General features: G+C 40.6%; 1 protein-coding gene across 1 annotated transcript; it reads right to left on the bottom strand.

The window, feature by feature from the left end:
* Positions 1-31,413: 31,413 nt before the first annotated feature.
* Positions 31,414-120,585, bottom strand: MELK (maternal embryonic leucine zipper kinase). Its single transcript, XM_082694869.1, has 18 exons — positions 120,332-120,585; positions 111,085-111,180; positions 108,902-108,987; positions 107,572-107,688; positions 104,811-104,954; positions 102,894-102,962; positions 101,021-101,113; positions 94,062-94,160; positions 75,196-75,264; positions 73,390-73,488; positions 64,673-64,759; positions 56,693-56,824; positions 51,454-51,576; positions 46,874-47,105; positions 43,076-43,172; positions 41,907-42,075; positions 34,296-34,399; positions 31,414-31,940 (listed from the first exon to the last, which is right to left on the bottom strand). The coding sequence occupies exons 2-18, from the start codon at positions 111,140-111,142 to the stop codon at positions 31,763-31,765; spliced, it is 1,956 nt and encodes a 651-aa protein (XP_082550995.1). The 5' UTR covers positions 111,143-111,180; positions 120,332-120,585; the 3' UTR covers positions 31,414-31,762.
* Between the last annotated feature and the right edge of the window lie 23,594 nt (positions 120,586-144,179).

Here is a 144,179-nt window from a genome sequence, read left to right as displayed (position 1 = left end):
CTCAGGTGGGTCCAGACGCCGAGTGCCCCAGCCGGTGGGACCGTGGACCCCAGCTCTTTCCTCCTGAGTCTATCACCGCTTTCCCCAGGGGTGGACAAGAGCATTAAATACCTGTGTTCCCACTCAGGGGACAATAGCCGCAGCCCCTGAGAATCCCTGCGGCCACAGTTCAAGTACTTAGGGGAACAGCTACGGGAGCCGAGTGCTACTCCAGGGCAGGTCTCTTTGGTGCTCCATCCCGCCGGCTTTGCTGGGACCCGGGCTCCCCGCCCTCTCCGCCCTGCAGCCACACCTGCCTCTGCCTGCGGTGCTCTCCCCTCTCCTCCTGGGTACACTCCCAGGATGCCCCGAAGCGCATCGTGGACTCAGTAGTCCTGGTAAATTTTGTATGAGTCATGCATATAATGATCTATGTCACCCCACCCTGAGCCCAACTCAGTAAATACAAGGATGGGGACTTGGATTTGTTCCTTACTATCTCCCCAGTGCTCAGTACAGGGTCAAGCACATTGCAGGAACCTAATAAATAATTGAATAAATGGATATGACTAGGTCCCACATTAACCTATGAAGCAAGAACTATTATCCCCACTTCTACAGCTGAGGCACTGAGGCAGGGGTCAAGGAATGGGCTCACACTGCCTAGCTGCTAACTGGCAGAATGCCCTTTGCCGGCCCCAAGCCCCCAAGGTCTACCTCTGCCTCGGGGAGGCTTCAGGAGCAGCCAGACCTGGGGCTGCTTTGGGATCTGGTTTGTCGTCTGTACCGAACCCAGCCAGTGTCTTCACTTGCAAATTCTCTCTGGTTCTTGCTCTTAGAGTTCCCTTTCTGCTTCTCTTTTTTTTACTCTCCCTTCCCTTCCCTCTCAGACCTCCCTTGCCCGTAGTGTCTGCAGCCTGAAAGAGTTACAAAGACCTGATGAGCCCCTAATGGGGAACTTCTCAAAATAAAGGCAGAGCAGTGCTGGGGAGAGAAAAAGCCCACCATCACACCCAGGTGATTAGCGAGCCCTGGTGAGTCAGGGAAATAGAGGCACAGAAATATGGAAAAGAATTAGTGCTTTCTTTGGTTTAAAGTCTGCTTTCAGGATAAAAGAAAAATAAAATTAAAAAAATTAAAAACAGCTCCTGAAGATGAAGAAAAAGTATATTTGGAGAACTTGGAGAAACAGATATAATAATGATAATTGGAAACTGGCTTCTACCCTTTATAGCAAATCCTGATGAGATGCATCCTGAAGTGTAAACAGATTTGAACAATAAACTTATTGAACCATATACAATTATTTCTGGAGAGAAATGGATGAGCGGTTGGTTAGACAAATGGAAGAGGTGTAAATGATTCTTAACACTCTGATCTGGCAAAATGGTCCTTGGAAATTAATGGAACAAAAAATTATACCGGGGAAGAGAAGCATCATCAGGAGAAAGCACTAAACATAGGAACCATGAAATGAAAACGCATTCTTATGAATAAGAGAATTAATGAAATGAATTTAAGAAAAGGTCAAGTTGGGGAGAATATCAGATGGGCTGTAGCTCCATAAAGCCCCTAAATTTACTGTGGCATTTAAAGCACTGGATTTTGGAAGTACAAAGTCCCTGAGAGATCATCCATTCCTTGCTCTTTTTCTATAGTTGAGGAACCTCAGGTCCAGAGAGGGTGAGTGACTTGCCCAAGGCCACACAGCAAGGTGGCTGCCAGTCTTTACTTTGCATCAATGGCACGTGTAGTTCTAGTTGTGGTTCCATCTACTCTGAGCTGTGTTTAGTGATAGATGCTAGACTTTAGAGGATGCTGGGAGGTAGGGAACAAGCCTAGAGGAGCTTGTACAAGACTCTCCATGCAGAAGACACACTTTCTAGAGTTAGTCACTTTTTTAGAGTCAAATTCTCACCCTACCACTTACCAGCTATGATCTTGTAAGTCACTTTCTGAACTTTAGTCTCCTTATTAGTAAAATGGGGCCAACATTGCCTACTTTGTAGAATGAAATGAGATATCCCAGGAAAAGTACCTACTATTCAGCAGGAACTCAATAAATGGCATTAATGTCAGGGGCATAACCAAAATTCATTGCCTTACAACTCTACAGTTACCTAAAAAGAAAAAAATAAATAAATAATGGCAATAAAAGTAAATAACAATCATGACAGAACTGTTAGTTTGACAGTAAAAAATTAAGAATGAAGTGTTGTCCAACACTTTCTCTTTCCTCAGAGAAGTCAAATAACCCAGGATTGCAGAAAAAATATACTGAGACGGTGGGCCTTGCCCGAGGGAGTGCTAGGATCTCTTTCCCAGCTAGGTTCTTGAGATACTCCTGAACTCTTGAGGACTAGGACCCCCCTTCCTCAGGACCTGGCCGCCAGGGTCCCTCTATGGAACATGGGCCCTGTAACTGGCCACTCCCACTCTGTAGAGGAGTGGGCCTCACTTGTCTGGGTGTGGTTCAGGGAAAAAGGGCAAGAAGGACCCTAGTGAAGAGGTTCCAATTCCCACCACAGGGGGCACCAGGGAGGCACTATCCTCCCAAGGCCGGCTTTGGAGCATCCTGGAGGGGCTGTGTGGCTAAAGCATAAGATTTTGTGGAGGACAAGTGAAGTAATTCTCAGGGGGCCTCCTGAGGTCTGCAGAGTCCTGAAGTGACCACTCAGCAGGGGCCCCTAAGTAACCCTACTTGCAAGGGAAATGAGGACAGAAACCTAGTTAAGAACAAATTCTTGTCCTATTCCTGTGAGAAGCTGAAGTGTTACCTGGAATTATTTTCACAAAATAATACCATGAAGAGCTTCATAGTATACTGTCCAATGAGCTATTATGCTTAGCGCTCTGCACAGATACGAGCTAGGAACCCCCAGTCAACACGCCATACAAGCTCAGGCACTCCAGGCTAAGACTATATGGCTACAACTCTCTAGATTCTTCAGATTGAGTCGCCTGTTTTTGTTTTTGTTTTTAAGATTCTCTATTTATTTGAGAGAGAGAGTGAGAGAGCGCATGAGAGGGGAGAAGGTCAGAGAGAGAAGCAGACTCCTCATGGAGCTGGGACCCCAAAGCAGGACTCGATCCCAGGACTCTGGGATCATGACCTGAGCCAAATGCAGTTGCTTAACCAACTGAGCCACCCAGGGGCACTGAGTCCCCTGTTTTGACTGAAGTAACTAGACAGCAGTGATACCCCAGCTCAACTTCCTCCATGTTCATACAGTCTTCCTGATACTCCCATCACAATCACCTGCCTCCTCCCTGTCCTGCGACCCCATGTAGACCACTGTCTTCATGGAATTTTAAGACAAGACTGTGTGTCAAGTGGGAACAACTGAGGTCAGAGACCACATTTCCCTTCGTGCCCAGTGCCTTTAGCAGCATCTAGTGGAGTGCCCAGCACATGGCTGGGGTTCAGAAGCATTCTCAGCATTAAATCAAATAGTCATGGAAAATGTTGGGCTGGGCCAGATGGACTCAGAGGCCAAATTTTCTAACAGTGGTTTTATTACCTTTATATCCCTTATTCTTTGTAGGGAAACCCAAGGTAGTTCATACCAAGGAGCTAATAGTAAAGATAATGGACTGTGTTCAGTCATGGGTTTGGCAGTGGCTGGAGATCCACTATCCCAGTCTAAGAAGCTGTTTCCAGGAGGGAAAAGAGGCTATTCCTTTGGTGATGGAGAGACCCAGAGTCAAACTCCAGCTCTCCTGCTTATTAACTTGGGCTTCATTTTCTTCATCTGCAACAAAACGATAACAGTATTTACCTTGCGGGATGGTAGTGAGATTTAAAGGTAATAATGTGCAAAGCACCTGACTCTTAGTAGGCTCCTCAGTACAATAGTTCCATTCTCTTTTCATATTTTAAAGAGACATGGTGGGATAGAAAAAGGCTCAGGCTTCAGAACTTCGCTGACCTGGACTAGGTCTGAAAGCTCCCTTCTCCATGTGTAGGTGTGTGACTTGGAGCCAGTTATTTCATATAGGTAAGCCTCTGCTCTCTTGTCTGTAAAATGAGAATAATAGAACTTACTTTATTAGGTTTGAGGGAAGATTCAATGAGATTAGTAAAATGCAGAGACTACTTCCTGGAATGTATTCAATTCTAAACAAGTGGGTACTATTATTATGCTCTTCCTTAGGATGATATGAGGCATCTACCAGGCCCACAGACAGGGTTGGGCTTTGTGGTAGGCTCAGTGGATTTGGGGATCCTGGCTGAGAGGGCCTGCCAAGACCAAGAGGCACAGGACCTGGTTAAAGGCAGAAAGCCTCCAGTCTGGCCAGCACCACAAAGAGCTTTGCAGGCACCATTGGCTGGACTATGGAGACACCCCAGAGATTCACAGCATCCTGAGAGTATAAAGACTTTCCAGGGAATATCCAGCACAGATAACTTTCAGGGAATCAATTTCCTGGTTCCCAGTTTCCATGTGAATTCTTTCCTGAAACTAACCTGCCTTTGGTGGAATCATCTATTGTACAAATGGACTCATGTTATCTTCTCACCTGACTCTTACTATGGTTACCTTGTCCAGTTGAGTCAAAAATTCTGGGGCACCAAATAAAGGGACAACTCAACAAATGGTGTTCTCAGTGTCACCTTTAATTAAGGCACTATAATCTGCACTGTCCAAATCCAGGCCCACTACATAGAGTTGTGCAGGTTGTTCACTGCATAATTCCAGGGGCTGCCATCCACATCACAGTCTATATGAACATCCCTCCCTGGAGTTTTGTAGTGCACAGACAATATGGCTATATGCCCCCATTCATCTCATTAAGAAAAGCTTTTCCAATAATTTTTAACTCTTTAGTAATTATTTATAAAAATTTGCAGTACATCCATGTTATTTTTTATCAGGTTTGTATTACTGATAGTTGAAATGATAACTCAATCCAAAAGAATCTTTTTTTTAATTCTTAGAGGCTTATGGCTTATGGCCACAGGAAATAAAAAAAATCAATTTATATACATCTTTTTGTTACAGAGAAGTATGATAGGAAAATCAATAAAAGACTTTCAAGCATAAAAATACATTACATTAGAATAAAATTCTGTGGGGGAAGTGGATTGGAAATACAATTTCCTACTGTTAAATAAGAACTCATTCGTGTATTTTTTAAAAGGATGGTGGTGGGTATCAAATTGCTGTGATATGTGTATTTTATTGGACACATTTAAACAGCAATGTGAGAGTTTTATCTCACAATTTCTATATTTATTATATACCAGACTTTATATCCTTTCTAATTATTTAAAACTGTTTATTTAAAATTATTCAAAGTGGTTTATGATATTTTAGATGTCAACATTAAAATGTTCAAGAAGGGACATAGATTTTCAAAATTATCTTAGGGAACACTGAGCAAAAATGGTTAACCCTACTGATGCCAACCCCATTTTTTTAAAAGATTTTATTTGAGAGAGAGAGAGCATACATAAGCAACAGGAGGGGCAGAGGGAGAAAGAGAAGCAGACTCATCACTGAGCGTGGAGCCTGATGCAGGGCTTGATCCCAGGATCCCGGGATCACAACCTGAGTCAAAGTCAGACACTCAATGGCCTAAACCACCCAGGTGCCCCTCAACCCCACTTTAGACACGAGCCTGCTCCAGCAAGTGGATGTATCTTCTCCACATGTCACATGTGGAGAACACATGTCACCTTTTTGGGAGGGCGAAGATGAAGAGGTTCCACCAGGCCTCTTTCCACACAGACCTTTAGGACTCAGGGGATGTTTTAGAACTCTGGTTTCTCCTCCACCAAGGCTCCTTCACTGACACCATGATTGGCACATAGTAGGCCTAAACCCCACGTTCAGAGAGATCTGCCTTTTGTCAACAGGAAGTTCCAAAACAAAGTTTTGACCAACTTGCACGTATCAACTTTTAGGAATATAGACGGGATGTCAAAGGTCTGCCTATTTAATAAATTTAAAACTTCAGTTTCACATAGAGTAATTTATATAAAATATATTAGTATGCCAATATAGTAATTATAAGTCAATATGTTAACTGAAACTTAACGTACTAATATAAAGTCTTATATTAATTGGAAGGATATTTAGAAACATTGCCTTTTTTCCTGTTCACATTGAATCCATGAAACCATGCTATTCATTCTCTTCACATGCCTCTTTGACATTGAGATATCTGTCACCACTAGAGTCACTTTGTGAGTCACCTAACACCACTTGCCAGAGCACATCACCTTCGCTTCCATCCAAAGCATTTAAGATACAGGATGTTTTGCATCTGTGGATGATGCTGTCACTGGAAATTACACTTCTAGCCCCAAGTACCCATTCTCTATTCATGAGCTCTGCAAAGGAAACACTTAGTGTATTATTTTTTAAAGTGATCTTTAAAAGGCTTGTTTATAACACTCAATACTTACAATTATAAGGAAAAATGACTAAATCTCTGCTTTGTGTTTCTGTGTCCATTTTTGCTCCAGGAAGTGACCTTTATAAGCATTGGGAACCTAGCATTGATTGATGTTATTAGGGATGAATGTGTCATCCTTAAATTGTGCTTTTGGGTCAAAATTAAATGACAGCAAACCCCATAATATGAGAAGCTTAGGAAGGACTTGAACAGAAGGTAAATCTCCCTTTTCTGAGAGATGATAGTAGGCGAGTGGCTGGGTGGACGAACAGGGCGAAACTGGCGTCTTTAGAATTCAAGATCTCCCCCCTCCGAGGTTAGGGCTTAATAGGGGCTGCCCTCCAGGTCCCTAGTTTCCTTCATTGGAATCTCCTCCAACTAACCCACCAGCATGATGGGTTGCAGTTTGGGCAAAGGGAGACAGGTATCAGGGCTGTAATTCCAACACTGCCCAAAGCCAGAGAAAGGAAGTCATGTTAACCACGTCCTTCCTTTATACACGGAGGACTGGAGCCTTCTCCAATAGCCTAAACTGTCTCCCAGCCAGGCTGTGAGGGGGATGTTTACCAACATTTAGCCAATAGAAAATGGGAGCTCTAGGCATTTTTCAACTGCATTTATAGAGACATGGAAACTTGGCCAATAACTAATCTCCCAAGTGGTCACAAATGTCTACCCAGTGGCTCTGAACTAGAAATCCCAGACTGAAATCTTTGTTTTTCCAATTAGAAGATATATGACGAGTGGTGATTTGTTTAATCTTCTGGGCTTACTTTTCTTACCTCTGAAATGGAGGTGATAATATCAACCTCATAGAATTATTGTGAAGATTCAAGTAATAGTATCTGGGACATCATAAGCTCTGACTATAAGAACCTGGAGCTGTCTGACTCGAGCTCTTGAGGGTAGAGAGGGTAATACAAAAAGAGAACCAGTTGCTCCTTTCCCCCGATAGCGAGCAGCCACAATGCTTACCTCTGCTCATTGAAACGCGGGAAAGACAGTACCCTGGCCCCCCCAACCAGACACAGCACCAGTGATTCTAGTATGGGTCTTGGTGTGTGACAAGCATCTTAAAATCCACATTTGTGGCTTGTTCCTCTTATTATAAAAATGATACAGTTCATTATACAGTGGAGCAAAAAGAAAATTACAATCAACTCTAATTCCCAGACATAACATCAGTTAGTATTTCGGTATACATCCTTCCAATTCTTTTTTGTTGGTTGGTTGTTTTGTTTGCTTGTCCTTCCTCTTCTAATTGCAAACAAAGGATCATACTCTCCATACCATTTTGTCACTTGCTTTTCTCACCCTGTGGACACCTTTCTACACATTGACTATTATTTCACAACATTTTAATGATTACATAATGCTCTCTTAAGTGATTTTGTCATGGTTTTTTTTCCAGTCCCCTTTCTTTATTTTTTTTTTTTAAAGAGTATTTATTTATTTATTTGACAGAGAGAGAGATCACAAGTAGGCAGAGAGGCAGGCAGAGAGAGAGAGAAGGAGGAAGCAGGCTCCCTGCTGAGCAGAGAGCCCGATGCGGGACTCGATCCCAGGACCCTGAGATCATGACCTGAGCCAAAGGCAGCGGCTTAACCCACTGAGCCACCCAGGCGCCCCAGTCCCCTTTCTTTAGAGGTTTCTGAGTTGTTTCTAATGTTCCCCATTGCAAACTAAGCCCTATTTGAATTTTATGTTGAATAAAGCACTTTCTCCCATCACTTTGTATCTTCTCATTAACTTGGAAAGAGGGCAATGAAATCATCACTCTTTCTGTTTGACAGGTGAGAAAACTGAGGCTCAAGAAGAAAAAAGTGGCTTGCCCAAGGTTGCTCAGTAACTGGTGGAGCAGCTCCCAACCTGGGTCTTCTGGGCCTCCAGACGGGCCAGTTTCCTGTCTTTGACTGTCTTTTCCCCACCACTGTCCTCATGGAGTAATGAGTCCTCCAAAGGATGATTGTGTCTCTTCTGTCTCTTCCTCCCCAGGAATATCTGTCCTTAGAGAGACCCTTTAGCCCAAACCAGAAACCCTGACCTCCCAATCTTATTTTCTCAAAGGCTCCCTAACCCATCACCCAGTTTTATTTTGATCATTGTCCTTATCACGATTTATTATTTTCTTACTTACTTACTTGTCCTTTATATAGTCCAGTGATTCTCAGTGGGGCAGAACCAACCCCCAGTGAGAGGGAGGCAAGAGATGGGTTGTTTCGCAAACTTAAAACATCTGAATTTTAACCAGACATCTGTGTGGGTCAAAAAACATTTATAGTTCTCTGAATCTAGACTCAAACTCCATCTTACCCACAAGCACAAAGGACAGCATGCTTGTTTTAATTTATACTGACTTTCCCAGGAATGCAACCACTATTGAAACACAAAGATTATTTTACTTTCTTCAATTTGGAGTTTCCTCATTTAAGAAAATGATGTCACCCATGGTGGCACCCTTCATGGTATCTAAGTCTTGTATTAGTCTGCACTTGGAGCTTTCACATTCCAAGCAATTCTAAGTATATTGGCCAAAATCTTTTTTTAGCCCTATTTCAAATTGTCAACAAGAAAGAGAAAAAGTCATCGACATTCTGTTGGACATTATCTCTTTTACCTTAAACTCAAACATTCCTTATAATTAAGTATAAGCATCTGAATGTTTCATGATGCTTCCCTGTGTCCTTATGACCAAACATTTGAATAATGAAGTACCTATTATTTTATTACAATTACTTTCATTTCTCCATTAAATTACAGTGAAAATGCTATACTGATTTTTTAAGTTATGCAAATAAGTGTAATGTATTATCTGTGAATTTAATTTCAGGATGATAAAGGAGCCATTCAAAAGATTTGAGTTACAAAGGGACCTTTGGGTCTGACTGTATTGAGAATGAATCTTCCCCATTGACTCCCTCTTGGACAGATCAGCTCCATGAAGGCAGGATCTGGTCTGACTGAATCTCTGCTCTACCTCCAGCACCCAGACCCCCTGAGTAAAGCAATGCTAGAGGCATTCTGGGCATTGTGGGGAAAAACAAAACAAAACATTTGGGTCGGGGAGAAATTTATGGGCAGAGTTCAGCCTTCAACAAGTTGATTAGGTAACATTTCTGAAATTCCTTTTCTCCAAGTACCAACTAGGGTAGGAACCCTGACCTGCCTGGATACTAAGAAGAGTCGAAGGGATCAAAGATCCCAAGACTTGGAGCACAGTGCCTGGCACAGGGGAGGGCTGAGCAGCTGATTGCGGTTGTTCTTGTCGTCCTCAGATTTCTCAGGCAGTAAACTATACCTCTCTGTTGTCAGCTGCCTGGCCCCCTTCTCCATTCCGAACCTGGCAGTTGTTAGTAATACATTTTCCTAAGAACCTCCTATTCCCATTTATTCCCTGACACCTCCCCCACCCCAGGCCGGGCTTCCTTCCATAATCTCACTCTAATTGGAATTGGGACTGTCAGGATGACTTTCCTGTCCCCTCCCCAGTTCTCACCTTGGTCCTGTCTCTGACAGATGCAACCATCCCCATGGCTCCAAGCAGAAGCCATGGAGCAGGATGGTGCCATGCTGGCCAGACTCCCCACGGGCGCCGTGGCGGGGCAGGTCCAGTGCCCCAGACTTCAGCTGCCACGCGGGCAGTGGACCTGGCACCCCTGCCAATTCTCCATGATGAAATGCCGCTGCCCCGGGGGAGCCATCTCCAGCCTTCCACAGTGGCTCGGCGGCAGGTTTATCACACTCGCTGAGAGAAGACATAATCAATTCCCCAGCTGGCACTTTGCGCTGAATACCCACTTTTTCAGCTTGATAGCAGGACTAAATTAGTTATTTAGCAACTAGGCCCTAATTTAGAGCGAGCGAGAGCCTTGACAAGGATCATTGTTCAAGGCCATCCCCCCTTTGCCTTCAGATAGGAGGCCCACAAATCCCCAGAAGGTGATAAATAGACAATTAGAAAATAGATATATTTGGTTAGATCTACAAGGCTCCCCGGCGCTGTCAGGCTCACAATGAAGGGGGCCGGGGTAAATTGGTGGCCAATGAACGCCAGCTGCACGGCCATCCGTCCTGCAGACACTCAGCCATATGTGGCCATTTACAGGCCGTCCTGAAGAATAGATCGGACCAATAAGACCAGAGGGAACTAAAAATACTTGACAAAGTTGGCTGCTCTTCATTTAACAAGAATAAAATATCTAATGGGGTGTAATGGAGGCCATCAATCACCTACTGCCAGACCCGGCCTAATACCACACTTTTAACTATTAATGCAACTTTTTTTTTTTTTTCTCTAATAAGTGGGACAGGCACATCCGCTTTGTACACAGGGTGGAGGTTTGGGGAGTGGAGATGAATGGGAGATGCTGGAGGCAGAGGATGAATTTCCGCTTAAAAATAGAAAAGGATGATGGGAATGTAAAATGGAACAGCCACTAGGGAAACAGTATGGCGGGTCCTCCAAAATTTACATAGAATTAGCACACGATCCAGTAAGTCCACTCCTAGGTATATTCCCAAAAGAACTGCAAGCTGGGACTCTCAACAGCACGTATACATATTCACAGCAGTCTTACTCACAGCAGCCAAAAGATGGAAGCAACCCAACGGTGCATCAATGACTGAATGGATAAACAAAATGTGGCGTTTATGGACAATGGAATATTATTCAGCCTTAAAAAGGAAGGATATCCTGATATGTGCTGTAACATGGATGGACCTTGAGAACATGATGCTAAGTGAAATAAGCCAGATACAAACAGATAAATATTGTATGATTCTTCTTTTATGAGGTACCTAAAATGGGAAAATTCATAGAAAAAGAAAGTAGAATGATGGCTGCCAGGGGCTGAGGGGAGAGGAGGTTGGGGAGTTAATGTTTAATGTATAGGGTTTCTGTGTGAAATGATGAAAAAGTTCTGGAATGAGATAGAAGTGATGGTTGTACAGCATTGTGAATGTACTTAAGGCTACTGAATCATAAAAATAAAAATGGTCAGGATGATAAATCTATTATGGTTTTATTTTATTTTTAAAAGCTTATTTATTTATTTGACAGAGAGAGAAAGAGAGCAAGAGAGAGCACAAGCAGGCGGAATGGCAGAGGAAGAAGGAGAAGCAGGCTCCCCACTGAGCACGGAGCCCAGTGCAGGGCTCAATCCCAGGACCCCGGGATCATGATTGGAGCTGAAGGCAGAGGCTTAACCAACTGAGCCACCCAGGTGCTCCATGTTTTTATTTTAAATAGGAATAGGAGAGCAGGCAAAACGTTTCAATTTGCCTTAAGGACAGAAAAACATTGGAATTCAGTTAATCTAGGAACATTAAAAAAAAAAAAAAGTCACTCCAAAAGACTGATCCTCTCTTGGGCAAATCATGCTTTCTTGGGGTCTCAGTTTCCCTGTCAATAGATGATAGATAACAACCCTTAACCCCTCTACCACCCAGAGCATCTGTGAGGCCCCAGTGAAATGAATGGGAAGGACATGGGCATCCTCTGTAAACCATTAAGCACTGTTGTCTAATTTGTCAGTCCATACCTGTTTCCAGCACAGCTAGTAGGAAACCTACTAAAGGAACCTCATCCATATGGACTGAGCCATCAATCTGAAAGACCCCATGGATAGGAAAGTCGGGTCCCCACAGATGGAGACCAGACCCTGTCCTCAACCCACCACCCACTTGGGGAGGCTCCCCCTTGGCCACTGCTGGTTTCATGCATTATTCAGTCACCAGAGTCACCCTACAGTGGCCCTGATGGTGTCCTTCACACAGTCTGAGAGTGTCTCCAGGTAGGGCAGACAAGGAACAAGAAGCAAAATGACTTTGAACACACCTGCAGAGCGCAGATGAGCCAGGTGCTGTGGCAGCGTGGGGCTGAGTGCTCTTTGCAGAGAAGGCAGGAGAGGTCTGGGCATTGGAGGGGAAGATGACGGCTGCAGAATGATGGCCGTCAGGTTTCATGGTAATGCCTGTGGTTTGGGTTCTTTGTAGGCTTTTACCTCCCCCCATCCCCAACTGCATATTTGGGGTTGATTGAAAAAATTCCTATTTCAGTTTTAAAGCACATTTACGCCTCCTGACTCATTTGATCCTCGAAACCACCTTGTACATAAATAGATTGAATGTTTCCTTCTCCTGAATTTGGCCTGCTCTGCTTGTGTCCTAGTTCACCAAGTTTGAATTCAACTTAGTCCCTCTGCTTACTGTTTTATATACACCCATGAACCCAAATGTCCTATACCTCCTTTCTTTTTCCATGCTCAATTATTCATTCAGTTGGCAAATTATACTAGTTAGGATTTGCAAGAAGCAAAAAACCAACTTAAATAAGCTTATATGAAAAAGAGGAAGGATTAAAAAGGATCTCATGAAACCCAAGAATGGGAATGTGGCAGGGCCCCAGGTGCAAATCTTAGAAGCTCAGTCCTGCTCAGCACAGTCTTCATCTCCCCTATCTGGCTGGGTATCTACGACTTCTCTCTGTTTCTCTCTCTCTCTCTCTGCCTCTATCTCTGTATTATCTATCTATCTATCTATCTATCTATCTATTTATCTATCTATCTCCCTGATCAGTATTCTCCAATTCTCTGGTTCAAACAGAAGGAAATATGGTGGTCAAAATTTCCTGAGTTTTACCATTACATTTTTAACCACTGGGAAGACCCAAATCTGGCCCCTGTATCCCAAATTTTATAAACCCCAGCAGGAGGCTTACTGGCCCAGGTATGCACCCCCTGAGCCAATCACCAGTAGGAAAAACCATATGGATGGAATGGAGTGGGAAGTGTCAATCCTGAAAGAAACTGATTGGGGCATCAGTGTTGGAAAACAAAACACGAAGTGTCCATTACACAAATACCTCCATAGCCCACCATGTGCAATACCTCCATAGCCCACCATTAATTCGAAAATATGTATTGAGCACCTAGTACATGCTAGCCACTGTGGTAGGCACTGGGACAAGGCCGTAAACAAGACACTACCCCAGCTCTCAGGGACCTTACGTTCCATTGGCAAGACAGATCATAAGTACTAATGATAACAAACTGTAAGTTTTTGCAACTGAGGGGTCTATAAATGAGGAGGATAGGATATATTTACACAGGATACATGCCAAAATAGGTTAGAAATATACATGTGTATATTCTGACCTAGTTTGGATGGATGAGATGTCTTCCCTGAGGAAGTGAGGTTAAAGCCTTGACTGAAGGATAAGCAGTGGGTATCTGGAAACCTGCTGAGTACTCAGAAATTTAAAGATGAAGATCCTCTATTTAAGAAACTTCAATCTAACAGGGCAGTGTTTCCTGGAAAGTTCCACAGAACACTGGATGCACAAGTTCCTGGTTTATATAAAAGGTTCTGTGGTCAAATACATCTTGGGAACACTGGGTTGGATAGTTAAACTATCTGTGCTCTATGTTCTCTTTGCTGCAGAACTTATTAGCAATTTATAAATACCAAGGTGCCCTGGCAATCTTCAAAGACATTCTCTTTTCCAATCAAGACAAACCTTTATAAGTAACATCTTAACATGCAAGCAGAAGTGCTCTGTCAGAAAACCCTATCAATTTATGGAGGGTAAGAGACCTGTCCAAGGACACACAGCTCATTAATGATAGAATCTGGACTCTATTGACCTTCCCATCAGCCTTTCTTCCTGCATGATGGAGGTTGTAGATGCAAGATAACCATTCTCCCAGCCTCCTTTATAGCTATGTATGGCCATATAGCCCATTTCTGTTAATGAGATATTAGAATTCTGCTTGAAACCTTGTGAGAAGGACTTTGCTCCTGATATAGAGTCTGAGTAAGATGAGTTCTCTCTCTGCCATCCTTTCCTACTTCTGGACTCTGTTGACAGAAGGCATGGTATTTGGGCTGTGGCAGTCATCTTGTGACCATGAGGGAGACATCACCAACATCATGAGTTAAGTAAAGTATCAAGCAGGAGGGAATAGCTACAGATATTCATTGCAACATTACGCTGCTGGGCCAGCTCTGTGACCATCCATCTCTGGACTTCTTGCCACGAATACCCACTTTAATGAGGGAGGGTATTGTGTTACTTGCAGCCAAATAAAATCTTTACTAATTCAATTCTCAAGACTGGTTATCCACCTTGGACTTTTATAATGCATTTTAATTTTTATTCTTTTTTAAATATTTTATTTGAGAGAGTGAGCAAAAGAGGGGCAGAGAGAGATGGCAAAAGAATCTCAGTGCAGACTCCACACTGAGTGCAGAGCCTGACATGGGGCTTGATCCCGCAAATGCCAGATCATGATCTGAACCAAAATGAAGAGTTGGATACTTAACCAACTGAGCTACCCAGGTGCCCCTAAATGCATTAATTAATTTTTAATTCTTTTTAATGATTTTACTTACTTCAGAGAGAGAGAGAAGGAGAGAGAGCATGAGTGGGGGAGAGTCAGAGAGAGAAGCAGACTCCTCGCTGAGCAGGGAGCCCAATGCAGGACTTGATCCTGAGATTCCAGGATCATGACTGGAGCCAAAGACAGTTGCATAACCAACTGAGCCACCAGGCACCCCCTAAATGCATTTTAAATGGAGTATCTCCCTGTTTAGCATTTTCCAGATAGAATATCCCTCAGAATAGGAATGACCAAATATCATAGAATATACATATCTTTCAATATAATACTTAAGCCAATATTCATAAAGGAAAAAATGTTTCATTCATTAAGAAATATATCACAAAAACTGTGACATTGTGTTTAAGAAAAGCCTCAAGTTTCTTCCAGCTACAATTGGTAGACCATCTGAATCGCACAAAATTTTGAACAGTGCATCAGGAAACCATAAAAAGGAAGTGTGTCTCAGAAGGGACTGATCTTAAAAGCAGCTTTGTCACTGCACACAAACTACCATTAAAACCCTATGTATCATTTAATGACAGGAAGGAATGTTCTATGCCTTTTTACATCCTAATGTGGTAATTTGTAACTCAAATTTATAAAGTAATTTGACTATCTCAGTAAAATTTAGTTGAGAGATTTGGGTTGCATTTAACACATTGAAATTTTTTCCTGTTTTAAAATAACAAAAATTGGCTCCCAGCTAGCATGTGTATACAAAATGCCTGATTTTTCAGGAATGGATTACTCAAAGTACAGATGCCTGTAATTTTATGTGGCAAGAAAACTGGATTTGAACTGTTTAGAAATACCTTCACTGAACTACAAATCAATACTCCTCTTGTATTAAGAATCAATATGATAAGTGGTTGTATAAAGAGTTTCTGCATCTTCTGCCCAATCGTGGTGAGTCATTTGTTGTCTGTAAGGTTCTACATCACTAACCCACAAGCCTGGTTGTGCATCAAATCCACCTGAGGAACTTTAAAAAAAAAAAAAATTGGTGCACATGTCCCATCCTAGACAAATTAAACAGAATCTCCTGAGGCCAGATGATTCTTAAGTGTACTTACATTTGAAAAATACTGCTCCAAACAACAAATACCTCCAAGAAAGTAGGAATAGGAGGACATTGATACGACAAGATGTATGAAACCCACCAATTTCCTTTTTATCCCGGCTACCTGGAAGCTCAACCAAAATTAGTTATATTAACTCTCTTGCACCTGGTTCTTACTTCAGTTAACTCTCTCCATTATCCAGATGTTCAGATACCACTTGTCTTATCAATAATTCACATATATTACAATAAAATCCCAAATCTTCTGTTTTATCATCAGACCTTCCACCCACTCAGACTAACCACTCTGGCATATATGACCACACATGAGAAAACACACACACACACACACACACACACCAGGATTTAGCCTACTCCAGGAAGCTACATTTCCTGCTTTTGACTTTAATCTTTTTTTCCCCTCCAGAAGTTTTTGATTGCCTTAAACATGTTCTACAGTGGTTAAAACCTTGACTAATCCAATTTTCTATGAATCAGGGCTATCAAATATTAATATCAACCTACTTTCTGTGGCTAAAATTTTTTATTTTTTACTTTGGGAACAAAATATATGGCCTCATTTATGCCTGAGTTCATCAACCAGTTAAAATTTTTTGTGTTGTTCTTTTCATCAGCTCTGACAAAGTGATATGGAATTAGACACCCTGTGAACTGTTTCTTTGCTCTAATGTGTGAGCTGCGCTTCACTAGAGGGAATAAAATAATCCACTGTCATTTCTGTTTTTATCATATTCATTTTTGGCAGAGAATTTATTCACTCTTCACTATATAGTTATTTATGTGCTACAATCTCACATTTTTGCATTCCCCAGAGAACGCACCATTAAAACTCTTAATGTGACACCTCATATTTTTAGTAGACTAGAAAATAGTTACAATTTTAATTTAAATTGAAATGACTATGTAATAGCTGGACAAATCAGTTTGAGATCCCCAGAGCTCTTAATTGTAATTCTCCATTGTTTTCTATGCATAAATTTCTTTTCCAAAGTGCTCATTCTGAAATACTCACTCATTTTTTTCAGCTGTTCCATGCTCATTCCAAACTCACTTATTTAATAATTTTCTATGGTTAACAACTTCATGATTAAACTTTAATGTTAAATATAAATGGTTGAAATAATAAGCATATTAGAGTGTTTTAAAAAGAAAGAGGACTGGACATTTAAGGAATGATGAATTTAAGTATCATGTATAAGAGAGAGTGTCAGTCTGGCCAAGAACAAAGTGGAGACCTGGATTTTGATAGTTTAAATATATGTATATTAGAAATACCTGTGATAGACATGAATGTCCAAGTCTGCTCCAAGCAATGGGCAGAGGAGCCTTGACATGACTCAGGGCTAGACACAGTGATGAGAATCTCGAGTCCAGCCCACTCATTTTACAAATAAGGAACATGAAGTTCAGAAAAGGGGATCATTTTCTCAAAATCAAAGGATTGATTCACCAAGACCAGGCTAAAAACAGAATTGGAGGTGAACTAAAAGAAGGGGGGAAAGCCTCCACTAAAGGCAGGCAGGCCGCCTCTTTTTTTAGAACCCCATGTCCACCAACAAGTTGTCAGATCAAGCAGTAAATGACATGATAGCTTCCCATTACCCACCTTACTGAGGCTGTTTCACAGCATCTGATTCTCAGCTTAAAAACAATAACAAAAGACACCACCTGAGCTACTGTCAGATCAGATTTAATTTTAACCCGGTCTGGCAATGCTAAGAAGGTGAAAATGTCTCCAAGAGAAAAGTGATATAATGCCTCTCAAATAAGCCTTGACGGGTCTCCTCAGTTCCTTTGAACACTGTTGGAAGCAAGAATATCTATTCTTTCCCTCCATACCACATTTCCAAACCCTCCGTACACACACACACACACTCTCTCTCTCTCTCTCTCTCTCTCTCTAAGGGTCTGATGAAGGCAGACTGCTAAGCTGTCCCTCTAATGAAGAAGATTTAAAACTCCTAGAAAAGAGGGGCGCCTGGGTGGCTCAGTGGGTTAAGCCTCTGCCTTTGGCTCAAGTCATGGTCTCAGGGTCCTGGGATCGAGCCCCACATTGGGCTCTCTGCACATCTGCTCAGCAGGGAGCCTGCTTCCCTTCCTCTCTCTCTCTGCCTGCCTCTCTGCCTACTTGTGATCTCTGTCTGTCAAATAAATAAATAAAATCTTTAAAAAAAAACAACAAAACTCCTAGAAAAGAGCCTTTGATAGGTTCTCATAGATCTGGGGTCCAGTACTGACCCTGTCACTAACTGGTCATATGACTTTGGTCAAGACCATTCACTGGGCCTCGATTTCCTTATCTATAAAATGAGAGGATAGGCCTAAGGGCCCACCCTCTCCAGCTCTAATATTCAATGGCTTCTAATTCCATCCCTTAACTCTATCTTCATGTCCTTTACTTGACATTTATTGAGCTCTCCACAGGCCATGTTCTGTGTTTGGCACTGGAGTATCACAGAGGATAAGACACTGTCCCCGCTGTCCAGGGGCTCCGTCTGCAGGAATTAAGCAAATTGATCCCAAGTTTAGGATAAATACGAAGTTTCTGGCATGGGCATTTAAGTGACTGGTCATGCCATTGTTCAAAATGGATAAAGTGATCTTCTAATGTATCATTCAAACCAGAACATTTCTGAGAGGAAAAGATGGATTATTAATAATTATCCTGGATAATTTAGGTTTAAGTCTGAGACTTAAACTATTTCAGCAACAAAGGATGTATGGTCACCCTGAAGATGGAGACAGTGGGGGAAAAAAAAAGAATCTGCAGTGTATAAGTTTGGGTCTAGAAATGTTGCCTTTTGGGTGCCTATGGGACATCTCAACAGAGCTGCACAGTGAAGGCAGACTGAGTAGAAGGACTCAGAGTTGAGGAGAAAGGCCTGAGCCAGAGATGCAGATTTGGGAGCCATCATAAGCCACAGGACAGATGAAAACATCTAGAGAAATGTGAAAAGTAAGAAGAGAAGTGGGCCAGAGTCAGAAGCCTGGAATTAACACCTAGAGGGCAGACAGAGGAATAAGCTGAGGCATGGTTGGAAAATCATAAGGGAATAAAATCAAAAGCAGAAAGACTTCCAAGTGGAGGAAATGGGTAACAGTGTCAGGGGCCAAGAAGAGCTAACACAGTCGCTGAGTTCAGCCACAAGCATGACAATCGTGCCCTCAGAGACTTGACCTCTGGTCGGTTCCCTCTACAGCCACAATTCAATATCCCCTATAAACCAAAGGATTTCTCACCTTCTCTTTAAACCTAGTCTCATATGCATGGAATCTATTTGTGGATCTGAGAAACAGAGATGCATACTCTTTCTCTCTCTCTCCCTTACCCAATATCCTTTCTTCCTCCAAAGTCAGCTATTTCTCCTCAGCTTCATCCCCCCCCCCTCAACCTTCATCTTCATAGGTCTTACCTGTCTAGCCTCCATCCCATCACTCTTGCAGCCAAATCCATGAGCATGGAATCTGAACTTTTTGCGTCTACTTCTCAGCAACTCTCTCGTGTTCCTGAGGTCAGTCTTCTGTCCCAGCACACTCTTGTGTTCCTGCTTGACAGATCCAATGCCCCCTCTCATTCCCTAGCCTCCTAGTCCTCGCAGCAGCTTTCAGGGCTGGTGTCTATGCCTCCTTCAAAGGCCTCTCTCTTAACTTTGATGACTTGTTTCCTCTCCTGTCTCTCTTCAACTACTTCACCTATTCCTCAGATGTGTAGTTGACAATGGTGCAGTTTGCCTCAGGCTTAGATCCACTCGTGTAACCCTAGGGCCAGAGGGGATGCTGGGCCACTGGACAAAGCCATTTTCCCTTTCCTAAAGCCTGACCCTAGACTTGAGCTTTCTATCAAGAAACCCCTTGGACTCCCACTTTACCATGTAGAAATGGGATCAAGATTCTCATATCAAGAACCTCATAGAATTATTGCCCCTTGGGGTTAGAAAGGAGCCTCAAGTGATTCATTTCAGTCGTCACTTAGTCTTTACAACTCCTCCTCAACAGTCCCAGTTGGGGGAACTCCACTGTTGCTCCAGCAGGAGCACTCCGGGATAGGGGATTAGCCACTTTCTGGGCAAGTGTGTTTCCTTCTTAGACAACTAAGAAGAAAAGCCTACCTTGTATCAAACCAAATCCAACTTAATATACCCATGCATTTGGTCTTCTTTGTACCCGACAGGTGTACCCAGAAAAGTTCAAATCCCTCTTCCATGTATCTTCAGATTTGTGAAGATGCCTGTCACATGCCCTCCTCAGTCTCACCTCTGTAAAGTCTCATCTCCTCCTACTGTTCCTCACATCATACAACAACTTAAAATCTCCTCATGACCCTGACTCACTTATCCAGGTGTAACCATTTCCAATAGTGAAGTGTGTGTGTGTGTGTGTAAGTGAACAAAGGGAATTTCTTCTGGTTTTCCTTTAAGTAGTTCATTTTTGCAAACATCAGGGAACAATTTCTGAGAGGCAGCATGACATATGATGACATAGGAACAAGGTTATCCAGAGCCCAGCACATCAGACAGTCTGGAAAACCCTTAAGTGAAGAATGCTTGTCTCCATGAAACCTTGATAATTTAAAAGGGACAATGACTATCTGAAGCAGTCAAGGTCTCCGTTAAATCCAGCAAAGCTAGGAGACTGGAAGGGGGGGCTTCTCATGCAAGGGGACCCTTTGGTCTTTAGCGACATCATTATCTGCGGGTTATTATCATTACTACAAATACTAATACACTTTTATTAAGCACTGGCAATGACCCAGGGCAAGTGAGTTTAAGTTCATATTATATCCATTTTCATTATCGAGAGAAAAGAGGAGAATGAACAAAGGACTATAATGTGAAATTCTAAAGTAGGAAAAATGAAAAAAGGTTAATTAAAAAAAAAACCACAGAGTAAAGAGAAAGGCTCCAACTGTTCGTGGTCAGGAGCCATGATGGATGGTGGATCTTGTCACCCTGGAGTTGTCCCCTATGATTTCTTTCTACCTCTTTCTCTAAAAAAAGATCCTCCTCTCAGCTAAGGACATGGCAGGGACAGGGTGCGGTAGAGAAAAGGGCAGTAGTCTTTTATCTCAAGGGCTATTTTCAGCTCTGAAATTGTATAAATCAATATTTCCTCATTCTAATATCTAGTCCAAAACAGAATCAAATTTAACATTAAAAATACATTAAAATATAAAAATAAAAATATTAAATCGTGAGAGATATCCCCCCACAAAAGTCAGTTTTTTGGCACCTCTGACACTAAAATATCAAAGTGGATCACTCTCACCTCCAAGAACACCCTGGCCTTCCGGATGGTTTAGGTCTTTCAGGACAAACGCAAGAAACTTCCCATGAACCACCAAATTTCATTGAAAGCCTCCCTTGGAATTAAATCTTTCTGCTATATAACTCTGTGTTTGGTAATTCTAAATATTTTTCTGAGCAAGTTATTTTTCTCCATCAAGTGAATGCCTGAGTCTTCTCAGAGTATATAAACCAGACTGGGAATTCAAAACACCAAGGAGATCAGCAAAATGAACACCTAAACATAGAGGAAGTGTGCTGTCCAGGTCAGAGTGTTCTTTGTAAGGAGTGTTGTATTTTAAGCATATACTATGGCACATGGTGAGGTGTTCATAGCTACTCTGTTGGAGCTACTTATCTTAGCCGAAACTTGAAACTATCTCTCCCAATTACACTCAAACCTTGACATCATGTGTGGTATCAGCTAGGACAGACCCTGAAAGAGGTTTGTATATGTTTGCATTTGTGTGTCATGTTGATAGAAACAAACCCAGAGATGGCCAGTAACTTATCCAAGGTTATAAACAGAATCAGCTCAGGAGTCCATAGACCTGAGTACCAGAATCCAGCACTCTTCCTGCTCAAGTGCACAGATTTGTTGATAGTGATACAAAAAGCTACAGGTGGTCTCAGAGAAGTCTTCACAATGCATTAAAGTAGGAATAAGAGGTTATACTCCAGACCCTTCTTTTCATATGCTATTAGAAACAGTTACCTCTTGGAAAGTTGGCTTGGAAGATCATATGGAAAGGTGACCCCTGCAAACCCCATGTGTGAACTTCAATGCATCTTGTTGCTGCCCAACGGATTTCTCATTGAGACCCTGAGCACCCTGATGGCAGGAAAATACATGTATTCTTTCCCATAACTCACCTACCACCAACATGAAGTTCAAATTCAACAGATATTGACTGAGTAACTGAACTGAACTGAGTAACTTTTAAGTAACTTACTTAAAAGTAAGTCAAGAATGACCATATATTCAACAAATGGCCTTGCGTCAATTGGCTAATCATTTGGGGGCCTTAGGTTTATCAGTGGAAGGACTGGGCATACATATAAGATTTGCATCTTGACAAGACCACTCGACACAGAGTCCACTTGGAAGGATTCTGTGAATCTCATCTTCTGGGCTGACTTTAGACAGACCCTGTATTCTGAGTGCACACATACTCTGACCATCTTACAACTGCCTCCTGAAGAGGGCACTGTTGTTTAACAGCTGAGAACCTGAAGCTCTCAAAGGCCAAGCCAAGTGCCCAAAATCTCTCTGCTCAGACATAACAGACATAACAATAACTGCCATTTCAAACATCTTAAAAATCTGCTAACAACTCCAAGTTCTCTCCACCTGATGACATATGCCCATCAATGTGAGTGTTGCTGTTGTTAGCACTTCCTTACTTCCTGGCACTATGTTTCAGACTCATCTTTCATTATTTCCTGCCCCAGTCTAGATAAAATCAGCTGTTTCTCCAAGCAGTCCTGATTCCTTTAATTGGAGAATGATATTAGAAACAAGATCTAGGCACTAGGTCTGCTGGTTACTACCAAGGTGTCTTTCAGACCTCAGCTGACAAAACAAAGAAATACATGTGCTGATACTAAGTTGTATATATACACAGGTCTATAAACATTTTTTTTCTGTTTAAATATACACTTTATATTCATTTGGCCCCTATATAGTACAATTAGTTTTTGAGTTAGTGTTCAGTGATTCATTAGTTAAGTATAACACCCAGTGGTCATCATAGCACGTGTAGCACATGACCTCCTTAATACCCATCACCCTTTTACCCCCCCCAACTCTCCTCCCCTCTGAGACCCCCAGATTGTTTCTTGGATCCATAGTCTCTCATGGTTCATCTCCCTCTCTGATTTCTCCCCTTTTAGATTTCCCTCCCTTCCCCTATGGTCCTCCGTGCCATTGCTTATGTTCCACATATGAGTGAAACCGTGATAATTGTCTTTCTCTGCTTGACTTACTTCACTTAACATAATCCCCTCCAGTCCCATGTTGGTGCCATCCATGTTGATGCAAATGGTGGGTATTGTTTCTGATGGCTGAATAATATTCCACTGTGTATATGTATCACATCTTTTTCCATTCGTCTGTTGAAGGGCATCTCAACTCCTTCCACAGTTGGGCTATTGTGGACATTGCTGCTATGAACATTGTAGTGCATGTGCTCCTTCTTTTCACTACATCTGTATCTTTGGGGCAAATACCTAGTAGTGCAATTGCTGGGTCATAGGGTAGCTCTACTCTTAACATTTTAACATCTCTACTCTTAACATCTTGAGGAAACTCCATACTGTATATAACCATCTGTGTCTATATTAAGGTAAATGAGATCTGGGAAACCCGGGTGGCTCTGTCAAAGGGTCTAATTCTTGATTTCAGCTCAGGTCATAATCTCAGGGTTGTGCGATTAAGCCCTATGTTGGGCTCCACGATGGACATGGACTCTACTTAAGATTCTCTCTCTCCTTCTCCCTCTGTCCCTCCCCCACTCTCCCTCTCTTTAAAAAAAAAAAAAAAAAAAAAAAAAAAAGGTAAATGAGTTCTTACTCATATCTTCTTCCCTAATCCATCACCACACAGACATGGATCATTCTAGCCTCTTTCCCTTACCTGTAAATTCCCACTTCAACAGTTAGAAATCTAGCTTCCACCATCTACCATCTATTTACTTTAGTTCCAGTATACAAGTACCAGAATTGTTAACTTGTCCTCTCATGGGAAACAATTTTAGTATTTAGAGTACCGTGTGGTTCCTTCTGTCTTGAGTTTTACATACTCTCTTCATTTCCAAAGGTACTCAGATAGGCAACTTTTCCCCCACCCCCACCAGTGAGGTTATTTCATACATTTTTTTAAAGAAATTTATTTATTTATTTGACAGAGATCACAAGTAGGCAGAGAGGCAGGCAGAGAGAGAGAGGGGGAAGCAGGCTCCCCGTGGATCAGAGAGTCCAATGCGGGGCTCAATCCCAGGACACTGAGATCATGACCTGAGCCACCTAGGCACGCCTCATACATTTTTTAATAGCTAGTTTCTCTTATTACAGAATATATCCCTCCCTGAGATATCCCAGCTTCTTAAGTGATTTAATTCACGTACAATAATACTGCACACTGAATGTGTGGACTCCCCCACCCCCAAATCATATATTGAAACCTAATCTCCAAGGTGATGGTATTTGAAGATGGGGCTTTGGGAGGTCATCAAGTGGAGGGATGGAGCCCTCATGAATGGGATTCGTGCCCTTTCAAAAGAGACTCCAGAGCTCCCTCTCTTCTGCCACCACATTAAGTCACAGTGAGAAGGCAGCTGCCCGAACCAGGAAGCAGGCATCTGCCAGTACCTTGATCCTGGGGAGTTCTCAGCCTTCGGAACTGTGAGAAATAAGTGCTATTTAAACCACCCAGTCTGTGGTACTTTGCTATTGTGGCCTGAACAGATTCAGATAACTAGAGTTTACACTTTGTGCTGTAAAGTTCTACAGGCTTTCACAGATGCATAATATTATGTGCCCACCATTACTGTATCATACAGACTAGTTTTGCCACCCTAAAAATTCCTGTGCTCCACTTACTCAACACCCCTTCCCATCCCAGTGGCAACCACCGATTTTTTTAATGTCTCTTTAGTTTTGCCCCTTCGAGAAGGCCATATAATTCTAATCATACAGCGGGCAGACTCTGCAGACTGGCTTCTTTCACTTAGTAATATGCAGTTAATGTTCCTCCAGGTGTTCTCCTGGCTTTGATAGCTCATTTCTTTTTATTGTTGAAAAAATGTATGGGTATATCACAGTTTGTTTAGCCATTCACATACTGAAGAATATTTTTGTTGCTTCAAATTTTTGGCAATTATGAATAAGTCTTTGTGTGGACCTCAGTTTTCAAATCCACTAGACAAAGATGTAGGAACACAATTACTGACTTATATGGGGAGAGTATGTTTAGCTTTCTAAGAAACTATCAAACTGGCATCCAAAGTGGCTGTGCTATTTTGCATTTCTATCAGCAATGCATGAGAGATCCTGTTGCTCTACATCTTTGTCAGGATTTGGTATTGTCAGTTTCTTGGATTTTAGCCATTCTAATAGGTGTGTCGTGGTATCTTGTTTTAATTCGAAATTCTCTAATGACAAATGATGTTGAGCATCTTGTCATACCTTGATTTGCCATATGTGTATCTTCTTGGGTGAAGTATGTGTTCAGATCATTTGCCCCCTTTTTAAAATTGTGTTCTCTTCTTCTGGTTGAGTTTTAAGAATTCTTTTATATTTTGATACAAGTCATTTATCAGATGTATTTAGCAAATATTTTCTTCCATTCTGTAGACTGTTTTTTCTTTTTTTTTTTGATGGTGTCCTCTGAAGTTCTTAACTTTGGTAAAGTCCAATGTATCTGTATTTTCACTTGTTGCTTGTACTTTTCATGTTATGTCTAAGTAACCATTACCTAATCCAAGATTTATTTACTCCCACACATTTTTAATGAATTTTTATCATTTTCACTTTTATATTTAGGTTCTGATCCTATTTTTTCTTTTTTTTAACATTTATTTGTTTATTTTACAGAAAGAGTGAGAGACAGAGCATGAGCAGGGGGTAGAAAGCAGAGGGCGAGGGAGAAGTAGACTTTCTGCTGAGCAGTGAACCTGATATGGACTCAATCCCCAAACCCTGGGATCATGACCAGAGTTGAAGGGAGACACATAATCAACTGAGCCACCAGGTGTCCCATGGTTCTGATCCATTTTAAGTTAATTTTTTACATGGTGTGAGGGAGGAGTCCAACTTCATTTTTGCATGTGAACATCCAATTATCTGAATATCATTTGCTTTTATTTTTTTTAAGATTTTATTTTTAAGCAATCTCCACACCCAATGTGGCACTCAAACTCATAATTCTAAGATGAAAAGCCGCATGCTTTACCTACTGAGCTAGCCAGGCACCCCTGAACGCCATTAATTAAAAAGACTATTCTTTCCCCAACTGAAACGTCCTGGTATCTTCGTCAAAAATAGTTGACCACTGCGATGGGCAGAAGAATCACCCCACACCACAGACATCACATCCTAATTCCTGGAATCTATGAATATGTTATGCTACATGTCAAAGGAGAATCAAGCGTACAAACGGAATTACGGAATTAAAGTTGCCAAACAGCTAACTCTAAGACAGGGAACTACTCCTGCAAGACACGAGCAGGCCCAATGTAACCATTACGGTCTCTAAAAGTGGAAGAGGGAGGGAGAAGAGTTTAGAGTCAGGGGGAAATGTGATCGTGCAAAAGAGTAATACAATGTGAAAAGGACTCAATTTGCCTTTGTCTGAAGATGGAAGGAAGAGGGTCAAAAGCTGAGAAATGTGGGTAGCCTCCGGAAGTTAGAAAATGCAAGGACATAGATCCTAACTCAGAGCCTACAGAAAGACTTTTAAAAATATAACTCTATAGGCCTATATTACATAATAATCAGTCATAAAAATAAGCTCTTTAAAATGTACAAAATCACTGTGGAACCAAGAAGCTGAAAGTCTTTCAATTCTTATTTTCTTAGTAGACTATATTCTTCTTATGCAGAGGAAGACATTTAGAATTTCTTACTTTCACTAAGATTCACAAAACAAACTCAATTGTAGTAAATTACACTGAATTAGGGGGCGCCTGGGTGGCTCAGTGGGTTAAGCCGCTGCCTTCGGCTCGGGTCATGATCTCAGGGTCCTGGGATCGAGTCCCGCATCGGGCTCTCTGCTCGGCAGGGAGCCTACTTCCCTCTCTCTCTGCCTGCCTCGCTGTGTACTGTGATCTCTCTCTGTCAAATAAATAAATAAAATCTTTTTAAAAAAAATTACACTAAATTAGTGAAGTTTTCCTACATCATAACCAGTTTGTATAAGACTGTGGGCACAGCTGTGTTCCAATGAAATTATCAAAAAAGGCTACAGGGTGGCCCACAGACCAGTTTGCTGATGCCGGATATAAATCATGCAGCGAAGAGTCTGGCACATAGTGGGTATTCAATCTTAGGTAGTTATACTAGGATCATTACTTTATTTCTCCTTATCACAGCCAGCAAATACAACCTTTTATCGCTCCTGCAACTCATTCACCATTCTATCATCCTCAATTTGCAAAATACTCAGAATGACCTAAAATGCTGCTGCCAAAGCTTCTGCAGTCACTCTACCCCCAATATCCAAATAATTGATTCATTATCTTCCACACTGCTAATGGACCATGGATACTACGGCAGATAGGAGTTTATGACCACTGGTTTCAGTTCAGAACTTAAATCCCTCCTATGACCTTTCCTATGAACGGCTGTCCAACATGTCTGCACACATCCAGTGACAGGGAAAACACTATATTCCCAGGCACAGTCTTCTGTCAGGTACCTTGGAATTTTTCTGAAAGCTCTTTATTGTGAGCTTAACTTCAATACGATTCAGCTTTGTAAGTTTATGCTGAGTCCCTGCCGCAGCCCAGGTACTACTAAATGCTTGGAACACAAAGGCGAATAAGATACGACCTCTACCTCCAACTTCTCACTGGACTTACTTTGCCTGCTACTATCACCAAAACAAGTCTCCTGTTTTCCCCTCGTGACAGACCTTCAGATATTTGAGGTTGCCTTCCTCTGGACATAAAATTCACACACACCCTCCAAAGAAGTCCAGGCATGGCTGTGCAATGGAAAGGGAAGCCAACTTCAAACTAAGCAGGTTCAGTTCAGTGTCAACAATCTAAACCATATTTGCCTTTTAGGATTTAACCCACCCTCATTTACTCCCAGCTATACCCCTTTAATTTTCCAAATGGCTCTAAAGATGTAGAGCTAAGTGATAGATTTTAGATGCTATGGCAACCATTAACATTTATTTCCTTTTTTTTTTATTTAAGATTTTATTTATTTATTTGACAGAGAGAAATCACAAGTAGACGGAGAGGTAGGCAGAGAGAGAGAGGGAAGCAGGCTCCCTGCCGAGCAGAGAGCCCGATGCGGGACTCGATCCCAGGACCCTGAGATCATGACCTGAGCCGAAGGCAGTGGCTTAACCCACTGAGCCACCCAGGTGCCCTAACATTTATTTCCTTAAAGAAAAGCAAGACTTAGCCCAAATAGCAATGAAGTTACCTATTTTTTACTTGATCCAGGCCGAGGGGTAGTAGAGCCAATGACAGCATTTCTAGGCTGAATTAATCCCCAAAAAAGATATTTAAAATTTTTAATTTTTAAAGTAAATATACTAAAACTCCAGTGTAAAGACTGCGGTTGTCAGACTAGATGTTTACATTAGAAAATAGAATAGAAAATAATATCATATTTATAGAAAAGCTAAGCAGTATTTGACATTTATGTGTGATGCATCCCAAAGTAAAATGGACTTCTTATTGTGGCTTGTGGTCAAAAGTTTTTGCTCCAGACTGTGCCATCTGCCACAGGAATACAGGGTGATTCTTCTCTTATGTTTTATAAAAATAGCTGGATTGGATTTTAGAAAATATAAAACTTTTGTTTTTCAAAAGACACTAACAAGGAAGTAAAAAGACTACCTACAGAATTACAGAAAATATTTGCATCACATATTTGGTAAAAGGCTTACAGCAAGAACTATAGAATTCTTGCAACTTAACAATAAAAAGATAAACAAACAGATTCAATATGGGCAAAGGGTGTGAACAGATATTTCTCCAAAAAGATATATGACCAATAAGCACATGAAAAGATGCTCAACATCATTAGACATTAGGGAAAAGCGAATCATAACCATAATGAGATACTACTGCTCAGAGCTAAAATAAAAAAGACGGACAATAACAAATGTTACAGCAAATGCAGAAATATTAGAACCCTCATATATCACTGGTGGGACCATAAAACTGGAAGTAGTTTGTCAGTTCCTCAAAATGTTAAATGACTCCACAATTCTACCCCAAGGTATATATAAACAACTGAAAACATGTCCACGCAAAAATTTGTACACAACTGCTCATAGCAACGTTATTTATAATAACCAAGAAGTGTAAACAACCTGAATGTCTATCAACTGATAAATGGGTAGATAAAATGTGATACAGCCATTCAATGGACTATTATTCAGCTGTAACATGGAATGAAGTGCTGACACAAGCTACAACAAAATGAATCTTGAAAACATTATTTAAGTGAAAGAAACCAGACCCAACAGGCCACATACTGTATGAGCCCATGTACATGAAATGTCCAGAATACTCAGATGCAGACACAGGAAGTAGATTAGTAGGAGCCAGGGGCTGTGGGGTGGGGGAATGGGGAGTGACCACTGACGGATGTAGGGTTGCCCTCTGAGGTGATGAAAATGTTCTAAAATTAGATTGCAGTAAGAGCTGCACAAATGTGAATATAATAAAACCCACTGAATTATACATTTTAAAGAGGTGAATTTTTATGGTATGTTTATATTTCACTAAGCTGTTCTAAAAAATTTTAAAACCCTCTGACAGCTTCCCTTTGCCAAAACAGTTTAGTGGAACATTCGAGTTCCTCCCAGTTCTTCTGTCCCTTATTTCCAGCTAAATGTTTTACCCTCAACTCTAGCTATTTCCTCTTTGCACCACCTTCTGCAGTAAGGGCCTATTTAGCCAGAACAGCTCCATCCTGACCCTGCCCCCAACCCCTTCAGGAAACTTACTTAAAAACAAGTCCCAGGGGCGCCTGGGTGGCTCAGTGGGTTAAGCCTCTGCCTTCAGCTCAGGTCATGGTCTCAGGGTCCTGGAATGGAGCCCGGAATCGGGCTCTCTGCTCAGCAGGAAGCCTGTGCCCCCCTACCCCCACCTGCCTCTCTACCTACTTGTGACCTGTCAAATAAATAAAATCTTTAAAAAACAAAACAAAACAAGACCGGGAAACCAGTCCCAGGTAACAAAGCCCAAATACAAGCGTGGGTCAGGCCAGGTTGAGCTATCCAATTGGTGGGGCTAGTTCAAATATCTACTATAGAGGGTGCCTGGGTGGCTCAGTGGGTTAAGCTGCTGCCTTTGGCTCAGGTCATGATCTTGCGGTCCTGGAATCCGAGTTCTGCGACGGGCTCTCTGCTCAGCAGGGAGCCTGCTTCCTCCTCTCTCTCTCTCTGCCTGCCTCTTTGCCTACTTGTGATCTCTCTCTGTCAAATAAATAAATAAAATCTTAAAAAAAAAATCTACTATAGGGTAAATTGTAATTCAATTGGTCACTGATGTGTGACCTAGCAGGACTGTGCAGCTTTCTCTGTGTTACAATCTCATTGGTCACCTGTGCGTGGCCAGGCCCAACCACATGGCCTTTGCCCTTAAAAGCTAGTCTGTAAGGCAGAGAGAGGTCACCTCTTATGCAAGAGACGACCCTGGCCGGTCGGTTTGGTTCTTGATGCTTGGCGTGAAATAAAGCTTTGCTTGACCTTCGCTTTGAATCAGTCTCGCCCCTTGGACCATGGACCCAACACTGCCTCTACCCTAAATAAGGTATGCCATTTTATAGTTCTGTGCCCTTGCATATACTCTTCTTGCTGCCAGGAATGTTATATTCCCTCTTCTCTTTCTGAACAACACCTATATATCCTTTAAGAATACTGTTTCCTCCAAGAAATCATCCCTTAACCCTCTGAAGTTGGTCATCCCCTCTATACTATAAACACTAATTTTTGCATCTGCCCCTAATAGATTCTGAGCTCCTTGAGTTAACTAGAAAATACCATCTTCAGCCCGAGCCTAATGTTTGTAAGCACTTAGTAAATGTTTACTGAATAAATGAGTGACAAAATACTCCTCTCACTACTGACTAGAGGTAGTGCTATTTTTCTCCAACTAGTTTAATTGGTAAAATCCATACAAATAAAACTTGAGTGCTAGCCTTTAGAGACCAATAAAATGAAATAAAAATACAAATTCTGGGCCAACATTGAGACTTAAGGAAAATTACCATAAAGTAACATTTCATGGGGGTTCATAGTTCAGATACTTATCATTGTTGACCGAACACACTTACTGAAGTCAATAGTCTTTTATTCAACATATTAAATGTGCTGTTTAACTCTGGTAACCACAGCTGTGACTTAGTTAACGATCTCAATAAATCCTACTTAAATCAGAGACAGGAAAAAATTATGCAAATGAATTCTTATCTGTTTTTCTGCCCAAGGCATATTTGATAACAGATAAAACATCTCCAAATAGTCTCTACTTAATAGTCAGGAAGCCATTTGAGGTTTTGTTTGGATCAAAATCAAATACAAAGAAGAGGAGAAGCCTGCTATATTCACAAATGATTTTATTTCAAAAAGAAATTACACATTTAAAAGGAGACATAGTTAAGAGCTTACATTCACATATGGAAGTGAATCTAGGAAAGTCAACAGTTATTAATATACAAGGCCACATGATTAAAAAAGACAGTAATAGATAATGACAGATGCGCACGCCTTAGATTCATTGGCAAAATATCTTTTGTTTAAGAACAAAAAGATACTGGTCCTTAACACAGCTCTTGAGAAACAAGTCTGTAGTTCCAAAGAACTTTAAAGATAAAACCAGTCATACCAGTCTCCACATAGGCTGTATCACACCCATATTCATCCAGCAGAGGGGGGAACCAGCCAGCAATTATACCTTGCAGCTAAACAGTATGTCTTCCACTAATCTCTTGTAAACCCAGGCATCACCCTTAAGCCGCTGCCTTCTGATACCCACCACATCGGGTTTTTGAAGCTGGCACACTTCTAGTTCAAACTGCATTGTCACTTTACCAAAATCTGACTGTGTTTGACACTTCAGTGTATAGCTACAAAAAACAAGATAAGAAATCAGTTAGTAGGAACACCATGAATATTCTGTAGAATATAAGAGATTTCTAAGCCTCCAGGAGGCCAGTGGGGAAAATGAACCATTATTTCACATTAAGCAATCTATTACTGCTTACACTTTCCAAATGATTTAGCTATACCTTAGTCATGGAGCATGACTGGTGTTTTCCCAGAAGCTGAACTAGGATCTTAGGAAAGATGAAAGGCTTTATCAGAATTTTCCCTTGTCCAAAGAAAAGCCCTTCTTTTGGAGCCGCCCATGCCATTCATGCTCAAGAGATCTTCTGGTTTTCTTTATGTATCTCTTTCAACAGTGTAAGCTGTGAGCATTAGGCCATTTCCACAATGTTCACAACAAAGGAAAGTGCAGGGAAGATTAAGAGTTTTTTGTGTGTGTGCACCTCATCAGAAAATTCTGTCTTTGATATAAATAAAGCTGAAGCTACCAACCTGTCAGAAGGGCAAATGTTTTTGAGGTTTTTCTAATAGTAATAAGAGGTTAGGATGGTTACACTTTATGGCAGAGTTATAGCAGCCCATGGAGACGGTATATTCCCATGGTTGAAACACATGGTGAATGTACTAGAACTGCAACATAACAGCTCTGATGATGGAAGGGTCCAGTCCAAATGAAGCCTTAAACATGTCTTAAGAAATAGGTATGTTCCAGCAAAGTTAGATAAATTGAATTCATGTGAATTTTTAAATTTGTTTACATATTTTAGTTTGTCTTACTAATCTCCAATAAATAATTAGCAATAGGATCTATTTTAAATTTCAGTTCCCTAAACATTTAGGGGCAGATGATTAGGCAGGGTTCCACAGAAGTGTGGAGAAATTACTTGTATCTGTTATGAGGTTTCACAAAATATCATCCTTTTTCTGACTAATTTGGATCTATGTTTGGGGTCTTGATCTCTTAAAAATGAGCAGTCATTATCAGAAATGCCAAAAGGAGTACCCTATAGTTAAGGTTCCTTATGGGAACATGAAGTGGAGAGTAATTCAGTCCATGGAAGAGAAAAACCAATTCTTCTGGTTTGGTAAAAGATCATAATGGAATACAGTCGAGATTAGTAACATCACACCACTAAAAAACAGCTTTCATTGCTCTGCTTTTTCACAAAGTAGTTTAAAACAAACAGAAAAGTTAAAAAGGAAAAAAAGGATCAAAGTGGAGACTTTGCAGTTGATCAGGAAGTCAGAAGAATAAATTATTGGTTAACAGCTAGTTGGTGATCGAAAAGAGAGATCATATGCTGAAGGAAAGATTATTGAAAGCTTTCTGATATAGATTTGGCTAGAGGTTCTGGAACCATTGATACAGCCCAAGCATGAAGCAAGAGTGAGTTATGTTTGTTCTGATCATACCTAAAGAAGAAAGCAAGGGTTCAGGTAAGAAATGCTTGCCAACATTTACAGATAATGAAAAATAAAATTATTTTGCAAAAGATTGTTTCTTAAAATCTTACTCTGCATTGAATATTCTAGTTAAATATTTTGTTACATCTATTAGTGGCTCTTTTTATCTGCCTCAATAATGAAATTTTAGAGACATAACTGGAAATGCTTAGAAATATGAACACCGGGGCGCCTGGGTGGCTCAGTGGTTAAAGCCTCTGCCTTCGGCTCAGGTCATGATCCCAGGGTCCTGGGATCGAGCCTCACATCAGGCTCTCTGCTTGGCAGGGAGCCTGCCTCCTCCTCTCTCTCTCTCTGCCTACTTGTGATCTGTCTGTCAAATAAATAAAAATCTTTACAAAAAAAAAAAAAAAAAAAAAGAAAGAAATATGAACACCTTAGATAATGAGAAGAGGTCTGGCCATTCAGACCATGAGATCACAGCCATGGAGGCTTTGCTGGCAGCTCACTCAACAGTGGAAGAGAGTTCAGGTGAAATAATTTAATAAAGTGCTAAAAACCCAGTCCTGTCCAACAGCAAGCCATAAAGGAAAGGGTTCCATATAAATCCCTAATTGGTTTGAGGTGTCTCTAAATTTAGATTGCAGTTTATAAATATTATTAAAAAGCAGAACACCAGTGGAAAATAGAGGACTGAAAAGAAAACTGGAAGAAGTTCAGATTTTTCCTACTTTGAAAAGTCTATTCCTATTCTGAAGGGTCCTATTTTGAAAGTGGTGACAATATGGCACTAGCTCATATAACACCGAGACTAAATTATGAACAATGACACTAGCATAAAAGCTTTTTTGATGAAAACGAGGTGGGAGAAATATTTTTTAAAAAAGAGAAGAGAAGAATCAATAGACGTCTTCTCAAAGTTCAATAGACAGCAAGCAATAAATGCAACAACCTCTAAGAGTGCTACTTACCCCTTTTGTACAAAGTCAACGTGCTTCTTTGGAAGAATAGACATTATTTCATTCAAGAGTTGATCTGGATTCACTAATCGGGTTGTAGTCACATTATAGTGAAGCTTAAAAAAGAAAAACAAGGAGTAAGAAGTAAATCTTTACATCAACACAAAGACCATCCTGCCTAACTGAGAGATCCCAAACTCATTTATAGTACCAGTTCAAAGGGAAACATTCCAGAGAAATACAGAAACAATTTACAACCAACTCTTGGTAATAAGCTAAAGTAAGATGGCACTGAAGAGCTTGGAGAAATCATGTTCACTTCTAACTACATCCATATCATCCTTTTTAACCTTTCATCCTCCTCTCCTACCAATCATTTTAAAGAAATGCTTAAATAATAATTAACATGTCTATTTGAACTTCACTTGTTTCTCTCTTCCCATGCTATGCTAGAGATAGTAACAGTCCTAAAATGTAAACTGTCAGAAATGAAACAAATGCCCTAGGAAACGTTGTTTGAATATACAGTTGACCCTTGAACAACACAGGGGTTAGGGACACTGACCCCCTACAAAGTAAAAAATCGACATATAACTTTAGACTCCCCCAAAACTTAATAGCATTTTGTTGACCGAAAGCCTTACAGATATGTAGTAGTCAATTAACACATATTCTGTATATGTTTTTTTGTTGTTGTTGTTATTTTGTTTTTGTTTTCTAGAGAGAGAAAGAGCATGTGAGCAGGGGCTTGGGGGGAGAAGGGCAGAGGGAGAGAGAGAGAGAATCCCTGGCAGGGCAGCATGAAGCCTGACACTGGGCTTGATCTTACAACCCTGAGATCATGACCTGAGCCAAAATCAAGAGTTGGACACTTAACCAATTGAGCCACGCAGGCACCCCTATATATATATTATATATACTATACCCTTATGATAAAGCAATCTAGAGAAATGAAAATGTTATTAAGAAAATACTAAGGAGAGAAAATATTTTTACAGTACTGTACTGTATTTATCAATACTGTAAGTTTACATTGTTTACAAGATGAATCATCTGTTAGAAACCTACATCAATAGTCTTACATGACACAAAACACTATAGATATTACATGTATTACTGAAACTAGATATCAAAAATGAAAAGATAATGTGAAAAAGAAAGTTGTATTTATTTACAGGTGTTGTGATTCACGCAGTGAGAACAAGGAAGCGGCAACTGGATTGCTTCGTGATAACCTAGTGTAATCAACATGATCGCTTCACAGTAGCTTAGCCTATACACTAATAAACAAATGATTATAAAATTTTTATGGGATACAGTAATACAGTCATACTCATAATACAGTATTAGAAACATTTTTTTTTAAAAACCACTTGCTGGTAATGATAGGCTGAGACGCAGTTTCTCCAATCACAAGAGAAGCATACTGTACAGTAACATAATTCTTTGAAAGCAAAGTTATAGAACAGTAAGAAAACTAACACATTACTAATTTTATAGTAAATACCACTCACCTTATGTCTACGTAAAGACAGACAATCCACTTCTGTGGGTCCTGCACACAATGTTCTATACAATGAATACTTAGGCAAATGATGATGACACAAAAATGTCTCATATGATTCTTGTACTGCTATGAGATACTCACACAAAGACACACATACGCATAGATAAGTTTACTAACTGTATGGCATGATGATGGTTTACCGTTCATTAAGTGAAAATGGATCAGCATAAAAGCCTTCATCCTCATCTTCATGTTGAGCAGGCTGAGAAGGAGGAGGAAGAGGAAGGGTTGGTCTTGCTGTCTCAGGGGTGGCAGAGGTGGAAGACGTAGAAGGAGAGGCAGGAGGGGCAGGCACACTTGGTGAAACTTTATGGAAGTACATCGTAATTTCTGTCTGACTTCATGCTTTTTCTTTTTCTTTTTTTTTAAGATTTTATTTATTTACTTGAGAGAGAGACAGTGAGAGAGAGCATGAACAAAGAGAAGGTCAGAGAGAGAAGCAGACTCCCCATGGAGCTGGGAGCCCGATGCGGGACTCGATCCTGGGACTCCAGGACCATGACCTGAACCGAAGGCAGTCGTCCAACCAACTGAGCCACCCAGGCGTCCCTGACTTCATGCTTTTTCATTTCATTGAAAATGTTTCTGTACGGTGCCAATCCTCCTTCTGCTGTTTGCTTTAGTTTCGGTGCTCATATCATAAAAGGATCCATGTCATAAAAGGAATCAAAAGCAGTCCTGAATAATGGAAACCTTTCAGCCAGACTGTCTAATGTCAATGTGCTTTCTGGTACTGCTTCTTCTATGTCTTCTTCCTCATTATCTGTCACTGTTTCAGAAGCACTTATCTCCATCAATTCATCTTCTGCTCATTCTTCGGGTGTGGCGTCTATTGGTTCTTGAATTTCTCCAAGACCCGTATCTTGAAACCCTCCCACACACACCTTTTTTTTTTTCTTTCTTTCTTTCTTTTTTCTTTTTTTTTTTTTTTTTTTGCCATATCTATGAACTCCTTCATGATTTTCTTGCTTGGCTCTGTCATAAATCCTGTGAAGTCATGCACAACATGTGGACAGTTTTCTCCAACAGAAATTCGTCATTTCCGGCTTGATGGCTTTCATGACTTTTTCTGTTACAACAATGGCATCTTCAATGATGTAATCCTTCTAGACTTTGAATGACATTCTCTTCCATAACACTGACAATCCTTTCCAGAGAGTTCTGGGTGTAATGAGCCTTAAAGGTCCTTATGACCCCCTTTTCTTGAGGCTGAATTAGAGACATTGTGTTTGGGGACAAGCAGACCACTTTGACACTTCAGTGTTGAACTCAGGGGGTTCTGGGTGACCCAGCAGCTTTGCCCAATATCAAAAGAACTTTAATAGGTAATCCTTTATGGGCAAGGTACTTCTTGACTTCAGGGACAAAGCACTGATAGAATCAATCCAGAAAAAGTGTTCTCATCTAGACCTTCTTGTACAAACAAAAGACTGGCAGCTGGTGGGCACGTTTTCCCTTCAAGACTTGGGAGCTAGCAGCTATATAAACAAGGGCAGTGCTAGTCATAACCCCGACTGTACTGCATGAAACAACAGAGTTAGACCATCCCTCCCTGCCTTAAATGTTGGTGCTCCTTCTCCTTTTTTACTAATAAATGTCTTCTGTGGCACTGTCCCCACCCCCAGAATAGAGTATTTTTGTCTGCATTAAAAACTTGTTCAAAAATAAAAACAAAAACAAAAAAACAACCTGTTCAGGAAGAAATCCTTTTTCCTCAATGATTTTCTTAATGGCATCTGGGAACCAGTATCTACTGCCTCTTGGTCAGAAGCTGTTTTTCCTGTGACCTTGAACTTTTTTAAACCAAACCTCTTTCTAAAATTATCAAACCATCCTTTGCTAGCATTAAATTCTCCAACTTTAGATACTTCACCTTCCTTTTGCTTTAAGTTCTCATAACATGACTTCATCTTTTCTCAAATCATATTAAAGTTTATAGGTACGCCTTTTCATCTGCCTTTCAATCCTGCACCCACATAAAAGCTTCATTTTTAACATGAGATTTTAAAAAACAGCATTTTGCAAAAAGTGCAAGGTTTTTGTGCCTGTTGGCATAACTGCAGCAAGGCTTCACAAATCCCTACCATTTTTTTTAAACAATGGTCCTTTTACTGAATTTATTTATCTTGAAATGGTGGGTGGCCATAGCTACAGACCCCAATCTATGGTATATATCAAGCAATTCAACTTTTTCTTGTAATGTCATGACTTTTCTGTGCTTCTTGGGGGTACTTCCAGCATCACTAGTAGCACTTCCTATGGGGCCCCTAGCATTATTCAAGGTCTAAGGCATTGCCCTAAAATGATGAAAGAATATGCAGGAACAGCCAGCGATCATTTTTTACTGTAATACGCAATTTACTGAAGAGACGAACTGTTCACATGGAAATGATTAGCATCACACAGTGTTTTTCATGGGATTTTATTTAACTTTATCTTTTCTTTTTTTTTTTTTTTTTTAATTATTATTATTTATCTGAGAGAGAGCACAAGCAGGGTGAGAGGTGAGAGGCAGAGGACAATCAGACTCCACCTGAGCAGGGAGCCCAATGCGGGGCTCAATCCCAGGACCCCGAGATCATGACCGAAGCTGAAATCAAGAGATGGACATTTAACCCACTGAGCCACCCAGGCACCCCACATCACACAGCATTTTTAAGCAGATACTTGCTACATAAGCTCACCACAAGAGCAACAGAAGGTAGCTATAAAATATTATAGTAGTACGACATGTATTACAGCTGATTTTATGCAGTTATGATTTAATACTGCACCTTTAAGTTTGTTCACATTTCTCTCAACTGTGAATGGTGCCATACACAGTATGTATGTGTGCATAAATTTTGATAAATTTTAACTTTTTATAATATATGTTTATATCTTGTGTTTTTAAATAAAATAGACTAATATCCACATATATCTTGTGCATTCATGACATAACTGTTTCTTAATTTTTTTGATATTTCTAGGCTATGTGGTTTCTGAGTTTTTCCAAATTGTTGCAAATCCCCCCCCAAATCTGCCCAATATATTTGTTGAAAAAAATATACATATAAGTGACTCACACAGTTCAAACCCATGTTGTTCAAAGGGTCAACTATAGTTTTATTTTAGTATTTACATATTTGTTCTAATCTGATTTGGAAAAACATAATTAGCAAAAACTAATAATATATAGTTTCTTTAAAAATAAATTCAAGGGGGGCGCGTGGGTGGCTCAGTGGGTTAAGCCGCTGCCTTCGGCTCAGGTCATGATCTCAGGGTCCTGGGATCGAGTCCCGCATCAGGCTCTCTGCTCAGCAGGGAGCCTGCTTCCTCCTCTCTCTCTCTGCCTGCCTCTCTGCCTACTTGTGATCTCTCTCTGTCAAATAAATAAATAAAATCTTTAAAAAAAAAAATAAATAAATAAATAAATTCAAGGGGTGCCTGAGTGGCTTAGTCGGTTGAGCATCTACTCTTGATTTTGGCTCAGGTCATGCTCTTATGCGCTCAGCGGGGAATTTGCTTGAAAATTCTCCCTTTTCTCTCTCCCTGTGCTTCCCAAATTCGCACACACGTTCTCTCCTTACAATAAATAAATCTTTAAAAAACAATAAAAAAAATAAACTCAAGTTTTTAAAAAGTTAGCCATCTTAATTGTGGTATTAATTTCACAGGTGTTTATATTATATAATGCCAAAGTATATTAATCATGCATTTATTTTTTATAAATTTTTTTTAAAGATTTTATTTATTTATTTGACAGACAGATCACAAGTAGGCAGAGAAACAGGCAGAGAGAGCAGAAAGCAGGCTCCCGGCTGAACAGAGAGCCTGATGCGGGGCTCCATCCCAGGACCCTGAGATCATGACCTGAGCTGAAGGCAGAGGCCTTAACCCACTGAGCCAATTAGGTGCCCCAAATCATGCATTTTTAGTAAGTACAGTTTACTTATGTCAATTATACCTCTGTAAATTTGGGTTTTCTTTTAAAGAGCCAATATAAAGAAAATGCCAGATAAATAACAGGGCAGATGATATGCCACTATGAAGGTGAGTTAAATGACCGGAGTTTAGGAACCCAGCTTCAGGTTATGAAAGCTAATGCAGGACCTTTTGTCTGCTGGGTTCCCATCCAGGGCTATTTCGCCAAACTAAATTGGCTTTGTCAAGAAAATAAGCAGAACACTTTCAAATCACAATTTTAGTGATACCTTTTGTAAAATAAAGAATTAACCCTAATTCGTTTAAGTTTCAGATTTTTACAGATGGCTTCCTACAAGAGGGCTTAACTACATGATTTGCTATCTTAACAATGTAAGGTGTTCTTTGTACCAACCTTTTAAATTTTCTGTAAATTTATAATCTTTTAATATAAGAAGTAGGGAGGGGAAAAAAATGAAACTAATTTCCTAAAGCAAGCTCTGCAGTTCTGCAAAACTTAAAGCATTATAAAGGGTTAAAGATCCAAAGTAAGGTCAAGTTTCCAATGTTAGGGGTGTGCTAATTAGGGCTGTGTTTCTGCTCCATTGGGGTTAAAATGTTCAACATGGATAGAAACAATGCTACTCAACACTGGAACACCTGATAAAATAGAACATTTCATGTGCATCTCACAGAGACAGCTTTGTTTACACATCCCAGCTCTGTGAAGTTGCTGGGGTAGAGATGATCTCCAATTTTTACAAATAAGAAAACTGAAGCAGTCAAGGATAAAATGGCTTATCCAACCTACACAGTACAAAGCTAAGGCTAGAACTCAGGTCTTCTCATTCCCAAACTATATCTTGGAAGTATTAGAGAATACCTGGAAAGTCAACTAACACAGCAGTTCTTATTGGAAAATGCATTCAGGTTCCAAACAATTTACACAGGTGAACACTTTCAGCATATTATCCATCAGTATCTGAAAACCACTTGGTCTCTCAATAATGTATATGATTGGGCATGTTTCCTTAATTTCATCTGTTTTTCAGGGAAATGACACTATGGTTTTCTTAATCCCAATGTCAGGATTTAAAATATTTCAGAACTGTCTCCATCTAGAGAAATCTTAGAACAAAAGGACAAACTATACTTAAGGAACAGAGATGTGCAAAACTTCTCGGTGCATTTTACAAGTTCAACAAGGCAACAAATATTAATGGAGAAGTCCTATCTTCTTCCACTTTAAAACAGGACATAAACGAATATTCTCCCCTGAAGCACACTTCTGCCCAACAGCTCTTCATTTTCCTTCCCCAAACCTGTCCAGATTTGCCCCAAAGAGTCTCAGTGCAAAAACTAAACAGACCCACTCCCCAAACCATAGGGAACATTGCCATCTTCTCTCCCCTCCTTCACGCCCCACACGTCTTGGAACACGTTTTTACCACAGCACAGAACGCCATCCCTGGCTGGCTTCACTGTCACTCTATGAGATCCTCAGTGACATGGGCTGTATCTTTTCATACCTTTACCTCTTACTTCCCCCCAAAAAATATGTTATTCATTAGATGTCTGAAGGAATGCTGAGAGAATCCAAGAGAGTAAAGAAGTATTTTATATCCAAAATAACTTCTTTTTCCTTTCTTTTACCAGTTGAACATATTATCCACACCACTGACACATTAAGCCTTTTAAGGAATAACAGGACTATCAAATAAGGTCTAAACCTCTTGGGCCTGTGTGGACCTCTCGGCCTACCTTCCCAGTCTGCTGCTATTTTCTTCACATACAACACACTCAAAGTTCAAATTCACTTCCTATGCATTCAAATACTTTGTGAGGGACTACAAAGGTATCCATGTGTCAGGGAATTTCCCACATGCCAGAGATATGACAATTAAGCTCTAGTCCCCATCCTCGAGGCAGCTCTCAATTCCTCATATATGCCCTGTGTTTCCCCACCTCCATGTTGCCTCTGTGATTAACTGCTGAGTATTTTAACTACAGTGATTTGCTCCTTGAAAGGAGCAAGTATATATAATTAACCTCTGCATTCTCAAAGCCCATTGCATCAAAATGCATGAAAAAATAAAAAATCCAGTTAGCAGTCAGCTTCAGAAAACCATATTAAAGAATTCCAGTCCACTTACCTTTAGTCTTCTTGGCCCACCTTTGGCAGAGCCCTTCCTTTTGCTCCTGGTAAGCACAGTGATAACCCTATCCAATCCCCTTTCAAGGCTCCCAAACACTTTGGTTCCTTTTCTCTTTGGAGTATCCTCTACATGTGCTTGGTTGAGATCCAGTTCCACTGAGCGACATCTTAAGAATAAAAAACCATGAGTAAAGCTGGGCTTCCTGGCAGCTGGGGCCCTCACAGCCCACTCGAGCATGCTCACTCTCCAGGAAGCACAAAAGGCATCCCCCACTGGAAATGCAGTCACACTCCTCCCCTCGGCCAACTGCCACTTGACAAAACTATTTCTCCCCTAGCTTTTTTTTAAAAGTCAATATACAGAAAAGTTGAGTGAATAGTACAGCAAACACACATATATACTCTTATATTCAAAAGTTGTTAGTTAGTATTTTGCCACATTTGCTTTCTCTACATATATACATAAATAAATATATTAAATGTATGTGCATCTTTGCTGACCAATCTGAAAGTAACCTGCCTGAAGATATCCTGAGACTTCACCCTGAAACACTTCAGCACACATAGCCAATGAATAAGGACCTCTTCTACATAAACAAAATACCAACAGGACATCAAAAAATTAATAATAATGCTATATTACTATCTAATATCTAGTTCATGGTCTAAATTTCCCCAATTGTCCTCAAAATGGATGTGGCTTAAAAAAATAGCTATAAAAGACAAGGAAGGGTCATGAATGCTGCAGAGCTGTCCCCACAAGAGGAATGAGTTTTCTCTGAATCATCCATTGGTATCTTTACTATCTGAGAAACTGCTGTCAGTGGATGTCTATATACGGCAGAAGCGTATGAAGAGAGGGGCCTCAGAAAAGTACCACCTGGCTGGGGCCAGGGCCAAGGCCACTGTCTTCCCAGCCTGCCATATGGTGAAGTGCTAGTCTTACTCCTGAGGAGTTTCAGAATTCCACCCTTGTCTTCCATGAGGAAGGCAGCAGCAACAGCTCCAGGAATGGCCACAGACCACTGTCATTCAGCTAGATATTTCCATAGTCTCCAGCATAATTTATACAATGGTTTGTTACCTTAATCAGGTTTATCATACATGAAAAAAAGAATCTAGTTACATATACTGAAGATTAAAGAATCTAAAGAACAGAACACTTACCGCCTCTCAGGGCTAATGACACCTGTCATTAACTTCTCTATTCCTGCTGAATCTGCTGGTGTTTTAATTGGGGTTTCTTTTGGGCACTGGTGTCTGGCTATTAGAAAAACAAGAAACACAAACCATGTGCAGGTGACATATTATGGTTTCAAAACTTCTTTCAATAACACATACATCACTGATTCAGTGATTCAGAAATACTATAAACACTCAGCCAGAGCTATTAAGTTTCTAATTATTTAAAGAAATGTTTCCATGTGATTTATAACAAAAACAATATCATTTTGCTTTGCACGTGTGGCTCCTCTTTTCCTTCTTTGCAAAACTGAGGCCATGCTTAAAATTATACTATAAATATTATATGATAAATTTAAATAGATCATATACACAAAGATTTTATGGCTACTGATTTTCCCATCTATAAATAAGTCAATCTGTATTTATACAAGGATCCAATTTATGTTTTTAAGTGAAACAGTAGAGATTTAATTCAATTCCTAGTCCTACTCAACTCCTGTTAGGCAAAGAAAACAGTCTTATGAAGTCTTGACAAAGTTATTAAACAGCTGTGAGCTTTGGTTATTTTTATATTCCTATTAGAGAATTTTGTGTTTGATTCTACAAGGGTGTTTGTAACCAGCTTGTGACAAATTCGCACTAATAAATTCGGCTACCAGTGATTAGTTAAGTTTTTGTTCATGATCTAAAACTTACATACACTTTAGAAGTAATAACACTTTATAATAAGTATAAGATATCGAGTTTTTAAAAAGACATTAGAGGTTTTGTTTATGACTATTCAGCACTGTTTTTCACTGGTTCCACAAGAATAAGAAAATAAGATCACTCATGGGTATCTCTGAAAAGAGTTTTCATCTTTGTACACAAAGAGTATTTACTACTATACACAGTTACTCTTTGACAAATTGTCACTAAGTGGATTGTACAAAATTCAGTAAAGTGATTACTGCTAATATCAGAAATGACTCAGAGTCAAAGTCAAATGCAAAGCACTAATGTAAGCTATCAATCGGGGCTTTAGCCACTAGCTTCTGTAGGTGGCTCTTATGTTTAAAGAAAAATAACCAGGGCTACGTGGGTGGCTCAGTGGGTTAAGTGTTTACCTTGAGCATGGGTCATGATCCCAGGGTCCTGGGATCAAGCCCCACACCCTGCTCTCTGCTCAGTGGGGAGTCTGCTTCTCCCTCTGTCCTTCCCCCTGTTCATGCTCTCACTCTCTTGAATAATTAAAATATTTAAAAATAAAATAAAGAAAAATGGCCAATAATTCATTTTGACAGATAATTTTTCACACAGGGATAAGATAGACAAACTGATGACACTTTAACACTAAAAATTCCAAACTATGCATATGTCAATACCTTCAGAATTACACAAATAGTTAAAAAACACAGGGGCACCTAGGTGGCTCAGTTGGTTGGGCAGCCGACTTGATTTTGGCTTAGGTCATGATTTAGGGGTCCTGGAATTGAGCCCCATGATGGACTCCGTGCTCAGCAGAAAATCCATTGAGGATTCTCTCCCTTCCTCTGCCCTTCCCCCAACACATTCACACACATGCATGCGTACTCTCTCTTAATAAAATAAACAAGTAAATCTTAAAAACAATAAAAACTAAATTAAAACACACACACTGGGGCACCTGGGTGGCTCAGTGGGTTAAAGCCTCTACCTTCTGCTCAGGTCATGATCCTAGGGTCCTGGGATCGAGCCCCACATCGGGCTCTCTGCTCAGCAGGGAGCCTGCTTCCCTTCCTCTCTCTCTGCCTGCCTCTCTGCCTACTTGTGATCTCTGTCTGTCAAATAAATAAATAAAATCTTAAAACACACACACACACACACACACACACACACACACACAGTTACAGAAGGGATTGTAAACATCAAAGTCTTAAAAAAAAAAAAAAAGAAAAAAAAAGCCCTCAGTGAGCTAAAGTCCATTTTATCTCCTTACCCAACTCCCTGATTCACAAAGAATGTTGTAGCTATATTATTAACAAATACCAAGAGAAACAACCCCCATTAAGAAAAAATGCAACAGGGGCGCCTGGGTGGCTCAGTGGGTTAAAGCCTCTGCCTTCGGTTCAGGTCATGGTCCCAGGGTCCTGGGATCGAGCCCAGCATCGGGCTCTCTGCTTGGCGGGGAGCCTGCTTCTTCCTCTCTCTCTGCCTGCCTCTCTGCCTACTTGTGATCTCTCTCTCTCTCTCTCTCTCTATCAAATAAATAAATAAATAAATAAATCTTTTAAAAACAAGAAAAAATGCAACAGATGCTCCTACTAAGGTCCCACTATATCCAGATGTTATCTCACTAAACCCTCATAATAACCCCAAGCAGCCACAAAAGGTTATCATAACAAACCAGCCTCACAATTCTGGGGAAAGTATTGTTTGAGTTGATGAATGAGAAAATGCCATTAACATAATAATAGAACTTACAGTAAATATTCTGACAGAATATTATACTATCTTTATAAGAAATAGAGCTCTGGAGCTGTCTCTCAGCCCCACTAGTAAACTGAAAGCACAATGGCGGGATGTGATTTAGCAGCAGTTCTCATGGCAGTGTTTCAGAATTTGGGTTCGTGAGGCTCTTAACATAAAACAAGAGTAGATCAGGGGCTCCCAGGTGGCTCAGTAAGTTAAGCCTCTGACTCTTGATTTCACCCCAGGTCATGTTCTCAGGGTCATGAGATCAAACCCCACCCTCTGCTTGAAATTTTCTCTCTCCTTCTCCCTCTGCCTCTCCCCACTCACACATGTACTCACTTTCTCTCTCTCTCTCTTTAAAAAAAAAAAAAAAAAAAAAAAGAGTATGTCACAATTGCTGGAAAAAAGGCCAAAAATGTTTAGGGGTCATTTTAAAAAGTGACATAGACGTGGTAAATAAAACCTCTCAGGCTTTAATTTATTTATTCCTTCATTCATCAGATATGGTTCTACCATATACCAGGAATTGGGCACCTACTATGTACCAGACAATAAACATGGCCCCTACTACATACTATACCATGCTTCAATGGACATGGCAGACAGAATTCTACTCTTATGACACTTACGGTCTTACCCATATGAGACCCGGTACTAGGAAACTGCGCTCAGTTCTAAGCACTGTGTCTTAAGAGGTACATTAACAAAATAGAATGTGCTCAAATGAAGCCAGCAAGAAAACACTGAGGTGTCATAAAGGAAACAGCTTACATAATTGGTGATGACTGAGCTGACGAGGAAACCAAGGGCAATGAGAAAGTTGTAATATCGGGACACAGATCTAGATACCTAGAAGGACATCACAGGTCTCTCCTGTCTGCTGGGATAGGGGCACGAACAGGATCAGATACCAGAACTGGAGATCCACATGAGTAAGAAGGGCTCAGCAGAGACTTTAGCTTTAGCCATGATAAGTGGGGGCAAAGGAGAAAGCAAAGTCTAAACCTGGATATATAACCTTGGGCAAATCACTCCTCTGAGTCTCAGGTTCTTTGGCTGTGAAAAATGCAGGTGGATGAGATGAGCTCCAACTTGCCTTTTGGCTTTGATATTCTATGATGCTATAATTCAACTCCATATAAGTGAAAAAGAAAAAAAAAATCACTTAAGAAAAATTAGAAGTTGACTAAAATGCTTTCATTTCAACCAATGCAAATAACGTACGATAGAAAAGCAAAAATTCCTGAGAGCAATGCTAGTCATTTCTGACCTGTTACAGGTTTATTTAGATGGTAAGCAGAATGGAATTTAAAGTATTGTACCACTGATTAGTCCACATACAAATACCTTTTGAGGGTGTAGTGCTATGATTTGGTGTGGAGAGTATTTCTCTGTTATACTGGTTCTTATTAACTGGAGTCTTCGGCTCAGGAAATACAAAGCAGTCATCATCCTTTACAGCAGACTTAGGCGTAGGTACATTCTCTTTGTTCTTTAACTTATTGGCAGATGCTCTGCATAATACTGGAGTTAATGATTTAGATTCCAGACCATTTGATTCTGTCCAATGCTTGGCAAACTGGAAAAAAAAAGTTCCTGGATAAAGCACACTGATGAAGAAGAAAAGTCAATTTCTCTACAACATGCCTTAATCATTTGCAAATTACCTTACACCATTTTTATTAAAATGAAATACTCTCAAAAGGACATTATTGGCAATATCAGGAAATTTGAAAATGTAATATTCAGTTCTCTTCAGTACATGTAGATCACTTTAGTCTGTTCTATTGACGGATCATTTCAACATGTTTCAGGTCAAATGTTAAATCAAACATACCCAGATCTAGGCAATACTGAGAGAGGCCACAAATAAATCCCTAAGAATTGTTTCCCATGCCTAGATTGCCATGGTCTGTCTCTAACACGTATCAAAAAATAAAAGTTTAGTCAATGATTAGAGCAGAAAAACCATGTGAAAATACTCTAACAGAAATGTTGGATACAAAATACTTTTTAATCCTTCTGAATTTATGGTTGAGCTTGCCACAAAAGTAAGGAAAATCCTCAGAGGGCAAACTAAAAAGAGGAGCATGAATCCAGAGAAGTAATCAAGGCTGAAACTAAATGTCCACTGCTCTAAGGGTAACTACCTACTATGTCAGATAAATGACAGAATGGGTTTTAACAGGCATGGAAGCCTTAGACCTAGAACTAAAGCTCTCAAGAAAAACCAAAAGGGGCTGTAACTAAAATGAAAGGGAGAATTAAATATAATTCTGCCCTGGAAAGGAGTTTCATGCAAAAATGTGTTTGTCCTGGCCTTGACTCTGGGTTTATGTAAAGCAAAAGTCTCCTTTATTTATTTTTTTTTTAAAGATTTTATTTATTTATTTATTTGTCTGGGGCTGGGGAGCACAAGCAGGCAGAGAGGCAGGCAGAGGCAGAAAGAGCAGGCTCCCCACTGAGCAAAGAGCCCAATGTGGGACTCAATCCCAGGACCCTGAGATCATGACCTTCAAAGCTGAAGGCAGCAGCTTAACCGACTGAGCCCCCCAGGCATCCCCAAAAGTCTCCTTTAATAATCTGTAATTTCGCATAGGTTTGGGAACCGAATTCATACTACCTGCATGGTCCTACCTGCATTCAAGGAAAATATAATACCTAGTTCTTAAACCATTCCAGAGAATTAAAAAGGAAAGGAACACATTCCAATTCATTTTAGAAAACTAATATAATCATAATACCCAAATCAGATAAGATTAATACAGAATGGGATGGAAGGCAAGAAAAAGAGAAAAAAAGCCTTTCACTCATTATTTGACATTGTTCTATATTGTTTGAATGTTTTGCAGGATGAATATATCCATATATTACTTCTGTAATAATAAAATTAAAATTTTCAGAAGAAAAAAGTTATAAGCCAATTTCATTTAAGAACATAGAAGCAAAAATTCTAAACAAATTTTAGCAAACTAAACCCAGCAATGTATTAAAAAAATAGTAAACTGGGCTTATATAAAGAATACAAGACTGGTTTAACATCAAAAGTATTGATGGGGCACCTGGGTGGCTCAGTGGGTTAAAGCCTCTGCCTTCGGCTCAGGTTGTGGTCTCGGGGTCCTGGGATCAAGCCCCACATCGGGCTCTCTGCTCGGCGAGGAGCCTGCTTCCTCCTCTCTCCCTGCCAGCCTCTCTGACTACTTGTGATCTCTATCAAATAAATAAAATCTTTAAAAAAAATTTTTTTTAAGTATTCATATAACATGTAACATACTCCATTAATGAAAGGAACAAAAACAGATGATTATCTTAGTAAGTAAAGTTTACCTAATTTGTTTACTGCAACAGAGATTCATGGTTTTTAAACTAACCTTAGCAAAATGGGACTAAAATGAAGAACATGTCTTAACCTGATAAGTAAGAGGCGAGGGAGGTGCAGTGAAGAGAGGAAGAATGACAAGGACGGGGAGAAAGACAGTGAGGGAGAGGGGGAGGGGGAAGGTAAAAGAGGGAGAGAGAGAGAAAGAAAGAACAAACATAGTTAATGATAAAAGCAACATTATTTATTTGTTTGTTTGTTTTTATGATTGGGAAGAACACAGACTGTCTACTATATTGCTAGACCTACTAAGTATAGTAATAAAAGAGAGGATATTAAAGGCATAAGAATTAGAAAGGAAGAAACAAAATTGCCATACACAGATGATATACTTTTCTACACAGAACACTCAAAAAATATACAGACAGGGGAGGCTGGGTGGCTCAGATGGTTAAGCCTCCGACTCCTGGTTTTGGCTCAAATTTGTGATCTCAAGTTTGTGAGATCAAGCCTTGCACTGGGCTCCCCACTCAGCATAGAGTCTGTTCAAGATTCTCTCCTGCTGCCCCTTCCCCAAATTCTACCCCCAGCTCACACACTCACTCTCTCTCAAAAAATCAAACAACACATTACAAGAATTTAAGAGTTTAGGAAAGTTGTTGAATATAAGATCAATACATAAAAATCAATTTCATATCCCTACACCAGTAATAGAAAATATGATTTTAAAACACCTACCATCCCAACAGCAGGAAAAAAAAAAAGAGTACTTAGGAATAAATCTAATAAAAAAAATATACTTTTTTGGGGATATTTGTAAAAGTTTATTGAAAGCCATTATCTAAAACCTAATAAATTAAGAGATGTACTGTGTTTATGGATAGGGGGATTTGAGGGTCCAGATTTCAATTTTTCCCAAATTGAATCTTAAATTCAATGCAATTTCAACATTTGAATATATGTGAAATTTGTCAAAATGATTCTATAATGTATACGGAAATGCACAGGGACAAGATAGCTAAGACTTCCTAAAGAAGAATAAGATGGGAGGAAACTGGCCAACTAGATAGAAGAACAATTATAAAATTAAAGTAATTAAGAAGTCTAGTATTAGTGAAAATAAACCAATAAAACAAAAATATAACCCATAAATAAACACACTCCAACAACTTGATATATGACTGAAGTACCACTGTAGATCCAGTGGTGAAAGAATGGACTTTTCAACAGTGGAGATTTAACTTTATACTCATCAGATAGTTAAATATGTGGAGCAATGGCAACATGCTTCTACTGCTGGTTGAAGTATAATTAACACAACCACTTGGAGGGAAAAATGGCTGGTAAGGTTGAAGATACTCATTCCACTCCCAAGTATACACACAGTAGGACTCTTACACATATATAACAAGGGCCTTGCTGTGCACAAGAGTTAGCATAGTAGGTCCTGGCTGGAATCTGGGAAGTGAGCTTTTAGGAAGTTCCCAACACAAGTCTGTTTGTACCTGTTTGTATAGCTGGGGCACCGAACCCTGCCGTACCAGGTTGTACAGACTACAAGCAGTGTGATTTATGATGAATATCAGCTTTCCTTCTAGTAGTCTAGAATTTCTGTGATTATGACTGATAGCACTGACAAAGAGAGCCTGTGTAACCAGGCCCCAGTAAAAGCCCTGGATTTGGGGCGCCTGGGTGGCTCCGTTGGTTAAGTGACTGCCTTCGGCTCAGGTCATGATCCTGGAATTTCGGGATCGAGTCCCGCATCAGGCTTCCTGCTTAGCAGAAGTCTGCTTCTCCCACTGACTTCTCTTCTCTCATGCTCTCTCTCTTTCATTGTCTCTCTCTGGCTCTCAAATAAATAAATATTAAAAAAAAAAAATCCCTGGATTTAAGTGTCTAGTGGGATTCCCGAGCAGAAACAAGCATCCCTACTCCTGCATTACACCACTGGAGGAAGGAGCGCGCTCCACATGGCCCCTCAAAGACAGCGGAGGAATAACATTCATTGTACATCCCATAAGTTCAAAGAACACCAATAAGATTTTTCACCAGTAAGATTAAAAAAAAAAAAAAGATTATCAAAAGGAAAAAAGAACAGATCAGTTGCTTCTCTGAGTTGGGGGGGAATATGGAGTTGACGACGAAGAAGCATGAGGGCATTTCGGGGAGAAACAGAACAGTTCTTGATTTTGATGGTGATTACATGACTGTATGCATTTGTCAAAATACAGAGAATTGTAGACTAAAATGGTGAATAATTAACCACATGTAAGCTAGACCTCATTTTTGGAATGGGAGAGGGGAGATGAAAGAAAGGGAGGCGAAAGAGGGGAAGGGAAAAAATGGGAGAAAAAAGCAAAACGAGGAGCAGTAAAGTGCTCCAAAATGGGATCTTGGCTTTCTTCAACTTGGAAATAACTGGCTTCCCTTTCATACATATTCCAACAATCTCTCATTAATGTTTTCAATGGCTTAGGAATTCATTAAATTTCTAAGCACATACACAATACTGCATATTACATGGAACTACTACACACACCCAATGAGAGTCTAGATGTTTTCATAACTAAGACATACACTGCTTTGAGTAGTAATACAAACAACTAACCTGTGGTGTTTGAGGAGTGGCCACACCTGCTGATGGACTGTCTCTACACCAGTCATAGTCTATCAATCCAGGTACATGGTTTTCATCACTTGTCATCACATCTTCTAGACTCAGATTCTTTGGCTATTGAAAACCAGAAAAACTTAGAGACAACACCAACATGATTCAATTTTTAGAAGAGAAGGGAGTTGAGGGAAATTGGAAGGGGAGGTGAACCACGAGAGACTAAGGACTCTGAAAAACAATCTGAGGGTTTTGAAGGGGCAGAGGGTGGGAGGTTGGGGGAACCAGGTCGTGGGTATTAGAGAGGGCACGGATTGCATGGAGCATTGGGTGTGGTGCAAAAACAATGAACACTGTTACGCTGAAAAGAAATAAAAAATTTTAAAAAAGAGTATGTTCAAGGCACAGGGCAAGGCCCTGGAAGCAGAAGATAGTATCTGAAGGAGCTCACCATCTAGGACAGAAAATAAAAAGTCAAAAAGCTCTAATACAAATTATTACGTAAGAGAATCTTGGACTCTCAAATAACATGTCTTGGAACATTTTTACATTATATGCCATACTATTTTGCTTATTATCATCAGATAATCACTGTAACAGCACACAAATAACATAAAAAGGTCTAAAGGGGCACCTGGGTGGCTCAGTCGGTGAAGCATCTGACTCTTGATTTCAGCTCAAATCCTGATCTCTGGATCCTAGGATTAAGACTTGCTCCACAATCAGGGGGCATCTGCTCCAGGATTCTCTCTCTCCCTTTTCCTCTGCCCCCCACTTCAAATAAATAAATAAATCTTAAAAAAAAAAAAAAAAAGGCTCCAACAAAATAGTAAACAGAAGAGAAATGACTTAGGTTTCTTTGTTGTTAGTACATACAGAGTATGCAGTAATTTCTCCTAGGAATAAACTAGCTCCATGAAACATCTCCTGGGGACAGGATATTTGGGATCCTGTGCTAACAATACCACTAGAGTCATTTATTTTCCCTCATTCTTCCCCCTCTACAAACTAAGGGTATACTAGACATACTCTAAATCCTAAGACTATGAAGTATAATCGGATTTTTTTTTTTAAGATTTTATTTATTTATTTGAGAGACAGAGATCACAAGTAGACAGAGAGGCAGGTGGGGGTGGGGGTGGATCCCCAATGAGCAGAGAGCCCAAGGCAGGGCTTGATCCCAGGATCCTGAGATCACGACCTGAGCCGAAGGCAGAGACTTAACCCACTGAGCCACCCAGGTGCCCCTATAATTGGATTTTTTATTTCTCTCTCCTTCCCTTCCCTTCAACATCAAGTTTAGCTGGCCAAACAATTTTACTTGAATTCTTCACACCTCATCATGTACTTCCCAGTTTCACTGCCATTGCTCTAATTCATGGACACATCTTAGACATGAACTATTCAAATAGGCGGTATGGTCTGTGCCACCAATGTTTCCACCCTCTCAGCCAGAAATGACAGAGTTCTCCAATTATCATGAAATAGAACTAGCTACATGGAGTGCTAGGTAGAGAAAAATACTAAAGCTAAATCTAGGTTCAATGAGGAAAAGAGCAGTGTTGAATGAATGATGGCTGTCATGGGCACTGTAGAAGGGAGTAACAACATACACATTCTTAACTGAACAAGTCTGGATAAATATTTCTAAATTACTGTCATGCTAGTGACTTATTCTATCTTGTTAAAAAATCAATGGCTCCCATTATCTATAGCATAAAGTCTAACTTAACCCTTCTGATATGGCATTTCAAGGTTCTCTACAATCTAGATCTCTCCTATTCTCGCAGCTCACCTCCTCCGTCTCTTCCTCTCACTTTGCCTCTACTTGATCCCTCCATCTCAACCAAAGTCTAGTGACTGCAAACAGAATATATAAAGCACATTTAGGTGCCTGAGATTTTGCTAATTCATTTATCCTGCCCTGAATACTGTGTTCCTTCTTTTCCATTTTTTCTAGACTTGACTATGGATCCAGTTTGGGTCATCTATGGTGATCACTCCCTTCCTAAACCTTCCTAAACCCACTAGAGCACCCCTCTAGCCCCTTATTGGCACCCAACATCTATTATTCCAGCATAGTGCTATCTTTATGTATGTCTTGCTTCAACTTAACTGTTATAGAGCAAGAATGGGGCTGAAAATGCTAATGATATGTTGATGATGTAGTCTTTTATGATTCTTGGATCAGACTATATTATGCTTTCACTGAAAATGCCATCTATTGATTAATAGTTCAGGATTACCTGCTTTTTATAAACAACACCCCAGAGAAAAGGGATGATTCTATCAAGAAGAGTACAAAGGAACCTTGTTTCAAGCTTCAGTGATTTGCATAAAATCAGAAAACCCAAAATTTGATTTCTGTTCCATTTTTTTGTCATTAAAATGTCTACCTATCATAAAAATTGATTAAATAACATAAATGCCCAAGTAATTACATGATTAGGGTCAAAGCTCATTAGTTGAAAGAGAAGAATAAGTATCTTCCTAGATCTTTTCCACTTGAATACTTCATAAATGTTATAAGCAGATAAATTGTTATCAGGCCAATCCAGATGTAAGAAAATTCAAAGGCTTAGGAAAATGTCTCAGGCCTGTTAACTATGGTGTCATAAATGTAAAAATTTAGCTAAAGTTTATTAATAAAGTTTATTATAATTTAATATGCATGATTTACATATAATTTAAGATGAAATTAGAATTTATTAGAAGTACAGACTTATCTACTTCCTTTCTGAAACTACCTTGATCAGAAACAGAGTTCTTGGTTTTTGTGTCCTCCTGAACCTAAAGGGATTCATTTCAGTCTGAGAGTTTCAAGGGTCTGGCAATGTGGGCAGGAGGAGTGACAGGACAACTCATGATGTCCATGCGTGAAAGATCTGTCTGCGCACGGGGTATTCACCAATCCAGTAAAGCTCTCCAAGAACAAACCAGAAAACCAACCAAGGAATGACATTATCTCACTCCCAAGATTCCCTTACATAACAGCTACTGACACTTTTCGTGCTTAGTTTGATCAAGATATCAACTAGGAAAGGAAGAAGGGACTGGCAGGATTTGGGAAGAACATAAAATCCCTTATATCTGCAACACATGATTGACAAGTGCCAAAAAGAGAGTTAAATGAAGCAGTAAAGGAATTCAGGCAGGTCAGAGGAAGACTCAACACAAGATCATGAAAAAGGTGGCTTTTTTTTTTTTTTTTTACAGAGTTTTGAGACCTAAAGAAATAAAATCACCTCACCTATGTAGTCATTTGGGGTATACTGGATTCCATTAAGAGAGCTAACCACCTCTCTCTGAGAATAATAAAAGTACAATTTGCTAGTGCTAGAATAACTTAAGTTGCAACCTAAATTAACTGAAGGGAAGACTTATTATATTACAAAGAACCACACCCAGCCAGCAAATGATGTGAAAGGTAGAACTTAGGTAACAAAGAATCAGACAGAAGACATAGACTCATGTGAACTCTTAGGAATGATCCAGGTGCTTTCAAAAATGTAAAGCTTCTCTACCATTCTAAATGCTCATGACAAAAAAAAAATGAGACAAAGAAGACAAAAATAAAAAAACTTACATGGTCACAACAGTCATATAAGGAATTTGAATTACATAAGCTATAACTACTGCTCAAAACAAACCTAAACAATCAACATAAAGGAGTATCAAAATATTCATTAAAACATTTCATGTCTATAATATAAAGTATAATATATCCTCTTTCAGAAATCTTAGTCCCAACAATATTTAAAATTTTTATCCACAACCCAAGATACAGTATCTTTTAAAAGCACTTGCATATACATAAATTATGTAAATAAGCATACTAAAAAAGACTGGAAAGATGCAGTCAAATAAAACCTATAGGTAGTAGGTTCATAGATAAGTTCTATTTTCCTTTGGCTTATCTGTGGCTTAAAATTTTTCTGAACAGGGTGCCTGGGTGGCTCAGTGGGTTAAGCCGCTGCCTTCAGCTCAGGTCATGATCTCAGGGTCCTGGGATCGAGGCCCGCATCGGGCTCTCTGCTCAGCGGGGAGCCTGCTTCCCTCTCTCTCTCTCTGCCTGCCTGTCTATTTGTTATCTCTCTCTGTCAAATAAATAAATAAAATCTTTAAAAAAAATTTTTTTTCTGAACAATCAGAAATTACTTTTGTGGGATGCCTGGGTGGGTCAGTGGGTTAAGCCTCAGCTTTCGGCTCAGGTCATGATCCCAGGGTCCTGGGATTGAGCCCCGAATCAGAGGGTCTCAGCTCAGCAGGGAACCTGCTTCCTCCTCTCTCTCTGCCTGCCTCTCTGCCTACTTGTGGTCTCTCTCTATGTCAAATAAATAAAATCTTTAAAAAAGAAAGAAAGAAAGAAAGAAATTACTTTTGTGAAAAACAGAGGGGAGGAGAGGATTATTTCAGTGCCATGTTAACATTTAGATTTTTAGGGTTCAAATTCAGAATTTCCCATTTTCTTCACCAAAAATATATATTTATTTACTTACTTGCTTATTTAAATTTTATCCCCCCCCCACCAAAAATATTTAAATCATAAAACGTCTTTCCTCTGGCTCCCTGACACCAATGGTGTATCCACTCACGAATGGAGCAAGCACAAGGCTGCTGAACGAGGTTCAATCCATTTAGCCTATGACTCTTGGTTTCAGCTCAGGTCATGATCTCATGACCATGATCTCATGGGTGGTGAGATGGGGTCCTGAGTTGGACCCCGAGCTCAGCAGGGAGTCTGCTTGAAGAGTCTCTCCCTGTGCCCCTCCCACTATGTGCGCGCACACTCTCTCTCTCTATATATATAATAAATAAATACATAAAATTTAAAAAGATTCTCCCTCTCTCTCTGTTAAAAAAAAAAAAAGAGTAGTCGGTGTTCACTCAAAAGTTCCATCATTTCTGCATTTCTCTCCCTCTGCCTGAAGCTGTCCCTGCTTGTGCTATCAAATAAATAAATAAAATCCCTTTTTTTTTTTTTTAAAGATTTTATTTATTTATTTATTTATTTGACAGACAGAGATCACAAGTAGGCAGAGAGCCACGCAGAAAGAGAGGGAGAAGCAGGCTCCCCGCAGAGCAGAGAGCACGATGTGGGGCTCAATCCCAGGACTTTGGGATCATGACCTGAGCCAAAGGCAGAGGCTAAATTTAACCCATTGAGCCACCCAGGTGCCCCTAAATAAATAAAATCTTTAAAAAAAAAAAAAAAAAAAAAGGTTCTAACATTTACCTTGATGTCTGTGAGTGGGGTGATATTGGCTAGTCCACAGGAAAAAGAAGGAAGCCTTAAACGAACTGGTCTTCCCCGAGCCTTCTTGGCCAGAAGAAGAAGATAGGTAGCGGTGAGGTGATCATACTGCCACTGGAAAAAAAAAAAATCAAGTTGTTTAGAATAGTAAAGTTAGTTTTCAGAAAAAAATATTTTATATTATTTTTTTTTCCATTCAGGGAAAAAAAAGCAATCCCCTATACCAACTCTTTTTCTCTCACACAGTTTCTACTCCTCAGAGGGAACCCCCTCCTTTTTTTTTTTTTTTTAAAGATTTTATTTATTTATTTGACAGATAGAGGCCAGAAGTGGACAGAGAGGCAGGCGGGGTTGGGGGGGGGGACCAGGCTCCTAAGAGCAGAGAGCATGATGTGGGGCTCGATCCCAGGACCCTGAGATCATGACCTGAGCCGAAGGCAGAGGCTTTAACCCACTGAGCCACCCAGGCGCCCCAGGGAACCACTTTTAAATACTTATAGCTATTTCTTCTATGTTTCTCTGTTGCTTATACAGCTTTAATTTTTTTTCAGCTTCAGATATTATCTATGAATTTCCTAGTATGGGAAATAAGGATTTAGATCTACTACAACCCCTTCCTGCCCCATACATTCTGCTTCCTTGCATCCTCGTACTATAATTTTATCACAATTTTTAGTTAAATCAATATTTACACTATCATGATTATGTAAACTAGTATTAACAACTGAATAGGGGTAATGTTCACAATATTTCATTGGTACTCTGACTCTATGCAATTAGAACAGAGGCTGAGAGAGGAGTAGGGTCCTGGGGCACCCTGCCATGAAGATCATGAAACTTTTAAACACTGGGTCCCAGGGGAGACGGGAGGGAGGTGCCCAGAGGACCTGAGGGATGTGGTGGACAACGGGGAGGGCATTCCGAGTAGAAATTCTTTACTAATGAGTAGATAAATATTCTAATATCCTAACAACCAATATGGAACTGCAGCTAAACCACAGGGGGTACTACCCTTGTATTTCCTTCTTTTGTATCTTGGTTTTTCCTGAAGTTAAAAATAAAAAAGGGGCAGCTGCTTGTCTTACTAACTCAACTCCACACTCCCCAGCCCTCTTCATCTCCCCTCAACACGTCCACACACACCAGCTAATCTGTTCCCTCCAACATCGCCCCTTTGGAGACATTTCACCTGCTGTCAGCACTCCATGCTCCACTCTTGTCTGGCTTCTTTCTCAACCTGCAACTCAACTGTTGGTCTAGGGATTCCCTTCACATCTATTCTACAATGTATCCCCAGTTTCCCAGATCCTAAATATTCCTCTTTCTTGGATACTTTCTTGTCTGGGTGGAATACATCCTCCAGTAATTCCCTGAGGGTGGATGAATGGGAGGTAAATCTTGTGCGACTCTGAATTTATGACAAATGACTGCATTCCCTGCTCACACTTGATTCTGGTTGGGCTGAGTACAGAATTCTAGGATGACAATTATTTTCACAGTTTTGAAAAAATTGTTCCATGCTCCTCTCATTTCTAGTACAGATACTGAAAAATCCAAGGTCTTTCTGACTCCAGGCCTTTCTTTATGATCTTTTGAAAACTTTTTTTGGGGGGAGGGGGAGTCTCTGGAAACTTTCTAAATATTCTCTTTTCCCCAGTTTTCTGAAATTTCACTTTGTGTTCATCTATTTTCATTCATATTTCCAAAACCTGGCTAAACCCCTTCCTTCTTAAAAAACTCAGTTTTACTAACTTAGAAACCATCAGTTCTGGAATATTTCTTCTTGTATTATTATTATATTTTTATGTTTTCTTCCCTTCTTCTGTTTTATCTTCCTGCAACTTCTATTATTTGTATGTTGGACCTTTCTTACCCATTCTCTTCTATTTGTTCATCTATCTCTTTGTTCTTAGATTCTATTTTTAAGAGGTTTTCCTTTAATTTTACTTTCAATCATTTCTACTAAGCTTTTCATTTCTGTGGTCATATCTTAAATTTTCAAGAGCTATCTCTTGAAATGTTCCATTTTAGTCATCTTATTCCTATTTCAAAGAAGAAATAGCCTTTCTTATCTCTGGGAATATTAATTATCACTTCAAGCCATTTTCTTCCACTCCCTGCTTATCTTTTATTTCTCAGTATCTTTACTTTTCTTCTTTCTCCCCCACCTCACCACCCCCACCATTTGTTTTGATCTCTGATTTTCATGTTAGAGGCTTTCCTCAAATGTGTGATAAGCTTTGGCCGCCTATCTCTACTGAAAGATGAAGAATTACAAAGCACAGTTAATTAAAGGCTTTCAGTATAGTCTGAGGCTGCTCATCACCTTGGGGGCTTCTCTCTATGGTGAACAGACAGGAATCTGAACTCCCAACCATTAGTATAGTAGGTCCTCTCTTTGGCTTTTCCCTAGAATTGAATCTTCCAATATTTTCCCCACCCCCACTGCAAAAAGGATAAAATCTTGGTTCCAACATTCTCAGGCTTGAAGAGGGAAGGTGGTCAGAGATAGCAGTTCACTCATGAATATGAAGATTGCATGTAGCTATGCATCCGTTTCAGAATGGCTCATCACCCCCACCCAAGCTGTGTATGGTAGACGAGTTCCTCTTGTTCACTGTCTCCCATTTCCTGCTGGGGTAAGGAGGAGGTGGATGTCATGCAGCACAAGGTAGAGAAAGAGATCTGGGGTCCAAATGCTTCTAGTACAGATTTTCAACCGATCTTCCTATTTTCCACCCTACTTATTTCCCAACTTCAGAGGCTCTGAGTACCTCTAATTCCTAAGTCTTTCTGGAGCCTAAGGCTCTAATCAATTTGCTTATTTTCTTTTCTTTCCCACTGCAGACACTTAACTTTCAGCTTTTTCTAAAATGCTATGTCAGATGCCACTTCTCTATTTTTATAACTCCCCAAATTTTATTGACGTAACTTTTTGTCTCCTCTTTTATCCTCAACATCCTTGTGAATTTTTTCTTTTTATCTCTTTATTATTATTTTAGTGAGGTTTTAGGGAAGTGTTGTATGTAAACACACCTGTTCAATCCACTATGTATAACTAGAAGTTTCTAAATAATGGACTCATAAAACTAGGTGACTCTACCCTACAGGAGTGTTAAATTTTAATAAATTAAATAATATTTAATGCATGTATCTCCTCACAAGGCACATGATCCAAAAAGGCCTACTACCAAAAAGGTGTAAATAAAAACTTATCACTAATAAATTTTATCAGCTAATATTTTAGATAGCCACAATCAGCATGTATCTTTGAAATCTATATAATGGACCTATCAATCTAGTGGAAGAAGTATAAAATTCTGTGATAAATTATCAAAGAATGCTGCCTTTAATCCAGACAGGATGGGTTGGAAGGAAGGACAGAAAAAGTTTCATAGAGAAGGTACTTGGAAAGTGGATAAAAACTATACAATCACAATCACTCTCCAGTATGAGAGTCCTACCTTTGTAAAAGAGATGCCATACACTGATTACAGACAATGGCTCAGAAACAAGTTGCCACCTCCTTAGATTGTACACAATACCTGGACAGTTTTAGATGGAGTCCTCTCAGCCTGCCTGGAAGTTTTACAACTCTAAGCCCTCTTTATCCCGAAGCAAAAAAGCATCCTTTTAATAACTTTTTTGCCATAGCCACTGCACACTACTCATTACGATTAGACACATGGAGGAGTTGTGTGTTCAATAACAGATTAATTGGCACACTAGCTACACTTTCAGGTAACATCATCAGTCCACAAGTCTAACACAACCATGTCTCCAGCAGCTCCCTGTTTTGAAAGTCAAATGTCTGAAAGTAAAACAACAGGTCTATCTATCATAAAGAAGGCTCCATTCCTAAAAAAACGAAACATTCTAAAATCCCCAGTTCTTGTTCACACAGACTACATGTTAGAGAACTGCCCAAGCCCTTGGGCTGAGGACAGGCAGTTACTGGAACAGAGCATTTGAGAAATTGAGGAATAGCTCACTGTCCTTCCTGAGCTTGGCTGTGAGGTCCTCAATCTTTAAACTTTTGCCACCAGAATACAGGGCGATTTGCACTGCAGGGGTGGGGGAATGGATTGATCTGAATAGGTTCTCATAGGCATGTGTAACCCTAGTGAAGTCCCCCTACCAGATGACTGACTGCTCCCACAATTCACAGTCACTCACAGCTGGAAGGAGAGGGGAAAAATAAGGAATGCAGTCAGGTGGAAGGAAGCTCTAGTACCACTACTGTGAGTCTCAAGAGGGCCATGGTGAGCTAGTCCAGAATCATAACACATATGAAACTCTAACTTCTGCATATAAAAAGCAGTTTAGAGGACTCATGTATGGGGCACCTGGGTGGCTCTGTCAGTTAAGTGTCTGACTTTGGCTCAGGTCATGATCTCAGGGTTCTGGGATCCAGCCCTTCATCTGGCCCCATGTCAGGCTCCACACTCAGTGGGAATCTGCCTCTCCTTCTCTCTCTGTCCCTATCCCAACTCTTGCTCTAAATTTGTCTCTGTCTCAAATAAATAAATAAGGTCTTATTTATTTATTTGAGACAGAGACAAATTTAGAGCAAGAGATATAATAAATAAATAAGAGTTTGACCCAGAGAGAGATACAGTGAGAAAGGGAACATAAGCAGAAGGAGTGGGAGGGAGAAGCAGACTTCCCGCTGAGCAGGAAACCCCACGTGGGGCTCAATCCCAGGACCCTGGGACCATGACCTGAGCTGAAGGCAGACGCCCAAGAACTGAGCCACCCAAGTGCCCCTAAATAAGACCTTTTAAAAAAAGAGACAGAGCTCATATAAATGATATAAAAGTGGGAGTTCAAGGAGTCAAACATTTGAGAATAATATTGCTTCTCTCTCTGCACAAAGATCAGCAGCACCATACCAGCATGGATCTCACTAAACTGGTTTCTCCCTGTCCTGTCTAACCAGCCCCCCAAATAAAGGCAAAGCTCCCAAAGTGCCAGAAAAAGTATAACAGACCACAGATGACCTCAAATCTGGATTCCCTGAAGCTATTTAAACTGGAAAGTACTAGGACCAATGTGAATTCTCTTAGACTACCTAAACCAAGATTTCTCAACCTCAACACTATTGGCCTTTGGCCTGCATAATTCTCTCTTATGAGGGCTATTCTGGGCATTGTGAGATATTTAGCAGAATCCCAGCCTCTAACCACTAGATTCCATTAGCATGTATACGTACCCATGTTGCGACAACCAAAAATGTCCCCTGAGAGGCAAAATCACTCCCAGTTGAAAACCACTGACTTACACCAATGCTTCTCAAGCTTTTATGTACATAGGAATCACTCAGGGATTTTACTAAGATGCAGATTATTCTGATTCAGTAGGTCTGAAGTGGGGCCTGAGAGTCTGCATTTCTGACAAGCACCAAGTGATGCTAATGCTGCCAATCAGAACATACTCTGAATGACAAAAATTTATATTAGTAGGAGTTGAGAAGTATTACTCTAAATTTTTGCCATTTGGGAAGCTATTAAAAATTCTGATGTTTAGGCCACACACCAAACCAATGAAATCATAATCTCTGGAGGTGTGACCTAGGCACTGGGATTAGTTTAAAGTACCCAGGAGACTCTAGTGCTCCGATAAAGTTGACAATCTCACATTTAGAATGCATAGCCTATTCTACTCATCCCTAGGACTGGAAAATAAATATAAAAAAGCATTTTATTTATTTTTTTTAAAGATTTTATTTATTTATTTGACAGAGAGAAATCACAAGTAGGCAGAGAGGCAGGCAGAGAGAGAGAAAGGAGGAGGAAGTAGGCTCCCCGCTGAGCAGAGAGCCCAATGCGGGACTCGATCCCAGGACCCTGAGATCATGACCTGAGCCAAAGGCAGCGGCTTAACCACTGAGCCACCCAGGCGCCCCTAAAAAAGCATTTTAAAGTGAGGGAAGAGTACAAAAGAAGAAAAACTATTACTTTCTTCACAGCATTCTTGATGTTGTTCAAGTCTAGCTTTTAGAATCATGGAGATCTTTAGAGAGAGTAACACCAGAAAACAATCTCCATCATGCTTCATTATCTACTTTTTCTGTAACAGAAGTAAATAATTCCTATTTCCATTTCACTTTTAAGTTTGAAAACTATGTAAAAACCACATAAAGGATACTATTTTAAGAACTTTTTTCAATAGTTCTTGAAATTCCAACATGGGGCTCGAACTCACGATCCCAAGATCAAGACCTGAGCTGAGAACAAGAGCTGGACACCCAACCAAGCCATCCAAGCACTCTACTAAGTATATTAGCTTTAAGATTCAGATTTTAAGTCTGTTAATCTCAAACCAAATTTTTTCTCAATAAAATGACAGGATGTGTGGGACTAACTGAAATATCCTAGTTAGAAAGGACAAATGGGAGAGGGTGCTGGGATACAGATAAAACTGGCAAAGTGTCATTAACTGTTGAAACTAGATGATGATTACATGGAAGATCACTGTTAAACGACTCTATTCCACTTTTGTAGGTGTTTGAAAACTTGTAAAACAAAAATTTTAAAAGAAACCATATGTATCTGAAATACAGTCTTGTATTAAAGATCATCCTAAAGAAAAAGTCATACTTTTTATTTTAAAAAGTTACTTCAATGGAAACTTCAAATTTTCATTATAAAAGACCTTGCAGTAATTCCCAATTCTTGACATTCCTTTAAAGGCATTATCCAGGGAGCACCTAGGTGGCTCAGTCGTTAAGCATCTGCCTTTGGCTCAGGTCATGACCCCAGGGTCCTGGGATCAAGCCTCTGCATCTGGCTCCCTGCTCTGCAGGAAGCCTGCCTCTCCCACTCCCACTCACTCTGCTATGTGCCCTCTCTCACTGTGTCTCTCAGTCAAATAAATAAAATCTTTAAAAAATAAAGGCATTATCCAGGGTGTCTGCATGGCTCAGTTGGCTAAGCATCTGCCTTTGGCTCGGGTCATGATCTCAGGTCAGGATCTAGCCATGTTGGGCTCCCTGCTCAGTGGGGAGTTGCTTCTCCCTCTGCCCCTCCCCCCTCACTCATGCTCTCTTTCTCTTTCTCTCAAACAAAATCTTTAAAAATAAAATAAAGGCATTATCCATGAAAAACTAAATTATCATTCTGTTTTCTACACACATTCCAGAACCTTTGCTTATTATATCATTCAAAAGAAATCCTTTATACCTTCTCACTGAAAAGAACTGTGACTTAGCAAAGCTTTGTTTAGTAAAAAAAAAAAAAAAAAAAAAAAAAATTTGCTTAAAGCCTTTACCTTGCAAATTAAAAAAGAGAAAAAATACAAATCATAGATGATGGAAGACACAGTATTAAATCAGGAGCAAAGTTAGGCACAATCCCTGCTTCAGGTTAGATTATACTCAGAGTCCGCAGTGAGTACCTCCATCTTTAGGAAAAAATCTAGAGATTGAGCATCTGAAAGAGCTAAAATAATCCAACCCAGAAATCATGATAATGATTTCATGGTTTTGGGTTCATAAGCTTCAGGGTGATGTGATGCTACAAGGTTGCTTTTAAGTAAGAAGAAAAGTGCTTCGCATGTACCTGTTCCTACAGCAGAATCATAGTTCCATGTTAGAGAATTTCAAGGAGTAAAATCAGAACACTGTCAATTCTCTGTGGACTAGTATTTTCTGTTTCTTTATTTTTTCCCCACTATAATTTTCTTTAATCAATGTTATTTTTAAAAGGATATCCAGCATAAACAATGAATTTTGGAACACACACACACAAAAATTCAATTAAATTTTTAAAAAAGAGGATATCCAGCGGGCATGAGAAAAGAATTGAGTGAAAATCATACACAAATATATTATTTATACCCAAGATAAAATCCTAGGTCTGAAAAATGTTCTACTCTTTTTAATGTACTTTATTGGTACATTTATTTTATCAATAAACAATAAAACAAAAGATGTTATTCTCAAATTCACACTGTACTTCTTACCAATGAAATTAAATCCTCCATAGTCTGCCTGTTATTTCTGTGATGTACAGAAAGTTCTGTTACACAATCTTCATCGAGGTGAATAAGCTACAAAAAAAAAATTATAAACTTTATTAACAAAAAATTACCAACATATTTATTGTTTTCAAATCTTAAAGCTAGCATAATTACTTTGTAATATCAAAACAACAGGAGTTCATCAAATTCTTAAGTAGGAATAAACACTTTCCATAATTTGTAAAGGTATCAGCAGGTGACAATAAGCAGTCCACAAAGAAAAACCCTTGCCTCGCCCTTCACATCCCATCATCTGCTGATTAATTCCTAAAATTATGTTATGTAGCCAAGGCACTCCGTCCTCCTTCCCCACTGTAAGACCTGCATGGCATTTTCATCAAGGAACAGACATCTGAGCACTAAGATCAGTGGCTCTCCAACAGGCTGGAGAAAAGAGTGGCTTGGACTTGTAGCACAGTGCACCTCAAGCTACATTTGGGTTTAGCACCAACCCAAGAAGCCCTCATGATGTTAAGATGTTAAGGGACCTAGTGAAGCACAACTTCAAAAAGTGAGATAGTTTTTAGATAAGCTTTATTTTGCTGAAGGAAAGAAATTATCCAAGTACTCAGATCTATCTATGAAGGGCCAGAAATAGGTTCTGAGAACTAAATCTGAAAAACTGAGAACCAAAAGGCTGAAGGGTCCTGGACCTTGAACAGGAGTTCAGAAGATCACAGTGGAAGAGATTCAAAAGGAATGTGATTTTAAAGTCGTCTCTGCCATGTACGAATTCTCTTCACAACAACCCCAATAAGTGATCTTTCACTTTCTGCCCTAAATTCTCCGTTCCCGGGAATCAGAACAGCTGGGATGGCTAGCTTTTGCCCTATCCCCTAAAATCTGTCTGCCTATGATCTCCATGCAGCATCACTACAATCTGACAGCTAATGGACTTTGGAATTAGGAAGACCTAGGTTTGGGTTGTGAAATCACTAAATAACTGTATGACCTTGAGTAGGTTATTATTCATCTCAGAGCCTCAGTTCCACCATCTGCAAAGCAGAAACAGAAGCTGCCTTGCAATACACGTAACATATGTGGAGAGCCTAGTACATCTAAACAGAGTAGACCCTCAAAAAATGATTAACTGTTTTTACTAACAGTCATAATTTTACTTCCTCCTTGGTGTAAGAGCTTTTCAGAAATTTGAATATTCCTAGTATAGAGAAGTTTTCTCTTTTCTAGATCCCTTAACCAACATGTTAATGATTGCCACCTCTTGCAATCCTGGACCTTTCTTTAGATCGCACATTCTAGGTTGTCCCTGACCCTCAGTGTGAAGTGTTCAGAATCAAACATAATATACCAGGAAAGGTCTGCCCACCACTAAGCAGAGCAATATCCTGAACATTCCCTTGTTCTGGACACCACACTTGTAATAATGGATTCAAGAAAAAATCATGCTGCCATCATGAAAATAGAGGAACACTAGAAACAATGACCGGCATCACTGGCTGGTATAAGCACAACCTCATGGGTTACGGAGAACATGAAGACCACAGAAGCTCATACTTACAATACTATATGAAAGTTCCAAATGCTAAGATAAGTTTCCACTGTGTTGCTTTGACCTTAGCAGGTCCCCCTACTATAGATACCCCCTTTAGGAAGGTCCCAACTTCAGAAGCTCAGACACTTTACCACCAGTTGGGCATCTTCTTTGACACCAGTTGATGTGACTACTGCTCAAGGAGAAGATTTCTGGGATTCCCCCCATAATCTTAATGTTACTCTCTTAAAAACAGTGGTGCCTGGGTGGCTCAGTCAGTTAAGCGTTTGACTCTTGATTTCGGCTGGGTCATGATCTCAGGGACATGAACAAGCCCCACGTCAGGCTCCACACTTGTAGAACCTGCTTAAGATTCTCACTCTCACCCTCTCCCTCTGCTCTTCCCCTGACCGGCTCTCTCTTGCTCATTTTTTCTCAAAAAACAGTCTCTTAAAAACAAACAAAAAAACCTTTCTCTCTCTCCTAGCCTCCTGCTTTTACCACAAGGTGTATGTGGGAGAGGAGGGAAGGGTAGAAAGGTGTTAGCTTCTTTGTTGGACTCCTGAACTGGAGAGGTTAAAGAGAAGGGTGGACAAGACTCCAAAGTCTGAAACATATGACTTATCTCAAGTTTTCCAAAGAGACTCCAAACTCGAAAGAGAAACTTTGGGTTTTCCAAAGAGACTCAATACTTTAAGCATAGAGAGTCCCAGACTTACAACGGTTCAACATAAAATTTATCAACTTGACCACGGTGCAAAAGTGATACACGTTCAGTAAAAACTGTACTTCACACTTTGAATTTTGATCTTGTCCCTAATGATATAAGGTATGATACACTCTTGTGATGCTGGGCAGGGCAACAAGCTGCAGTTCCCCATCAGCCAGTGATCGTGAGAAGAAAGAGCCAATACATTTACAGCCATTCTGTACCTACACGATCATTCCATTTTTCACTATAGTACAGTAATCAGCAAGTTACACGAGATATTCAACACTTTATTATAAAATGGGCTTTGTGTTCAATGAGTTTGCCCAACTGCAGGCTAATGTAAGTGTCCAGAGCATGTTTGAGGGAGGCCAGGCTGGGCTATGCCATTCAGTAGGTTAGATGCATTAAATGCATCTTTGACTTACAATATTTTCGACTTAAAATGGGTTTATATCTTTTATATATATTATATATATATGAAATATATATAAAAATATAAAATATATTTTATAGTATATATAATATATAATAATATTGTATATTATATATATATTTATTATTTATATTTTTTCAACTTATGATGGGTTTATATGTAACCCCTTAAGTCAAGGAAGATCTGTACTCTGAATTCTCAGCCACACATACTCAAGTTAAATTAAGTACAAAACTGAATACCAAAAGCTGGCTAATTATTTTGGATTATCCGTGCCTATTACATTTCCTGTTCAGTAGGGCAGAAAATAGAACTGAATATAACTTCTATTTAATATAATACTTGGGTACTAGAACTATGTGTGAAAGTGATAGAAGGAGATCATGCATAGAGTTATAGAATAGCACCTATATGTTAAATATCCAAGGAAATCTAGATTATTTTTTATAATTCACTCTTGAAGAAACAGAAAACTGAGGGGAGAAAAGCAAATACTTTGAAAAGCAATAATCATCGCTTCTACTTCCCCTGTATATTACTCATTTGATCCCTGAAGCAATAGTGTAAGGCAGGCAAGACAGATGAATGACATAACATGTAAAGGCACTCTATAAATGACAAAACATAACCCAAACATACATAAGAGGCTGACATCAGAAAACTCATACTGGAGGAAGAAAATGAAGACTCAGATTTCTGATTCCTGGAATGTGCCCAGGACTGGCTTTTTTTTTTTTTTTAAGATTGTATTTATTTATTTGAGAGAGAGAGAGTGGGAGAGAGAATGAGAGGGGAGAAGGTCAGAGGGAGAAGGTCAGAGGGAGAAACAGACTCCCCATGGAGCTGGGAGCCCGATGTGGGACTCAATCCCGGGACTCCAGGATCATGACCTGAGCCAAAGGCAGTTGCTTAACCAATTGAGCCACAGGCGGCCCCAGGACTGGCATTTTTTTTTCTTAGTCCAGAGTCTGTTCTATAGAACCACTACACCACCTCTTCAAAACTCTGCTCCATGAGCTATTTTAACAGAGACCAGACAAGCAACCCTTGTCACAAAGGTCACAGCTACGCAGGATGCAGGCCCCAGATTTGAATGATTTGACCTGCCAGATCCATCACATACTGGAGCCCTTATGTCTAGGTTTAAATCCTGGTTCTACACTTACTGTTTGATCTTGGGGAAGTTTCTTTGTGATTCTGTGTCTCAATTGCCTCATCTACACAATGGAGACAATAATAGTATCTACTTCAGAGGATAAAATGAGTGAAAAGAATTAAAAACACAAAACCCTATTTTTAAAAAAAAGTATACGTAAATATTTAAATAATTTTAAATATTTTAAAAAATTTAACTGCTCTGTTTAATTTAAAGTAATAACATTGTTCTGCACTTGACTCTTAAAGGTAATATCCTGGGGTGCCTGGGTAGCTCAGTGGGTTAAAGCCTCTGCCTTTGGCTTGGGTCACGATCCCAGAGTCCTGGGATCAAGCCCCGCATCAGGCTCTCTGCTCAGCAGGGAGCCTGCTTCCCTTCCTTTCTCTCTGCCTACTTGTGATCTCTGTCTGTCAAATAAATAAATTTTAAAAAAATAATTTTTTTAAAAAAAGGTAATATCCTAAGGGCTCTATACTATACTCTAGTATAATATATAGAGAGTTCTTACATAATAGCACACTACTCAATTATAGTATGTATTCAGTAAATATTAGCAATTATTATACTAAAATATAAGGAAAATTACATACTTTTTTTGAACACTCAGAACTATATATTTTACTTTATTCTGCACCCAAATTTAAAATAATTTTTGTGTTGGTAAAATCAGAGACTTTCTTCATGTTGGCATCTGTTCTCCCACAAGCAGTGGTGTATCTTATGCTATGAGGATCATGGCTGAAAAGACACGCCAAGCCCTCCCACACATGGAGAAATGATGACCCCCAATGGCTGAACACAGGCATTTGCACCACCCACTCCCTCACCCTCACAGGGGACACATCCCCGCTTGCCTGGCCCTGTTAGTGCACTGCTCACACACCTGCATACTCTGCTATTCTGATGCTTAGTACAGACAGTTGCTTGAATGAAGCTGTTGCTCAATAACCTACCCTTACAGCTAAAATAGCTAGAAAAAGAACAAGAAGGGCAGCCTAAATCCATCAGAAAGAAGGAAATAATAAAGATTAGAACAGAAATAAATGATATAGAAACAAACAAACCAAAAACAATAGACCAGATCAATGAAACCAGGGGCTGGTTCTTTGAAAACAACTAATAAAATTAATAAACCTCTAGCCAGACTTATCAAAAAGAAAAGAGAAAGGACCCAAATAAATAAAATCACAAATAAGAAAGGAGAAATAACCAAAAACACAGAAATGCAAGTAATTATAAGAGATAATTATGAAAAACTATATGCCAACAAACTGGACAAACTAGAAGAAATGGATAAATTCCTTGAAACACATAAACTTCCCAAACTGAAACAAGAAGAATTAGAAAACTTGAATAGACCGATAACCAGGAAAAAAATTGAATCAGTAATCAAAAAACTTCCAACAAACAGAAGTCCAGGATCAGATGGCTTCACAGGCAAATTCTACCAAACATTTAAAGAAGTGTCACAGTGCCTGGGTGGCTCAGTCAGTTAAGCATATAACTCTTGATCTCAACTCAGGTCCTGGTCTTAGGGTCATGAGTTCAAGCCATGTGTTGGGCTCCATGCTGGGTGTGGAGCCTACTTTAAAGAAAAAAAAGAAGAGTTAATACCTGTTCTCAAACTATTTCAAAAAATAAGAGAAGGAAGGAAAACTTCCAAAGTCATTCTGTGAGGTCAGCATTACCTGATACCAAAACCAGAAAGACATCACTAGAAAAGAACTACAGGCCAACATCCCTAACGAACATAGATGCAAAAATCCTCAATAAAATACTAGCAAACCGGGCGCCTGGGTGGCTCAGTGGGTTAAGCCGCTGCCTTTGGCTCAGGTCATGATCTCAGGGTCCTGAGATCGAGTCCCACATCGGGCTCTCTGCTTGGCGGGGAGCCTGCTTCCCTCTCTCTCTCTCTGCCTGCCTCTCTGCCTACTTGCGATCTCTGTCTGTAAAATAAAAAAATAAAATCTTTAAAAAAAAAAAATACTAGCAAACCAAAATCCAACAATATATTGAAAAAAAAAAGTAATTCACCACAATCAAGTAGGATTTATTCCTGGATTGCAAAGCTGGTTCCATATTTGCAAATCAATCAACATGCTACATCATATCACTAAAAGAAAAGATAAGAACCATATGATCAATGATCATTTCAATAGATCCAGAAAAAGCATTAGACAAAGTACAATATCCATTCATGATAAAAACCCTCAACAAAGTTTTGAGAGAACATACTTCAACATATTAAAGCCCATATATGAAAAATACACAGGTAATATCATCCTAAATGGGGAATAACTTAGAGCTTTTCCTCTATGATCAGGAACAAGATAGGGATGTAGACTCTCATCACTTTTACTCAACATAATACGAGAAGTCTTAGGCACAATAATCGGACAACAAAAAGAAATAAAAGGCATCCAAATTGTCAAGAAAGAAGTAAAACTTTCACTATTTGCAAATAACATGATATTCCATGTGGAAAACCCAAAATACTCCACCAAAAAACTGCTAGAACAAATTCAGTAAAGTCACAGGATATAACTTCAGTGTACAGAAATCTGCTGCATTTCTATTCATTAATAATGAAGCAGCAGAAAGAGAAATTAAGGAGTGCCTGGGTGGCTCAGTCGGTTGAGAGTCCTCATTCTGCTCAGGTCATCATTCCAGGGTGCTGGGATCAAGCCCCGCATAGGGCTCCCTACTTGAGCAGGAAGCCTGCTTTTCCCTCTCCCGCTCCCCCTGCTTGTGCTCTCTTGCTCTCTCTCAAATAAATAAATAAAATCATTAAAAAGAGAAAGAGAGGGGCGCCTTGATTGCTCAGTGGGTTGAAGCCGTGGCCTTCGGCTCTGATCATGATCCCAGGGTCCTGGGATCAAGCCCCACATTGGGCTCTCTGCTCTGTGGGGAGCCTGCTTCCCTCACCCCCCCCTGCTCCTGCCTGCCTGCCTCTCTGCCTACTTGTGATCTCTGTCAAATAAATAAATAAATAAATAAATAAATAAATAAATCTCAAAAAAGAGAGAGAGAGTGAGAGAAATTAAGGAATTAATCCCATTTACAATTGTACCTAAAACAGTAAGATAACTACGAATAAACCTAACCAAAGAGGTAACAGACTTATACTCTGAAAACTAAAACACTGACGAAAGAAATCAAAGATGACACAAAGAAATGGAAGACACTCCATGTTCATGGATTGGAAAAACAAATACTGTTAAAATGTCTATACCTTCTAAAGCAATCTACACATTCAATGCAATCCCTATTAAAATACCAACAGCATTTTTCACAGAGCTAGAATAAACAATCCCAAATATTTGCATGGAACCACAAAAGACGCCACATAGCCAAAGCAACCTTGAAAAAGGAAAACAAAGCTGGAGGCACCATGATTTTGGACTTCAAGTTATATTACAGAGCTGTAGTAATCAAAACAGTATTGTACTGGCACAGAAATAGACACATAAAATCAATAAAACAGAATAGAAAACCCAGAAATGAATCTACAATTATACAGTCAATCTTCAGCAAAGCAGTAAAGAATATCCAAAGGGAAAAAGAATGTCTCTTCAACAAATGGTGTTGGGAAATCTGGACAGCAATATGCAAAAGAATAAAACCAGACCATTTTCTTACACCATACACAAAAATAAATTCAAAATGGATTAAAGACCTAAATGTAAGGGGCGCCTGGGTGGCTCAATGAATTAAAGCTTCTGCCTTTGGCTCGGGTCATGATCCCAAGTCATAGGATCGAGCTCCGCATCGGGCTTTCTGCTCAGCAGGGAGCCTGCTTCCTCCTCTCTCTCTCTCTCTGCCTGCCTCTCTACCTACTTGTGATCTCTGTCTGTCAAATAAATAAAATTAAATTAAATTAAAAAAGAAAGCTTAATGAACTAACACAGAATATTCCTACTTATCTGAAAAAGCTTTTAAAGTGTTAAACCATTTTCCCAGTACATATTTGTGTGAGGCTGCTTTTTCTTCATATGCTTCAATCAAAACAACATATCAAAACAGACAGAATAGGGGCGCCTAGGTGGCTCAGTGGGTTAAGGCCTCTGCCATCGGCTCAAGTCATGATATCAGGGTCCTGGGATCGAGCCCCACATCAGGCTGTCTGCTCAGCGGGGTGCCTGCTTCCCTTCCTCTCTCTCTCTGCCTGCCTCTGTGCCTACTTGTGATCTTTGTCAAATAAATAAAATCTTTAAAAAAAAAAAAAAGAATATAGAAGCAGATGAGATCCTTGTGTCTTCTGTCAAGCTAGACTTTAAAGAAATTTGCAAAGATGCTACTTCTCTCATTAAATTTATTTTTTTAAGTTATTTTTCATGAAAAAATTAACTTGACATAAAATGTAATAGGTTTACTACTGTTACTTTTAAATGAATCAATCAATAAATATTTAGAGTGTACAAGAGTCCTCAGACTTAAAAAAGTGTGACAACCACTATAACCTCATTACTCCTCTAAGAAGTAGACTGAACTGTTAAACTACTTTTTACAAACAGATTTGGCAAAGTTAAGTGATGTGCCTGCGATTTCTAGAGCACTGTTCACAATCCTGACTACATGTAAGAAATACCCAAAGCTTTTAAAATTAACTGCTAATTGTTCTGAGATGGGCACATTTTTTTTAAGGTCCCAGTGAGTCTCATGTACAGCCTAAATTAAGAGCCACTGTCCTAGAGATTAACAGACAAATGTATAATTAGGTTACAAGCCTCATAAACACCAAACTGACAAACAAGTTTACAAAATACATTTTCTTCTTTATTTAAACTACATCACTATAGGTCCTGAATCCACACAAAGATCAAACAAAGTTTTTTTGAAAAATTCTACCAGACTTCATTTTACTTACAGAATTCTTGCTTTGCCACTCAACAGGACAGTTGTAATCACGCATGATCCAGGGATGGTTCAACAGATTTTTCACAGAAATCCGTTTCTTTGGGTCCACCTAGTGGTCGTTGAGAAGTAGCTAGAGATTAACATTTTGAATGGGGAACACAAAACTCCTTTCCTCCTGAAGAACTCAAAATTCATCGGAACAGATGTAAACTTTATCATCACAAAAATGCTGTCAAAGACCTTAAAATGGCCTTGGAATAAATTCTATAAAAAAGGCAATAGAGGCAAGAAAACTATAGCAACCAACACGCTTAGGAGATAAATGTTTAACAAACATGAACTTCATTGGTATGGACATTATTCATGAAGTTCAGTCAATCTATTGTATGATGTAATAGTCTTTGCTGGAAAATCTATTCACAGGAAATATTCACCAATTTAATATTCAAGCAGCCACAATGCAGGGCATTCATAGTGAATATGCAATCTCTACCTCCGATGAGCTTACAATCACATAGAACAAGTTGAAAAGCACACCTTTCTTTTCCATTTGTAATTTTCGAATGTGAGGAGAGGAAAATTAATCAGCAAAGATTAAGTTTTTTGGAGTTTAGAAGAAACGATGAGGTGTTTTCAATCTCATTATGGAGATTTGGTGGTCTGGCTCTACTTAATCAAGGTGGGTGAGCCTAAGGTAAATTTTGAATAAAAAGTGGAGATGGCTTAATAGATGGAAAAACGGGAAGATATTCTGAATACATAATAATGAAAAAATATTGCACTAATAAGATACTCATATTTTCAAAGTGTTGCCTATTAATCCCATTTTATCCTCATAACACAGACATGAGGCCAGGTTCAAAACCCCATCTGACAGATCAGAACCAGGTTAGGTGGCATGCCTAGTGAATGGCAGAGTAGATACCTAGATTTTAGCACTCTTACCTTAAGCCCTTAAGAAGCCATTTCCCCTATATCAGTGGTTCTTAAAGTGTGGTTCCAAGATCCGGAGCATAAGCAACATCTGGAAGCTTGTTAGAAAGGCAGATTCCTAGTCCTGCCCCAGATCTCTTGACTCAGGGTGGCACCCAGCAATCTGTGTTTTAACATGCCCATCTGGCAATCTTGATACATGCTAAAGTTTGAGAACCACTGCACATGGTCATGGGGTCCCCTCAATTGTCCATTGAAGCTTGTACTCCCTGTCTACTATACACCTAATGTGTAAGACTGGGAGCAAGAAAGGGGAAGACAGTAGAGCAAGAGCCAGTCAGAGAAGACAGACAATGCTAAAGAAAAAGGAAGGAAAACCATATCAGCAAAGACATATGGTAGAGATCTGAAAGAAAATGCATTCGCAACACAATTAAGAAAGCATCTAGAGGAGGGCAGTAGATATAATGAATGGAATTTGTTAAGCTAATAGAGAAACAGCACTGTCCTCCAAACGTAGCAGCACTACAGATACCTTTTTTTTTTTTTTTTTAAGATTTTGTTTATTTATTTGACAGACAGATCACAAGTAGGCAAAGAGGCAGGCAGAGAGAGAGGGGGAAGCAGGCTCCTCAATGAGCAGAGAGCCCGATTTGGGGCTCGATCCCAGGACCCTGGGATCATGACCTGAGCTGAAGGCAGAAGCTTTAACCCACTGAGCCACCCAGGTGCCCCAGCACTACAGATATCTTACAGTTGGATCAAACAACTGCAGTAGACTTCTATTATTTAAAAAATATAAATAAATAAATTTTAAAAAAATAATAAAAAATAAAAATAAAAATAAAAAAATAAAAAATAAAAAACAAATAACAAAGCTTACCTGCAGCATTTGTTGAAGAAGCAGAATGCTACTGGATGAGAGCCACTTAGGAACCTCATATTTCCCTCTCTACAAAAAACAAAGACACATTTAAAAGATTTAGGTTAATCAGCCTTGACATCAATTTCTAAGATGACAAAGTACTGTAGGTATACTTCCAAGCTTGAAGACTTAACCCAAATATAAGATTTAGTAAACATTTTAACAACATAAGAAACATATTTCTTGCCCTAAAGAAGAAAATCCAACAAATTAAATATTGTCACCTCTACATTGTCCGCATATCAGAGAAGGCCTAGAGCACAGAGAATGTAACTGGAAAACATAAATGTGGAGGGCTTTGGGATCTGTAATGTGATTAAATGGACAGCCAGCACACATTGTAGTCAATTTTCGTACTGCTAAAGCAAATTTTAGTTTATAATCTCAGAAAAATTATCAGTTGACAAAATGAAGTAACAGAAAATATTTGGTGGCAGGACATAGGCTGTGGTTAAAAACAGGTCACATAGGAACACCTGGGTGGCTCAGTAGTTAAGCGTCTGACTTCAGCTCAGGTCACGATCCCAGGGTTAGGGTTAGCGGGAAGCCTGCTTCTCCCTCTCCCACTTCCCCTGCTTGTGTTTCCTCTCTCCCTGTGTCTCTCCATCAAATAAATAAATAAAATCTTAAAAAAAAAAAAAAAAGGGTCTCATATCATGCATACGACAGAATTCATAATCATTGAGGGAAACTGATGCAAATCATTTTCTAAGTCAATGGAAGAATGGAAGACGCTCAGGAGACAAATGTTTACAATCTGGAATACTCAAAAATTACAGTCACCAATTCATCAACCAAAGAAAAGACCAGGGGCTTGGAAAACACTAATAGGTAATAGCACATCTATTTACACAACCTGCCATACACCCCTCTCACAATTCAGAAGAAACAACAGAATCATTTCTCTTAGCAAAGGACAAATTGTTTAATGATGTTAGGATAAAAGGTTAATTATTTGAAAAAAATTAAGATTGAACTTTAATTCACAGCTTATACCAAAATTAATTTCATCCAGATTAAAGAAGGAATAGAAATACATAACCACAGAGTACTTAAGTAAAGAAGAGGCAATTTTCAGAATTTTTCTAAACATGACAGCAAACCCCAAAACTATAAAGATTAACAGTTGACAATCATTCTCTACCCCTTTTCATACGTACTTCTTCTTCAGTCCTTATCCCTCTCATCATATTACATATTTACTTATTTATTTTCTGGCTTACTACAATAGAACGTAAGCTCCTTAAAGACAGGGATTTTGTCAGTACTATTCTCAAATAACAGTGTCTGGCTCTAGCATATAGAAGGTATTCAATTAATATTTTTTTAGTAAATAAGGGAATGGGATGAAAAGCAAAAATTCCAAGAGAAAATGAGCAAAGAATATTCATGGATAATATCCAAAACAAGAACTTTTAAATGGCCAACAAACATGGATGCCTGGGTGGCTCAGTCGGTTAAGCCAATCTTTTAAAAAAAAAAAAAGAAAAACATTATCCAGTGTTAATAAGAGTTCAGGGACAAGAGTCTGAGGGTTTTGAAGGGGCAGGGGGTGGGAGGTGGGGGAACCAGGTGGTGGGTATTAGGGAGGGCACGGATTGCATGGAGCACTGGGTGTGGTGCAAAAACAATGAATACTGTTACGCTGAAAAGAAATAAAAAAATTTTTTTAAAAAGAGTACCTATATATATAGCTAGAGAATGTAAGCTTTCCTGGAAAATAATTTAGAAATACACATAAAAACACTCAAAATCGCATATCCTTGATCCAGCAATTTCACTCCCAAATTTATCCTAAGCAAATAATTTGGCATATAAAATACATGAACAGTAACATTCATCACAGAATTGTTTGTGATAACTTTGGAACATAATCTGCTGGTAAATTCCTGAGGGTCCCCCAAACTAATGAGAGAAGACAAAAAGCACTGAATAAGGCTCCTGAGCCAGAAATATAATACAGGTCCAGGGAGACAAGGGCAAGCACACATGCACACAGGAACACATGTGTGTACACGCAAACCCTACAGCAGTTAAAGAAGACTAGAAGGGTGGAGATAGGTAGATGGAGAATCTATCGACTAGCCCAAGCATTGCGGTTCTCTGCCCTTTTTTTTTTTTTTAAAGATTTTATTTATTTATTTGTCAGAGAGAGAGCACAAGCAGGCAGAGTGGCAGGCAGAGGCAGAGAGAAAAGTAGGCTCCCTGCTGAGCTAGGAGCCTGATGCAGGACTTGATGCCAGGACCCTGAGGTCACAATTTGAGCCCAAGGCAGCCACTTAACTGACGGAGCTACCCAGGCATCCCAGGTTCTCTGCTCTTATAAACTGTCCAGGACATCATCCTCACAAAAATCAGCCCAGCTCCAAGGCCATGGGAGAAACAGAAACGTATGGGTCACTCAGAGTCCTAGACTTACATGGCAGGTTAGATTTTGATTATGTTCAAGAAACAAGCAAAGTTCCAAAGAAGCGTTATCAAGCAATAAATTTCAAATAAAAAGGTGTCAATGTCAAAACAACTCCATCTTTGACTCAGCCTCTCTGATGAGAGCAGAGGGGCTGGCCTACAAAGTGTTCCCCAGAAAAGGCAAGAGCTTTCTTTCATTTACAAATGACATTTAATGTTATTAAATTTTTCAATCTCCTTTATCCAGAGCACTCAATATCATCCAGAGAGCCCATTCTTATTTACACCTTGCCAGTGCACCTTAACACTAGCCAGTGCTGGAAATTGAATTACAGTGATAAAGCCTTTAATTCACTTCTCCTTGCTCCTCCGTGCAGGCCTATCCCTGGCAAGAGGGCATTTTTAGATGCTTCAGCCAACTCTCTGGGACTGAGCAGTAAGTCACAGCTGCTGTTCGACTGGCTCTGAACCAGTTGGTCCCACCCTCCTATCTGAGCTCCTAACTCCTGAGATCAAGCCCTTGCATGATTCAAATCCTGGGTGTCTTAATTTGTTTTCTTTCTTAGCAACCTGACCATTTGTCTGTCCTCTTAAACAGTCGGGCTTGCTCTTGCCAGAGTCTCACAGAAAGCAGAGACCAGCCTGGGGTAAGGACTCTATCTGCTTACACTGATCAAATGGTTATGACCTACCTAAATCTCCGATCATAACCTATTCCTATGGTGCCCTCTGTCATGTTTCATTCACTGGTCAGAACCCCCATGAAATCTGGGGGTCTCCTCTCGTGCTGACAGTGGAGCCTTTAGCTGTTTACTCTCTGGACACCGCCTACACTGGGTGCAGTCCCAAACACATGTCTACCCAGAATGTGTAAATGCATTCTTATTTGGAAATAGAGTCTTCCACAGATGTAATCAAGTTAAGGCGAAGTCATACTGAGTAGGGGTGGGCCCTAAATCCAATATGACTGGTGTCCTTATAAAAGGAGGGAAATTGGGACACACACAAACACAGGGAAGTAGGCCATGTGAAGACAGAGGCAGAGGCTGGAGTGATGCATCTACAATTCAATGCTTTCCAAGGTTTGCCAGCAAACATCAGAAGCTAGAAAGAGGCAAAGAAGGATTCTCCCCTAGAGCCTTCAGAGAGAACATGGCCCTACTGACACCTTGGACTTGAACTTCTAGACTCCAGAAATGTGAAAGAATGAGTTTTTGCTGTTTTAAGGCACTGCCTTGTAGTACTTTGTTATAATAACACCAGGAAATTATACACCATCTATAAGGGTCTACACATACCTCTCTCCCATCAGCGCATGCCCACCCCAAGGAAAGGTCTGATCCTAGGTTCTAGCCCTTTGTGGTCTGCTCCAACACAGATAATAGGCCCATCACCAGATCTATCAACATAGAAGAAATGTCACGCCTTTAAATTCAGAAAGTACCACCCAAAACAAAAATACTCTTAACTAAAATCAGCAGTATTCTACAGAAACCAGATGTAAAAAGAAACATTCAGAATGAAGTACTGAAGAAGAAAATCTCCACTAGATTGATTCCAAGTTCCTCTTTGCCTCATTTTATCACCCCTTTTATCATCCCATCTTGAATTCATGACGAATCTTCATACAGATTCCCCCTACTGTGCTATCCCAAGTCCCCCACTAAGTTAGCACCACCAAAGCTATCCTAGCCAGAAAGAGGCAAGAATGGGTCAATGAAAAGCGTGGTGCTTGGAACACAGGAAACAGTAAGGGGCTGGAGTGAACATTACACGTGAATCCCAGCCTGCCTCTCGGTAGCTCCATGAACTTGTACATATTATTTAATCTCTCTGGACCTATTTCCTAAGACAGTAGTCTTTGGAGATGAATTTCCTAGATTCAAATCCAGAATCTACCACTTCCTAGTCATATGGATCAGCTATTGAATCATGCTGTGCCTCAGTTTCCTCATCTGTACAAAGAAGCAAAATAATAGTACCTACTCCAAAAACTGTTGCTAGAATTCAGTGATTCAATACATATGAAGCACCGAACAGAGTGCCAGGCACACAGTAAGAACACCACATATGTTAGTTCTACTACTGTCACCTCTACAACTAAGGCTACTATTACTACTACTATTGTTACTATCTGTAAAACAAGTAATTCCACCCACAGGATTCTAAAAGGAATAAAAAAGAATATGTGAAAGCACTCAACACAATGCCCTGCACGTAAGAGACAATAAATGTTTGTTGAATCTGAAAGAAACAGGAGGGAGAGAGGGATGCCCAAAATAGTAAGAGACCAGAGATGGGTATGTTAGCCAAAACCATGCCTACCAGAGTGCTAAATACTCAGTACTGTAAGAAAGGCTACAGTCATTCTGGGGAATGCCACATGTCTTCCCAACAGAGCTATGCCCCACTGCAGCTGCCTCAGGACTGCCTGGTAAGGAATACATCATCTAGCCAAGCCCTGCTCCCATTACATCTTGAAGTATACCCACCCACTTTCCCTGTTGGGACAGAAGAGCTATGGAGAGTACCATCTACGGTAAGTCATGAGGCCTGTGACCCATCACCAACACCCAACATCTTCAGCTTCATTCTTTGCACTGAGATACTGACAGTAATAGAATTCAGAGCCAAGTTCTACTGCCAGGCTTAACCCAGCCTCTTAATTGTACTTAACACTTTAAAACACACAAAACACTTGCATATATATTGTATCCTATGCAGTAAGCAAGGATTATTAACCACATTACACAGATGAGAATACTAAGTCTCAACCAGGGAAATCAAGCACTTGTTCAATATTATAAAGCACTTGTTCTCAGCTGTGGGTGATTTTGTTCCCCAAAAGACATCTAACAGCATCTGGAGACCTTTTTATGTGTGCAACATAATGATATAATATATGTATATATTGTGAAATGATTACCACCATAAGTTTAATTCATATCTATCACCACATATATTTACAAGTTTTGTTTGCCTAGTGTTTTTCTTGGGATAAAAACTTTTAAGATCGACTCTCTTAGCAACTAGAGACTTCTTTTGTCATGACTTGGGAGCTACTACTGGCATCTAGTGGGTACAGGCCAGGGATGTTGCTAAACATCCTACAATGCATAGGACAGCCCCCATAACATAGAATTATCTAGTCCAAATTGTCAATAGTGTTGAAATTGAAAAACATTGTACAGAGCAAAACAGGGGTGGACATGGAACTAAAAGAGACATACGGTACTTTTTCTGTTGTACTATGCTGGAAAGTCTAAGAAAGCCTAGAGGTAAAAGGAAGAAAGGCTCCTTATTTCAATATTGGAAGTATACCCAAAGATCTAATGGTAAAGACCTTGAGATGAGCAATTCTATTGGGGAAGAATATCTCCATAAAAGGCCCTCTGTCAACCAGGGCTGTGCAACTTAACCCTCGTTTCTGCTCAGTCTTTAGAGAATTCTTGTTTATTTAAAGGACGATTACCTTGCAAATGAGAGCAAGAAATGGGTAATAGAGAAACCAAGCGGCAGTGGGGGGGAGATATGACACCCTGTGGGCTATGCAAGATAATCCTGAGAATTCTAGAGAGCTTGAAATTGTTCATTTTTCACATGGTTCTAAGAAAGGCAGGCAATCTTTCTAACACATAATTACAGTATATAGTCAACTCAATAATTGTAAAATATAATCTCATAAAAAGATAATGTGCCCATTTTCTTTAAAATTATAAATTATACTTGTTAGAAAGCAATTTTACTTGCAAGCTATTCAACTTTCATTTACTAAATTATTTATACTTCTTTAATATTTGTGTACCCAGAACTGGAGTACAGTCATGCTTGTCTCTCTCTCTCTTTTTTTTTTAAGATTTTATTTATTTATTTGAGAGAAAGAGAGAGTGAGAGAGAGCATGAGAGGGGAGGAGGTCAGAGGGAGAAGCAGACTCCCCATGGAGCTGGGAGCCCGATGTGGGACTCGATCCTGGGACACCGGGATCATGACCTGAGCCGAAGGCAGCCGTCCAACCAACTAAACCACCCAAGCACCCAGTCATGCTTGTCTCTGAATGCAGTAATGGTAAATGAATATAGGTGACATTAATAAGATTAATACCCAATCTGCTGGTAATCATACTAGAAACTGCTGTTGAGCATTTTAGTTAAAACAGTCAACAAATGCAAAAGATAAACACAGTCTGCCTCTTAAACAAGAGTTACATATAGTGTGTCAAATATTGCTGGGTTTTCCAATCAGACCAAAAAGAACTGAAGGAAGTGTTATTCCCAAGTGAGGAATTTTAGAACATTCTAGGCAAAGATACATACTGCATGCAAGTGATACGACACCTTAATTAGATTCAACCAGCAGACTGTATTACACTGCGCCTCGGAACAATAGTTCTGAGCCAAGATTACAATAAATTTCAAAATCTATAATGTGTGAAATTAAATTCCACAATAATGCATAAAAGTCCTAATTTGAATCAATTTTCAACTTGCAAATACATGAAAAACTAAAAAATGGAATTCAGAGTAGGAGAAACAAAGAATATACAGTTATCAGTAAATAATATTAATTAGGAAGGTTAAATCTCTACTGAACAAGAATTAGATATTTTCTACCATATTCATTCCAATGCATAAATATCTGATTTACCAAAAATATCAGAATATCCCTCAAAGGATTAAAACAAACAAACAAACAAACAAATGTAGAGAACACTGAAGACTGTATGTTGGTACATTCCCCATGCGCTGGAGAAATAATACATTAATAACCAAGGGCATTGATTCCATGGCTGCCATATGAATGTGAACCTGAAGTAGCAGCAAGTGAAAGCAAATAGACAGTATGGAAACTTAGGTCCAGATACGTTGACAAAAAAAAAAAAAAAAAAAAAAAAAAAGAAAAACAAAGCTTAGAGTTAAGTCAGTAAATGAGAAACACTATGGATCTAATGTAGTTCAATTTCTGTAAGGCCACTAATGGTCACTCAGCTCATCTTTGTGGATAACACCACAAAACTTTGGTTAACTGTACTTTATAGGGACCAAAACCCAATTCTCTAAATACCTATTCTATTCAGTTGTTTTTTTTTTTTAAAGAAGATTTTATTTATTTATTTGACAGAGATCACAAGTAGGCAGAGAGAGAGAGAGAGAGAGGAGGAAGCAGGTTCTCCGCTGAGCAGAGAGCCCGACGTGGGACTTGATCCCAGGACCCTGAGATCATGATCCGAGCTGAAGGCAGAGGCTTAACCACTGAGCCACCCAGGCGCCCCCTCTATTCAGTTTTTTAATTGACAACTTGGATTAGAGCTATTTAAGAAACGTGCGAAGGGGTACAATGCTGGGAGAGACAAGTGATACTGATTTATGAGGGCAGAATCAAGATTTAAAATTTCAACAGAAATCCCAGGCTGAAACAAACAAAGGAACACAAATGGAAACAAAGAAAAGTCAGACAACTTACAGCTACTCAGAGCTGGAACGGACCTTCAAATGACTGATCTGACTGCAAGGCTCTAACACTACTGATAAAGAAAACAAGGACTCACCTAAATTGCTCCACCAGCAGTGACACCGAAAGTGAGTTAAAAAGCTGATGCACAATAATATGAATTAGGAGAATTAACTGGTAGTCTTGGTAAATCTGACAAGTTGGGGTGTTTGATACTATTCCCAAGTGAATGGACACAAAAAGAAGTTCGGTATTGGAGTCACTTTCCCACCTAGGAGTCTATGATTCTCTGGAGACTAGTAACTACAAAGTTGAGAAACAGTATTTCAGGATGGTTAAGAGAACTAGCTTGGAGCTTGACAAGCTGAGTTCAAACCTCTCTGCCACTTACCAGCCAAAAGACTCTGAGTAAGTTATTTAAAGTCTCTGCCCCTTAGTTTCCTCATCTATAAGAGGAGTAGAGTAATAGTAACTAGGCCACTTAGAGAATGACAAGAGAAGCTCATGAATATTAAGTACTACTTTTATAACAAGAGAATAAGAATATCCATGCCAGCAAACATTTTATTTTTCCTAAGAATCCACATGAAAGGATCATGAAAATACAAAACATACACACTTCAGAATGCTCTCTCCCCTTGGAAGTAAAAAAAAAAAGGAGTAGAGGAATAAAGCACAAAAATCAACAACAAGGTGTGCCTGGCTGTCTCAGTCAGTGGAGCATGTGACTCGATCTCAGGATTGTGAGTTCAAGCTCCACATGGCGGATAAAGATTATCTGAAAAACAGAATCTTTAAAAAAAAAAATCAACAATTAAAAAAATTGATGCGGATGCTCTACGCAGCAGAGACTTCGTCACAACTCAAGCAAACATACAACTCCACTGCTGTAGACAGACTCAGACTTCACTGGAGAAGGCATCTCCTCCACTTCTCACATCAGTTTTAGGGTTTCAAAACTCACACAGAACTTCATCAGTCTACTTTTTTTTTTTTCAATTTTCTTTTCTTTCTTTCTTTTTTTTTTTTTAAAGATTTTATTTATTTATTTGACAGAGGGAGAGAGATCACAAGTAGGCAGAGAGGCAGGCAGAGAGAAAGGGGGAAGCAGGCTCCACACTGAGCAAAGAGCCTGATGTGGGCCTCGATCCCAGGACCGTGAGATCATGACCTGAGCCAAAGGCAGAGGCTTAACCCTCTGAGCTGCCTCGGCGCCCATCATTCTACTTTTTTTCTTTTTAAGATTTTATTTAATTATTTGACAGAGATCACAAGTAGGCAGAGAGGCAGGCAGAGAGAGAGAGAAGAGAAAGCAGGCTTCCTGCCAAGCAGAGAGCACGATGTGGGGCTCGATCCCAGAACCCTGTGATTGTGACCAGAGCCGAAGGCAGAGGCTTTAACACCCTGAGCCACCATCCTTCTACTTTTTAAAAATTTATTACTAGAAAACCAAATTCAACAGCCTACTAAAAGAATTATACACCAATACCAAGTCAGATTTATGTAAACCCTGGAATGCAAGGAAGGTTCAACATACACAAATGAATACACATTATACATCACATTAACAGAATGAAGGAGAAAAAAAAAATACATGATGTCAGCTGATGCAGAAAAGTCATTTAACAGAAATCAAACCCTTTCATGATAAAAACATTCAATAAACAGAAATAAAGAGGCAACTACCTCAAAATAACAAAAGTCATAAATGAAAAATCCATAGCTAGTATCACACTCAGTGGGGAAAGACTGAAAGCTTTTCCTGCAAGACCAGGAACAAGACAAGGATGGCCACTCTCACCACTTCCACTCAACACAGTACTAGAAGTCCTAATCAGAACTATTAGGCAAGAGGTAAAAACCTGGGCACCTGGGTGGCTCAGTGGGTTAAAGTCTCTGCCTTGGGCTCAGGTCATGATCCCAGGGTCCTGGGATCGAGTCCCACATTAGGCTCTCTGCTCAGCGAGGAGCCTGCTTCCTCCTCTCTCTCTGCTTGCCTCTCTGCCTAGTTGTGATCTCTGGCTGTCAAATGAATAAAAAAAATCTTTAAAAAAAAAAAAAAAGAAGTAAAAACGTTACATGATTCAAAATTTAAAAGAGCATAGAATGAAAAGTCTTCCCTTCATTCCTCTCTCCCAATTTTTCTCTCGAAAAAGAGCAGCAGAGGCACCTGGGTGGCTCAGAGCGTTAAGCCTTTGCCTTCGGCTCATGTCATGATCTCAGGGTTCTGGGATCGAGCCCCGCATCAGGCTCTCTGCTCAGCAAGGAGCCTGCTTCCCCCTCTCTCTCTGTCTGCCTCTCTGCCTACTTGTAATCTGTCTGTCAAATAAATAAAATCTAAAAAAAAAAAAAAAAAGAACAGCAACTACAACAACTTGTGTCCCCTTCTATGTATGAGTAAATAACACAAATATGCCTCCCTTTCCTTCATTTTTACAAAAATAACAGTACAGTATACATACTATTCTAACCTTGCTTTTCCCCACAACGATCTATCTTGGGTGTCAGTCAAAACAGTAAAAAGCTTCCTCGTTTTTTTGTATGGCTATAGAACATTCTATAATAAAGAAGTACAGTAATTTAATAGCAGTGTTTTTCAAAAGAAAAAGAAGCACTATTAACGCTCACAAACACACAAAAAATTAAGAAATAAAAACATGGACAAGCAGTAAATATGTGTGTTTCTAGGCTATGAACATAAAGACCCTCTGAAAGGACTGGAATTTCATACAACTGAAAGAGCACCCAAGGCCAGGTCAGCAATCCTGGCTCATTCATTTTCCATTATTAATAGCACAGATATGTTACCAAGTCATCCCTTTTTAAAATGGAATAGACCTTATTACATCAAATTATGGACACATTAGCTTTCCAAACATTCCATTTAAACAGTACGCCAGGGAAAAAAGTCATAGTAGAATAGCCGGAAAAATTCTAGAGGAAAAACAAAATAAGAAAAGGCTAATTCTACCAGACATAAAATAAATTGTATAATAAAGATACAGCAACTAAAACAATTATGTATCAGATGAATAGACAAAAAGTACAATAAAATAAAAACTCCAGAAAAAGAAATACGTAAATGTAGAAATTTAATACATAATAAAACCATCCTTTCAAATCAATGGGAAAATGATGGATTATTCAATAAGCAGTCCTGGGACAACCAATTACTTATTTTAGAATAAGTAAGTAATAATTTATTTAAAAATAAAAGATCCCTAGAAACTATCGCAGATCAGAGAGGGCTAAGAAGATATGACAACTAAATATAACATAGTACCCCGGCAGAATCTTAGAATAGAAAAAGGACATTAGAGAAAAACTAATGAAACTGGACCAAAGTACAGAATTCAGTTAATATTAATGTACCAATGCTGGTTCTTTAGTTGTAACAAGATATTAATAATAGGAAAAACTGAGTGAGGGATACATGGGAATGCTGTACTGTCTCTGCAAATTTCCTGTATATCTAAAACTATTTTAAAATAAAAATTAGGCTGAAGGGGCACCTGGGTGGCTCAGTGGGTTGCCTCTGCCTTCAGCTCAGATCATGATCTCAGGGTCCTGGGATCGAGCCCCGCATCGGGCTCTCTGCTCGGCAGGAAGTCTGCTTCCCCTGCTCTCTCTGCCTGCCTCTCTGCCTACCTGTGATCTGTCAATAAACAAATAAAATATTTTTTAAAAATTGGGCTGAAAAAGAAAAAAACTGAGTCTCTATTACTTCTTATACCAATATTAATTTCTGGTAGACTAAAAAATTAGTATTTAAAAAATTTAAAATTATTAGGGGCCAACCTGGCTCATCGGTGGAATGTGCAACTCCTCACACTTGGGGCTGTGAATTCGAGCCCCATGTTGGGTGTAGGTTACTTAATAATATCTCCGCCTTCCCCCCAAAATAAAAAAAGCTAATGATACTAGAAAAAAGCATGAAGAAAAAAACTAAAATATATAGGGATATCTGGTGTCTCAGTTGATTAAGCAGCTGCCTTCAGCTCAGGTCATGATCCCAGCATCCTGGGATCAAGTCCCACATTAGGTTCCTTACTCAGCGGGGAGCCTGCTTCTCCCTCTTCCCCTCCCCCACTGCTGTGCTCTCTCTGACAAATAAATAAATAAAATCTTGAAAAAAAAATCCTAAAATATACATATTTTAACACACAGGACAAAAGTTAATTTCCTTGGGATGCTCTACGAGATGGAATAACCATGTCATAGGATATACCTGGCATCCAGAGGAATACAGCCTCTGGATGCAGACCACCTGAATTCAAATCCCAGTTCTATCAATAATTGGCCGAATAGCTTCAAGCAACTATTTTCCTGCTCTCTGCTTCACTTTCCTCATCTTTAAAAAAGGGTATGATAACAGTACCTACTTCAGTGGACTATCGTGTGGATTACATGAGTTAATCCATGTAGAATGCATAGACAACACTTGGCTCATAGTAAATACTCAATGAATGGTAGTAATTAGAAAATAACCTAAAATATTCAATAAGAAAATGGCTAGACAAACTATTTGTAAAAATGAGTTAATGTTATATGTACAATGGTACATACTGTTGAATAAAGACAAATACAGGATTATATTAGTATGGTACCATTTATGTTAAGAAAAAATACAAAATACTAGAAATACAAATTAAAGTTCCAAAAGAACCAAAGTGATAATAGTAATTACCTATGGGAGAGGTCAAGAGAACTTCAGTTATCTGTAATGTTTTAATTCTTTATACAGAAAATATTTTTATGCACTGCTTATGTAATTGTGTAAAAATTAATTTTTAAAAATGATGTACCTAAACTTAGAATCAAAGAAATTTCATAATGAATACTACACAGCCATTAAAAAAACAATGAAAACCTATACATAGTACAAATATGAAACAATCTTCAAAGTAAAGCGTTAAATTTAAAAAGGGGGGGCATCTGTGTGCCTCAGTCAGTTAGCATCTGCCTTCAGCTCAGGTCATGATCCCAAGGTCCTGAAATCTGAGTCCCACGTCAGGCTCCTTGCTCAGCAGGAGCCTGTTTATCCCTCTCCTCTCTGATCCTGCTTTCTCTGTCTCTCACTATATCTGTGTGTGTCTCTCTCTCAAATAAATAAGTAAAATCTTTATAAATAAATAAATAAATAAATAAATAAATTTTAAAAGTCGGGGGTTCACCTGGGTGGTTCAATCATCTAGGCATCAGACTTTTAGTTTCATCTCAGGTCATGATCTCAGGATTGAATGGATCCTGATCGAGCCCCACATAAGCTCCATGCTTGGTGCAGAGTCTGCTTGAGATTCTCCCTCTCCCTCTGCCTGCCCCTGCTCGCTCTCTCACTAAAATAAACAAATATTTAAAAATAAAACAAAAAGGAAGAAAGGAGAAGGGGGCAAGGTCCATTCACTATGTGGATTATACAATCCCAAAAGATATATACAGATATATAAAGGTTTGTATAAGTACAGCTAATTCCTACAAATGTATAAAAGAAATCTCTAAATAGTTGTCTCTGTGGTAGAAAATAGAGGCCTAAGCGAATGGGAAGTTTTTTTGTTTTGGGTTGGTTTTTTTAATATATACTCCTTAGTAATGTTTTAGCTTTTTACCTAACATACATTCTTTGTTTTTCATTATAAAAACAATTAAGTGAATGTTAGTTTCTTGATAAACTACAAGCCTAAGCATTTCTAGCATTCTAGAAAGGGAGTAGGCAGGCTCTAGGGAGGGCCATTCTACTACAGATCACAAACACTAAGCCAGGAGTCAGCAAATTTTTTCTGAAAAGGAACAGATAGTAAATAGTTCTGGTTTTGTGGGCCATACAATCTCTGTCACAACTACTCAATTCCACCAACTATTGTGCAAAAGCAGCCACAGACAATATGTAAACAAACAGCTATGGCTATATTCCAATAAAATTTTATTTAAACGAACAGGTGGTGGGCCAGATTTGGCTGGTAGGTCACAGTCTGCCAACCTCTATATCACCTGGGCAAAAAGACTGACTGAAGTTCAACCTTTCTTTGCCTTTGGCACTCTAGAAAGGAGTAAGTTAAGCTACAGCACAGATCAGCACAGATTTGGAGCTATTCACACACCTGTGCATCACGCTTCTAACTCAATAGTCAGACTTGGTAGGAACAATTCCATGATAGATCAACTACTATTTCCAATAGGATAAGACAACAATATATCCTGACCTCAATCCTTGGTCCATCTACCCCTTCTGCTTAACTTGTCCCTACTGCCTTGATATAACATGGAGTAGCTGAATGCACACCCATCTGCCAAGCAGTCTTCTTACATGTAGATTACATTTTAACATTGCAAATCAAAGATTACAGCCTGTCTAATCATCATTATAAAAAAGAAATATAATTATTCTAAAATCAAAGTTTATAGTTGGTAAATGCATACAGTATCTCATTTTGTTTTACTAGGTGGATATCCATGGGGTATATAGAAATTAGACTGCCCAAAGTCAGACATCTTTACTGAGCCTTTGCATGGCCAAGGTAAATATTCAAAACATTTCCTGGATAAAAAAAAATTTTTTTAAGATTTTTATTTATTTAATTGACAGAGAGAGAGAGAGAGAGATCGATCACAAGTAGGCAGAGAGGCAGGCAGAGAGCTAGAGGGGGAAGCAGGCTCCCTGCTGAGCAGAGAGCCCGATGCGGGGCTTGATCCCAGGACCCCAGGACTATGACCTGAGCCAAAGGCAGAGGCTTTAATCCACTGAGCCACCCAGGCACCCCCTGGATAAAATTATTATAGTGATCTTTTCTGGCATAATGTCTTACTATGATTCCTGTACTTATCATCAAGAAGTCAATAATCCTCAGAAGTCTCCATCTTCACAAAACAATGTCAATTCTAGCTCTTGTTAAACTGACAGTTGCTTTTGCCCCTAGCATAGCCATAACTTCAGGAAATTCCATTCATGTGAAAAAACTGGAAAGGGAATAGCATAAATAGATACATTATAAAATTCCTTATACAAGCAAAATTTTAAAAAGGTACATAAAAATCTGATATATACTTTGCCACTGATAAATAATCTTATACGAATTAACTCTGAGAAATTAGACAAAATGGGCACATTCTTTGTGTTAAAAACTGAACTGAAACTCATTTGCGATAAACAGGAGCTCAGTTTAATGAAACAATAATAGGAAAAATACCCCTCAATTAACTTTATGGGACTAGTTGGGGTGCCTGGGTGGCTCAGTGGGTTGAAGCCTCTGCCTTCGGCTCTGGTCATGATCCCGGGGTCCTGGAATCGAGCCCCGCATCGGGCTCTCTGCTCAGCAGGGAGCGTGCTTCCCTTCCTCTCTCTCTCCCCGCCTCTCTGCCTACTTGTGATCTTTGTCAAATAAATAAATAAGGGGCGCCTGGGTGGCTCAGTGGGTTAAAGCCTCTGCCTTCGGCTCAGGTCACGATCTCAGGGTCCTGGGATCGAGCCCCGCATCGGGCTCTCTGCTCAGCAAGGAGCCTGCTTCCCCCTCTCTCTCTGCCTGCCTCTCTGCCTACTTGTGATCTCGGTCTGTCAAATAAATAAATAAATAAATAAATATCTTTTTTAAATAAATAAATAAAATTTTAAAAAAAGACTTTATGGGACTAGTAAAATCTTAAAACCAAAAACAAACAAACAAATAAAACAGTTTAAGGAAAAAAAAGTACATACTAATATCTGAACAAATTTTAAGTCCTGGACAAAATACTGGCAAACCAAAGTTGGACATGTATATGGATAAGGGTGAACATTTATCAAGCACTACTCCGAATGCTGTGCATAGCTTAATGCATTTAGTCCAAACAACCCTAGACTATAAAAACTATCATTCCATCCATTTTCTATAGGAAGAAACTAAGACTCAAAAAGGCTCAGTAATTTGCCATATTCTGTCCACAGACAGAAGCAGAGATCTTGGATTTTAAAAATACCATGGAGGGGTGCCTGGGTGGCTCAGTGGGTTAAGCCTCTGCCTTTGGCTCAGGTCATGGTCTCAGGTGCTGGGATCGAGCCCCACGTTGGGCTCTCTGCTCTGCGGGGAGCTTGCTTCCTTCCCCCTCTCTCTCTGCCTGCCTCTCTGCCTACTTGTGATCTCTCTGTCAAATAAATTAAAATCTTAAAATAAAAAAAAAAAAACACCATGGAGATTCTTATTTAATTGCTCTGGGGGCCAGACCCAATATATTTTAAAGTACTCCAAATGATGCTAATATGCAGAGAAATTACATCGACAGCCAAGGCAGAAGAAGTTTTAGTCAAGATTTAAATATGAAACAAGAAGCAGAAGTAAGAAAACATAATTTATAAGATCCTTTCCAACAGTGACTTTCTAGGATTATGTGTTCCCACACTGTCTTTCTAGAATTTTAACGGTATATAAGATTTAATGCTATACCACCAAATAGATCCAATTCTAGTTCATCTAGGAGAAATATGTTTGTCAGTTTCTTTGGCATGGAATTCCAAAAAAAAGAGTGAGGTAAAATATACTAGTAGTTACAGTACTAAAATTATTTTCAGAACAAGAAACATAGCTCTACTACTTTAAAGAAAAGAGCAGCAAAAAGAGTAAATTATTGGGGTGCCTGGGTGGCTCAGTGGGTTACGCCTCTGCCTTCAGCTCAGTTCATGATCTCAGGGTCCTGGGATCGAGCCTTGCTTTCTGCTCAGTAGGGAGCCTGCTTCCCCCCTTCTCTCTGCCTGCCTCTCTGCCTGCTTGTGACCTCTCTCTGTCAAATAAATAAATAAAATCTTAAAAAAAAAAAAAAAGAATATTGAAGAGCCCAACCTAATTCTTTTTTTTAAAAGCATAGCTAGATAATTGTTGCTGAGCTGCCCAAAGACCAGTCTCCAACCCACTCCGTTTCTGTTCTAAGCAAAGCTGAAGCAATAAAGCGATCCAACCACTACTCTCGTATGCTGCTGGGAGCAGAGTAGGCTATGGCTCTATGTAGTCAGGAACTGTGGCCACCATGAGCCACCAGAGCCAAAGCAACCGCTACTATCCTATAAAGCCGAAAGAAGGCTTCTGGAGAAGGGAAAGAAATAAATACAGGCTGTTAGCTACTAGTCCCAGGAAGCCGGCTGCCAGCTACTGCCCCATCATTCTCCCCTTCCCAAGGAGAAGCACGTGCCCACACAATTCCCCAAAGCAGTGCTAACAGCTACCGTGAGCATCCATCAGAGCTCCTTAGCCTTCAAAGAGTTGGAACTACCACCATTCCATCTCTTCCCAAAACTATTCTTTGTCATTCTGGCATGGATTTTAAAGGCTTTTCCAGGATGGGATATAGGAAATAATAAGTCAAATAAATTTAAAAACTGAAGATTGAACTCAGTGCCCTTAAACTTGTTCTATAGGGCAAGAAATGAGCCAACCGGAATTCCCACTTCCATTTGGTGTAACACATCCAAAGAACGAGAGTTGATTTGGTAGTCTCCCTCCCTAAAGGGTGCTGGAAACCCAGTGGTCCAGCCACAGAAAACGTCAGACAGTTTTCCCTCATGCTTCTCCAATCTTCTGTCTTTGCTCATACTGTCTACTCCATCAGCATGCTCTCTCCCACATCCTTTTCTGAAGTACTTCCACCCTTTTTTGAAAGCCCTGCTCAAACCTCACTTCCTAGAACATGTTCTCCCACACGCCTTACCCATTCCTGTATTAGCCTCATTTATATCTCTGTTATAATATGGCATCCCTGACCCTTCACTCTTTTTAGATAGTCTTGTATCTGTCTCCAACAAGAATGAAATGGACGATGATCAAGTTTTACAGATCCCTGTTCATGCCTTCCAATATCTCATACAAAGACGACCTTTGGAAATACTTGTTCAACAGAACTGAATTCAAACTTTGTGGAGAGAAGCTGCTCCACTGGTCTGACCCTGGTTTGCTAGGGGCACAAAATGGTGTTCTTTCTTCCTCTTTACATATCTTCTTGTGTTAGCTTGCTTTGAACATGAAATCGTTGAAAAGAATTTTACTGTTTTCCTTGCTATACATGATTTTGAGGATTTTTTTAATTGAATATAATTCACAGAACTTATCACCCTTTCAAAGTGTTCAGTTCAATAATTTTTAGTATATTCACAAAGCTATGCGATCATTGCCACTGTGTAATTCCAGAATGCTCTCAGCCCCCCAAAATAAACCCTATATCATTAGCAGTTACTCCCCCACTGCTACTCCATCCACAACACCCACAACCACAAATCTACTTCCTGTCTCTGATAGATAACGATTTTAACAAAGCTAACAGTACTCTTAACTATAGTTCTATTATACCTTAAAGCCAAATGTTACCTTCAAAAAGAAACCGTTTCTCTTATTTTGTCAGAATTCAATAGAAGAATGTGATTTAACCCAGTAAATTACTAAAGTATTATTTCGGGATACAAAATAAAAACTGTTAGCAGAAAAATCATCTTACTTTTGTTTTTGTCTCATTGAGCTACTTACTGAAGCAGTATAATATACACACAGAACAGTATACATATTATGAGGGCACACCTGGACAAGTTTTCAAAAACTGAATACACAAGTATAACCAGCACCCAGATCAAGAAACACAACAGAGCGGTGCCTGGGTGGATCAGTGGGTCAAGCCTCTGCCTTTGGCTCAGGTCATGATCTCAGGGTCCTGGGATCAAGTCCCATATCAAGCTTTCTGCTCGGTGGGGAGCCTGCTTCCCCCTCTCTCTCTGCCTGCCTCTCTGCCTACTAGTGATCTTTCTCATCAAGTAAATAAATAAAATCTTAAAAAGAAAAGAAACACAACAGAAACCCCTGACCCCTCTTCCATTCATTCCTTCCTCCAAACCATAACCCCCATCTTGTCTTCTAACAGCACACATTACTTTTACCTGTTTTTGTACTTTTATGGATAGAAGCAAATAGTATGCAGTACAGAACTTTTACACTGAAATCCTATGCCTTGTCATACTCACCATAATCTTCTTGTACAAAGCCATGACATTATCATCATCGAATGGTAGAAAGCCACACATAAGTACATATAAGAGTATGCCCATACTCCAAACGTCTGCCTGAGGAGAAAAAAATAATTTAAAAAAACATTTAGAGCATATTACAGAAGGGCAGTACACTTAACAAAAATCACAGAATCTTAGAGAACTGAAAAAGAGCACGGAGACCATCCAATTCAGCCTGCTGATTCCACAGACAGGGAAGCTAGAGGTCAGAAAGGAAGGCTTGTTTGAAGTTACCCAGTCAATGGCAGGCCACCCAGCTGGGTCTCCTAACTCAGTTCATGCGCTTTCTTCCAATGTTGGATTCTAACACTTAAGAGAAAATAATTCCCAGTTGGCTGGGCTGGATAGGACATGATAAGAAAGGAGACAGAGCCAGCCTCTGATTCGGGAAGACAATTCTATAGTGCTATTGAGGGCTTATTACAGGTGAGGATTATATAAACATGCACGAGGATGTCAAAACAAGTCTTAAAATTTACTTTTAACAATCTGCAAATGTGACTAAACTGTGCTGTAAAGTCCTCTCTATGTAAAGAAACCTTAATAAAGTTCAGCAATTGACTTCTCAAATACAGATGCTAGAAATTAGCCTGCCAGCACAAACACCCCTACAAATCTCAAAATCCCAGAAAGAAGCTTAACCTTTACATAAGATATCCGTGTGTCCTCTGTGTCCTAAGCACTACCTACTTACTCAAGCGGTATTTGGCCTTAGTCAATAATGACGCCACTGTTGGCTGAGGACAAGTCACAGCTCCCACCCTCACTTGAGCCTTAAGAAAATTTTAAGAGGTAAAAAGGGCAGCATTTTTTTAAAAATTTTATTTATTTATTTGACAGAGAGAGCAAGAGAGCACAAGCAGGCAGAGCAGCAGAGGGAGAGAGAGAAGCAGGCTCCCCACGGAGCAGGGAACCCGATGTGGGGCTCAATCCCAGGACCCTGGGATCATGACCTGAGCCGAAGGCAGTTGCTTAACCAACTGAGCCACCCAGGCACCCCAAGCATTTTTTTTTTAAAAGCAGGAAGTGTTGGGCAGAGGAGAGAAACCGTTAAAATAACTCAAGCAGCATCATATCTAGGTAGTGCCCATACTAAGTAACCCAAATCTAACCCAGTCCTGTCCACCAAATCATATGAAATTATTAAAATATCCCAAGTAAATAATTTACTTTCAGGCAAACACCTGATTTCTTCTTCCAAGTTGCAAGAGGTCAGAAATTAACAATTTATGCCTCAGAGATGTGAAATAATTAATCCATAAATTAACCCTTGATAGCATAGCACTCCTGATCAGGGTGTTAAATTCAAAGCAAACAGACTGCACAGGAAGAAGTGGGCTAGCATGGCTTCATCAAATCTTATAAGAAGAGGTCAACAGAGATTATGTCTGAGGTCACATAAAAAGATAAAGAAAATCAACAACCTCTTAGAAATCTACCAAAGCCTACTAGAGAGAAAAACAACAGAAAAAGTATTCCTCAGTTAACTCATCCAAACACCTTTCCTGCGCTGTTTTGAACTGGATATGAGAATAAATTAATCAAGTAAAATTATAAGCCAAAGCAAAGGCAAGCAAATCCATACGCTACCAATTGCCGAATAAGAAAAAAATAATAATGATGATGATGATCAGAGGGAGGAGGGGTTTGAAACCATTTCCTGTGAGAAATCACTGAAGCAATTAGAGATATTTATTAGAGATATGGGACATTCCTTAAAGCATGATCTGGACCATGAACAACAGAACTACCTAACGTACTTATTTTAGAATGAAGATTCTTTTCCTTATTCTTTTCTTTGTTTTAGCCCCGCCTTAGAAAACAGAACCAGGGCACCTGGGTGGCTCAGGTCATGATCCTGGAGACCCAGGATCCAGTCCTACAGCAGGTTCCCTGCTCAACACAAAGTTGACTTCTCTCTCTGACCCTCCCCCATCTCGTGCTCTCTCTCTCTCCCATTCTCTCTCTCTCAAATAAATAAATAAACTCTGGGACGCCTGGGTGGCTCAGTTGGTTAAGCAGCTGCCTTCGGCTCAGGTCATGATCCCAGGGTCCTGGGATCGAGTCCCGCATCAGGATCCTTGCTTGGCAGGGAGCCTGCTTCTCCCTCTGCCTCTGCCTGCCTCTCTGTCTGCCAGTGCTCACTTGCTCTCTCTCCCTCTGTCTCTGACAAATAAATAAATAAAATCTTTAAAAATAAATAAATAAATAAATAAATAAAATAAAATCTTTTTTAAAAAAAGAAAAAGGAAAAAAGAAAACTGAATCAAAATCTGTTAAGCATACAGGACTGAGCTCTACATTTTTTAACAAGTGCCTCATACAATTCCTTGGGACACTCTCCTAGAAGGATAGAAAGTCAAACTAAAATGAACAAGAGAGGTGCCTGGGTAGCTCAGTCAGTTAACTGACCTATTCTCCTCTAAGGTCACAATCTCCAGGTGAGAGAATGAGCCTCGCATGCAGGCATGCAGCCTGCTTTAGATTCTCTCTCTACCTCCCCCTCTGCCCCTCCCCCAATCTGCTTTTCCTCGTTCTCTCTCCAAAATTAAATTAAATTAAATTAAAATAGACAAGAAAACACCTGAAGATCCCATAGGAGAATCTCATAAGCATTCAAACCAGCAGGGTCTCACCACCAGTTCTCTAAGAATCTTGTGAGCATTAGGCATATAATTACCGCTCCCCCTAGGAGACTAGACGGAACAGTGGAAAAATACAGGGTGGTGAGTGGAAGGATGGGTGAAATAGGTGAAGGGATTAAAGAGTACACTTATCATGATGAGCACTGAGTAATGTATTACTGAGTCACTATACTGGACACCTGAAATTAATATAATGCCATATGTTAACTATACTGGAATTAAAACTTTTTTTAAATGTAGAAAAAAGGGCACATGGGTGGCTCAGAGGGTTAAGTCTCTGCCTTTGGCTCAGGTCATGATATCAGGGTCCTGGGATCAAGCAGGGCATTAGGCTCTCTGCTCAGTGGTGAGCCTGCTTCCCCCTCTTTCTCTGCCTGCCTCTCTGCCTAATTGTGATCTCTTTCAAATAAGTAAATAAAATCTTTTTTTAAAAATGTAAAAAAAGGGACGCCTGGGTGGCTCAGTTGGTTAAGCAGCTGCCTTCGGCTCAGGTCGTGATCCCAGCGTCCTGGGATCGAGTCCCATATCAGGCTCCTTGCTCCGCAGGGAGCCTGCTTCTCCGTCTGACTCTGCCTTCCACTCTGCCTGTGCTCGCTCTCGCTCGCTTTCTCTGACAAATAAATAAAAAAAAAAAAATCTAAAAAAAAAAAAAAAATGTAAAAAAAAAAGTCTATTCAAAAAAACTATTATGGAGGGCCTGGGTGGCTCAGTCGGTTAAGCGGCTGTCTTTGGCTCAGGTCATGATCTCAGGGTCCTGGGATTGAGCCCCGAATTAAGGCTCTCTGCTCAGTGGGGAATCTGCTTCTCCCTCTCCCACTCCCTCTGCCTCTGCCCCTGACTCGTGCTCACTCTCTCTCCCTCTCTCTCTCTCAAATAAATAAATAAAATCTTTAAGAAAATTATTATATAATAAAAAAGAGAAAGTAGGGGTACACAGTAAAGCCTCGCTCTGTTCAAATGTTGACCTGTAGTTACCAACTATGTGACCCCGAAGAGGCACTTAATTTCTGAGCCTCAATTTCTTCAACTTCTTTATCTTAACTTAATGAAATGAGTAGTGGTATTCACTCCAAAGGATTTTTGTGGACATAAAGAATTTATTTATTTTTAATTTTTTGTATTTATTTGTTTGAGAGAGAGAGAGGACAAGTGCCCTGCAGGTGAGTGGGAGGAACAGAGTGGGGGAGAGAGAGGGAGGAAGAATGTGAAGTAGACTCCTCACTGAGTGCAGAGCCCAGATGCAGGGTTGGGTCAGACTACAGAGAGATCATGATCTAAGTTCAAACCAAGAGTAGGAAGCTCGAGAGACTATGCCACCCAGGTGCCCTAGAATCTCTGTGGATATAAATGACAATTATAAAAAATATCTTGTATAAGGAACCCTGTAGACTGTTGTAGGAATGTAAAATGTTGCTGCCACTATGGAAAACAGTATGGCAGTTTCTCAAAAAATTAAAAATAGAATTACTAGGGCATCTGGGTGGTCAGTTAAGCATCTGACTTCAGCTCAGGTCATGATCTCAGGGTCTCAGAATTGAGTCCCATGGTGGGCTCCCCATGCAGAGGGAAGTCTGCTTGTCCCTTTCCCTACTCCCTGCTCTTGCTCTTTTGCTCTCTCACTCTCTCTCTCAAACAAAAAAATAAAATCTTTAAAAAAAAAAAAAAGATTTTTTTAAAAAAGATTTTATTTATTTATTTGATAGACAGACAGCACAAATCAGCAGAGGGGCAGGCAGAGAGAGAGGGGAAAGCAAGGCTCCCTACTGAGCAGAGAGCCTGATGTGGGGCTCAATCCCAGGACCCTGGGATCATGACCTGAGCGGAAGACAGAGGCTTAACCCACTGAGCCACCCAGGCGCCCCCCCCCAAAAAAGTTTTTTTTTTCCTTTTTAAGTTTGAATAATATACCATTGTGTATATATACCCCATTTTGTTTATTCATTCATCCATGGATGGACCAACTGAGACACCTAGGCCCCCCCAAAAAGGAAAAAATTCTGCACATGCTACAACATGGATAAGCCTTGAAGACATTATGCTAAGTGAAATAAGTCAGTCATGAAAAGACAAATATTGTATGCCCCCACTTTATAAGGTACCTAGAATAGTCACATTCACACAGAAAGTAAAAGGGTGGCTGCCAGCAATGGGAGAAGGGATGAATAGAGAGTAATTATTTAATGGATATAGAGTTTCATTTTGCAAAATGGAAAGAGCTCTGGAGATTATTTGCACAACGATATGAACCTGCCTAACACTACTGAACTGTACACTTAAAAATGGTTAAAATGGTTTAAGAAAAAAAAAGTTAAAATGGTAAAATTTTACCACAACTGAAAAAGAAAATGACCTAGCATGATTCCAAAATCATGCTAAATGGTTAGTTAAATGCTAAATCATGCTAAATGGTCATGTTAAATGGTCAGTGAAAGTTTGTTCCTTTCCCTACAACTCACTGAGAAAACCACAACATCCCCTTTGTGCTATATCTGCCAAAAATGCTAACTTGAATCTAACCATAAGCTTCACACAAACTCAAATTGAGAGACTTTCTAGAAAATAACGAGCTTCCTCAAAAACATCAAGGTCAAAGATGGAGAAAGGGTAAAGAACTCTTCCAGGTTAAAGAAGACCAAAGAAACATAACAACTAAATGCATTACATGATCCTCAACTCAATCCTGGACCAGAGGGAAAATATAGCTAAGGACATTAGTGATATGATTAGCAGCATGGAAATATGAATTATGGATTAAATAAGTTGTATCGATGTTAAATTCCCTGATTTTGAGAACTAAAGTATGGGTATAAAAGAGAAGGTCCTCGCTTTTAGGAAATATATGCAGTACATAATGATAAAAGGGTATAAGGTCTAACACTTACTCTCAATTGGTTCAAGAAAGAATAGACATATATACAAACATAGAGAATGATCAAGCAAATAGGGAAAAATGTAAACAACTGTGAATATAACTAAACATATACAGAAGTTCCTCATTCCCTATCTGCAACTATTCCTAACTGTGAAATTATATCCAACTAAAAGTCACCAAAACAAGTCAGTTCCCGTCTTCTCTTGTTATAAATAAAGTTAATGGACATATGTCAAAGTTTCTCTGACATAACACTAGCTCCAAAAGACATTCCACATAAAAAGGGGACTCCGTAGGCAAGGCAAATCAAGACCTGCTGTTCTCTGTGATGTTCCCCAAAGGACAACATTGTACAAGAACATATTAAAGATTTGGAGATGTCCAGGGGCCTCTGGGTGGCTCAGTCAGTTAAGCATCTGCCTTTGGCTCATGTCATGATCCGGGGATCCTGGGATTGGGTCCCACATTGCTTCTCCCTCCGCCCACTCCCCCCTCCCTACTTGTTCTCTCTGCTGTCTTTCTCGAAAATAAAATCTTAAAAATAAAGTAAAATAGAGGTGCCTGGGTGGCTCAGTGGGTTAAAGCCTCTGCCTTCAGCTCAGGTCATGATCCCAGGATCCTGGGATCGAGCCCCGCATCAGGTTCTCTGCTCAGCAGGGAGCCTTGCTTTCCCCTCTCTCTCTGCCTGCCACTCTGCCTACTTCTGATCTGTCAAATAAATAGATAAAATCTTTAAAAAAAATAAAAAATTTTAAAATTTTAAAAATTTTTTAAAAATAAATAAATAAAGTAAAATAAAATAAAAGATTTGGCGATGTCCTGAACTAAAGAAAACTGTTCAATCCAGCATTTCCTGAGCTTTTGATACCTAAACCTTGTTTGCCTTATGATATTAATATCAGCAAAATTAGTATTCCAGACACTGGAAAGGGCTGACTAGCTTGTAGTAGCAAATAGTAAGTAAAAAAGCAATTCCCAGGCCTTTTGAGCTTGGGCCTCCTACACAGGACTGCAGGCCTCAGATAGTCGGCTATGAACAAAGTGCAAGTTTTCTCAGAGCTAGCCAGCATCAAGAGCTCTGCTCTTGTGGCCCTGTGCTCTTCCTGGCTGGACTAACCACTCTAAACTATGGTACTGTTTAACACAAAAACAACCACAACAAGGACACCAGAAATGTATCCCTGCTTCATAAGTATACTATGTCTTATTATATTTATTGCAAGTTATTCATTTTATGTGTTACTTTATATCTTACTCTCTGAATAAATTGAACCCTTTGAAGAACAAGATTATTTCTTACCTTATTGTAATATCCCCAATGCACAATGCCTGGCTCACTTAGAAATCACCAATAAATATATATTGATTATATACTGAGTTAATCAGTGAATGAGTACCTCTGACCCCAGATAGGATTTGCCTTGTATTAATTCAGGTGCTGCATAAGCAAGACTCCCACAGCATGTCTGCAAATGGTAATCCTTATTACCCTGTCAATAAGAAAAAACGAAAGACTCATTAGTTACAGGCCTTACAAAATCAAAACCATGATAAACATTCTTTTGGCACAACCAAAGAGAAACTAGATGAAGGATTACCCCGAAGAGACTCTGCGGCCAACTCAATACTCTGCCCATACGCATGCAAACACATGTAGTTCCCTCCTTTTGGGATTTGCAGCATCACTGCAACCCAGCATGAACAAAATCCTTTTCCCCTTAGTTCAGTTAAGTCAGGTTCATACTTTCCTAGACGTCTACTCACATACTAATCGGCTTACCAGACACCCAAGCACTCAGTGTCTTCCCATCCCCCAAGTACTCAAAGAAAAGGGGCTATTTTTTTCCTGGACCCTAATTCAAATACCAAATCTTTACAAATACAGAAGCTTGGCTTCTCTGAGAGGGGAGGGAGGGACCTGCTGCACAAAACAGCATCTCAGGAGCCTGTGTTCTAGACCCAGTTTTAACACAGATCACAGCCTGAACTTCCAGAACTGTGAAAATGAGGGATCTGCCCAACATCCTCTGCTCTCCCACAGAATATCAAGACAGAATGGAAATGATACAACCACCCAATGCTTGTATAGTCTTACAACTTGCAAACGACTTGGGAGATTGCGAAATTTCATTTACAACTGCAACAACAAGCCCAGAAGTGAACTCCTCAGCAGAAAGCGGAGGCAATCCTCTCTCAGCCAAGCCTGCTTTTTTTAGATGGTGTCTGTGTGGGTCGAATCTGTGGCAGCCATAAATAAAAGCTAATGGAGTCTGTCACAAACCTTTTCCACTGCCTCCTATGGAGAACATGACTTAAACCAGTTTATCTGCTTAAAGTATGTTTTATCTTTATATGGCTGCCGATCAAAAAAATGCCTTATAGCATTTGAATCCCAGACACAAGGCTCCATTGACAATCTCTGAAGAGCCAAGGGAAGGAGAGGAAAATCAGAAAGAATCAAACATTCAGCTGAAGGGGCAAAATCTGCTTCCCTTTGCATTTAGCTCATTCTGACAGGGGCAGGAAATAATCATGGGACTGCAAAGGGCTGAGACAGGTCTGCGATTTCAACATTCTTAATGAGTGTAGACAGCTCATTTTAGAGACCGTGAGTGCCATCATTAGAGAACTCAGGAGGAAGCCTCCAACAGGCAGCCACACAGGAGCTCTGCAGATAGCACAGCTGGGAAGTTCAAAGTCACCTCAAAGAGAAGATACACTGGAGAACACCAGTATTTAACTGTGGAGTGCAAATTAAGGAAACATATAACAGGATAAATTTAAAAGTGCATATGGACTTCTTTCTTCTTCTTTTATTAAAAAAGGGGACTGTCTCTCAAAATGTAACTGTTAGTTATAAAACCACTTGGATTAAAAAAAAGACCTGCACTAAATTTTTGGGAAATTTAGGAGTTTTGGGACTCCTATTTAAATGAACAAAAGCATCATCTAGTGGCAACATACTCAAACTGCAAAACATGATCAATTCAGAATTCACGTTATAATGACCTCATGTTACCTTGGCACTACAAATTCAGAGCATACCCACTGGTCTTCAGTGGACCAACCCCACACCTAGAGCGGTGGTTCTCAATCTTGGCTACATACAAGAATCATCTAGAGAACTTCTAAAAGGGATGAAATTTAATGTTCTTAATAGATGCTACTAGCTCAATAAAAGCTAAGTGGGAGTCACTGCAAGATAACATACTAAAAGGTGCATTTACAAAGGAAATAAGGAAATAAATGTGTTTTGATTTCTGTACTTACCTTGGGTTTCGCACAGAGACCAAAGTCAATCAGCTTTACTTTATGATATTCATCAAACAACAAATTTTCCTGGGAAAACAAAGATATTTTCGTTAACTGTGTATTGACTTCCTTATATCACATCCTACCTCTAGCCATTTCTAAAAACAATTTTTAAACATATATGCTTTTCTTTTACATATAAGACATTTATTTCCAGAGTATTTCCCATAGTAGGCTTTTAAAAAATAGAAAGGAAATTTAGGTGTTCTGGGGGAACTTATGCAAGGACTGACAGATTTTAGGGGGAGAAACCCTTTACATATCTATAGTATATATATTCAGGACAAAAGCAAACACTATAAAAGTATAAAAACAGGGGGTGCCTGGGTGGCTCAGTGGGTTAAAGCCTCTGTCTTTGGCTCGGGTCATGATCCCAGGGTCCTGAGATCGAGCCCTGCATTGGGCTCTCTGCTCAGCAGTGAGCCTGCATCCCCCTCTCTCTCTGCCTACTTGTGATCTCTGTCTGTGAAATGAATAAATAAAATCTTTTTTTTAAAAAAGTGTAAAAACAAACAAAAAGATGCCAATGCAATACATTTTGGCTGGAATTTCAGAGTTTTTTTTTTCTTCTCTTTCCCCTTTACTTCAAGAGTTATAAATATTTTGAAGCAGCATATATTATTGCACTTGTGGTTTTTGTTGTGCAGTTAATGAACTTGAGAGTCTGGACAACTGGGGATCATCTATTTAGCCTTCCCATTCTTTTGTTTCTTCTTTGATGAGTTTGGCCAACAAGATTATAGACTTCTTGAGCTTTGCACCACACATTCACAACAAGACAGCCTTGCCATCTGAGATTCTCAACAGAACTTGGGAGTATAACAGAATTGGAGTTGGCTGATGACAGCAGAGCTACCTAGCTTTTCAATAAGGAAGTTACACATATTTTGCATTTTTCCAAATTCAGGAAATGTAATGCAGACTTCTGCTTCCATATGATAAGCATTTCTTCTAAAACCCTTTGTCACAGTTACATTTCTGCCTGCAGACCCTGCCGCTAGAGGTTCTGTGTGATGTTGTCCAGGCAGCAGCAAAACCAATAAATAAGATTTAAAATTGTTTACATTAAACAGTCTGGGAACAATAGAATGAAAATCATTAAAAAAGAATGAAATGAAATGAAAACAAGTATAGAAGGGGAAAGAGGAGGAATGTTGATAATGATCCTGCTTCCCCTCAAGACACTTTAACATAAACCATTTTCTCCTTGGTGCTCTGAAGTTCAACTACAAGCAAACAGAGTGTGTGCTAAACCAAAAGAATGAACTCAAATCAAAGGACTGGGGTATAAACAGAGAAAAAGGATAGTAGCATTGCCGTATTTTGCCAACCAATTCTAGGTCCCTGACCCTAATATCAAGTAACATAAAATCCACGTTCACCATCGTTCATATTAGTCAGAGCTTGCAGACTTAAGAGTATTCACATTTTTATTCTGTTTCTGAAAATTAGAGTCTCTTCATTCCATTGAACTGTTCCCTTCTGATGCAAAGTGGAATTAAAATTAAAAAAAGATGGGGTTAGGAAAAGAGTACTGAAGGGAAAATATTCAATGATAATATTCTTGAAGAAAATACTCAAAACTCCTCTTTCCGAGAGATAAAATCCTGAGGTTTATATTCCCCAGCTGATTACAAAGACATTCATAATGTTGCCCACAGCAAACAAATATATAGAATGCCAATAATCAAGTACATCCAAAAAAGCCTACCAGCACAAAAAAGAAAAAAAGGAAAAAAAAGTGTTCACATTATGAGTAGAAGAAAAAAAGAAGCCAAGATAGATTATAAACAGAAAGAACGCTTGGACAACTAGTAACTACCAGTAAATGGTGTTGAACTCTCAACATTGAGAGCATGTGTGACAGTCACTTACTGGTTTGAGGTCTCTATGAGCATAGCCCTCGCTATGCACGTAAGCGACCGCAGAAACTATCTGACGGAAGACAACTCGGGTCTCCTCCTCGGACAGGCGATCCTGGGAAATTATGTAGTCAAACAGCTCTCCTCCGGGGCAATACTTCAGTAACAACAGAGACACACAGATATTGTTACTACCTAGAAAAATCACTTCAGTGGAATTAAAACAAAAAATTTTACTTAACTCAAAGATATTATTAAATTCAACTTAAAGGGAAGGAAAACGCATGAGGCATATTAAAAAATATCCTCTGGGATCAAACAAGTTAATAATTACTCCAGGAAAGAGATCAATAGCTAATGGACTCAAGCAGTTTTATGACCAGTAAGTAGGAGCAGAACCAACGAACATGGATATTTTTTTTAAAAAGATATATTTATTCGAGAGAGTGAGAGCACAAAAGTGGAAGAGAAAGAATCTCCAGCAGATTCCCCTACTAAATGTGAGCCCAATGCAGGGCTCCATCCAAAGACCCTGATATCATAACCTGAGCCGAAACCAAGAATCAGACACTCAACTGACTGAGACACCCAGGCACCCCAACGCCTGTGATTCTTTAAGTCCATTAGGGGCTTTATATTTCTATAGTAGAGTACTAAAACCCATTCCCATCTTTTGAAATTTATTTATTTCTTAAGAGAGAAAGCGTGCAAGCGGAGGGAAACACAGAGAAGGAGAGAGAGAGTCCTTAAGGAGACTCCCTGCAGAAGGCAAAGCCTGATGTAGGGCTCCTCCCAGGACCCCAAGATCATGACCTGAGCAGAAATCAAGAGTTGGTTGCTTAACAAACGAAGCCATCCAAGTGCCCCAACATTATGAATTTTAAAATGTGCTTTTGAGGGGAGCCTGGGTGGCTCAGTGGGTTAAAGCCTTTGCCTCTGGCTCAGGTCATGATCTCAGGGTCCTGGGATCAAGCCCTGCATTGGGCTCGGTGGGGAGCTGCTTCCCCCCTTCTCTCTGCCTGCCTCTATGCCTATTGTGATCTGTGTCAAATGAATAAATAAAATCTTTAAAACAAAAAAAAAAATGTGCTTTTGAAATAGAGCTAATCTATAAAAATGATATGCAGTTACAAATTATTTGGCTGAGATTAAAGAAAATGAAACAAGAGATGAATGATGGTGGGGCGCCTGGGTGGCTCAGTGGGTTAAGCCGCTGCCTTCGGCTCAGGTCATGATCTCAGGGTCCTGGGATCGAGTCCCGCATCGGGCTCTCTGCTGAGTGGAGAGCCTGCTTTCCTCTCTCTCTTTCTCTGCCTGTCTCTCTGCCTGTCTCTCTGTTTACTTGTGCTCTCTCTCTGTCAAATAAATAAATAAAATATTTAAAAAAAAAAAAAAAAAAGAGATGAATGATGGAAATTCTAAAGACTTGACATTTCAGGCCCAAAAGGGCAGTTAAAACTTGAGTCTGATTCATATGACACATGTATTGAAACCCACCTATAGGCTGTGAGTTGAACTATGTCCCCCAAAAAGATATGTGCAAGTCCTAACATCTGGTACCAATAAACATAACGTTACTTAGTTTTGTAGATGTAATCAAGTCCCAGTGAAGTCCTACTAAATCAGGATGAACCCTAATCCAATGACTGTGTTGTTACATGTAGAGGGAAATCTGGACAAAGACACAGATAAGAAAACGCCATTTAGAGACAGAGGCAGAGATTGGAGTGGTACAAGCTAAGGAGGAATGCCAGAGATTGTCAGTAACCATCAGAAGCTAGGTAAGAAGCACAGAACAGATTGTCCAGAAGAAACCAACCTTACCCACACCTTGATTACAGACTTCCAGCTTCTAGAACTATGAGGCAATAAATTTCTGTTATTTTAAACCACGAACTTTGTGGTACTTTACTATGGCAGCCCGAGACTAATATGCCATATAAAACTGAAATGGATCCTTCTCTCTAGAAACAAATTCTAACATGATCCATTCATTAATCCTAACCCCATCAGGAGTGTATTAGAAACTGTGAACTTACAATGAATCTCCAACTTATTATTTATGTTTACTTAATCTAAATTGTTATAGACAGGGCACCTGGGTGGCTCAGTCAGTTAAGCATCTGCCTTTGGCTCAGGTCATGATCCCGGAGTGCTGGGATAGAGTCCCATGTCAGGTTCCCTGCTTGGCAGGGAGTCTGCTTCTCCCTCTGCCCTTCACCCTGCTTGTGCTCTCTCGCTCACTCTCTCTCAAATAAATAACTTTTTAAAATCTTTAAATAATAAATAAATAAATAGTTACAGATAGAACTCAAACAGGTAAGCTGCTTAAAATCTATTTTAATCTTTTAGGTGAAACACACTTTTCCCTTAACTATGGACAAAGTGAATGAAAATGGTCTGAATATTTGATTTCCCTCCAAAATTGGTAAGTCAAAATCCTAACCCCCAAAAGATGATGGTTCTAAGAGATGAGCCTTTGGGAAGTGATTAGGACATGAGAGTGGAGCCCTCATGAATGGAATTGATTCTCTTATAAATGAGATTCCAGAGAGATCCCGTGGCCCCTCTACCGTTAAGGACATAGTAAGAAGGCACCAGCCTAGAATCAGGAAGAGGGCCATCACCTGATCATGCCAGCACCTTGATCTTGGAATTGCCAGCCTCCAGAACTCTGAGAAACAAACTACCCAGACTGTGCTATCTGTTACAGCAGCCCAAACAGACTAAGACAGTGATCAAATACCTTTAGGTCCCTAGATCACACTACTAACCTCAAGAACCATGAATATTTTGTTGGCTGTCTCTAACACATGGTAGAGTTGACATATATGCTGATGTCTCAGATTCTTCAAGGCCTCAATCTCCGTTTTGACCCGGGGCAAATCATTCTGAGACAAAACATATTACATGAGCAATAAACCTATTTGGAAAGTACACCAAGCATTAATATCAACAGCTTTAATATTAAAAAAAAAAAATCAACAGCTTTAATACTGAGTAGCAAAAGCAACCAACAGCCTCAAAACAAACTGTTCAAAAGCACAGAAAAATATAACAAAAATTATTTATATGTATACACATACACAAACACACACACAAAGCATTGAGGGTTTTATGAAAGACTAGTTTGATGTGGGTCAATAGCACAACATCCAGAAAAATAAAAACAATCTCAGACTCCCTTAGAAGGTTAGCATTCCGAACAAGGAAAATAACAGAGACCTGCCTATGCTACCATTTTCAGTCTTAGTAGTGTTCCTTAAGAAGCCTGTTGAGTGGGGCACCTGGGTGGCTCAGTGGGTTGGGCCGCTGCCTTCGGCTCGGGTCATGATCTCAGGGTCCTGGGATCGAGTCCCGCATCGGGCTCTCTGCTCAGCAGGGAACCTGCTTCCTCCTCTCTCTCTCTCTGCCTGCCTCTCTGCCTACTTGTGATCTCTCTCTGTCAAATAAATAAAAAATCTTAAAAAAAAAAAAAAAAAAAGAAGCCTGTTGAGCTAAAAACTGGTGATGTAGGTGAAAGACACACAGGTCTTCACTATCTCAATTGTCTACCTTTTCTATGGGCTTAAAATTTTTCAAAACAAAAAGTTAGTTGGAAAGAGGAAGAGCTAAGCTGAAAAAATTGCCAACTCCATATTAAAGACAGAAATCTAGATATCTATGAAATATCAAGTAAAACTTTATTGTAAAAAGAGGCTCAATTTAATGTCCAGTGGCTAAACATCCAATTATGTGGGACCATACAGGTCTTGACCTGTCAGGTCTTGACCAGGATCAACTGTAACTTTATTTCAAAATGTCAGTCCTGGGGCACCTGGGTGGCTCAGTGGGTTAAGCCTCTGCCTTCGGCTCAGGTCATGATCCCAGGGTCCTGGGATCAGGCCCCGCATCGGGCTCTCTGCTCCCCAGAGAGCCTGCTTCCTCCTCTCTCTCTCTGCCTACTTGTGATCTCTATCTGTCAAACAAATAAATTTAAAAAAAAATCTTTAAAAAAAAAGTTATAGAAAGACAAAAGTAGTAACCAGAACATTTGAGCAAATTCAGATTTTAATTTACAAAACTGATTTATATTACATATTTTTTAAATAATTTTAAACTTACCCCTAGTGCATTTTTATCCATGATTTTTATAGCTACCATTTCTCCAGTGAGGATATGGCAGGCAAGTTTGACCTTTGCAAAGCCACCTAAGTAGAGAAAAAAGTATTATGAAAAGATAAGCCAGAGTAATCTAAAATCATTATCAGAGCAACCCAAAGATTCAGGCACAAATACCTTTCCACATGCTTTTATTTTTTTTTTTTAAGATTTTATTCTTTTTTTTAATTTTTTTTTTTAAGATTTTATTTTTAAGTAATCTCTATACCCAGTGAGGGACTCAAACTCAGAACCCCAAGATCAAGAGTTGTACGCTCCAACTGAGCCAGCCAGGCACCCCTCCATATGCTTTTAAAAGGCTCTGTCAATTCATTTTTTCCTGAAAGTTTGTAGCTTTTTCTTTCTGTAGCTTCCAAAATGCCAGCCATGATCCTAACCTCTTCTCATTCAATGCTAGCTGAAGATTTTTTTTTACCATGATAGTGTCTCTAACTTTAGGTTGAAGAAAATAGGAAACAGAATTCGCTGTTTAGAAATTTGCTTTATAATTAACACTATAATTAAGCAATTAACATTATAATTAAACAATTAAATTTGCTTTGTAATTAACACTAAGAATCCACAATAATATAACACTAACAATATTGTTATAATTAACAATAAAGGACACAATATAAAGTTGCTGAGACAAAAGACAACAGGAAACATCCTCTCAGTTTTAAAACAGGATCAAAGGTAGGATATTAAAAAAAAAAAAGCAGCATATTATGTTCCAAAATTGGATCAAAAACTGGATAAATGTCTACAGATCAGTATCTAAAAGAAATTGCCAATTCAGGGCACCTGGGTGGCTCAGTCGGTTAAGCATCTGCTCAGGTCATGATCCCAGGGTCCTAAGATTGAGTCACACATTGGGCTCCCTGCTCAGCGGGGAGCCTGCTTCTCCCTCTCTCAGCCCCTCCCCCCGCTCTACACTCTCTCTCTCAAATAAATAATAAAATCTTTAAAAAAAAAAAAAAGAAAGAGAGAAATAGCAAATATATAACTTCTAAAAAGAAGCTTCTGGTGGTTCCTCTCATGGTCTTCCCAATTTCAGAAAATAAAAACTCAACATTTTCCAAAAACCCGGGGGCCAATATACTCAATATCCAGCCCATGAACAAATCCCATTGGCTCTGCCTTCAAAACACCCTGGGGGAGAAGAGGCAGGTACTGACTGGAAACTTTGTCTTGATCTAAACAGGGAACACATAGGTGGATGTGTACTAAATCTCCAGCAAGACTAGTGTACTTTGCATATTTTATTGCATTGTTTCTCAATAAATTAAACTACACAAACACACACATACAGAATCTCACCCTTTCACTGCCCTCACTGCTCTCACCCTCATTCAAGTCACCATCATCTCCAGCATCACTCACCTGAATTATTGCAATAAACTCCTAACATCTCTCTGATCCTGCCCTGCCTTTCCCAGCCCAAGCTTCTCACAACCAAGCAGCAGAGTGACCCTTAAAAATAAAAGTCAGGGCACCTGGGTGGCTCAGTGGGTTAAGCCTCTGCCTTCAGCTCAGGTCATGATCTCAGGGTTCTGGGATTGAGCCCTGCATAGGGTTCTCTGCTCAACAGTGAGCCTGTTTTCCCTCCCCACCCCCACCCCCGCCTGCCTCTCTGCCTACTTGTGATTTCTGTCAAATAAATAAATAAAATCTTTAACAAAAAAAAAGAAAAGTCAGATCACTCCTCAGCTCAAAACTCTCCAGTAACTTCTCTTCTAAATAAAAGGACCTACAAGGCTTCTCCCACTACTCTCCTCTCTCTTACTCTACTTTTTCTTTTAAAGTACATTGAAGAATTTTTAAATCCTTTAATTTTAAAATTAAACTAAAAAGTTCATGACTGCCCAAATGTACTATACTCCCAAATAGTTGATCTAGGGGCACCTGGGTGGCTCAATGGGTTAAAGCCTCTGCCTTCAGCTCAGGTCATGATCCCAGGGTGGTGGGATGGAGCCCTGCGTCCGGCTCTCTGCTCAGCAGGGAGCCTGCTTCCCCCTCCCTCTCTCTCTGCCTACTTGTGATCTCTGTCAAATAAATAAATAAAATCTTTAAAACAAAATTAAGAAAAAAAAAATTGTTGATCTGTCCTCTGCCTCCAAGGGAAAAGAAAAAAACAAAACAATTACCTGTCCCAATAGTTTCATATAATTCATAGTATTTGAGAAGTTCATCATAATCTTTCATAGTCCTCCTGGAGGTGTATATAAAATTACAAAAAGAACCTGTAAGACAGAAATAATACATGATCAAAACAGGAACTACTATGAGATTATCTCCTCCACTCTTGTAAGTGCACATATAAATACGTCATAGGCAAATAAATTATACCAGAAAAACTGATTAGCCATATGGTTTAAAAGAAAAACAAAACTGGATTTTTATCTCATACCATATATAAAAATCAACTTCAGGGGCACCAGGGTGGCTCAATGGGTTAAAGCCTCTGCCTTTGGCTCAGGTCATGATCCCAGAGTCCTGGGATCGAGCCCCACATTGGGCTCTCTGCTCAGGAGGGAGCCTGCTTCCTCCTCTCTCTGACTGCTTCTCTGCCTACTTGTAATCTCTATCAAATAAATAAATAAAATCTTTTTTTTTTTAAGATTTTTTTTTATTTTTATTTATTTTTTTTTTTTTAAGATTTTATTTATTTGTCAGAGAGAGAGAGGGAGAGAGAGCGAGCACAGGTAGACAGAATGGCAGGAAGAGACAGAGGGAGAAGCAGGCTCCCTGCAGAGCAAGGAGCCCGATGTGGGACTCAATCCCAGGACGCTGGGATCATGACCTGAGCCAAAGGCAGCTGCCCAACCAACTGAGCCACCCAGGCGTCCCAATAAATAAAATCTTAAAAAAAAAAAAATCAACTTCAGATCAAGGAAAGATTTATATATGAAGGATAAACTTTTAAAAAATTTTAAAGAATATCGTGTGATTTCAGGACAAAAGAGAATCTTTTAAATAGATACAGGAGGGACGCCTGGGTGGCTCAGTTGGTTAAGCGGCTGCCTTCAGCTCAGGTCATGATCCCAGCGTCCTGGTATCGAGTCCCACATCGGGCTCCTTGCTCTGTGGGGAGCCTGCATCTCCCTCTGTCTCTGCTGCCACTCTGCCTGCCTGTGTGCTCTCACTCTCTCTCTCTGGCAAATAAATAAAGAAAATCTTCAAAAAAACAAAACAAAAAAAATAATAATAAATAAATAGATACAGGAAGTACTAATCATAAACAAATAATACATTAAACATTAAAATGCAGAATTTTTGCATGGCTAAAGATAGCCTTAAAAAAAAGAAAACCAGAGGGGCCTGGGTAGCTCAGTGGGTTAAGCCTCTGCCTTCAGCTCAGGTCATGATCCCAGGATTCTGGGATCGAGCTCCGCATCAGGCTCTCTGCTCGGTGGGGAGCCTGCTTCTCTCTCTCTCTCTCTGCCTCCCTCTCTGCCTACTTGTAATCTCTATCAAATAAATAAACAAAAATCTTAAAAAAAAAAGAAAGAAAACCATAAATGTGAGCAAATATTTCTAACACTTATAAACAATGGATTTTTATCCAGAATATACTATATACAATATAGAAAAAGACAACCCAAAAGAAAAAAGAAGCAAATGAAATAAAAAGGCATTTCATAAAGAAACACAAATGACCAATAAAAATATGAAAAAATGTTCAGTTTTATTAGTCACAGGGGAAATGCAAATTAAGATTCCAATCACATACAATTTTAAGAAACATATAATGATATACATATTTTATTACTATGCTCCACAATTTACATGTGTTACATATACAGTTGATCCTTGAAAAATACAGGTGTTAGGGGCACAGATTCCCCTGCACAGTCAAAAATTCACATCCAACTTTTGACTCACCCAAAACTTGACTACTATAGCCTCCTGTTGACAGAAAGCCTTATTAATAACACAGCCAATTAACACATCTTTTGTATTTCATATGTATTATATACTAAATTCTTACAATCAAGTAAGATAGAGAAAAGAAAATGTTATTAAGAAAATCACGAGGGGCGCCTGGATGGCTCAGTGGGTTAAAGCCTCTGCCTTCAGCTCAGGTCATGATCTCAGGGTCCTGGGATCGAGCCCCACGTAGGGATCTGTGCTCAGCAGGGAGCCTGCTTCCGCCTTCTCTCTCTCTGCCTGCCTCTCTGCCTACCTGTGATCTCTGTCTGTCAAATAAATAAATAAATAAATAAATATCTTTAAAGGGAAAAAAGAAATAATGATCCCTTCTTAGACTGACTGCCGTTTTCTCCCTGATGTTGTCCTCCCACCTCCTGCTTCCATAAGATACCCACCTGCTGAAATGCCACAGCTCTTTGACAATATCTATTCTTTTTTTTTTTTAAAGATTTTATTTATTTATTTGACAGAGAGAAATCACAAGTCGTCGGAGAGGCAGGCAGAGAGAGAGAGAGAGGGAAGCAGGCTCCCTGCTGAGCAGAGAGCCCGATGCGGGACTCGATCCCAGGTCCCTGAGATCATGACCTGAGCCGAAGGCAGCGGCTTAACCCACTGAGCCACCCAGGCGCCCCCGACAATATCTATTCTAAAACTGGTCCTTGCTTCCCTAATCCTTTCTTAAAATCACCAGCACAGCTTAAATCCTATAACCCCCTTTTCGGTTCCTAGGGAGCATGGTTTCTCTTGCTGCAACAAGCTAAGGAAAACCTAATGTTTTTTGTTTGTTTTATCAAAAATCAGGTAAACTAATATATTATCAATAAATCTATGGAAAACACACACACACACACACACACACACACACACAAAAATCAGGTAAGCTTCCTAATTTTTTTACTCCAGATGTGTTTAGTGGTCTTTGGTCAGTAGGCCTCAACAGGGTTGTGAACCCAAAAAGGAGAGGAAGAGTATGCCAAAAAGAGGCAATTTGGGTGCAAAGATCCCGGGGGGCTGAGAGGAGAGGTCTATATGTACTGAACTGAAACTGCTTTTAGGGGTACCAGCAAATGGAAATGCAGATTTGGAGCTGGGACAATTGGCTAGCCACACGGGAAAAAAGAACACTGGATCTCGGGGCACCTGGGTGGCTCAGTGGGTTAAAGCCTCTGCCTTCGGCTCAGGTCATGATCCCAGAGTCCTGGGATCGAGCCCCACATCCGGCTCTCTGCTCGGCAGAGAGCCTGCTTCCTCCTCTCTCTCTGCCTGCCTCTCTGCCTACTTGTGATCTCTGTCTGTCAAATAAATAAATAAACAAAATCTTAAAAAAAAAAAAAAAAAAAATTAAAAAAAAAAAAAAAAAAGAACACTGGATCTCTCATACCACACAAAATCAATTATAGTTAGTGTAAAGACTTAAAAGACTTAAAAAATCTTTCAAATGGATTCAGTTGAGGTCTTACCCATACCAGGCCTATTGCTAGGAGTGGGAAAAGGCAAAAAGTAAAAAGAAAAGTAAGAATTAGAAGAATAGGGACGCCTGGGTGGCTCAGTGGGTTAAGCCACTGTCTTCGGCTCAGGTCATGATCCCAGGGTCCTGGGATCGAGCCCCAAATCAGGCTCTCTGCTCAGCAGGGAGCCTGCTTCCTCCTCTCTCTCTGCCTGCTTATCTGTCAAATAAATAAATAAAATCTTTAAAGAAAAAAAAAAGAATTAGAAGAATACAGCTTCATGGAAGCCAAGAAGGAAGAAAAAAGTAAAATGAGTAACAGAAAGTTTCTAGGAAGTAGATTTCTAAAATTTTCTAAAAGTGTTCATATATAGGTTAAGTCCTAGGACTTGAATCTTAGTACTGCAAAGTGGAGATTTCTTTACGGGTAGACATAGGGTGAAAGATGTCTGAATCTATACAGAAATGGCTTCTTAAGGGGCTCTCCTTCTCAGAGGTTGGTACGGAAGGACAAGGCTGGGATTTCAGTCTTGGAAAGAGATGTCCCAACACCCCTTAGAAAGCCAAGCAGGAATCAGGAAGCCCAGAGAAGTGGAGGTCACTGAGTCAGGCACAAAGAATCTCCCATATAATCCAGCACAGCATACCAGGCCTCTAGAGTTCACAGAAGTGTTTGAGGCCAATACCCAGCTAGTAATGAAATTCTCCTTTGCCTGGCCTGACCCCTGTGCACAAATCTCCCTTGGTGACCTAGCAGTGGGCTATCTATGGCAGAACAGGGTTCTGGATCCTCAGACCCCATTTTCTCTAACATCTCAAAAAATTAAGTGAGTACCTGCATATCCAAGCAGGATATGGAAAGTGAAGTTCCACCTGGAAACAGCAAAGCTCATGCCTCTTGATCACTTGATCATCCATCTTGATCGTCTCTCAGAAGTGGAAACCTGGTATTAATGCTCATTTCTAGAGCCAGATAGTCTTCACTCACCAACAGGCAGAGCTCCAGCAACACCGCCAAAGGTTTGGGATTGACGAGTGGCCAACACCATGTTCACTACCTTCATGTTCTCTGTTCCCCATCCTCTCTCATCCAGAGTTGAGTGGCAAGCATGTTACTAAGCCTTAAAAATGGTTATAAATTTGGAAGATCTAGAATGTGAGTTCTACCTCAAGAGTGTGGTGAGTCTATTTTTAAAAGGGGGGGGTACATGGGGTGCCTGTGTGGCTCAGACGGTTAACCATCTGCCTTGGGCTGGGGTCATGGTCCCAGGGTCCTCAGATGGAGTCCCACATCAGGCTCCTTGCTCAGCCGAGAGTCTGCTTCTCCCTCTGTCCCTCTTCCTGCTTGTGTTGTCTCTCACTCTCTTTCTCAAATAAATAAAATGTTTTTTAAAAAGGGGGGCAGGGGAATAAAGGGATGATCCTTACTACACTGAGGATAGGGCATATTCTTATGCTGAGATAGAGAAAAAATTGAATGAAATAATCAAAAGCCCTAGAACTGCAAAGGATATTTTTTCAAATATCCTTTTAAATCTCCTTTTAAAATGCCTAAAGTAGAATCCTCCTACACTGTTGGTGGGAATGCAAACTCATGCAGCCCCTCTGGCATACAGTATGGAGGTTCCCCCAAAAGTTGAAAATTGGGATACCTTTACGACCCAGCAATTGCACTACTGGGCATTTACCCTAAACATACAAATGTAGTGATCCAAAGGCGCATGTGCACCCGAGTGTTTATAGCAGCAAAGTCCACAATAGCCAAACTATGGAAAGAACCTAGATGTCCATCAACAGATGAATGGATAAAGAAAGATGTGGTACACACACACACACACAAACACACAGGAATACTATGCAGCCATCAAAAAAAACCCAAAATCTTGCCATTCGCAATGATGTGGATGGAACTAGAGGGTATTATGCTAAGCGAAATAAGTCAATCAGAGAAAGACAATTATCATATGAGGAATTTGAGAGGCAGGCGGGGGTCGTGGAGGCTAGGGAGGGAAAAAAATGAAACAAGATGGGACCAGGGTGGGAGACAAACCATTAGAGACTCTTAATCTCATGAAACAAACTAAGGGTTGTTGGGGGTTGTGGGGGAGGGATAAGGTGGCTGGGTTATGGACATTGGGGAGGGTATGTGCTACCGTGAGTACTATGAAATATATAAGCCTGACAATTCACAGACCTGTACCCCTGGGACAAATAATACATTATATGTTAACGATAAATAAATAAACAGATTTTCTTAGTGATGGAATAATGTTCCATTGAGGTACCACAATTTATTTATATATGAACACTCAGTATGAACACTCAGTTGGATTTTATTTTGTATAGAGGGATTTTTTCTTTTTTTAATGAATACAAATATTTTTCATAATTGTGACAATTCACTGACAGTCTCTTTAAATATTAAAAATTATCTGTCTTCTGTAAAAAAATAAAAATACAAAATAAATAAATAAAAATACTTAAAGCACTCTGATTCCACGAATCATTTTACTTTGAGATAAAAGATAAATTACTGTCAGCAAGTAAAAAACCTTCAAAAATTTGGTCACTGAACAGAACACTAGAGCAGAAGTTTTGGATGGAAAGTTAAAATTCAAGGAAAATATCAGCCTTAAAAAAAACCAATTTTAATCTCAATGTCAAAGCTATTATAGCAAGAAAGATAAAGATCATGGACAAAAGACATTCTGATCCAATAAATAGTAGCCACTTCCTAGGAAGAGATGGCAGTGGACCAACTTAATTAGGTTGAACTTTTTTTTTTTTAAGATTTTGTTTATTTATTTGACAGAGAGAGGTCACAAATAGGCAGAAAGGCAGGCAGAAAGAGTGGGGAAGCAGGCTCCCTGCAGGGCAGAGAGCCCTATGTGGGGCTCGATCCCAGGACCCTGGGATCATGACCTGAGCCGAAGGCAGAGGCTTAACCCACTGAGCCACCAGGTGCCCCTAGGTTGAACTTTTTTTAATCTAGCTGAACCTGCATGAATGGGATAGGGCAATGGAAGAAGAGAAGTCAGGTCACAGAAAGTTGGGGTATAAAATATTCTGCTTCCACTGCCATGGCAAAAGTTACTCCAGGCAAGGAGACATCACAAAGGTCATATTCATTCTCACTGGCACCTGAGGCATAGGATTAAAAATATCCTTAACAGCAGTACTAATTCAGAAATCTTTTAAAGAGTATTTGTCATGGGGCAAAGGTAGGAATGCAGTAGAACCATACCCCAAAAAGACACGGTTCACAAGACTAAGAAATTTCAAAACAGACAATAACAGCAGTAAAAGTACAGTCAACACAAGAAATCTTTGGGGTTCTGGGGCACCTAGCTGGCTAGGTCAGTGGAAGATGTGACTCTCAATCTCAAGGCTGTGAGTTCAAGCCCCACATTGGGTATAGAGATTACTTAAAAGTAAAATCTCTTTAAGAGGGAGAGGCACTTGGGTGGCTCAATCAGTTAAGCATTCAATTCTTGGTTTCAGATCAGGTCATGATTTCAGGGTCTTGGGATCAAGCCCCACATGTGGCTCCATGCTGCATGTGAAGCCTGCTTAGGATTCTCTCTCTCCCCCCCTACTCTTCCCCACTGTTCACACACTCTCTCTCTAAAAGGAAAAAAGGAAAATATTTGGGATCCTGATGAGGAAGAAGAGAAAGAGTAGATTAGAAATGGGGGAATGTCAGGCTATAAATGTGTTTAGAAAGTTGTCTGCTATAAAAGAAGGCTATCAGGTTCGTGAGAAAGCAAAGCCCCACTAAAGCAGTATTGGGGTATTCAGAACACAGGAGCTTAAAAGGAAATACAAAAAGACATTTCAAAGTTTGGAAATGGACAAAGACCTCACAAAATATAAGAATCCTAATTATCAACCTTACTGTCTAAATTCCATACAAAGGACTGGGCTTTGTTGCCATACTCAAAAGGAGACAACCATTTGTATGGAGGTTGGAATTTATTTCTCCAGATTAGAGATATAAGAATTCACAATTAACTTGATAAATTTCTCCCAAATGAGTTTTGAACATCCAGATCATGGCCTCAAGTCAACTAGCAGAGATCAACTTGTGCCAATGTTAGACAAAACCAATCACCTTCACTTTCTTTATTCCTTTTTCTTTATCTACCATCCACCCTTTCAAATTATACCATGTTTTTGGATAATATAAATGTGGGCCTCAATTACATCCACTGAATCCAGGGAACATCATTTCTGCTACTATAGAAGAAAACTGGTGCTTGCATTGCAAAGTACTACGACAGCAGAGTTTACTTGGTTTTTAAATTTTGTGAAGCTAGTCTAAATATATTTTTTTAAATATTATTTATTTATTTGACGGACAGAGATCACAAGTAGACGGGGGTGAGGGGCGTGGGGGGGGCTCCCTGCTGAGCAGAGAGCCTGATGAAGGGCTCTATCCCAGGACCCTAGATCATGACCTGAGCAGAAGGCAGAGGCTTTAACCCACTGAGCCACCCGGGCGCCCCTCGTCTAAATATTTTTTTTTTAAGATTTTATTTATTTATTTGACAGAGAGAGATCACAAGTAGGCAGAGAGGCAGGCAGAGAGAGAGAGGAGGAAGCAGGCTCCCTACTGAGCAGAGAGCCTGATGCGGGACTCCATCCCAGAACCCTGAGATCATGACCTGAGCCGAAGGCAGCGGCTTAACCCACTGAGCCACCCAGGCGCCCTCATCTAAATATTCTTAAGTGCCCTGTTTATCCTCTAGAATTTAGAAATACAGAACATAGGAAGAATGGAACTGGAGTAACCCAACTTTGTAGCCGTCTAAAGGAGGTACAGGATCAATGTGGAAGGCAGCCTCTCAGCTGTGAATAATGAAGAAAACTAGACCCCAATCAGATACCTGAATGTCCTTCTCAGTGTGACTAAATAGAAGAATTGTTGACATGTACATTTGGGATCTTGAACTTCTCTGAGGCAACAAGGAACTGCTTAGATAACAGAAGATTTATCATTAAATGTTATAGAAAAGAAACAAATTGGGGACAATTTCTTACTAACGGTATTAGCTGGGCTGTGTTATTATTTGCTGGGTAATACATTCACCTCATCTATGAATGTGGTTAAGATACTGATGCAGAAAATATTTCAAATAAGAAGTAGAATACCGAATGGCTTATAAGGTGGCCTTGTAATTAATACATTAATAACATCCTCTCTTGCTCCTTTGTAGAGTATTCTGGGAGCACCAACAAAGAGGCATTCATTCCTAAAGGCGTTAAGGGACTCATCTGCCCATCTGGTTGGTCCACAGTAGATACACAATAATGTCAGATCCGCTGGTGAAAGAAGCCCAGATGGTGCAGGGCAGAAAAGGAGTTTCTGATTTCTCCCAACGTAGTAAACAGAAACCATATTATGAACAAAAAAGTTAGGAAACCCTGGCTTCTAAGCATAAGTCCAGGTATCTCTGAAACCCGCCGCCACCTTCCCCCATTCCACTACCAGAGAAATATCAAAGGTGAGGCTCAAGAACAATTACTCATGCTAGCTGCTACAGGTCTGCTCGCTTTCTTGGGATGCTCTCCTTTGGGAGTTTCTCTTTTCCCCACCAGTTTCTTGGTGATGCTGCTCCTTTTACTGCTTTGGCAGTCGGGGTATATCCCTTTTAGTGTGAGCCTCTTAAGCCACTACCCTAGGAAGGTGAAGAAAGAGGAAGGATTTGGACTCTGAAAAGGGAGTGGTAACACATAACATGCAACGGGAATTCACACCTCTCGCAGCCTCCTTCGTAGCAAACGTTTTCGCCTGTCCCTCACCAATAACCCTGACGTAGGTACGTCATTATCCCCACTTACAGAGGAGAAAACCGGGGGTCGGAAAGCCTATCTCATTCGGGAGTGGGCTCGTACGGTGAGGTTTCGGGGAAATTCTCCAGTCTCCCGGGAGCCAGGAGCAAGCTGGGCTCGAGGAGCCGCTCCCTCGCGTCTCGCAGAGCCGTGACCCCGGCCCTACCCGGGGAGACACTGACCTGAGGGGCGGGGAGCCGGGCGAGGCGGGGCCGAGCAGCACACTGGAGAGGGCCAGCCGTCCCGAGCCAAGCAGCGAGTGCCCAAACCCCTAGAAAGTTTTGGGATCGCCGGGTTTGAGCCGCTTCCGCCCGCCAAGGAAATCAAACCTCCCGGGCCGGAAGGGGCGGGGCGAAGCGGGGGCGCGCGTCGCGCCGGGTCCGGGTGAGGCGGGGGCGCGCGATCGCCCTCGGGCCGGCAGCCGGAAGGGCTGGGCAGGGAAAGAACGCGGAGTAATCCTGGGGCTGCTGGGGCTGGGTGACGTAAGGCCTTAGTCTTATGCCTGAGTACGCTTTCAACGAAGGGCATGTGAAGGTTCTCCAGGGGGCGTGGACGTACAAAGTTTGCACATAATTCAGCCTTCTAAGGCCCTGCTTCCTAAAATTTATCTTGAGAAGTTGCTAGTGTTCACGGTTCTCAATTCGTCCTCTCTTTGCCCAATGTCCCTTCTCCCACCCATCAATACAAGTATACCTCCCCTCTCGCCAAATACTACTAAAATGTGCGGTCTCCAGGAATAAAAACCCCCAGGGGCCAAATTAATTGTCCATTAGGTAGGTAACTCAAGGTACCATAAACACCAACCCAACACAGTTCGCTGTCTGACCATTACGTGATTTTCATCTCTGTATGAATTACAGTTGTAATGGTAAACTATCTGGAAGAAAAAATAAAAATTTACAGTCGCAGGAACGAAAACGTTAAGTACAAATTTGCATATGTATTTTTAAAATAGAAATTACTTCTTGGGGCACCTGGGTGTCTCAGTCTGTTAAGCAGCCAACTGGATTTCTGCCCAGCTCAGGATAAGATGGAGCCCCCAGGGACGCCTGGGTGGCTCAGTGGGTTAAAGCCTCTGCTTTCGGCTCAGGTCATAATCCCAAAGATGAGGGAGTAGGAAGCTGGCTGAGAACGGAGCAGGGGCTGGCGCTTTGCACCCCCTCTCCACCCACTCCCCTCACCCCAACGAACCTCACTTAGGTTCGAGAACTGCATCACCAGGGTCCTGGGATCGAGCCCCACATCGGGCTCTCTGCTCAGCGGGAGCCTGCTTCCCCCTTTCTCTCTGCCTGCCTCTCTGCCTACTTGTGATCTTGTCTGTCAAATAAATAAATAAAATCTTTAAAAAAAAAAAAGATGGAGCCCCCAGATGGGCTCCACACTGTGCTCCCTCTGCCCCTCCCCCACAGCTCTTGCATGCACACTTTCACCCCCAAAAAATAAAAGAAAAGAGACATTACCTTTCTAGAGCAGTTTCAGGTTCATAGCAAATTTAAGGGTAAGCTACAGAGATACCCTAAAAATTCTGCCCCTACACATGCATAACCACCACCATTATCAATATCCCCCACCAAAACACCAAATGGTACATATGTACAACTGATGAACCTACAATGACGTATTATCACTCAAAGACAACAGTTCACATCAGAGTTCCCTCCTGGTGTGTACTTTTTATGGTTTAGACAAATGTATAATGACACATGTCATTGTCATTGTTATTGTAGTTCATACAGAGTAGTGTTACTGCCCTAAAAATTCTCTGTTCTGCTCTACCTACCCATGAAGCAATATAAGATATAGATATCTCTATCTCTAGATAGATGATAGATAGGTATACTGCAATGAAGTACTATAGGGTCCTGGATTTTCTTTTTTTTTTTTTTTTAATTTATTTTTTTTTAAGATTTTATTTATTTATTTGACAGAGAAATCACAAGTAGATGGAGAGGCAGACAGAGAGAGAGAGAGAGGGAAGCAGGCTCCCCGCTGAGCAGAGAGCCCGATGCGGGACTCGATCCCAGGACTCTGAGATCATGACCTGAGCCGAAGGCAGCGGCTTAACCCACTGTGCCACCCAGGCGCCCGGGTCCTGGATTTTCAAGCAGAAAAAATTACATTAAGGTAACCTTCTGTGGAATGGAAATATGTGTCAGAAAAAAAAAGAGAAATGAACAACTGTTAAAAAATAACCTGTAGGGGCACCTGGGTGGCTCAGTTGTTAAACCGTCTGCCTTGGTCGTGGTCCTGGGGTCCTAGGATGGGTCCCACATTGGGGGGGGGGGTCCCTGCTCAGCAGGAAGCCTGCTTCTACCTCTCCCACTCCCCCTGTTTGCATTCCCTCTCTTGCTGTGTCTCTCTCTGTCAAATAAATAAAATCTTTAATGAAAAAAAAAAAGCTGTGTATTTTTGTTTGTATTTTTTTATTTATTTTTTTTTTTAAGATTTTATTTATTTATTTGACAGAGAGAGATCACAAGCAGGCAGAGAGGCAGGCAGAGAGAGAGGAGGAAGCAGGCTCCCTGCTGAGCAGAGAGCCCGATGCGGGGCTGGATCCCAGGACTCTGTGATCATGACCTGAGCCGAAGGCAGCGGCTTAACCCACTGAGCCACCCAGGCGCCACCTTTGTTTGTATTTTTTTAAAGATTTTATTTATTTATTTGTCAGAGAAAGAAAGCATAAGCCGGGGGGAGCAGCAGGCAAATGGAGAAGCAGCACTCCACCCGGTCCCACCCCCCACCACACCCCACCACACCCCACCCTCCACCACCCACCCTCCACCACCCCCTCCCACCCCCACCCCCACCCTCCACCCCCCCAACCCGTCCCGCCCTGCTTCACCCAGCAGAGAGCTGGGTGCTGGACTTGATCCCAAGACCCCAGGATCAAGATTCCAGCAGAAGGCAGAAGCTCAACCAACTAAGCCACTCAGGTGCCCCTGTTTGTTTTTTTTTTTAATGGAGGATGATGGGTATCAAATCACTCAGTATTTCCAGTCCATTGGATAACTTTTTTTTTTTTAAGATTTTATTTATTTATCAGAGAGAGAGGGGGAGAGAGCGAGCACAGGCAGACAGAATGGCAGGCAGAGGCAGAGGGAGAAGCAGGCTCCCTGCTGAGCAAGGAGCCCAGGACGCTGGGATCATGACCTGAGCCCAAGGCAGCTGCTTAACCAACTGAGCCACCCAGGCGTCCCGGATAACTTTTTTTTTTTTAAGATTTTCTTTATTTATTTGACAGAGACAGCAAGAGAGGGAACACAAGCAGGGGGAGTGAGAGAGGGAGAAGCAGGCTTCCCTTAGAGCAGGAAGCCCAATGTGGGGTGGATCCCAGGATCTCGGGATCATGACCTGAGCCAAAGGCAGATGCTTAACAACTGAGCCACCCAGGTGCCCCCATTGGATAACTTTAAAGGAGTGATGTTACAGCTTTATTCTAAGAGGTACACAATAATCAAGCTTTTTATTTTTTTAATTTTTTTTAAAGATTTTATTTATTTGACAGAGAGAAATCACAAGTAGGCAGAGAGGCAGGCAGAGAGAGAGAGAGGGGAGGAAGCAGGCTCCTTGCGGAGCAGAGAGCCTGACATGGGGCTCAATCCCAGGACCCTGGGATCATGACCCAAGCCGAAGGCAGAGGCTTTAACCCACTGAGCCACCCAGGCGCCCCTAATCAAGCTTTTTAAAGAAATATTTACAATAATCCAAAAATTATATTCTTTGACCATTCAGGATAATGAGAAACTGTAGATGTCTTCTTTTTCAAAATTCTTGTGAGTATACATATTCCAAAGAGTTGGATATTACTACATTGAGGAGAGTAATTATGTCACATAGCAAAACAGTCCAGTACAAGGAAGCAGGCTCTGGGTTGTGAGGCTTTAAAGAAGTGCCTGATCCAAACCAAATAATAATAATAATAAATAAAAATGAAAACCTCTCAGTTACCTAAAAAAAAAAAAAAGAAAAAGAAGTGTCTGATCCTATGCAAGCCTATTTCTTCATATAGATAATAAGGAGGTTGGATTTCACGTGTCCTGCTCCCTGTTTCATGAGTCACTAACCGGGTGGGTCTGACCGTTTGGGATATAATATGTCTACTAATAATTACACCATTAGCAGCAATAATAAGACCCACTATGACTATTTGAGCAGTTAATGTGCACTTACATGCATCATCTCTATAACCAAATGCCTGCCCTCTCATGCAGGGAAATGTATGCTATTTATTCTTCCATCAGTCACCAGTGCCTGCCCTATGTCAGACCCTGTTCAGGGCAATAACAGAGAAAGGAAAAAAATATGTGGCTTCTGCCCAAGAAAGCTCACAGACAGAAGAGCCCGATTCAGATTCAAAGACAACCAACCCTGATAAAGGGCCAGACAAAAGTACTAAATACGAGTGCACAAAGCCAAGCTGATTAGAGCTCAAAGAGTGGCGCAACCATTTCTGACCAGGGGATTGAAGTATTTTGTAAGGAGTTACGCCTTGGGAAAAAAATGAAAGAGAAAAATTTGATAAGGGAAGAACAGTCCGCAGACAGGGCAAGGTGTGTGTGCAGAAGCCCAGAGGCAAGAAAATACAAGTCTCTTCAGAGAAAGGCATGCTGGCTAGAGCACAAGGAGACAGGGGATGTGGCAAGAAAGGAAGGGCAAGGAAGTGGAGATCCACGTCATCAGGCCCTGTGTGCCAGGGTAGAGATGGGTGGGGCGCTGACCAGGAGAGGGGGATGAGCAGGTGTACCTTTCAGAGAAAGACCAACCAGCCACGCTATCAGCATAGGAGTATCTGAGCTTAGCAAGGCAGGGTAAGAACTGTGCCTCTCTGGCAGAATGGATGCCCGGATGTCAACACTACATGAGGCTAAGTCATCAGTGGGAATGGGAGACGAATGCTTCAGTCCATTCACAGCAAGTAAGTAAGTTAAGTAAGCCCAGGTTAGACGACCTCAAGCTACAAACCATGTCTTGATTCCTATATACAATCAAAGAGAAATTGCGAAGCCACACAAAATCAAGTTTTGGGCCACAGTCCTGTTAGAAAAGGGGATAGCTCTAACAACAACAAAAAAGCCTATTGAAAATATTTCAGGGGCACCTGGATGGCTCTGTTGGTTAAGTGTCCAGCTCTCGGTTTCAGCTCAGGTCATGATCTCATGGGTCGTGAGATCAAAACCCCATGTTGGACCCTGTCCGCTTGGGATTCTCTTTCTCTCTCTCTCTCTCCTTCTGCCCCTACTCTCCCTCTCAAAATAAACAAATAAATCTTTTTAAAAAAAAATACTTGAGAAATCTGAATTCAAAATCTACTTTGGAAATTTGTTGAATTTCCTAATTTTGATCATTGAACCTGTAGTTATGTAAGAGAATGTCCTTGTTCTGGGGAAAACAAAGAGGGAGAGAGAATGATGATGATGATGATGATGATGATGATGAAGAAGAAAGTGGCAATGATGATAGGACAAAATGTGGAATTAGTGAATCCGAGTAAAAGGTATGTGAGAGTTCCTTGTTCTGTTTTAGTATTGCAACTTTCCAATAACTTTGAAATTGCATCAAAATAAAAAGTAAATAAAAATGTCAGGAATAAATTTATTTTGTTAAGATTTATTTCTTTATTTTGGGAGATAGGGACAGAGATAGACAGAATCCCAAGCAGAGGGGTGCCTGGGTGGCTCAGTGGGTTAAGCCTCTGCCTTCAACTCAGGTCCTGATCTCAGGATCCTGGGATCGAGCTCTGCATCGGGCTCTCTCCTCAGCAGGGAGCCTGCTTCCCCCTCTCTCTCTCTGCTTGCCTCTCTGCCTACTTGTGATCTCTCTCTCTCTCTCTCTGCCTACTTATGGTCTCTCTCTCTGTGTCAAATAAATAAAGAAAAGCTTATTAAAAAAAAAAAGAATCTCAAGCAGACTCACACTAAGTGGGGAGCCCATCATGGGCTCACACCCCTGAGATCAGGTTGCAAGCCAAAACCAAGAGTCAAGACACTTAACTGAGTGGGCCACCTAGGTTCCCACGTTTCTTAACTCTTTTTATCCTTAGCACCTATCACAGGATCTTCACATTGCTATAAATAAATAGTAGTTTATCTCTTAAGTTTCTGTTCTCTGCTAGACTTGGTACTAGGGGTTATAGATACATTATTTCTAATCATGCAGAGTAGATATTCCTATTCCCATTTTACAGATGAGGAAACTGAGGCTCAAGAAGTTTAGTTATTTGTTAAGAAGCAGAGCCAGGGATTCAAAGCCCAAGCTTTTTCTGCTGTAGTTTAGTTAATGTTTGCTGAGTTGAACATGAGAGACATTTGAACAATTAAAGTCTAAGGTACATATAAATTTAAGAGAATTTACGAATTAATACAAAAAATAATGAAATGCTCTGATCAAAAACAGCACCCTCACCAATAGACAAAGGCTAAATAGTACATGTTGGAGTACTATGCAACCAATTTTTCAAAAGAATTAGGTAAATATACTGCCCTTGCATTGCCAGGTAAAGAAACAACATATAGAGACATATTTAAATTTTTTTTTAAGATTTTTATTTATTCATTTGACAGACAGAGATCACAAGTAGGCAGAGAGGCAGGCAGAGAGAGAGGAAGGGAAGCAGGCTCCCGGCTGAGCAGAGAACCTGATTCGGGGCTCAATCTCAGGACCCTGGGATCATGACCCAGGCCAGAGACAGAAGGCTTTAACCCACCAAGCCACCCAGGTGCCCCAGGACATATTCATATTAAAAATTATCTAGTATTTATCCAAAATTCAAATTTTATTGGGCATCTTCTATTTTTAATTGCTATATCTAGCAACCCTAAATGCCATGGAAGGATGTCTGCCTTTTAGGTGAAAAAAATAAGCTACTTACATAGATAAATAGTACAGCCCCATTTTGGTTTAGAAAAATGTGTAAGTATAGGACAATGTCTGGAAGGATATATGTTGTAGTGTTAACATTCCCTCTAGAAAATGGAATTAGGGTATGGAGAGGAGGCATTATTTTTACTTTCTATGCTATATTGCATATATTTTTATTTGAAATCTTTATTGAGATAATTATAGATTCACATGCAGTAATAGTAAGAGAGAGGAGATCCCCAGTATGCTTTGCTCAGTTTCCCTCTAAATAAGGGGAAAAACTCTTTTTTTCTGTGTTACTACTCACACTAAAGTAGTACTCTGACACCAGCTTAATGTTCACAACTCAATCCAATTCTGACACCATCTACCTGGGGTTAGCATTAGACAACACAGGTTAAGGGTTCAGTCCCACAAAACTACACCCACTTCAATTGCCCATCTGGAGTCCAGACCAACTATCTATAAATCGGGAGTTCCCATGACCCCTCGTCAGGTTTGATAACTTGCTAAAGCAGATCATGGAACTCAGGAAAACAGTTTACTTACTACATTACTGCTTTATTCTAAATGGATACAATTTATGAACAGCCAAAGGGAAGAGGCGCATGGGACAAGACATGTGGGAAGGGGCTCAGAGCTTCCGTGCCCTCTCCAGGCGAGTCACCCTCCCAGTACTTCAATGTGTTCAGCGACCTGGAAGCTCTCTGAATGCTTGCCTTAAGGTTTTCTATGGGGGCTTCACTATGTGGGTATGATTGATTAAATCACTGGCCACTGATCATTAACTCAACTTCCAGCCTCTCTGCTCTCCCTGGAGGTTGGGGGATGGGGCTAAAAGTTCCAACTCTCTAATCACAATGTTGGTTCCTCAGGCAAAAACCAACCCCTCGGGGCACCTGGATGGCTCAGTGGGTTAAGCCTCTGCCTTCGGCTCAGGTCATGATTCCAGGCTCCTGGGATCCAGCCCCATATCAGGCTCTCTGCTCAGTAGGGAGCCCACTTGCCCCTCCCCCCACCCTCGGCCTACTTGTGATCTTTCTCTCTCGTCCTCTCTCTCTCTGCCAAATAAATAAACAAAATCTTTAAAAAACAAAACAAAACAAAAAAACACCCTCCATCCTTAGGGGCTTTCCAAGAGACTCCAGCCAATAGTCATCTCATTAACATATAAAAATACACTTACCACCTCAGAGTTCCAAGGGTTTTAGGAGCTGTGTGCCAGGAAAGCGGGAGAGAGGAAGGCAGACAGCAAATTTATATTTCTTATTATGCCATATCCCCAATTGTAACATTTTGCAAAACAAATTCAACCAATGGATACATACATCCATTGCATGTATCAATAGTGTGTTCCTTTTTATTGCTGAGTAGCATTCCATGGTGTGTTTGTATATATATACATTTATATGTATGTATATACACATTCACATGTTGAAAGACATCTGGGATGATTCTGGTTTGAAGCTATTACAAATAAAGCTGTTATGAACATTTGTGTGAATTTTTAAACTAATTTTTAGATCTAAAAATAATAGACTACATAAAAATGTTAAAACATCAACATGACAAAAAAAAAACACAAATAAAGAAAGGCAAGGCACAAACTGGGAAATATTTACAACTTATTCATAGACATAATAAACTGGGAGCTGAGATTACCTCTGGGGAGAACTGACTGGCTAGAGGAAAGAAGACTTCTTTTTCACCACTTTGGCTCTGTACTGATACACTTCATCGGTGCATCTGTACTGTGCGTCAGGACCCACAGCATGGAGGCCACCCCAGTGGTGAGGCCCATATCACAAACCTAAGCTTAAATGGGCCTGCACTTAGAGGAAACACATCGTGGAAACCTAACATACAGCAACCCCAGTCCTCCAGCTCAGCTTTAGCTAGCTCACCTTCCCCAGGAAAATGGGTCCTGTTAGCCTTACGACGAAATCCCCAGCCTCCTAGCCAGTCATGGCACTGTTTCTGTGTTGCTGCTTTTAATGCTCTATAAAATCCACTCTTGGCCCAGATCCTCACGGCTGGTGAGGTTCTGTACTCCCCCAATCTGTGGATTGTTTTCCTTTGCACAAAGAACATGAAGCTTGTTACTAAATTGTATTAGTTTTGTCATTTGACAGTGCCTTTTGAATTTTATACCAAACTTGTCTATTACCTTTTCAAAGCTGAATTGCTTTTTAAAGTAATACATGCATTTTTAAACTTTTGCAACACATGCGATTACGTAATTATTTACGTAATTATTACGTAATTACGTAATTATTTACAAAATGATTTTCTGGATGAAACAAGCTGTATGCTGTGATTTCAGAACTATATAATCCTCTTCCAAAGGCATGGGGACATACATAGGAGGTGTTTCCCTGATGAAATTAGTGAGAATGCACAAAAATGTAGGAATCTTGCCCACCCCAGGAGCTAATGCGCATGTTGTGACAGAAATAAAGATGGTTCTGCAAATCTTTACTGGGAGAGCAGGAAAGATAACCCAGAAAACTAAACAGTAGATGACGGAAGTGGGCAAAGAAAGGGACCTACATGGAACAATGAGAAAAAAAGGGTCTCCTTTTAAGAAATGGACACTGTAGGGGAGGCTGGCTGGCTCAGTCCATGGGCCATGTGACTTGTGATCATGGGGTCATGGGTTTGAGCCCCATGTTGGGTGTAGAGATTAGTTTTCTTTTAAAGATTTTTTAAAATTTATTTATTTGACAGAGAAAGAAAAAGAGAGAGAGAACACAAGCAGGGGGAGCGGCAGGCAAAGGGAGAAGCGGGCTCCTCACTGAGTAAGGAGCCAGATGCGGGACACAGTCCCAGGACTCTGTGATCATAACCTGAACTGACAGCAGGCATGTAACTGACTGAGCCACCCCAGCATCCCAGGTGTAAAGATTACTTTAAAAAAAAAGAAAAAAGAGGAGCGCCTGGGTGGCTCAGTGGGTTAAGCTGCTGCCTTTGGCTCAGGTCACTATCTCAGGGCCCTGGGATCGAGTCCCGCATCGGGCTCTCTGCTCAGCGGGGAGCCTGCTTCCTCCTCTCTCTCTCTGCCTGCCTCTCTGCCTACTTGTGACCTCTCTCTGTCAAATAAACAAATAAAATCTTTAAAAAATAAAAATAAAATAAAATAAAAAGAAAAAAGCAAGCAAACAAGAAAGAAAAGAAGTGGACACTGAATTCAGTCCCTAGGAATGGAGGGCTTGTCACCAGGGAGAGACTGAGCAAGGCATCACAGAGAATTCCCCAGGTCTGAGCCCTTTCAAAAGTAGCAGGAGGGAACCATGTCACAACAACATCTGGGCACCTGGCCTAATTGGAGGCTTGCATCCTCTAAGCAACCTTCTGGGAGCGGAGAATAGCCAGTTCCTGAAGGTCTGTTGTTCTCGTGGGAATGAATCCACAGGCTCTGGTTTTCCCTAGTAGTCTTCTGAGAGTTTAGTGACTACGGTGAGCACCCTGAAATTGAGGTCTTCTGAGTGTGCAAAGCCTGAGCTATAACTCCCAGGAAAATGCACACTTTGCCTCTATGGTCATGCAGCCTTATCCACACACTTCAGTAGTCCCCTGAACACCAAGGCTTACAGCCAGCTCTTCCCAAGTTGCTGGAAGACTCGTAGTACTGGAGGCCAGCGACCATGTCTGGGAGGTTTCTGCCAGCCTGGCACACAGTAGGAACCCAATAAACTTTCTTCTTGAAGTGGAACATGCTTGTGTGTCTGCATATCTGTGTCTGTGAATCTGTGTGTGTGTGTGTGTGTGTGTGTGTGTGTGTGTGTGAAGGCTTAACTTAATTTTGAGTTTGAATTCACCTTCTGCCAAAGGAGCAGAAACCTAATCTCAGGCTTTTGGAGTCCACCCCACAATTTCTCTTCCACCTCATTAAGATGATGGAGGTGAGGACCTCACCTTCAGTCATCTGTCCATGCCAGTGACCATCACTGTTTCTCTCATTCCTGACAGCCAAAAAGACCCTTCTGGCCTGGAAGCTCTCTTTCCTTCTCTGCCATCTGAAAGTGTGAGAATCAGACTCCTTCACCGGAGTGAAAGACTCCCCAAGCTTCAACCCTGCCTCATGAGTCTCTGTCCAGAAGGCAGGCCTTGTCCCTCCATATACCTACCACCAAGGTCTCTATCCCCACCACCTTGGTCTTTTCTTTTTCCCAGCTGCAGGGAAACCTCTTCTATGTTTGAGGGTGGGGTTTGGGAAGCCCTGCTCTCAGGCAGATTTTGTCTATTCTTGGAGTCTTCTCTATTTATGGAAGGGCATATATTTTTGGACACCAAAGCAAGACAGACTTCTTTGATTTTTCTTTCATCTCTATCACATCCCTTTCCTAGGGACATAGATGACCAAAAAGGCAGCCCCTTGAATGGAAGAGGGGTAGGGGAATAAGTTGAGAGGAGGGTGATAAAGCACATGGTGAAAGGAATACAGTTAAACATCTCAAAAAATGGTATTCCAGAGCACACAACAGCTCAATACATTTTTTTTTTTTAATATTTTATTTATTTGTCAGAGAGAGGGTGAGGGAAAGCAAGTAAGCACAGGCAGACAGAATGGCAGGCAGAGGCAGAGGGAGAAGCAGGCTCCCTGCCGAGCAAGGAGCCCGATGTGGGACTCGATCCCAGGACGCTGGGATCATGACCTGAGCCGAAGGCAGCTGCTTAACCAACTGAGCCACCCAGGCGTCCCAGCTCAATACATTTTTAATGACATTTTTATTTTATTTTTTTTTAAAGATTTTTATTTATTTATTTGACAGAGAGAAATCACAAGTAGTCGGAGAGGCAGGCAGAGAGAGAGAGAGAAGCAGGCTCCCTGCCGAGCAGAGAGCCCGATGCGGGACTCGATCCCAGGACCCTAAGATCATGACCTGAGCCGAAGGCAGCGGCTTAACCCACTGAGCCACCCAGGCGCCCCCATTTTTAATGACATTTAATGACACATGAGCGAATGAGCATTCACACCTGCCAGAGAAAAAATTTATCTTGCATCGTGTCCCAGCTTCAACCCTGCTGCCATATTCATGAGGGAGCAGAAGGCTGGCTGAGGACAAAGCAAAAGCTGTCACCTTGCACCCCCTCTCCATCCGCTCCCCTTGGTAATATGTGTGACATTCCTCAGGCACCCCTGGCTGCCCTAAAAGAAAAACAAATAGCTAACTGGGGCGCCTGGGTGGCTCAGTGGGTTAAAATGTCTGCCTTCAGCTCAGGTCATGATCCCAGGGTCCTGGGATCCAGCCCCGCATTGGGCTCTCTGCTCAGCAGGGAGCCTGCTTCTTCCTCTCTCTCTGCCTGCCTCTCTGCCTACTTGTAATCTCTGCCTGTCAAATAAATAAATAAATAATCTTTAAAAAAACACACAAAAAACCAAATAGTTAACTTGCAGAGATCACAATCCTGCAAGACAAGAGTCTCCCTTGGTTTACAAATGTCCTAACAATAGCCCAATTTCCAGAGGCAAATAACTCAGTTCCCCAAGCCCTAATGTTGCCCTCCCCACCATAAAACCGAAGGAGGCTGAGGCAGAAGGAAATGTAAATAAAGTTAAATTTCTTCTAAATCTAAATCTCACTAACAAGGGCACTTGAACCTCCAAAATAGTGTCAGCAATCATTCCCAAGCATATGACCCACTGATATACATCCAAAGGGTCTCACGAGAAGATTTTTTTACTAGTAATAAATAACCTTTTTCCCAGCAATAGCTAGCCCCTCGAGGTCCTGGAGACCTTGCTTCCAAAATTCCTTAGAGACTAACATCACCCTCTTTGTCCTCACCTACCCAACTCCTGCGAATATGATCAGCCACTCCTCAGGATGGTGGGGCAGCATCTCCGTCTGCCCACGGGTCCTGTCCCCCTGCTTTAATAAACCACCTTTTTGCACCAGAGACATCTTAAGAATTCTTTCTTAGCTGTCAGCTCCAAACCTCACCCCATCGAACCTCACCTAGGTTCTAGAACTTCATCAATACTGTGTATGCCCGAGAGCCACGACTATTAGAAGATGTCGTCTATGGTAACAGAGCCCACAGATCACCGTCCTTGTGTACAAATACATCTTGAAGGGGCGCCTGGGTGGCTCAGTGGGTTAAGCCGCTGCCTTCATCTCGGGTCATGATCTCAGGGTCCTGGGATCGAGCCCCGCATCAGGCTCTGCTCAGCAGGGAGCCTGCTTCCTCCTCTCTCTCTGCCTGCCTCTCTGCCTACTTGTGATCTCTCTCTGTCAAATAAATAAATAAAATCTTTAAAAAAAAAAACACAACAAAAAAAAACAAATACATCTTGAAATAGCTTTCACTCCCAGTTTGAAAGCTATGCATGCTGGCCAGGATTCCCATAACTCCTGAAGCTGGGTTGGGAGATGGAAAGCCCAACCTGTTCACTTTGAGGGGAGTTTCCAAGTTAAGGTGAGGCAGCAAGTTCAAGATCAGAAAGTTTTCGACCAGAATGCTGGAAACAGATGGATTGCTGATCAGGCACCTTTGAGCCTGGCTGCTCTGCCTCTGTTGGGCACCTGTGACACCTCCTGGAGACCCCTCCTTGCCCTGAGTTTGTTTGTTTGTTTGTTTCTTTCTTTCTTTCTTTTAAATTTATTTATTTGACAGAGAGAGAGAGCACAAGTAGGCAGAGAGGCATGCAGAGGGAGAGGGAGAAGCAGGCTCCCAGCTGAGCAGAGAGCCCAACGTGGGGCCCGATCCCAGGACCCTGAGCCGAAGGCAGAGGCTTTAACCCACTGAGCCACCCAGGTGCCCCCGTCCTGAGCTTCTTGTAGCAAAGCTTCCTTAGCTCTGCCACCCCATGGCAGGGCCGGCAGAGGACTCTGTGTAGAACTGAACTAAAGGACAAACAGGAGGACTTAAGCTAAGAGCAAGCCATGTCCACCGTAAGAAGGCTCACTGGAAATTCTTGGCCTCTCCAGGGCCAAGATATCAGCATTCCCTTGAGAAGGGCACTGTAGGGCACCTGGGTGGCTCAGTGGGTTAAGGCCTCTGCCTTCGGCTTGGGTCGTGGACTCAGGGTCCTGGGATCGGGCCCTACGTCAGGCTCTCTGCTCAGCAGGGATCCTGCTTTCCCCCTCTCTCTCTGCCTGTCTCTCTGCCTACTTGTGATCTCTCTCTCTCTGTCAAATAAATAAATAAAATCTTAAAAAAAAAAAAAGAGAGAGAGAGAGAGAAGGGCACTGTAGAGTGCTCAGGGGATCGCAGTGAGGTCATATAGCTTCAGCCCCCCAGGCCGGGAGAAGCCCATAGGGGCCCTGGAACCTTTGGAATCAGGGCCGGGATTCCAAGGGTCTCCAGAAAACATCTACCAAACACTTGCTGTGTGTGAAGACAGAGATAAAAGTGATGCCACCCAACAAATATTTAATGGGCTCCCACAAGCCCCTGCTCTCACAAAATTTCCCTTCTAGGAAGAAACAGAGAACAAACACGTGAACACATAAGTGATTTCATTTCAGAACATGACACTTGCTGGCTAAGAAAACTAAGCAGGGACAGAGATTGGAAAGTGACACGGAGGGAGGGTCGCTATTACAGATAGGGGTCTGAGAAGGCCCCTCTGAGGAGATGATAGGAGAGCAGAAATCTGCAGGATGAAAAATAGCCGCGTGAAGGTTGAAAAAAAATTCCACACAGAGGGAGCAGCAGAGACAGGTTCTGAGCAGGACAAAGCTTGGCATGTTCAGAGAAGGTCAGCATTGCGGGTGCAGAGAGAGCAAGGAGGCAGGTGGCTGGGGGGGAAGGGCGCCTCCAGATGGCATAGTGTTCTGAAGCCCATGGGAGCCCTTCAGATTCCATTCCAGGTGTGCGGTAAGGTCAACAGATGAACAGAGGAGTGACATGACCCGATTTACATTTTTTTAAAAGACTAGGGGTGCCTGGGTGGCTCAGTGGGTTAAGCCACTTTCTTCGGCTCGGGTCATGATCTCAGGGTCCTGGGATAGAGTCCCGCATCGGGTTCTCTGCTCAGCGGGGAGCCTGCTTACTCCTCTCTCTCTGCCTGCCTCTCTGCCTACTTGTGATCTCTCTCTGTCAAATAAATAAATTCTTTTAAAAAAAATATTTTTTAATAAATAAAAAAATAAAAGACCAGAAGGCAGCTGTGTGGAGAACTGACTAGAAGGGAGAAGAGTTTAAGTAGTAAGACATGTCAAGAAAGCTATTGCTGGGGCACCTGGGTGGCTCAGTGGGTTAAGCCGCTGCCTTCGGCTCAGGTCATGATCTCAGGATCCTGGGATCGAGTCCCGAATCGGGCTCTCTGCTCAGCAGGGAGCCTGTTCCCTCTCTCTCTCTCTGCCTGCCTCTCCATCTACTTGTGATTTCTCTCTGTCAAATAAATAAATAAAATTAAAAAAAAAAAAAAAGAAAGCTATTGCTGTCCTGGTAGAGGACAGTGGCTTGGGTATGGGTGGCAGTGATGAATGGCGAGAAGCTATTGGGATCCTGGATATATTCTGAAGGCAGATCCCACAGGACTTGCTGATGGAGTGTATCTTGGGGAGTGAGGAGAGGAGTCAAGAATGACTCTAGGGTTTTGAGTTGAGCACGTGGGTGAATGGTGATGCCATCAATTAAGTGGTAGGTAGTATATCAGAGTGGTAGGAGGAGGTCTAGAATCAGGAATTTTGCGGTGGCAGGTAGGCGATTAGATGTGTGATTCTGGAGCTCTGGGGTAGGTAAGGGCTAGAGACTTGGGGAGTCATCTGTGCAGAGGTGGCATTTAAGCTCCAGGACTAGATGAGATGAATAGGAAGAGAGTCAAGAAAGAGAAGAGGTTTGCAGAGTGAATGCTAGAACATGCCACCAAAACAGAGGTCAGGAGGAGAAGGAGTGGCTGAGACTGTACAAAGGTCAACTATTCTGAAACAAAGCCTAGGAAGGAAGTGCTTCAACCAGGACATCAGAAACGGCTCTTGCACAATCAGATCTTTAACTACAGAAAACAACCTGGTGGAGAGCGGTGGGGGATGGGCAAAGAGGAGAAAGGGGAGTGGGAGGTACAGGCTGCCACTTATGGAATGAGGAAGTTACAGAATAAAAGGCATAGCACAGGGAATATAGTCAGTGATGTTGTATTATCCTCGCAGGGGGAGAGATGGTAGCCATACCTGTGGGGGTTGCAGCACCATGTGTATGAGGCTGTCCAATCACTATGCTATATGTTTACACCCAATACTAATGTAACATTGTGTGTCAACTATATTCAAATAAAAACATTTCTTTAAAGCTACTAGTAGATCAGGGTGAGAACTGAGAGTTAACCCCTTGCCTAGGAAAAGTGGAAACTGGTAACTTTTCAGTGAAATGCCAGGGTGCTTGTCTCACTGAAGTAGACTGAGGAGAAAATGAGAGGGAGGAAGTGAATGAAGAGCATGAGAGAATCCCCATGAAACAGCCAGTGCCCTCAGCCCGGGGAGGGGAGAGGGGATAAGGGAGTGCTTTGCTTTTGCTATTTCTTTGGGTTTTGTTTTTTTAAGTAGGCTCCATGCCCAGTGTGGAGCCCAGTGCAGAGTTTGAACTCACGACCCTGAGATCAAGACCTGAGCTGAGAATAAGAGTCAGAGGCTTAAATCAACTGGGCCACCCAGGGTTCCCCTCAGCTGGGATTTTTTTTTTTGCGATGTTTTAATGAAGGTACTAGTGACTGGGGTAGGTGGAGAAAGGATACTCACAGGGAAGCCGAGACCCCCAGGGAACAGAATAGAGGGAAGTGTTAACACCCTGAGGCCTGAGGGAGAGAAGAGAAAATTTTATTAGCTGTAGCTGAGAAGCTTTTGAAGAGGGCCACCTGGAGCAGAAGTTGTAGCTATGAGAGAAGTAGCCATTGAGAAACACTGCAAAGTAGGGTAGAAACACAAAGAATAAATTGGGCTGAACTCAGTTGGAAACCATTGGAAGGCACTGGGTCAGACAGCCACAGAAGCCAGTTTCCCAGAACAGAGATGGATGGACAATGGTTTGGTGGGTGGAAGGGAACAGGACAAACAAATAAGAATCAGCACAGGCGTAACCCAGGGGTAAGGGGACAGCAAGCACAGGCAACTCCGAAACAGATCAAAAGGGAAGGCAGGAAGGTGCAGAAATGATTAGGAAAACAAACCTAGACCTCAAATCTCAGCCTCACCACTATTTTACCATGGACACAATGATTTAATATTCTCAGGTATTGTGAGAATTAAATGAGATCACGGATATAAGGTTCCTGGACTCAATAAATTGTAGCTATTGTTAGTTGCTATAAAAGCACTATAAAGACACAGCATTCATTTATTTTAAAAAAGGCTTTTAAGTATCATATTTAAGAACTGTGGTAATTTAATAACGTTTCAATGACAAGAACAAGTCCAGCCTTCTGGCACCTTACAGGAAAAACGCTTCTCTTCTTTTACTGCTTGAACCTATGGCTATGTGTGCTGTTACCACTCGGTGGCAGCATACCCCAATCATGGATTCCATTGTTTGGAGGGACAATTTCGTTTAAAAGACCATGGGTAGAAAGACACAGATGCTCAGTACATCCTGAGGAAATGCACAGCATCACCCATGAAGAAGCCTTGCCAAAAAATCAAACCTGAATTTGAATAAGGTTCTGGATCTAACTACCAATATACAGAAAATTGAGGAAGAGGGGCACCTGGGTGGCTCAGTCCTTTAAGTGTCTGCCTTTGGCTCAGGTCATGATCCCGGGCTCCTGGGACTGAGAGCCCCACATCAGGCTTCCCGCTCAGCAGAGAGCCTGCTTCTCCATGTCCCTCTGCCTGCCACTCTGCCTACTTGTGCTCTCTCTCAATCTCTCTCTGTCAAATAAATAAATAAAATAGTTTAAAGAAAGAAAGAAAATACAGGAAGAGACATTAAACAACTTCATGAGGTTACGAGCAGTGAGTGAGGGTATGGAAAATCTCTACCAGACAAAAATCTTAGCTTCTAAAAAAAAAAAAAAAAAAAGCTGGAAGAGGACTCCTCGGACTAAACAAGACTGAAGAGACAAATTAACATGTCACAATAAAAAAGCGTTGAGGAGGCAATGGGGGAAATGTGGATGCTATCTGGAGATCGATACTATTTTTTTTTTAAGATTTTATTTATTTATTTGACAGAGAGAAATCACAAGTAGACGGAGAGGCAGGCAGAGAGAGAGAGGAGGAAGCAGGCTCCCTGCCAGAGCAGAGAGCCCGATGCGGGACTCGATCCCAGGACCCTGAGATCATGACCTGAGCCGAAGGCAGCAGCTTAACCCACTGAGCCACCCAGGCGCCCCGGAGATTGATACTATTTAATAATCACTTCCAGAGGCAGGCCCAAGATGGCGGAGGAGTAATGAACCAAAATTTCATCTGGTCCCAGTACTTCAGCTAGATAGCTATCAAACCACTCTGAACATCTACAAACTCAACAGAAGATCGAAGAAAAGAATAGCAGCACCTCTATGAACGAAAAGTAACCACTTTCTGGAAGGTAGGACATGCGGAAGAGGGAATCTGAGGTGATATATGAGCAAACAGACTGCGGGGAGGGGAGGGAGCCTCAATCAACCACTTAACAGCAAGTGATAGAGCAGAGAAGCTTGAAATTAGAAGTTTTAGACATTGGCTCCAGTGAGGGATGTTGCTCTGGTGGTTAATCAGGGGGTAGAATGCTCGCTGGGACAGAGTGGTCCCAGGACCCTGGGTTCCCAGAGAGGCTGGGGATGCACGATTGTGCCAGAGCTTCCAGGTATTGGAGCGGGGAAGCCAGCTGCAGAGACAGAGCCAAGGAATAGGCTTTCAGCTTAGGGTTCCCTTAAACTGGGATCCCCAGCACAGTTGAACCACTGCTCTTTGAGCAGGGACCCCACAAGTGGCAGATCTGGAGAGACCCCCTCCTTCCTCCTCTGAGGGGAACAGCGCAGGAGCACATAGCAGGAAACTACTGTGTTTGGAGACTCCAAATGGGGCTGTGCGCTGGAGACAGAAACCGGTTACAAAAGAGCGATAGAGCTCGGTCACAGGCTGGGCCAGCATGGAGTGCAGCTGAAGACTAGGGAGACAGGAGTGATTGACTGCTTTTCTCTGAGGGCTCACTGAGAAGTGGGGCCCGAGCTCTCAGCTCCTCCAGGGCCAGAGATTGGGAGGCCGCCATTTTCATTCCCTTCCTCCAAAACTCTACGAAAGCATTCAGGGAACAAAAGGTACAGAAACCTAATTGGAGCACATGACTTAGTCTGGCCCCTGGCAAGAGTGGCGCAATTCTGCCTCAGGCAAAGACATTTGAAAATCAGGGCAACAGGCCCCTGCTCAAGAAGATCAGCAAGAACAGCCAGACAAGATCAAGTTTACTGATCAATGAGAACTGCAAAACTCCAGTGCTAGGGGAATACAGCACATAGGAATCATGGCTTTTCCCCCATGATTCTTTAGCCCTTCAACTTTAATTTTTTAATTTTTCTTTCCTTTTTTCTCTTTTTGACTTTTTCTTCTTTCCTTTTCCACTAACTTTGTATGACTTCCTTTTTAAAAATCTTTTTTAATTTTTATTTTGAACAGTCATATTCTATGTCTTCAGTTATTTAACCTTATTTTTTGTATGTATATAAGTTTTTCATTCTTTAAATTTTGGGGATGCTGTTTCTTCTAACAGACCAAAACATATCCTAAATCTAGTGTATGGCTCAGTTCTATTCATCTACCTGATCCCATTCTTTCTCTCTCTCTCTTTTTCTTCTTTTCTTTTTTTCAAACAACTTCTTATCAGTTTGTTTTTTAAAATCTTTTTAAAGATTTTATTTATTTATTTATTTGACAGACAGATTACAAGTAGGCAGAGAGGCAGGCGGGAGGAAAGGGAGAAGCAGTCTCTCCACTGAGCAGAGAGCCCGATGCAAGGATCTATTCCAGACCCTGAGATCATGACCTGAGCTGAAGGGTGAGGCTTAATCCACTGAGCCACCCAGGTGCCCTTAAAATCTTTTTTGATTTTCATTTTTACATTCATGTTCCATCCCTTCATTGTATAAGTTTTTCTTTCTTTACAACTTGGGGAGGCAGTTTCTTCTAGCAGACCAAAAACACCCAAAATCTAGTGTATGGATCTGTTCTATTCACCAACCTGATCATATTCTTTTTTTTCCCCCCTTTTCTCCCTGGTTTTGGGTCTTTTCTGATTTGTTTAGTGTATATTTTTCTGGCGTCGTTGTTACCCTTTTAGCATTTTGATCTCTCATTCATCTATTCTTCTCTGGACAAAGTTACAAAATGGAAAAACTCACCTCAAAAAAAAAGAACAAAAGGGGCACCTGGGTGGCTCAGTGGTAAAAGCCTCTGCCTTCGGCTCAGGTCATGATCCCAGGGTCCTGGGATTGAGCCTCACGCCAGGCTCTCCGCTCAGCGGGGAGCCTGCTTCCTCATCCTCTCTCTCTCTCTCTGCCTGCTGCCTCTCTGCCTACTTGAGATATGTCTGTCAAATAAATAAAAAAATCTTTGAAAAAAAAAATAAAATCTTGAAAAAAAAAAAAAAAAAGAACAAGAGGCAGTACTGACTACCAGGGACCTAATCGATATGGGTATTAGGAAAATGTCAGAACTAGAGTTCAGAATAACAATTTTAAAAATACTAACTGGGCTTGAAAAAGGCATAGAAGATACTAGAGTATCCATTCCTGGAGAAAAAATATCTAAGCAAGTCGAAATCAAAAAGGCTATTAATGAGGTGCAAGCAAAAATGGAGGTTCTAACTGCCTAAATCAAAAATGAGGCAGGGAGAGGATTAGTGATATAAAAGACCAAATGATGGAGAATAAAGAAGCTGAGAAAAAGAGAGATAAACAACTACGGAATCACAAAAGGGAGAATTCAAGAGATAAATGATAGATAAAAGGAAGATCTTCTTCTTGGGTAATTGGAATCCCAGAAGAAGAAGAAAGGGAGAGGGGGGCAGAAGATATATTAGAACAAATTATAGCAGAGAAATTTCCTCATTTGGGGAAGGAACTAGGCACCAAAATCCAGGAGGCACAGAGAACCTGCCTCAAAATCAGTAAGAATAGGTCAAGACCCTGACATCTAATAATAAAACTTACAAAACTCAGAGAAAAAGAGAAAATCCTGAAAGCAGCTTGGGACAAGAGATCTGTAACCTACACTGGTAGAAACATTGGATTGGCAGCAGACCTATCCACAGAGATTTGACAGGCCAGAAAAGATTGGCATGATACATTCAGAGCACTAAATGAAAAAAATATGCAGCCAAGAATATTTTATTCAAGTAGGCTGGCACTGAAAATAGGAGAGATAAAAAGCTTACAAGACAAACACAAACTAAAAGAATTTGCAAACACCAAACCAGCCCTAAGGAAATATTGAAAGGGGTCCTCTAAGCAGAGAGTCTAAAAGCAACATAGACCAGAAAGGAGTGTAGTCAGTAACAGTCACCTTATAGACAATATAAAGGAACTAAATTCATATCTTTCAATAGTTACTATGAATGTAAATGGGCTAAATGCCCCAATCAAAAGACACAGGGTATTGGATTGGATAAAAAAGCAAGATCCATCAATATGCTGTCTGCAAGAAACTCATTTTAGGCCCAAAAGCATCTTCAGATTTAAGGTGAGGGGGTGGAAATCCATTTACCATGCTAATGAATATCAAAAGAAAGCTGGTGTGGCAATCTTTATATCAGACAAATTCGATTTTAAACCAAAGACTGAAATAAGAGATGAGAAAGGACACTATATCATACTTAAAGGGTCTATCCAAGAAGATCTATCTATCCAAGAAGATCATAGTAAATATCTATGCCCCTAACATGGGAGCAGCCAATTATATAAACCAATTAATAAAAAGGTCAAACAATAATACAATAATACAATAACAGTAGGGGACTTTAACACCCCCCTCATTGAATGGAGAGATCATCTAAGCAAAAGATCAAAAAGGAAAGAAGGAATTTAAATGACACACTTGACCAGATGGACTTCACGATATATACAGAACATTCCATTCCAAAGCAACAGAATACACATTCTTCTCAAGTGCACATGGAACATTCTCCAGAATAGATCACATCCTGGGTCACAAATCAGGTTTCATCTGGTACCAAAAGATTGGGATCATTCTCTGCATATCTTCAGACCACAATGCTTTGAAACTTGAACTCAATCACAAGAGGAAAGTTGGAAAGAACTCAAATACATGGAGGCTAAAGAGCATCCTACTAAAGAATGAATGGGTCAACCAGGAAATTAAAGAAGAATTTAAAAATTCATGAAAATGAAAACACAACTCTTCAAAATCTTTGGGATGCAATATAGGCAGTCCTAAGAGGGCAGTATGTATCAATACAGGCCTTTCTCAAGAAATAAGAAAGGTGAGGGAGCCTGGGTGCTCAGTGGGTTAAGTCTCTGCCTTCGGCTAAGGTCATGGTCTCAGGGTCCTAGGATCGAGCCCTATATCGGGTTCTCTGCACAGTGGGAAGCCTGTTTCCCCTCTCTCTCTGCCTGCCTCTCTGCCTACTTGTGATCTCTCTCTCTGTCAAATAAGTAAATAAAATCTTAAAAAAAAAATAAGGAAGGTCTCAAATGCACAACCTAACGCTGCACCTAATATAACCCTAGACCTAAAGGAGCTGGAGAAAGAAGAGCAAATAAAGCCTAAACCCAGCAAGAGAAGAAAAATAATAAAGAACAGAGCAGAAATCTATGAAATAAAAATCAAAAGAACAGTAGAACAGATCAATGAAACCAGGAGTTGGCTTTTTGAAATAATTAATAAGATTGATAAATCCCTGGCCAGACTTAGCAAAAAGAAAAGTGAAGGGGCTCAAATTAAAAAAAAAAAAAAATCATGAGTGAATGGGGCATCTGGGTGGCTCAGTGGGTTAAGCCTCTGCCTTCGGCTCAGGTCATGGTCTCAGGGTCCTGGGATCAAGCCCTGAATCGGGCTCTCTGCTCAGCAGGGAGCTTGCTTCCCTTCTTCTCTCTCTCTCTGCCTGCCTCTCTGCCTACTTGTGATCTCTGTCTGTCAAATAAGTAAATAAAATTAAAAAAAAAAAAAAGCCTCTTCCTTTGGCTCAGGTCATGATCCCAGGGTCCTGAGATCGAGCCCTGTATCGGGCTCTCTGCTCAGCAGGGAGCCTGCATCCCCCTCTCTCTCTCTGCCTACCTCTCTGCCTACTTGTGATCTTTGTCAAATAAATAAGCAAAACCTTTTAAAAAATAAATAAATAAATCATGAGTGAAAGAGGAGTGATCACTACCAACACCAAAGAAATACAAACAATTATAAGAACATATTATGAGCAACGAAATGCTCTAAGAAATGGAGACATTCCTAGAGACTACAAACTACCAAAACTGAACCAGGAAAAAATACAAAACTTGAACAGACGCATAACCAGCAAGGAAATTGAAGTAGTCATAAAAAATCTCCTAACAAACAAGAGCCTAGGGCCAGATGGCTTCACAGGGGAATTCTACCAAGCATTTAAAGAAGGGTTAATATCTGTTCTTCTGAAACTGTTCCAAAAAATAAAAATGGAAGGAAAACTTCCAAACTCATTTTATAAGGCCAGCATTACCTTGATCCCCAAATCAGGCAAAGACCTCACCAAAAAGGGGAATGACAGACCAATATCCCTGATGAACATGGATGCAAAAATTTTCACCAAAGTCTTAGCCAGTAGGATCCAACAGTACATTAAAAAGATTTATTCCTGGGGTGCCTGGGTGGCTCAGTGGGTTAAAGCCTCTGTCTTCAGCTCAGGTCATGATCCAGGGTCCTGGGATTGCCCCGCATCCGGCTCTCTGCTCATCGGGAAGCCTGCTTCCTCCTCTCTCTCTGTCTGCCTCTCTGCCTACTCTCTCTGTCAAATAAATTAAAAAAAAAAAAAAGATTTATTCCTGGGATGCAAGGTTGGTTCAACATTTGCAAATCAATCAATGTGACACACAACATTAATAAAACAAAGGACAACAACCATGTGATCCTCTCAATCAATGCAGAAACATCTGACAAAGTACAGCATCCTTTCCTGATCAAAACTCTTCGCAGTCTAGGGATAGAGGGAACATACCTCAATACCATAAAAACCATCTATGAAAAACCCACAGTGAATATCATTCTCAATGAGGAAAAATTGAGAGCTTTCCCCTAAGATCAGCAACACAGCAGGGATGTCCAC

The sequence above is a fragment of the Mustela nivalis genome (genome assembly GCF_964662115.1).
Source record: "Mustela nivalis genome assembly, chromosome: 13".
Taxonomy (NCBI): Eukaryota; Metazoa; Chordata; class Mammalia; order Carnivora; family Mustelidae; genus Mustela; species Mustela nivalis.
This window is presented reverse-complemented; position numbering and strand designations above follow the sequence as displayed.

Bases quoted from the DNA above. Each gene is read 5' to 3' on its own strand.
- MELK (XM_082694869.1), bottom strand. From the start codon at position 111,142: ATGAAAGATTATGATGAACTTCTCAAATACTATGAATTATATGAAACT. The intron at 107,689-108,901 runs GTAAGTTTAAAA...GTTTTGTCTCAG, and splicing joins TGGATAAAAATGCACTAGGG to AATGATTTGCCCCGGGTCAA. The intron at 31,941-34,295 runs GTAAGTAGCACT...TGTTTTTTGTAG, and splicing joins GTTGACTTTGTACAAAAGGG to CTATACACTGAAGTGTCAAA.